Genomic DNA, 144,179 nt, shown 5'->3' with positions numbered 1-144,179 from the left:
TCAACTCCCATTTATCCAGAATCAAAACAAACTGAGAAATTTCTCTCAGCAGAATGTTTCCTCCTCCGATCTGTACAATGAGAATAAATCTTTATAAACTGCACCTTGGAGACGTCTTTGGTCCTGAAGAACTATGGAAACCGAATATTCAATTATCATATAATGAATATAGCCTTAAGGTGAAATGCATTTTTATTATAGTACAATAATACAGAGTATAGTCTGTCTAGTACTTGCCAGAAGCAGCAGCCAGACTCTTCAGTTAACCAGAACATCCCATTCCTTGATGATTGTTAGAGCAGAGGTTCTTAATCCAACATTCATGGACATATATATAATATAATATAATATAATATAATATGATATGATATGATATGATATGATATGATATGATATGATATGATATGATATAAATATGATAACTATTTCAACCTAATTGACTTCCTATTGTAGTCCATATATTTTATTTTATGTACTGTCCTGAGGAGTCCATTGGCTTTACAAGACTTTTAAAGAGAAATCCGAATCGGCATTCAAATTTTACTTTAGTTGCCATGGTATTTGTCCTGTAACATTATTATTTATTATCTATTTAACATCTTATATAATTATATAAAATATAGAATATAATATAAATATTCATCTTTGTATTTATATATACATAACACAAATAAACATATAGAATATTTTAAGACCAAGATCCATGTCTCCTTTCCAAGACATTCACACACAAACACACATACATACTCATACACTGAAAGGTGAGTATTCTTTCTCTCTGTGCAGATTACAAGCCCTCTATGACTAGGAAGACGACAAGGCCATGATATCATACATCTAGAACTATAGGGGTCTCCAAAACAATCCAATCCAGCCAAGTCCATTTGTGGATGAAGAAACTAAAGCACAACAAGTTTAAGTGACTTGACCAAGGTGATACAAGCAATAAGCATAAGTAAGACGATTTGAACACAGATCTTCTGTTTTAAGAACTGATTCCCTTCCCAGAAAGTTTTTCTTAGCCTTTGAGGGTATCCAAAAATTTCAATGCCTATAGACCACATAGTGAAATGCCTCTCTGAAGTTAGCAAGATTAATATACAAAATCCATTGACTGAGCAACTCACAAAACCTTTCCAGATTAGTAGAACTTGCCAAATCCCATGCTCTGAGGTAGCCTAAACAATGGAAAGAACATTGGCTCCAGAATGAGGGGATCTGGGTTCAAATCCTGTCTCTAATGCTCACTGTATAATCTTGGCACATCAATTAACTTCTCTGGGCCTCAGTTTCCTCATCTGTAAAATTAAAGCATTGGAATAAATGGCCTCTGAGGTATTTCCAGTCTTGGATCTGTAATCTTCAATTCTATATTCTACCATGAAGCATTAGAGAAGAACTATAGTTGATGAACATTAAATAAATCTTTATATATAGCAATAATGATTTCTAAGCCTCAGATATTTTGTATTTAAATATTCTCTTGAATTTGAATGCAAATTTCAATTTAAAAAATACTTGTCACCAGATACTCCTTGTCACTGAATCTGAATTAATTTAAGTCCTTAACATCTTAAAACATCAGTCTAAGAAAGATTTCTTTTTTAAATTTCCTTCTGTCTTGGAATTTAGATTAAAGAAGTTCTAAGACAGAAGAGTGGTAAGGGCTAGGTAATTGGGGCTAAATAATTTGCCCAAGGTCACACAGCTAAGGAACTGTCTGAGGCCAGATTTGAATCTAGGACCTCCAATCTCCAAACCTCACTCTCTTGCTGGCCCAGTCTAAGATATTTATCCAATTAAAAAAAAAGATAATAATTAAGTCAATCCTTTAGAATTTATTATAAGAAGACCATATACTTTGAGCTGAGAGGGACCTCAGAGGCAATCTAGTATAACTGCATCATTTTACAAAAGAGGAAACTGAAACACAAAGAGAAACAGTGGCTTGCCCAAGTTACACAGGAAGTATAGGAGACAGTTGTTGAATCTAGTTCCTTTGACTCCCAAACCATCTCTTTCTTCCACAAAGCCTCCCCTGTATTCCAAAACCAAGGTTGTAGGGAAAAACACACTTTATCCTCCACCCCATAGGTCATTAGACAACCATTCAAATTATAACCAACTCAAGTAACATAAACATGCAAAAAGCATAGGCTGAGTGTTCCTGGGTATACCAGCAAACCCTGGGGCAAGTATTCCCTAAAGGGTAAGTAAGGTGCTTGCTAAGTGCAAAAATGAAGCATAATTATGTCTCCTGGGAGAGTCAAAACAGAAATCCCTCTTTAAGCTACTTTTTAAAGATTTCCATATTCATCATGTTTTGAGAGAAGACGCATTACATATACAAGAAAAAACTCATGAAGGAAATAAAGTGAAAAATGGAATGTTTTGATCTGCACTCGGACTCCATCAGTTCCTTCTGTGGTAGTGGATAGCATTTTTTATCATGAATCCATTGGAATTATCTTGGATCCTTAGATTGCTGATAATTCTTTTTTTTAAATTTTATTTAATTAGATTATTTAGAATATTTTTCCATGGTTACAAGACTCATATTCTTTCCCTCCCTTCCCTCCACCCTCTTCCCATATCTGATACACAATTCCACTGGCTTTAACATGTGTCATTGATCAAGACCCATTTCCATATTATTAATATTTGCACTAGGGTGATCGTTTAGAGTCTGTTTTCCCAGTCATAGCCCCATCTACCCATGTGATCAAGCAGTTATTTTTCTTCTGTGTTTCTTTTCCCACAGTTCTTCCTCTGGATGTGGATAGCATTCCTTTCCATGTGTCCCTCTAAATAATTCTGATCTATTGCATTGCTACTAGTAGAGAAGTCCATTACATTCGATTGTGCCACAGTGTATCAGTCTCTGTGTACAATGTTTTCCTGGTTCTGCTCCTCTCACTCTGCATCATTTCCTGGAGGTTGTTCCAGTCCCCATGGAATTCTTCCACTTTATTATTCCTTTGAGCTCAATAGTATTCCATCACCAACATATACCATAATTTATTCAGCCATTCCCCAATTGAAGGGCATCCCCTCATTTTCCAATTAATTTTTTGCCACCACAAAGAGCGCAGCTATGAATATTCTTGTACAAGTCTTTTTCCTTATTATCTCTTTGGAGTACAAACCCAGCAGTGCTATGGCTGGATCAAAGGACAGACAGTCCCTTTGCGCCCTTTGGGCATAGTTCCAAATTGCCTTCCAGAATGGCTGGATCAATTCACAACTCCACCAGGATTGCTGATAATTCTTAAATCATTAAGCAGTTGATCATCCTATTATATTGTTGTTATTGTATACAATGTTCTCCTGGTTCTGCCCCCTTCATTTTGCAACAGTCCATATAAGCTTCTCCTGGTTTTTCTGAAATCTTATTCATCTTTTCTTAAAGCACAATAATATTCCATTACAGTCATATATCACAATTTATTCAACCATTACCCAAGTGATAGACAACCCTTCAGTTTCTATAAAAAGAACTTCTATAAATATTTTTGTACAAATAAATCCTTTCTCCCTTTCTTTGCTCTCTTTGGGAGACAGACTTACTACTTGCATTGTTGGACCAAAGGATACTGACAGCTTTATAGCCCTTTGCATGTGGTTCCAAATTGTCCTCCAGAATAGTTGTATCAGTTCACAGTCCCACCAACAATCTATTAGTGTCCAAATTTTCCCACATTCCCTCCAACATATATCCTTTTTGTTCATATTAGCCAATCTGATAGCATTGCATTAATTATGAATAAATATTCTACTCCATGCTATACTGTCGTGTTACCTCCATGTTAGCCAAAAATAACTTGTTGGGCCATATCTTACATGTCCACAAGTTTACCATTGTTGATAAGTAGGTTTTTATTTCAATCTTTTGGTTTTATAAAAAAAGTGCTCTGTGTATTGCCAATGTAAATTATGTGTGTGTGTGTGCATTTGTTTGGATGTGGTTCCAAAGGAATAACAGATAGAAATTGCTGGTTTCTCATCCACCTACCCTTCTCCAAAGAAAAATGTTGATACATGTCTAAAGGGGATCAGATAATTGTGGCCACATGGATAGACCTTCTGCTCTCTTCTGAGAGAGGATACTGGGCTAGAATTATTTCTAGGCTTCCTCCCTCCCTAACTACTGTTAGTCTAGAGGAATTCTTTTTCGGTTTAAGCCAATCTTTTGATTTCTATCCTTCTGAAGAGGAAGAAGTTCTCTAAGCTATATCTAAAAGGTTGCTCCCTCCCCTTCTCTTCCCACTAAATACTAGCTATACAAAAACTATCATACATATAGTAAATAAACCCATTTTCCAAGCCTATAGCAAACAAAAAAAATTTTTTTTAAGTTATTCAGACTAGAATACACCAAGAAATACACAGAGTGAATGGGTTCTCCTGCCTGGAGAAAGATATATCTCAGTTCAATCAAGTGTGACTACCTTCAAGAGACCAGAGTCAACCTTCCCAAAGCCTCTAGTGTGGTAAGCTATAATTAGACTTTATTGATGAAGGCATTAATTTCTCTGCATGGTAACTTCATTGGAAAATTTTCCTCCTCTCCATTGACCTCTCCTTGAAGAGATTCATGTGTCTAGAAACCAGAAGATCTAGAATGTCTCTTCTTCCAAGCTCTCACAATTCAATTCCTGATATAGTCATGAAGCATGGCACAATCATTCTCTGCCAATAAGTGTTTTATTCAAATAGACTTGAGCCCTGTGTTATATTTCTATCACCTAAATTTCTTCTATTATCCCTTCTACTCCTCCCCAGAGACTATCCTTCATAATAAAAAATATTAAAGAAAAAGAATGAGAAAGAATTTTTAAACCAGCAAAACTGATAAATATATATATATATATATTTTTTTTTTTAATTCTAGATGCATATGTAATGTTCCACACCAATGGAGCTCTCACCTTTACAGAGGAATGGAAGATGTCTACTCATATCTCTTTTTTGGGACCACACATTCTAAGTCAGGCTTTTTCTTAGTCAAATTATATGAAAAAGACCTGAGTGTTGTCTTTAATTGCAAGTTCACCATGAGCTAAAATATGATGTGGCTCCCCAGGCCCTGAAAACAATTTCAACCTGTATCAATAAGAGCATATTATCTATCAAGGGGAGATAATACACCTGCTGCACATTGCACTGGCCAGACTCCATCCATCTGTGGTAATATGCTCAGTCCTGGACATCTCATTTTAAGAGGATTATTGACAAACTCAAGTATTTCCAGAGGAGAATAACTAGAATTGTCAAGAGCTAGGAACTATGACAATTAAGGAATATTCAAAGGAACAATGTATTTTGCATGGAGAGTAGAAGACTTTATAGAAGCCACTTTATGGCTTCCTAGAATGGTTTGAAGAATTATCATTTGAAGAAGTGTTCATAGGACCTGACATCAGGTTCCAGTTCTGCTACATACTACCTGTATTACCTAAAGAAATTACTTAACTTTTCTAGGCCTCCATGGATATGTTTATAAAATGAAAGAATTAGACTAGACAATTTCTAAGAATCTTTTCCAGCATTAATTCAATGATCCTAGTATCCTAAAATTTAAACTTATTCTGTAACGCTCCTGTGGGAAGACCTGGCTAAAAGGAGGGAAAATTACAAGGAGGTAGATTTTAGTTGAATACTTAGAAGAATTTCCTAATAGAGTTGTCCAAAAAAAAATGATGTGCTATTTTGAGAGAAAGTGAATTATCTATTATTTATAGTGTACAAATAGATATGTACTAAATGATCACCTGCCCAGGATTCTATCCATTTGTAGGGTGAGACATTGATTACTCCTTTTCAACTCTTAAGATTCCATGACCTTTTCTATCTTTTCTCATAATCAATATATGTGTGTACGTGTATGTATACACATTTGAAACCCTTTCCTTCCATCTTTGAATCTATACTATCATTTCCAAGGTAAAAGAATGATATGGGCTAGAAAATTGGTGTCAAGTGACTTGTCCACATGGTCACACAGATAGAAAGTATGTGAGGACAGATTTGAACCCAGAACCTCTCATTTCCAGGCTTGGCTTGCTATTCACTGAGCCATTTAGCTGGCCTCCCACCTTTTATATTACCTGATTTTCCATATAATTCCATATACATTTCTCTTTGAAATTCAACCAATCTTGGGGCGCTTATATTTTTTTAGCTATCTTTCAGTGGTACACTCTGCCTGTTCCATTTTCTCTCATTTGGTGCTCCCAGTGGCTAGTATTTTCTTGTAACAAGCTCTCTCCTGTCACTGAGTATGAATAAATTTAAGATCTTAACACCTTAGGACCTCAATATACTCAAATTTTATCTCTCTCAGGAATATCTGTATTTTAAGAGAGGGGTAGCTTTCTTCTAGAAGTTGATGTCATAGATATTTTTATTTGGATGCCTTAATTAATTAATTACTCCTTTATTCCCCTGATCTATTAAATCCAATACACACACACCTACCTTTTATGAAAAAGGCAGCTGTCTGCTCCAAGAAAACCTAAGACTGGACTTGTTGGTCAACGCTGAAAATAACTAATCCATCAGAAGTAAATATAAATAGGGGATTTCCATGGACAAGTTAGTTGCTTTAACCTATAGGATTTTTGCTTTTGTTTCTATTTTCTCCCTTCTCCTATGAACACTTTTGCTATCTATACTTTGGGATAAATAGATATCAGAAACAATCAGGTCAACTATCCCTGCTCCTTGGATCACAGAATTCACTTACTAGGAAGAGCAATTGCTTAATATGTCTTTTCTCAGTGACCCCAGATTACTTTATAAACAGATATTTTTTTTTTAAAACTGTTTATGGGATCGCTCACTACCACCACCTGTTACCATAACCCCTCGGCAATGTGGCCTATTTGTTGAGGACAGGAAGTGAGGACAAGGAAGTAGTCCCACTCAGGTGGAATGGAACTCTGCATCCTGGCCCAGAGGAATTTGAGGTGGGTAGAATGTGGTTTACCCAGATTAGAATTCAGTTTGGCCAGGATGTGAATGTTAACACTCCCACTGCATATGAAATCCAATGAGCCAAGGTCAGGAAGACCTCCGGGTACTTAGATCATCCAAGTTAAGATGACCCATCAGAACTGAACACAGAAAGCCAGTAAACAAATGAAAAGCAGTCTGACTCAGTTGCTGGGTCCAAGGGTTCAGAGGCAATGTCCTCTGTCCAGTCTGAAAAGATTAATAAAAATGGTTCTTTGATGAGGAGTCTAAAGACCACCAAAACAGCCCCCACCCCTACCCCAAGGCCCCAAGATGGTGGGAGAAGGGAGGAAGGAGGAGGTATCCTTGAATGAATATGCAGCAAGGGAGTTTCTGAGAAATTGTTGGGACATAGAGCCTTTGGGTCAATTTGGCTTCTAGCCTTAGAATTTTAACTTAGGCCACTGTCTTGCATTACTGAAATACTCCTACTGGCAAAGCTTAAGTCACAGACCAACTCCATGTGGAAATGAGATCGACAGGGAAGAGCACAAGATTGAAACAAAAACAATAAGATCAAAGCCAGCTCTGTCACTAACTAGCTGTGTGACCCTGGGCAAATCATTTCACCTGTCTAGACTTCTTTCCTCACCTGTATAATGAGACAGCTGAACTATACTGAAGCATAACTAGCTGGGATTGCTTGTAGGGACTGTTGAATTGGTTGAGGGAGGGGGGGGGGATTATGGGCCAGGAAATTAGTGAACCTGAGATGGCTTAAGTTAATGCCTTCATTTCCACACCACTAATCAATGCTGTTGTAAGCCAAGATGGGGGAGGAAGACTTGATGTAGTTTAAGAGAATTTTGCCCCCATGTGAACTGAACTGAGATCTATTTGTGAGCTCTTTAGGAATGGAGGGGAAAAAAACAGTTTTAGCACTGACTTTGGAGGTAAGCTCCTGAGATCCCAGGGTTCATTCTTGATAACTGCTTTTAATCTCCTCCCTTGGCAGGTTTTACCTATTTTTACATTTTGCAGCTAGTAAGGTGGTACAGTGGATAGAGTGTTGGAATTTAAATCAGGAGCACTCATCTTCCCGAGTTCCAATTCAACTTCAGACACTTCCTAACTAGGTGATCCTGGGCAAGTCACTTAATTAACCCTGTTTGCCTCCATTTTCTCTTTTTAAAATGATCTAGAGAAAGAAATGGCAAACCACCCTAGTATCTTTACCAATAAAATTCTCAATGGAGTGACAAAGAGTCAGACAGGACTAAACAACAACCTTCTGGGGACTGCTTTATACTACCTTAAGGGGGTTTCTGAATTTCAGGCTCTCAGTGTTGCACTGCACCAGAAATCCCACCACAAAGTCAGAGGAGGTGAGGAGTTGGTATGAAGCATGAAGAACAATCTGTACACAGGAGAAGCTGAGGCAAAAGGCAAGCAGACCATACCCTAGAGCCATATTGGTGAACCTATGGCATTCCTTCTAGAGCCAGCTGACAGGGGCTGCTCTCTTCCCCCTCTCCATGTGTGTCTAAGGATATTTCTCACATCACCCATCACTCTGCCCAGCAGCCCAATAGGAGCAAAGCCCTTCCTCCCCCCACTGTCTCAGGTAAGGTGGCTGGGGGTTTGGAGGTGCAGGGATAGGGGGAAAGAGGCTCACATGCAGTATGAGGATTGTATTTTGGGCATTCAGTCTCTAAAAAGTTCACCATCACTATCCTAGAGAATTCCATGGGGCAGTAGAACCCATTGCCCCCAGAAAATGATGAGGCAAGGCACCTTCGCCGGAATGAAGCATGGAATTATGCCTAACTAAAAAAGAAATATCCTTCCCCACCATGTTGGTGCCCTAGGGCAAAGTCCTAATCACTCATTGATTATAATTTACTAACTATGCTAGTTAAAGCTCTGGTACCAGATGACCTTTTTTCCCCTAATCCACTCCAAAATAATCATCTTGCATTTATTTTTAAATACCCATAGATGTAGATGTTTATTTCCCCAGATAGAATGATAACTTGTGAGAACAAGGACTGATGGTATTGGGGGGGGGTATTCCCAGAACCTAGGATAGTGCCTGGCATCTAGTAGGAGTTTCTTTGACTAAATGAGCTTAATAAAATCTTATTTGCTTGAATGAATCACAGAATTCAGAAAAGAAGGGGTCCCTTATACATTCTTATAAGTTGACAATTGTATTTTGTCTGGTGACCCACATCCAGGTGTGACCTAATTCCTTAGTTTCAAGAAATAATCTAGCAGGCTTCAGAAGTCAGCCCAACATCAGCTAAGGGTCATGAAGATTATGGGTAATGAAGGATTTCTCACAGAGGCAAGGTAGTTTTTCCCAACCCCACTTACATGTTGATAGGTTACATACTTTCCAAATGACAGCTCTCTCCAGCACAGGCCAATACAGGCAATAAAAGCAATCATCATCACTGTAGCTCATAGTCTCACCTATTGGAGAAAGATCCCCCCAAAATGTGCTGCCAATTTCTTATAAAGCAGTTGAAAGAGATAAAATCACAACAAAAAGAATTCTCTCCCTAAATCCATACAAGTGAACACAATTTGTACCTAAAGCCTAGGATTCCTCAGCTGTTAGCCAGATGACCAAAACAGGCCTTTGGTACACAAGGAAATTCCCCAAATTTCATTTAGGATTTCTCTACATTCTCTCAGTCTGTACACTTTTTCACTGGGGGCTGGTCCAGACAGGTAGGATTTTCTTGCAAGGCTTCTACCAAGCTACTGGTTAGTGAGCCCTCAGAAGACAAATAAATTGGTTTCAGCATATTTGCTGCCAACTTGGAATCCAAGGGCCAGGTCATGTCAGCCCTTATAATTACAGAACTGATCAACTCCTTTCATCAGTTAAAACCATGATTGCTGGTCAAAATCTCCCCATCCAGAATGTGTGATGACAACATGAAAGACGAATGCAGAAAAAAACATAGGATTACTATATAATGCCTAAAGAGAAGCAGTTTGGTGGAATGGCTAGAGAGCTGGTCTTAAAGCCAGGTGGAATATTTGTGTGTGATCATAAGTACATTGATTAACCTCTTGGTGCTCTCTAAGCAACTTTCTAAAACTGTAAGTTGCAAAAAAGGTGCCGAGGGCAGGGACTTTGGGTCTTTTGGGGGGGGGGGGTATTCCTAAAAATTGGGACAGTATTTGGCAACTAGTAGGAGTTTGTTTTATTAAATAAGATGAATAATGGCTTGACTGTGGGGCAGTTAGGTAGCACAATGGATAGACTGCCAAGCCTGGAGTCAAGAAGACTCATCTTTCTGAGTTCAAATTTGTCCTCTGACACTTACTAGCAGGATGATCCTGGGCAAGTCACCTAACTCTGCTAGCAAAGGAAATGGCCAAGCACTCCAATGTCTTTGCCAAGAAAACTCCAAATGGGATCATAAAGTATCAGATACAATAAAAATGATGGAACAACAACAGCCACTGTTCAGTAACTTCAGTGAAAGATGGGTTTCCTGCTTCCTCCAAGGTTTGATTTCAAATATGGCCTCAAACACTTGGATCTTGGACAGGTTATTTAACTCCTGTTTGCCTCAGTTTCCTCATCTATAAAACAAGAGTGATAATAGCATCTACTTCTCAAGGTTATTGTGAGAATCATATGAGATATGTGATTATAAAGGATTCAGCACAGTACCAGAATTATATTCATTTTGGCTATTATTTTTATTCTTAAATCATAAAACTTGATTAAAATACTAGCTATTAATATTAGTGGTACTTCTCAGTTCTGAAACCCAGTAAATTCTGAGTGGTAATCTTGGATGTTAGGTGGCAGAGTAACTAGAGTGCCAGACCTGGAGTCAGGAAGACCTCATCTTCTTGAGTTGAAATCAAGTCTCAAACACTTACTAGCTGTATGACCCTGGACAAATCACTTAACCATGTTTGCCTCAGTTCTTCATCTGTAAACTGATCTGGGAAAGGAAACAGGAAACCACTACAGTATCTTTGCCAAGAAAATCTCAGATAAAGTCACAAAGAGAAATGTCACATAACCGAAATGCCTGAACAGCAATAATAATAACAATAATTATTATTATTGTTACTATTACCTATGACTATTATTATTATCATTTAAATAGTCTGACACAATTAAAACAACTGAACAACAACAATAACAAATCATGGGTGATGACATTTTTTTAAACCTTCACCTTCCATTTTAGAATCGATACTATGTATTGGTTCTAAGGCAGAAGAGTAGTAAGGGCTAGGCAATGGGGGTTTAAGTGACTTGCCCAGGAAGTGTCTGAGATCAAATTTGAACCCAATACCTACCACCTCCAGATCTAGCTCTTAATCCACTGAGCCTTGTAGTTGCCCCCATGGGTGATAGGTTTTAAAGAAAAAAGGAATTACTTAGAAATCATCTAGTGCCTAGACTCTAGTTCATCCCCTTCATTGTATAGATATTTGTTGGCTCCTTGCTTGAATGAATAAGAAAAAATTAATTACATATTTACTATGGGCCAGGCATGCTGCTAAGCACTGAGGATCCAAAGAGCTCATACTTTAATAAGAAGAGATGACACATAGTACTAGCCAGGAAAGGGAATTATGATCTGTGGAATGGAACCAGGGCAGTCAATGAGAAGCAATACTACTACTGATCTACTGTACCCAAAACAAGAAATGGGAAAGGTGGGAGAGAAGAATTGTGGCCAAGGGCCATGTGACAGGCAGGTGGCATTGGTATATAGCTGGATGGCTGGTGTCTGGAGCAGTTAGTAGATTTTGATTCATATAGCTCCAAAAAAAAAAATGTTTACATGAGAATCTTCTTAAATTTTGATATATCTAAGACCCAACAGGACAAAGTGCCAATTTTTATCCTACAGATGCTATATGCAAAGCCAGTCTTCTATCTTGACTTAATTCCACTTCAAGAATAGTTAGTAAACCCCAGTTCTGATTTTGAACTTCTCAGGCTAGGAGGAAGGGGAAAACATATTTCCCTAAATAGAAGAGAGGGCAGCATTTTTGGTGAGAGAATTTTCTGATATACTAGCTCATCTCTGGATGGGACAGACTGAATCCACCAGCTGCTTTCTCTGGGCCTCTTTCTTAAATCCAGCATATCTCAGCTTGCCTTTCACCCCTTGAAGAGCATAGCACAAGTCTGTCTCTACTTTCCATGAATAAAATGCATACTTTAGCCTGGGGCTAGGGATGTGCTTAAAAGTGAAGGGGAAAAGGGAGGAAAATGTAAACCAAGCCCCTAAGTAAGAAAAACAATCTTTAGAAATAAATTCAGCTTAATAATATTAGGAGTGGGGAAAGTTGCTAATTTGGGGAGAGAGAGAGAGAGAGAGAGAGAGAGAGAGAGAGAGAGAGAGAGAGAGAGAGAGAGAGAGAGAGAGAGAGAGAGAGAGAGAGAGAACTTTAACTCTATCATGCCAAAACAGATTGCACATACATTTTAAAAGTGCACACAAAAGCTTTATACAACTAATGAATTGATTTAAGACTCCACTCAGTGATATACAATGACATATTATTTACGTAACCTGTAGTTTTCTGTTCACATAGTAATTTTCACCTCCCTCCCTGTCAAGCAGAAGAAAAGTTTTCACCTTAAATCTTAGCTGATGAGCAACCAAAATAGCAGGAGAGGATGTATAAATGAAAGTAATTTAGTGAAGTGGGTTTGACTGACATGTAAAGACAATAAAAGTTATGATAATGTTCGGGATATCAAAGCAAAAACCAGGTGGGCAGACGAGAACAGGCAAGTTCCCAAGGAAATCTGAAAGACGATCTTCAACAGTGAAGAAAATCCAGCAATTTATTTGCAGGCTTATCACTCGGTGGGTTCAAAACCCTGTATTAAATAGAGAACACAAAGGCTTTCAGAGTCTCCACATGGCGTTTGGTTGGTTTGTTGTCTCACTTTGTTTTGTATTTTTAAAGACACTTCCTTTATCCTAACAAATGTTTTATTGAATTTTATTGGGATAAGGCAAATGAGATTGTGAACACAGCGCCATATTCAATCAAAACTCCTTCCTATGTCAATCTGCTTTTTTTTTGGGGGGGGGGTGCCATCTTTCTGTGATTTAACCTTAGGTTTTGTGGATTATGAAGATGAAGTCTTCCTAAATTTAGTTCACTAAATAGAAGAGAGTACCATTTTTGGTGAGAGTATTTTCTGGTACTGTAACTCCTCTCTGGATGCTTGTAGCAACTTCTGAGCAGTTGGGGCAGTCTGAATCCACCAGCCAGTCAAGAGAAAGCCTGTCAAAGCAGAGGACTTGCCACAAAGGTACCCTACAAAGAGAACTCAATAGCTTGTTGTTATTACAATGTTGCCCTTTGTTTTTCCACCTGAGTAATTTCCGCTTATCCCACATCCCCTCTGATCCTTTCCTTGAAACAAAGAGAAACTTTTGAGAAATCCGAAAGCACCCCAGAAAGAATCCAAGTTCTTGGCCAAAAGTTATTCATTTATTTTGTGTAGAATGGAACCCTCTGGCAGTCAAATGAAGCTTATGCGCCTCAAACCCTTGGTGAGTGAGGGGAGTGTCTACCCCAGGCATGTGAAGACTTCCCTGGGCAGAAGGAGGGTTGAGAATAATCTGGCAGAAGCCAGTTTAGTGGAGGGCTTAGATTTTGGTTAGACAAGAAGCCTCAGTCATCATAAACTGCATTTTGAGCTATCACAAGTCAATGACTCTGGGAGAGTGAAGCTGTTAAATTGTACAACTCTGCCTCAGAGATGTCATTATGGTCCTCTTCCTGTCTGAAGGATAACAATTAACCAATAACCAACCATAGGTCTAGGGATGCCTTCTCAAAAGGGAGCTTTGAAAATGAATAAAATGTGATCATAAAGGAAGCTAGTGATATTGAAATAGTTATAAAAACATATTTAAAATTCAGATTAAGAATCCCTGTCAGAGGGCAAGAAATTCTTACTTCTGATACTTGCTGCTATATAACCTTAGACAAGTCATTGATTCTCCCTGAGCCTCAGTTTCCTCATCTATAAAATGAGACACCTGGACAAGAAAGCATCAATGTCTGTTTCAACTCTAGAACTGATTCTATGGTCTTACATGAACCACCTCTTACAAAGTATATTGCATTCTGAATTTATTGTCCTGCCTTCTACAGTTTAACTGCAGCCTACCTTGCCCGTATATTGCATGTCACTATTCTTCATGTACTATTTACATTATAGCCAAACTGACCTGCTTGCTGTTCCTTACATACAACATTGCATTTCCTAACTCCAGACCTTTGCATTGGCTCTCTCCAAACCCTGAAACACATTATTTCTTCACTTCTGTTTTGTGGAAACCCTAAATTCCCTAAAAGCTCAGTTCAGGTATTGTATTCCTCATGAAATCATTCCTGAGCTCCCCAGTTGCTAGTATATTCTCTCCCTAGAAATTGTTGGTATATTTATCTTTAATTTTCTTTTTTTAGACTTAAAAAAAAAACCCTCACCTTCCATCTCAGAATCAGTACTGTGTATTGGTTCTAAGGCAAAATATCAGTAAAGTATAAGCAATGGGAGTTAAGTGACTTGCCCAGGACCACACAGGTAAGAAGGATCTGAGGTCTGATCTGAACACAGGACTTCCAATCTCTAGGCCAGGCTCTCAATCCACTGAATCACCTAGTTGTCTTCTGTCTTTCATTTTCCATGTACCCATTGTTCTCCTCTTACCCCTAGAATATAAGTTCCTTAAGACCAGGGACTGTTCATTTTGGTCTTTGAATCTCCACTGACTGACATCTAGTAGGTGCTTAATAAATGCTTATTGAAGGACTAGATAGATGGATAGATAAGAGATATTTGATTATAAGTTCTCTGGGACATTTATTCATTATACATTATTGGAATTCAACTCTTAAATTTTTCTTACACTTTGCATGATTGTAGCTATTTTATAGATTAGGAACATACGTTTGGAGCTGTAAGAAATCTTAGAGATCCTCTAGTCCAACCCTCTCATTTTAGAGAACAGGAAAATGGGATAATAATCTCTTAGTTCTGCTTTCTTCGCTTTGAATTATTCCCTCTCCTCCCATTTTTCTCTGACCTCTTCAGAATCACTTTTAATGGTGCAATAATATTCCCTAACACTCAGAACCCACATTTTGTTCAACTTTTCCCCAATCAAAAAGAATGAATCTTCAAACCTTGTTTTATTACTGTAACTCACACTGGAAACAAAAGTTGCTTACCTGGAAAAATTATCCTCCTTTTTTAGGCTCCATATTCTTGTAGTCACCTTCGATGCCCTACCAGCTTGCAACTAAGACTCCAATCTAGCAACTAAGCCAGTGGCAGGCACTACCAAGCTGAGATGACCTCAAACATTAACCCCATGGCAAGTTTTGTGTCTGCTATCTGAAGATGGACCTGTATGATGCAGAGACGTTCATCACTAGATGGTTACAAGGTGATGAGTTGGGCAAGAGATAACTCATGAGTGCTAACTTGTAGAAGAGTTAGAATCTGTGGCAAAGTTGGGAGTTTCCATGCTGATAAAATGAAAAATCTTTGGAGCCCTGAGCAAGTATTCTTCTGCTAGAGAAGCAGAATTTCACAGTGGATAAAGAGCCCACCTTATATTCTAGAAGACATAAGAAAAAAAATTACCTCTGATACATAGTAGCTGTATGACCATAGATTTTTTTAAAAAATAATAATAAAGGGGCAGCTGGGTGACTCAGTGGAAAGAGAAGAAAGCAGGCCTAGAGATGGGAGGTCCTGGGTTCAAATTTGAAATCAGATACTTCCTAGCTATGTGACCCTGGGCAAGTCACTTAACCCCCATTGCCTAGCCCTTCTCACTCTCCTCCTGCCTTGGAACCAATACTCAGTATTGATTCTAAGATGGAAGATAAGGGTTTAAGAAAAAGTAGTAATAATAGTTATACTAGCTACTAATTGCTTCTAGGGCAGCTGGGTAGCTCAGTAAATAGAGTACTGTGCCTAGAGTCAGGAAGGCCTGTGTGACTCTGGGCAAGTCACTTAATTCTCTTTGCTTCCATTTCCTTATCTGTAAAGCAAGCTGGAGAAGGAAACCACTCCAAACCAACTTTCTTTGCCAAGAAAGCACCAAATGGGGTCACAAAGAGTCAGATACAACTGAAACAACTGAACAACACCACCACTAGTTACAAAAAAATAACAACTAAATTGAAAAATGACAATTATGACTGTTACATATGGTTATTATTATTGTTGTAACTAGCATTTCTATAGTCCCTACTATGAGCCACCATGCTTTACAAACATTAACCAAGAGTTAAGTCATGTCACCATTCAGTGTCCCAGGGAAATCTCTTAAGACTCAAAGTTATAAACAAGTAAATAATTTGCATTGGTGAAAGAAGTTTCCATACTGAGAATCCCTTGTACTGATGAAAGTACAGAAATGGACAACCTCCCCTTCTCCCTGAAGCCCCCTCCCACTCACTTCCAATTCTTATGTTTAGGTTCTTCTTAAGTTAATAGTAGGCACAAGAGTCAAGAACTTCAAATCCCATCAGCTTGCTGGGTGGCCTGGAACTAAAAAGGCTTAATGGCACTGTGTCTCAGTTTCCACTCCTGAAAAATGGATCTAAGAGGGCTGACCTCTCTTGCCGGGATGCTGGAGCTTTAATGAGTTTGTGTTTGTAAAACACTTTGAGCGCCCTAGATGAAAGGGACTCTATGGAGTAGAAAGCATGCCCATTATTATGATTATACACACATGGCTGTCCTGATTTACCCAGATCTCTGCTGTACTTCAAACACAGTGCAGGTGGGCTCCAAGGAGTTGCTCATTAATTCAGATTTGGCAGGGGATGAGGGGCAACAGATCCACCACTAAAGGGTTCCTGGGGGATGGGGGGGGGGGTCGGAATACCAAAGGAGAGGCAGCAAACTTCCAAGTTGCCTTGGAAATTTCCAAATCTGTGAAGAGGCTTGAGGTGTCTGGTTATATCATTGCCACAATAAGGAGGTTGAAAAGGCATAGAAGGGCCTTAGTCTATCTGTTCAGTGAACTGATTGATCAGCCTTGCTGTGTCTGGGACTTTTCTTTTTAACCCTTATCTTCTGTCTTAGAATCAATACTAAAGATTGGTTGCAAGGCAGAAGAGTGGTAAGGGCTAGGCAGTTGGGGTTAAGTGACTTGTTCAGGGTCACACAGCCAAGAAGTGTAACCACCCAGATGCCCCTTGGACTTTCTTTCCTTACCTTCCACCTTAAAATCAATACTGTACATTGGTTCCAAGGCAAAAGAGGAGTAAGGACTAGGCAATCAAATTTAAGTGAGTTGCTCTGGGTCACATGGTTAGGAAGCGTCTGAGTTCAAATTGGAACCCAGAATCTCCTGTCTCTAGGCTTGGCTCTCAATCCACTGGACCACTTAGCTGCTTTTACAAATATTGAAAAAATACAAAGTTTTGATTCTAAGATAGAAGGTAAGGGAAGAAAGGAAAGGAAAGGAAAGGAAAGGAAAGGAAAGGAAAGGAAAGGAAAGGAAAGGAAAGGAAAGGAAAGGAAAGGAAAGGAAAGGAAAGGAAAGGAAAGGAAAGGAAAGAGAAAAGAAAAGCAATATGGAGCAGATAGCAAGTCATCTCTCCTAGGGGCAGCCTTCTCCCTGTCCTGCTAAGTATCTACATTCACATCTTGCAAAATTCTATAGGCTTTTCTGTTCTGATTATCTACTATTTATCCTGTATATCACTTGTTTGTGCATAGGTGTTTATATATTATTCCCACCCCCATTACATTATGAGGTCCTTGAGAGGAACAACTACCTTTGTCATCTTTTTTTAATATCCCAGCACTAAACACAGTGCCTGATACAGTTGGTGCTTCATAAATGCTGATTAACATAGCTGACATAAGAGGAGGACCTTTTGAAAATATGCAATTAAGAAATAGTATGAGGAGCAATTAGGTGGTTCAGTGGAGAAAGCCAGGCCCAGAGACAGGAGATCCTGAGTTCAAATTTGACCTCAGATACTTCCTGGCTCTGTGACCCTGGGCAAGTCACTTAACTCCAATTGCCTAGTCCTTTCTGCTCTTCTGCCTTGGAACCAATATTCAGTATCAATTCTAGGACAGAAGATAAGGCTTTTTTAAAAAAGGAGAGAAAGAAAAGAAAAGGAAAATAATATGGTGTAATACTAAATGTAGTGGCTGGAGGACCCCATTTGAAGGAAGAAAGGCCTGGGTTCAGGTTCTGCCTCTAAGGTATGCTGGTATGTAGTTATGAAGAAGCCATTTAACTGCTCAGTGCCCCCAAGGCATCTCTCTGTTATAAACAAAGCATCAAATTAGATCAGATGCTATGTATTGGTGAAAGGAATTTTCAAACTGGGAATTCCCTCACATAGATGAAAACGTGTCTAAGAAAAAAGAAGGATGAAGGGCACCTCCTGTAGGGGTGGAATCACTAGATTACTAGATTAGGATGTGGTCAAGCTTCCTCTACATTCTTTTTTTAAATCTTCTGTGAGGAAATGAGGGCAATACGGGGACCTGTCTCAGAGCTGTTGTGAGGACCAAAGGAGTTAAAAGCAAAACACTTTGCAAACCTTAAATGCCAATAATTATTATTATTATTATTGTTATTACAATTATTTTACCTTTTTCCATTAGTATAGAAGGCTACCATTTCCAGAGCATTGTCACAGACTCAATCCTACTCCTCCCAGCCCTGATACATGCAAGGGAACCATTCTCTAAAGCCCAAACCAGGGAAAAGCCTCCCTGTAGCAGATAATCACTACCCTGATCATTCTCCCATACCTAAGAAACCATCATATAAACTAACAACCATTCCAACCCTCTCACAGTGCAGGTGAAGAAACTCAAGGCCTTTCCATCTCTGAGGCTCCAAAGGATTAAAAGACTTGCTCAAGGTTTATCCAACTAGTTATGAGGAGAGTTGAGGGTCCCATTTGTAATTCTAAGTAATTCTTCCATAAGGCTTCTCAATTCAAATGTCCCAAAACAAAAAGGCTGTTTTATTCTCCTCAAAAGTAATTCCAGATAATAACTGAAATGCTGATTTGTATTATTGATTGGTTTTATTGTTGTTGGGAAAGAAGGAAGGAAGAGAGGGAGGGAGGGAGGAAGGAAAGAAGGAAGGAAGGAAGGAAGGAAGGAAGGAAGGAAGGAAGGAAGGAAGGAAGGAAGGAAGGAAGGAAGGAAGGAAGGAAGGAAGGAAGGAAGGAAGGAAGGAAGGAAGGAAGGAAGGAAGGAAGGAAGGAAGGAAGGAAGGAAGGAAGGAAGGAAGGAAGGAAGGAAGGAAGGAAGGAAGGAAGGAAGGAAGGAAGGAAGGAAGAACCGCCCATCTCCAGACCTGGCTCTCTATCCTCTGAGCCATGTAGCTTTCTCTCTACTCACCCATTGTTAAGGTTGGAACCACACTTAATCTAGGAGGTCAGAGAAGAATATTTTTACATTCCCTAATTGCTTTTTGTGTGAATGTGCACATGTATACACCCAAGTACCCACTTTGATTATAAATTCCTTAAAGGAGTACTTGTTTTCTTTTCTTTTATCCCTCATTTGGCTCAGCACACACCAGACAGACTACCACCATACATACATACATACACACACACACACACACACACACACACACACACACACACACACACACACACACACACATTTTTAATAGGGCTATCCAGTGTGGCCCAGAAAAATTCAAAACTTTAATTTTAATATAGGTGTAGTAGTAGTAGTTGTTGTTGTTGTTGTAGTCTCTCGGGTGTATATGTGTGCATTTACTTATGTGTATATGTATGTGTATTGTGTGTATATATAGATATTTATAGCTATAAGCATCTCTGAAGTTATAGACATGGTCATAGATATAAAGTAGAGATATAATCAGATATATAGATATAAACATGGATAGATATGTGCTTCTCTTTCTTCCATTATACTCTCATTCTGGTAGTTGTTTGATAGTTAGCTTGTACAATCCAGTTCCTCTTTACTCAGATAACTTAGTTGAGAGAATGACTTAACTGAATCAGGTAGAAACCAAGCCCTGATCATCACCACTGGAGATTCAGATTAGCTGACTTCTTTTTGGTGGGAGAGTCAATCATGTAGAACAGATAAAATTTCAGACAGGTTAAGAACTCTCCAGAGGGCAATAAGTGCCTCCTTTTCTTATCTTCAAGGGTTTAAAGCATGAAAAGGGGTGAAGGAGTCTAAGAGCAAAGCAAAGAGAATGAAGTTTTTAAAAAATGAAGAAAAACATTGAGTTCTACTGCAACCAGTCATGGATGAGACAAGAGCATGATCTCAGTTGAATTACTGAATCTGGGGGCAGAGGACCTAAGTTCAAATTCTGCCTCTGACATAGCTTTCAGAAATTCACAATTTCTCTGGATTTCAGTTTCCTCATCTGTAAAAATGATGAGTGGACTAGAGGATCCCTAACTGAATCTCCTGGTAGCTCTTGATCTATGACTATGAAACCATAAATGAATGTAACCTCAACAATGGGAAGGTCCCTTTCCCAATTTGCATTTATAGTCATTGACAACCCACAAACTAGATAAATTCTAGAAAGAGACACAGTGAGTGGTAAATTTTTTTTTTAAGGAACTAATTGCTGGGTCAAAAACATGAAGCATGGTTGCTGAAATAACACCAGAAGTACCGATTTAGTAGCAGGCTGCCCACCTGCTGTCAGAATGCTGTATCCCAGCCAAGCTTCCCTGGGATGATGACTTCTTCCTTCCCTTAGGCCCAGTGCAAAGAGCTCCCTTGGGAGTTAAGATTCTTCTGTAACTCTAGTCTGTCACTCTCATCCATCACTGTCAAGCAGTTCAGATGATTCTATTCTAAAAGCAGGGTTGGTCACAGAGGTTCAGCTATGTGAAAGGAAGAAAGGAGCAAGAATCTTGTGCAATGGCTGCCTGGCGAGAGAAGCGTTGTGCCAAAATAGAATTCACATTGCCGAAGACACGCGGCTTAAACACAGAAAGCCTTCTGTGAGTCATGTGGCAAGTGTAAAAAAAATAACAAGCTAAGAAATTAATTTCTTCCATATATTACACTAGAACCAGAGGGAAGGGAAGGGGGGGGGACACTGCTTTGAAATGAAAACATAGATTTTTTTTTCCCAGAAACAAGGCCAATACCAGCGTGGGGGTGGGGTGGGGGAGATGTTGCCTTTCCATTAACATTTCAGCTATGACAATGAATCATAGAGCCTAAAGACAACATTTAGAGCTGGAAGAGAAAACATTATGTCCACCCCTTATTTTTCAAACAAGGAAACTGAGGCCTAGAGAAGTTTAAGTAATTTACCTAGGGTTACTTACTAATAGGTATCTGAAGCAGTATTTAAACCCAGATCTTCCTGACTCCTGACATGATTCATTATGCTATCTTACCTCTCACTCAATAAAGTATATTATTGAATGTGATAATGTTTAAGGCATTAGAAAAGAAGCATAAAAATAGGGGTCTTGCCCTCAAGAAGATTGTAGTCTTACTGACATATGAGAAACAATGAGACTAGAACAAGGTAATAAGACATGTAGCCCAAGACCTAAATTATGTTGTCTGGATTGGTTGGGAGGAAGGAAGGAAGAGGGAAGGAGGAAAGAAGGAAAGAAGGAAAGAAAGAAAGAAAGAAAGAAAGAAAGAAAGAAAGAAAGAAAGAAAGAAAGAAAGAAAGAAAGAAAGAAAGAAAGAAAGAAAGAAAGAAAGAAAGAAAGAAAGAAAGAAAGAAAGAAAGAAAGAAGAAAGAGAGAAAGAAAGAAAGAAAGAGAGAGAGAGAGAGAAAGAGAGAGAGAGAGAGAAAGAAAGAAAGAAAGAAAGAAAGAAAGAAAGAAAGAAAGAAAGAAAGAAAGAAAGAAAGAAAGAAAGAAAGAAAGAAAGAAAGAAAGAAAGAAAGAAAGAAAGAAAGAAAGAAAGAAAGAAAGAAAGAAAGAAAGAAAGAAAGAAAGAAAGAAAGAAAGAAAGAAAGAAAAGAAAATCATTGTGAGCAGAGACTCAGGGTCCTCTTTATGAAGGTGAGAGGATTTGAACCAGGTCTCAAAGGGCATCAGACTGCAAGATATCACATTTATCAATCAACAAAGCAATATTAAACCCGGCATTACCACTATTTGGTCTGTTGTCCACGGTTAGCGGGGGGAAAAGAAAAGAACCTACATGCTCTAAAATATTTACAGCAGCCTTCTTTGTGGGAGCAAAATAACTGGAAATTAAGGGGATGCCCATCAATTGGGGAAAGGCTAAATAAGCTGTGCCATATGATTGTGATGGAATATTATTGCCCTGAAAGAAATGACAGACTAAATTTTTTTAAATATGGAAAAATCTACCTGAAATTGTGAAGAGTAAAACAAGAACATTATATGCAGCAACAGAAACATTGAATGAAGACTAACTTAGAAAGGTCCACCTCTAGAGAAAGAAATTATAAAGAGGAAAGAAAGAGGGAGATATTTGGAAATTTGAATGTAATAAGCAAACAAATATTTTTTTAAAACCCAACTAATTAATTGAGTACCTATTAAGCACTACTTGCTTAGAATAAACCATTCCAATATCTTTGCCAAGAAAACCTCATAAGGGGTCATGAAGATTTGGAAACAACTGACTGAACAGCAACAATAAAATATAGAAGCAGAAGATAAGTCCTTGTCCTTAAGACATTTGGAATTTAGCTAGGCAAGACAGTTTGATCAAGTGTCAAATGAAATATGCACTAAAAGCGCTGAGTTCATATCTCTTATGAGATTCCCTTCAAAGAACTGGGGGCAGTTAGCCCAGAACAGAAAAGATACAGTGAAGGCAACTCTCTTTAGGTGTGTTAAGGACTGCCATATAGAAGAGGTCAGCTTGTTGCGCTTGGCTTCAGAATGCAGAACTAGTTAGATGTTGCCAAGAGGAAAATATCTCCTTGATATGGGGGAGGGAGGAAGAGAAACTTCCTAATAATTAGAGTTATCCCCAAGTGGGACTGGCTGCTTCGAAGGTGATGAATTTCCCTTCCCTTAAGGTCTTTAAGCAAAAACCTGGGCAGTTGTAGGAATCATTCTTTTTTTAGATATGTTAGACCAAATGATCCCCAAGATCCCTTCTAATACTAAAATTCTGATAGAGATATAGGAAAGTTTCTTGTAGGTGGAAAATTTGAGATAAGTAGGATTGGGATGAGGAGAATGGAAAGCATACTAAAGCACAGAAGGACTTCTAGTATTTTCTGGTTCTGGTATTCTGGTATTTTCTAGAAATATTGAGGAGCTGAGTCTAAGAGCAGTTAAACGGTACAGTAAATAGAGCACTAGGTGTGGAATCAGAAAGATTTCATCTTCCTGACTTCAAATCTGGCACCTCAGACACTTACTGACTGTATGATCCTGGGTCATTCACTTAATTCTCTTTGCCTCCATTTCCTCATCTGTAAAATGAACTGGAGAAGCAAATGTAAAATCACTCTAGTATAGTGACCAAGAAAATCCCAAATGGAATCACAAAGAGTGGGAAATGACTGACCAACTAGTCTAGAACTTCATATTCAAGGGTAGAAAAAAGTAATAAATAAGATCACACAATCAGAATAGGATCAAAAGTCTTGTAAACCAAAGTTAAAATTTGCATTCAGAGCCCTTCCACTAACAAAACAGATTACTCTTTTTAACCAATTGGCACTGGGATTTTAGGAAATTATTTTGGAGATTGTTGTTTCTCTAAATTGGATAATCACTTAAGGAAGCAACCTCCAAACTAATTTCCTAAAATCCCGGGGCCAATTGATTCCAAAGAGTACTTGTTTTGGAACCAAAGGATATGGGTTCATCTTTAACTGTGTTTCTTATTACTTGTGGAGACTTAGGTCCCTTCACCTGAGCCTTAACTGCTTCCTCCTCTATAAATCAAGGAGGTTGGAATTGATGATCTATGAGGTTCCTTCCAATTCCAAGTTTATGAATATAGTTTTCACTTACATAGATCTTTCATCCAAGACCCTAATAAGGTATTTGTCAGTCTTTACTCTTTAGGGAAATGCCCATCTGCCTTCCAAGTTTCATCTTCTCACCTTAATACAAATAATTATTTGCTGTTTACCAGACTATAAAATGGGCACAAAAATAATAAATAGGACAGTGTTTAGAATCCCAAAAGGCTGAAACTCAATCTTCTGCTTTCACTGCCAGATTACATTTCTGTCCTCTGGAGCCATATCCTAATTTTAACACAATCAAGTTTGGAAATGGAAGCCAATGTAGTATAGTGCAAAGAACTTTGGAGGTGAAATTCAAAGATTTATGGGTTTGAAGTTATTCTCAGATATTTACTAGTCCTCATCTCAAGGTGATGAGAGAAGACTAAATCATAATATAATTGTACTCTCGTCCCTAGTGCCTAGTATAATCTTACAGAGCAGGTATTCAGTAAATATATATTGGGCAGCCATGTGGTACAGGGAATGGTACAGGCCAGGCCTGGAAACTCATCTTCCAGAGTTCAAATCTGATCTCAGACACTTATTAGCTGTATGGCCCTGGACAAGTCACTTAACCCTGTTTGCCTAAGTTTCCTCATCTATAAAATAAGCTGGAAGAGGAAATGGAAAACCACTCTAATATCACTGCCAAGAAAACCTCATGGGGGTTCGTGAAGAGTTGGGCACTAATGAAACCACTAAATTGAAAAACTCATGTTAAATAAATAAGTGAATCAGAGAAAAGTAATATTTTAAAATTATTCTGATGATAACAATGTCTTGTAATTGAAATCTCTTCATTTACCTTGAACAGAAAGGATGCATATGTTTGGGAGATGTAACTATTGGTCAGATACCATCTTGTTTAAGACAATCTAGCAACTATGACTCATGTGTACATGGAATACTTTAGACAGAAAGAATCCCCCAAAGAGATGACAGAAATCCTGATTCTGAAAAATTCCTAGCTAGGTGACTTTGATCAAGTCCCTAAACACTTCTGAGTCTCAGTGATCTCACCAGTAAAATGGTACAGGTGGACCAGATGAAGGCCAAGGCTTCTGGCAGCTCTCCCCATGTGGTCAACTCAACCTGCTGACCTATCCTGAACAGACCCTCTGTTCAAGAATTTGTTACGTTATTGTTGTAGCCACTAGGTGGCAGAACTCCAGTACACGCAACTGTTACACAAAGGCGACTTTTATTTGAGTAAACAGGGTCCTTTCAAAAAAGTACCAAATTGTATCCCCTATCGCAGAAATGTAACAAAGCCCTGGCTATGCAAAGCAATGCTTAGGAAAGCAAGTGCCAAAGCATGAGTCAGAATGGCTCATCTTCTTAGACCTTGACCTAGACTCAACTCCCCACAGCAATTTACCCAACTATCTTGCCTATTCTTGGTTTGCCCATGCAGAATTAATTCTGCAGTTACTGACCTGGGTTGACAACTGGCTCCATAGGTAGGACCTATTTTCCTCAATCTGTTGGATTTCTGGCCCTCTGCTAAACCTATTCAGTAAAGTAAAATCACAGCCACCTCATTATAATATTTGAAGATTATACGTGCTTGTGGAATTGGACTGAAATCTAGAGGATGGGACCAGTAGTGCAAGTCCTGCGTTAGGAGCTTATAATCTAATAGCTACTCTAGGATCATAGATTTGAAACCAGCAGGGATTATCTTGTCTAAATCCTTTTTTTTTTTTTACAGTGAGGAAACTGAGTCCCAGAAATGTTAAATAATTTGCTAAGAAGACACAGGGTCCTCTTACTCCAAATTCAGCAGTCTTTCCTTTCCTTTTTCTTTCCTTTTCTTTTCTCTTTTCTTTTCTTTCCTTTCCTTTTCTTTTCTTAACTCCCTTACCTTCTATCTTTAAATTGATACTAAGCATAGTTTCCAAGGCAGAAGAGTGGTAAGAGTTAAGCAATTGGAGTTAAGTGGCTTGCACAGCTAGAAAGTGTCTGAGGTCAAATTTTAATCCAGGACCTCTGGTATCTTAGCTTGGCTCTCAATTCACAGAGCCACTTAGTTTCCTTTGCTTCAACATTCTTTCCTTCATTCCTTCTTTATTTCCTTCTTTCCTTTCTTTCTTTCTTTCTTCCTTCCTTCTTTATTACTCTTTCCTTCTTCCTTTTTTACTTTCTCTTTCTTTCCTTTCTTCTTTCCTTCTTTCTTTACTTCCTTCTTTGCACCTTTCTTTTTTCTTTTTATTTCTTTGTTTCTTTCTCTTTCTTTCTTTTCTTCTCTTTCTTTCTTCCTTTCTCTTTTTCTTTCTTTTTTTCATCTTTACCTTTCACCTTAGAATAAATGCTATGTATTGGTTCCAAGACAGAAAAGCAGTAAAAGCTAAACAATTGGAGTTAAATGACCTACCCAGGGTCACACAGCTAGGATGTATCTGAGACCATATTTGAAGCCAGGTTCTTCCATTTCTAGGCTTGGGTCTTTGTTCCCTGAGCCACCTAGCTACCACAATTCAGCACTCTTTCAAGGTTGATACCATTATTTACAAAGCATTAAATGTGAGTAAAACAGACTAACTACAAAATAGCACTCAATTATTTACCTCGAGCAAATTTCACTCAGTGCTCCCTTTTTAACCCTGTTTTTAAGTATTAGCACCAAAAAAGTAATACTTTATCATCATCATTTTTAAACCCTTACCTTCCACCTTAAAATTAATGCTGTGTTTTGGTTTTAAAGCAGAAGAATAGTAAGGGCTAGACAATGGAGTTTAAATGACTTGCCCAGGGTCACAGAGTATCACCACCATTTTATTTTATTTTGTTTTTAATTTTATTTAATCAATTCATTTAGAGCATTTTGCCAGGATTACAAAAATCATATTCTTTCCTCCCCTCCCATATCCGATGCACAATTCCACTGGGCTTTACATGTGTCTTTGGTCAAGATCTATTCCCATACTATTGATACGTGCACTAGGGTGATCATTTAGGGTTTATAACCCCAATCATATCCCCATTGACTCATGTGATCAAGCAGTTGTTTTTCTTCTGTGTTTCTGCTCCCACAGTTCTTTCTCTGGATGTGGATAGTGTTCTTTCTCATAGGTCTCTCAAAATTGTCCTGAATCATTACATTGCTGCTAGTAGAGAAGTCTGTTACATTTGACTGTGCCACAGTGTATTGGTCTCTGTGTACAATGTTCTCCTGGTTCTACTCCTCTCACTCTGCATGACTTTCTGGAGGTTGTTCCAGTCTCCATGGAATTCCTCCACTTTATTATTCCTTTTAGCACAATAGTATTCCATCACCAACATATACCACAATTTGTTCAGTCATTCCTCAATTGAAGGGCATCCCCTCATTTTCCATTTTTTTTTGCCCCCACAAAGAGTGCAGCTATGAATATTCTTGTATAAGTCTTTTTCCTTATTATTTCTTTGGAACACAATCATTTTAAACTGACCCTCCAGAATTGATTTATGCTACTGACAACCTGGTCACAGTTTTTGTACCTAGCAGAGGAAGAGAGGGCATATAGTCTATCTCCTCTGGTGCTTCCTCTTCCTTTGGCAAGATACATGGACCTTAGATTTTAAAAAATGATAACAACATTAAGTATCCTATCCTGAAGCCAAAAGGAAATCAAGACAAACACTAGACACAAAGCCAAGGGGGCAGCTGAAATAAAAGGTCACACTTAAATTAAGATCCCTATGTCATTATTTCATTCACAAGTTGTTGTAGAGAGACCTTTGACAGAATGTAGGCTTCTTGAAGACAGGAACCAGGTTTGCTGGTTTGGTTTTTTATTTGGGGTACAAATCTTTATTTGTATCCTTATTGTTTTGCATTGTACCTAGAAGATGGTAAATGCTTAATAAATGCTTATCAAGATGAGAGATCCTGGATTCAAATATGATCTCAGATACTTCCTAACTGTGTGACCCTGGACAAGTCATTTAATCCCCATTGCCTAGTCCTTATCACTCTTTTGCCTTGGAACCAATCCATAGTATTGAGTCTAAGAGAGAAGGTGAGGGGTTTTTTAATTAATTAATTAAAAATGCTTGTTAGCTGTGATCAGTTAATTGATTTTCCCCCTCAAATAACCTACAATTGTCTCTGACCTTATATCACCACTAAGTCATCTATGAGGGAACTAATCCCAAAGAGATGAAGTGACTTTTTCAAAATCACACACCAGGAAATGGCACACATCACAGGGATCCTTTCTCTGGAGCTGGAAGGAATCTTGAAGGTCATCTGGTCCTACATTCTCATTTCACAGATAAGGAAAAGAGTGACCCCGAGAGAGATGGCTCCAAGTACTATGTTCTCCTGGCTCCTGGACAAATGCTTGATCATTCTCAATAGAATGAGGGGCTTAAAGAAGTGTCAAGCAATTCAAGTTATCTTGACAGATTTCAATTTTTAATTCATATCACACATACCCCAAAAGAATAAAATAGAGGAGACATCATAAATAATAATAAAATAGAGAATGGTGAAGAGGTCGACATCAAACCCTAACATTTTTATTTCATCCCTTGGACTTACAGATGGTACAAGCATTGGGTGAGATTAGCTAAATGCAACCTTGAGGGCTCAAGTCCAATGCATCCAAACACCTGAGAGGAGATCCAGGATGGATGCTGCTCAGTTCTTACAGTGGTATGAGCTAAACTATCTTGCTTATAATCCCTGGTAAGTCTAGGGACATGAGTATTCCAGCTGGTGAGAATAATACCAGGGGTGTGGAGTTGGAAGAGGAGTAACTCAGTTATAGTGACATAGCAAGTCATTCAGCCCTGACAGGATTAGGATTCAGGACTTCCTGGTTCTCAGCGCCTGATGAGATCACAAAGTCTTCTGTTTGGGACAAAGGCTGCAGAACTCCCCAGGGACAGGACCTCCATCTAAAATGAGTGACATGGATCCAGTCATACCATTGCTGGGCTTGTACCCCAAAGAGATAATAAGGATAAAGACTTGTACAAGAATATTCATAGCTGTGCTCTTTGTGGTGGCAAAAAAAAATTGGAAAATGAGGGGATGCCCTCCAATTGGGGAATAGCTGAAGAAATTGTAGTACATGTTGGTGATGGAATACTATTGTGCTCAAAGGAATAATAAAGTGGAAGAATTCCAAGGGAACTGGAATGACCTCCAGGAAGTGATGCAGAGTGAGAGGAGCAGAACCAGGAAAACACTGTACACAGAGACTGATACACTGTGGCACAATGGAATGTAATGGACTTCTCCATTAGTGGCAATGCAGTGATCCTGAACAACTCAGAGGGATTTATAAGAAAGAACACTATCCACATTCAGAGGAAGAACTGTGGGAGTAGAAACACAGAAGAAAAACAACTGCTTGATCACATGAGTCAATGGGGATATGATTGAGGATGTAGACTCTAAATGATCAACCTAGTGAAAATATCAGTAATATGGAAATAGGTCTTGATCAGTGACACATGTAAAACCCAGTGGAATTGTGTGACAACTACAGGAGGGGGATGGGGGAAGGAGAGGGAAAGAACATGATTCATGTAACTCTGGAAAAATATTCTAAATTAATTAATTAAATAAAGTTTTCCAAATTAAAAAAAAATAAGTTAAGTTAAATGAGTGGTATGTCAGTATGGTACAATGGAAAGAGAATTTATATGTGGAATCATTGAACCTAGGGTTCAGATCTTAACTCTGCTCTTATTACCTGTGTGACCCTTGGGTGGCTCACTTTTGGCCATTGTTTCCTAGCTATAAAATAAAAAGGTTTCATGAAATGGTCTCCAATCTTTAATTGAATCCATTCTTTAATTCTTTCTTAATTTTTTAATTTAATCCCTTCAGTCTTTAAATCTTCAAGCTGATTAATTTTCCTTTCTTTTGGGGGGAGAAGAGAGAATGTGAAATTCTTTGGAAAGCTAAAAAAAATGCAATGAACTTGCTACTGGCCACCTAGGTCACCCTGGACAGGTCATTTCACATTTCTAGACCTGTTACATGAAAGGTTCACAAAAGATGGAGTCTGAGGTCCATTCTCTCTTGTGAATTCTGAGTTTCATGGACTGACTTCCTGGCAGTTTCTCCCCCATCGGTCAAAGGTAGGATTGGTTCCCTAGAGATTCCTACCTGACAGAGGTGACCTCAAAAAATTCCCTCAGTGCCCCTTGGAAAACAGGAGGCTAAGGCCCCACGATTGAACTCCAGTACTCGCCTAACTACCCCCACTCATACACACTCCCTAAAGGGCGAGATCAGTCCTGCCAAAGCGATTTTCAAACTAAACAAACAAATACATTTTAACTTCTAATCCCCTGGAAAAAGAGTGAAAGAGGAGTCGAGGCCTCAGACGCCTATCAGGCCTAGGAAAAAGGCCAAGGGCCTTCCCAGCAAATGGGCTCCGGAGGTATCAGATCAGACCTGGAAAAGAAGCCAGGACCTCAGGGGCCTCACCATCTCTTACATAAAGTCCTTTGAGATCTTCCTGGAGCAAACAGGGTTTCATCTTCCAAAGGTACCTCCAGTAGCAAACAGCCTTCTGGTTTTATTTGCCCTTCCCTGGGAGAATGGAAGGCCAAACCTGCCAGGGGTCTGAACCTGCCGTGTGCTGTTCCTGCTTGTCCACAGGCCTGCCAGGCTCAACCCTCCAAACTTCCTCTTTCCCCCCCTCAAAAACAGAGATAGCCAAGGATAGTAAAAACCCGGATTATACCTTAATATACAATAACCTCTCCAAGCCACAGATCATAAACCTTTGGCATCAGCTGACCTCAAGGGCTCAGAAACCTACGTTTCTCAGCATTGCTTAAGCTTGTGTTTTTTTCCCCTCGTCTCTCCACTAACTTTTAAGAAACTGGCCCAGGGAGCAGACTGAATTGGAGACTTTTCAAAATTTTAAAAAAAAAAAAAATTGGCTTTTACATCAAGCAGCCTCTTTTTGAATTAAGAGATTTTTTTTTCTTTGCTGGGTCAGACTGTGTATGTTGGATTCCAGAAGCTGGGATCCCATTTCACTCTGAAACCATGACCCCTCTCCTGGAGGCAAAGCAAGAATTGGTTCTATTTGAACCCCTTGGACCTAGTGGAGCTTTATTTATCTGTATTTTAAATATTCCCTTTCTTTGTTGTAGCTTGATAGTACAGGAGATGTTATGAGTGTCTGCTGAAGTGGAAAGGATTCTACTTTGGGAACTATCTAGGGGCCCAAAGCAGTGGTTTTGCCTATTTTGCCTTGTTCTAAATTTTAGTGATAAAAAAATATGGAAGCAAAATCTTCACTTGCAGCAAGAAAACAAATGTTGTTTACTTTCTCCAGAAATCAGCTGTTAGAAGACCTCGGAGTGAAGGATTTCAGGGTCCCTTCCAGATGGCCCATTTTCCAGTTTGGAGAAGCTGCATGGCCATGGCATGGCAGGTTGAGAATTGACCTTGGAGTCAAGAAGGCTTGCTTCTAAGACCACTAGCTTTGAGGAAGTGATCGAGTCATTTAAAACCTTCCAATGACCCCAGTTCATAAATGACTGAGACAAATGGCCAGGGTACATTAGGGCGAGGGGTTTCCACACTGGGAATTTCCTCCAGAAATGAAATCCTAAGTCTAACCCACCCCCTCAACAAAAAGATGCAGACACAGTGCCTACTGAATGGTACGGGAATGGAGAAGAAAGTATAAACATTTCTCCTGCCCTCATTGGGTTCACTAGAATTGTATTTGGGACCCTTGGAATCACTGAACAATGCAAAAAAGACGAACTGTATGGCTAATTGCTTCCATTGACTTGCCTCGAATTTAACTCATCTGGCCTGCCAAATGAGAACTGGGAACAGGCTATGGCAAAATCATGTAGAAATTGGGGCCAATAACTCTGTGACCAGAGGCTAAATTCAAGGGTGGGGACTAGCCCCAAGTCTGAGATTTTTAAAGCTTTTGACTTTTTGGGAAGCATTTCCAAACTACTTGTTTTTCGAGAAGCTGCTGTTTTGCTCAATCAGAGCGCCTCCTGGAAAAGTCATAGGATCATAGTTTCAGAAATGGAAAATACCTCAAGAAACTGTTTAGTCCAGTTCCCTCATTTAACAGATAAGGAAACTGAGGCCCAGGGAGGTTTAGTTATTTACCTAAAGTTATACAAGTTATAAATGCCATAGATGGGATTAGAATCTAGGTCCTCATACTCCAGAACCAGTTCTGTCTCTCATTCTGATTTATAAAAATTCAAATATATTTTAGTAGTAAAGTGGTAAATATATATATATATATATATATAAATATATATATATATATATATAAAGTCCTTACCTTCTGTCTTAGAATCAATACTTTCTATTGGTTCCAAGGCAGAAGAGCAGTAAGGGCTAGGCAATGGGGATGAAGTGATTTGCCCAGGGTCACACAGCTAGGAGGTGTCTGAGTTCAAATTTGAACCCAGGACCTCTTATCTCTAGACCTGACTCTCGACCTACTGAGCTACCCAGCTGCTCCTGTTTATTTTTTTTTTAAGAAAAGCTTTGATTAATCATAGGAATAATTTACAGTGAGCTTTTCAACTAAAATATATTTACAAGGGGGCAGCTAGGTTGAGCTCAGTAGGTTGAGAGTCAGGTCTAGAGATAAGAGGTCCTGGGTTCAAATTTGAACTCAGACACCTCCTAGCTGTGTGACCCTGGGCAAATCACTTCATCCCCATTGCCTAGCCCTTACTGCTCTTCTGCCTTGGAACCAATAGAAAGTATTGATTCTAAGACAGAAGGTAAGGGTAATAAACAAACAGATAGATAGATAGATAGATAGATAGATAGATAGATAGATAGATAGATAGATAGATAGATAGATAGATAGAAAGATAGATAGATAGATAGATAGATAGATAGATAGATAGATAGATAGATAGATAGATAGACAGACAGACAGACAAGCAACAAGATGTTAGTAGAGGTAACACAGGATTAGATATCAGGAGGTCTTCAATCTTTTTTTTTCCTAAAGCCCTTACCTTCTGTCTTAGTATCATTTCTAAAACAAAAGAGAGGCAGGGGCTAGGCAATTGGAGTTAAGTGACTTGCCCAGGGTCACACATCTAAGAAGTATTTGAGGCCAAATCTGAACCCAAGATCTCCCAATTCCAGGCCCGACACTCTGTCCACTGTGCTATCTAACCCTACTTTCTCTTCCTAGCTAGATTTCTGAGTAGTAACTCTATGACCTTGGATAATTCACTTCTCTCCCAGCCTAAGTTTTCCTCATCTATACATTGAGAGGAGGGGGAAATTTGGTTAGACAATTTCCAAATTCTTTACCAACACACCATGATTCTCAGAGCATCTGACCCTTGGAAATATGAAGCTTAGTAATATGAACATGAAATCCTCATTTATCCACCTCACCATGAATTTTCAGTATGGATTCATTGAATTTGGTACACATCTGTGTGGAAAATCAAGGTGAATGAAGACATAGAAATGGAGGCTTTAGATGTGGGGCATGCTAGTCTAACTGAGCCTGCCAAGTGCCAACTGAATCAGCTATATCTGCCCAGTGGAAACAAACAGGGTTTCCTCAAAGTTTAGTTTTGAACAAAGGAAGGAGTCCACACTCAGGGATATCCATCAGGAATATGTGTACTTTACCAGTCAGTCAGATAACAAACAATCATGGAACACTTACTATAGCCCCAGTGCCGTGCCAATACAAAGAAAGGCAGAAATACAGGAATCAGTTCAGGTGATCTCAAAAACACTGACATTGGCCAGTCTGATGTCTATTTTGTTCCATAGCTAGCAAGAATAGTAGACCTCTAAGCTGGCTAGCTGGTGGATATAATTTTCAGTGAAGTCACTATTGCTAGAAATTTTTTCACCTGGGACAAAAAGAATTAGGATGGGGAGGAGGGAATTCTTCAGAAGATTGTCTAACCAAGTACTGTTTCGCTGGGAAAGGAGTGATCCATTCCCTCAGAGTCTCACCCTTGCTTTTGTGAGTGGAAGGACACCAGAATGAGAGGACCCTGGGACATGAAGAGAAAAAGATGGTGGTATGATGGTGATTGTCTCAGAGAAGAAACATACCCCTCCTCTCCTCATGTAGTCTCTCTAAGGCACAACTCTATTGCTCTACACAATTGATTTTTCTTTATTAATCATCTACCATGTGCCAAGCACAGGGATAGCCACTGGGGATGCAAATATATCTGAGGATTTTTAATTTGTTCACTTTCTAGTTTTTTAATTTGCATGTCCAATTCCTTGACCTTAGTCCTCCCTAACTTGTTAATATATGAACCCAAGGATATGAATTTCTCCCTGAGTACAGCTTTGGCTGGGGTTGCAAATACAAAGAAGGAAAGAATCCCTACTTCCCTACTCTCAAGAAGTTACATTCTAAATTGTCTATTTTTCTAGGGTCGATTTAATTAAAACTAGGTGATATGATTCCTAAGTCCATTTAACACATAAAATATAATCCATCATGATAAGCTAAAGCAAACAAGAGAAGGCACCACTGTTAATTTCTCCTTGTGGCAGAGCTCCCATTCTTCCTCAGGATGCCTCCTTTGCCCTTTGTGATAGGTAGAACTGTCTTCATACAGAACCAGCTTTACAATTCAATATTACAGTTCTGTCTGGCATGAAGTCATCCAGAATTCTTTGGCCTTTGATGCCTATCTCAGTGAATCTGCCAACCAAGACCAGGTCGACAAGCCTGGAACAGAATGTACTTGTTTTTTGAACAGTTTCTGAGAGATCAAGTCAGCAAAGTTATACTTCTCAACTATTAGCCCTACAAAGTAAAGGTTATTACAGAGTAGGGGCAGTGAGATGGCTCAGTGGATTGAGACCCAGACCTAGAGTTGGGAGGTCCTAGATTCAAATCTGACCTCAGACACTTCCTAGCTGTGTGATCCTGGGCAAGTCATTTATCCTCAATTGCCTAGCCCTTACCACTCCTCTGCCTTGGAACCAATATTCATTCTAACCCAAAAGGTAAGGGTTTAAAAGAAAAAAATATTACAGAGGGTTCTATTTATAGACAGGCATTATAGAATGCTCTCAATGGGAGCAAGTTCTGGTAGTTGTGTTACAAGCAACAAGTAGTCGGAGCATTTGGTGATAAATCAATCAAATTACAAAATTAGAGCTTCTCCCACTTCAGACAGGGTAGATATTAGTGATGGAAGCATATAGTAAATGCTTAAAAAATATTTGACTGACTGAAGCACAAGAAATTGGACAATTCCAGGAAGGGGCAGGGACTATGACTTGGAGGTGGCAAATTAATGAAAAGAGAAAGACAATCAAAAGTAGGTATTATCAAAGAACACAGGAACCTGTCCTGGCTACCCACTCTGGACTACCACACTAAAGGAGAGATGTTTGGGTAAAGCGAGCCTCACCCATCCCTCAGGCTCCTTAGGACAGAGAAGGTGTACATGCTGAAACAGTTCGACTCTCCCATCTTACCTCAACCCTAAAGCCATGCCTCATGGGAGCCTCCAGAGAAGGTGACTTTTATGGTTCTACCATCTAGCCAAATGATGACCTCATAGCTCAGATGAAGATTTACACCCACAATTTATGCAGAGCAACATTGAAGAAATTCAAAAGGTTCTGGGTCTCTCTTTTTTGGTATATGTCAACTTAGGCTGTAATTCTCAGTCCCACCTCCTATGCTGGAAGAAATAGAGTGTTTAAACTTAAATCCTGTAAGATTTTGCCCTATTTAAAGCCTTTGGAAAGATGACTTTCCTTTGGTGGCCAATTTAACTAGGCAAAATCATAGGAAGAAAAGAGAAGAATAAGATATTTTAGTGAGAGAAAGATTAAGGAGTGAAGAAGATTAAGAAGTGAAGGAGTAGAGAAAAGGAGAGTCATTCCTATCCAAACAATGACAAAAATAGAATTGAATATAATAAACACATATAGAGCATACTCTGGGAAATCTGCATCTATACCTTTCTAGTTTCCTACTCCTGTATTTAAGTACCCTATTCCTGTATAAGCATTCAAGGTAACAAATGCATATTGACTCTAGTGAATTTGTTTAGTCAATGTTTCCAGTCTTGTCCATCTGGACTCTGTTTTTGGAGTTTACTATAATTAATTTGTTTTTGTTTTTTTAAACAAATCTTTACCTTTCCTCTACTAAGATTGGTTCTAAGGCAGAAGAGTGGGCAGGGCTAAGCAATGGAGCTCAAGTGACTTGCCCAGAGTCACACAGCTAGGAAGTGTCTGAGTCTAGATTTGAACCCAAGATCTTCAGTCTCTAGGACTAGGCTCTCAATCACCTAGCCCAATCCCATTAAATTAAGTTTTTATCTATATACAGGATATTCAAGCCAAAAGAAAAAGAAAAAAATCCCAAATCAAAATAAAAATCTCAACAACTATAAATTTTGATGCTGAGGACAAATATTTCTTTTTTACTTTTGGACTAAATTATCCAAATTTCTTTATTGAAAATAGAATTCTGGTTGATAGTTCATTGAATGCATGATCTCGTCTACATGGATGCCTTCTCCATTGACTCAGAGTGCTCCCAACCCATATTTTTTCATTTTTTCTTGTCCTTTCATAAATCTTATATCATCCATGGTGAGGACCTCTCAACTAAGTCAAGTCTGATTTTAGGAGTATATTCAGAAAGGTTTGTTTTCTCTTTGGGCTTATCATGTCCCTAAACAGAGTTTACACTGGAAAATCTCCAAATTTGCAGGTGCCTAAGTTCCCACAAATGTTTTGGACTGGGATCCAAAACTCCTATACAGGCATTCAGAGTAACAAATGCATATGGGATAGAGAACAATCTTTATTTTACCCCATAAAGAAAGGGGGGAGGAAAGGCAGAAGATACAAAAGGACTCAGTGAAGATACAGAAAAACGTAAAACACGTGAATGGTTCCTCTTCAAAGGAAATTTCAGTAAACTTGCTAGCCTTTCCATTGAGTTTTAAGCACTTCCTCCCAGATTTTTGATGCCCTCTGCCTTTAAACTCCTCCCCACCCACCCCAAACTGCAGGTTAATATTTTAAGGCTTTTATTTTTTTTAAACCCTTACCTTCCATCTTAGAATCAATACTGTGTATTTGTTCTAAGGAAGAAAAACAGTAAGGGCTGGGCACTGGGGGCTAAGTGACTTGCCCAGGGTCACACAGCTAGGAAGTGTCTAAGGCCAGATTGGAACCCAAAACCTCTGGTCTCTGGGCCTAACTCTCCATCCACTGAGACACCCAGTTGCCCCCTACTTTGGGGCTTCTTGAAAGCCAAACAGGTCCGTGCCATTGAAATTATCCTGTGAGAATCCCTCCTATAAGATGAGGGGACATGTATGTGATGGTTTGATATTTTGGAGAGACATGTTACTCAGGAACTCCCCTTCTCTTTCAAGAGCCAGGCTCCAAATACTTAAGCTTAGAGGTCCTTACAAGGCAACTCCCAAAACTGGCACTACCCAAGAAATCTCCCTTTTCTGGCCTTCTATGGCTCTTTTACTATCCTGGGGCTTTCCACACAGCCTTCAGTCTATCCTTTCATTATCCCTCTATAAAGGGGGGTAAGGGGGAGACTGGCCGATGAGCCAAGGCATGAGAACAGACAGCATGCTCAACTGGTATAATTCTCTTATAGACTTTGGAGCATGTATAGACATTCTATAACAGGTTCTCTAGTCTTCTAATCATGGGCTAAAAGGAAGACTTTTTGATTGGCTATGGAGCCAGAACTGGGATGCATTCAAAAGGTTCTAGACAGCCAGAAGGAATTTCTTGGCTTTGGTTTTTTATGGTCTAACTAGCATTGGAGGTGGAGGATGAGGTAACTGTGGACTCCAGATAAGGGTCAGGAGCCCTCTGCACTCTGCCAAAGACAGTCTAAGGCTGAGAGCCCAAGCCCCTGCTATTATTTATACTACTGTTGTGTCTGTTTTTCCCTGTTTTAACAAAAGGGATATTACGACTGTAAATCAACCAATTAATCAACATTTATTAAGCTCCTACTGTGTGCTCACATCAGTACCAAGGACTGGTGACATAAAATGAAACAAAAGATAGATCTTACCCTCAGTGAGCTTAGAATCTAAAGGGAGAGACAACCTACAAACAAATATATACAAAGCAAGCTATATACAGGATAACGAAGAACTAATTAATGGAAAGAGGACACTGGAATTAAGGGGGATTGAAGAAGATAGAAGATGGGATTTTAGTCAAGGCTTAAAGAAGGCCAAGGAGGCCCACAGTCAGAAGGGAGAGCATTCCAGGCATGGGGGACAGTCAGAGACAATGCCCAGAGCCCAAGAGATAGTGTCTTATTGATGTCAGTGGATCTAAGAGTATATGTCAGGAAATAAAATGTAAAAAGACCGGCTCAGTTATGAAGGGCTTTGACTGACAATCAGCATTTTGCATTTGCTCCTACAAGAAGCCTCTATAAACTTCTTAGTCAGCATGATAAGGTACCAGAGATGTAAGAACTTGAATCTATGTTGGAATTTTCAGGAAGCCAGATTGTGAAAATAAAAGTATGGAGTGACTTGCTTGAGCCAGCCCTGCAGGAGTGAGGATGCGCATTTATCCAATATCTATGCCAAATTTGGAAAGGAACTTGGAAGAGCCAATGATCTGTGGAAGATGCCTTAAGCTAACAATGGTGGTACGCCTGCTGAGATGAGACCTGTAGATCACTTGGGTTTGGGAGGTCTAAGCTACAGTAGGACGAAAGTCAATCGTCAATCAAGTATTTACGCTAAATGCATCACCAGCATGAACAGCAGCTAGGAGCAGATTTATTATTGGCAAACCAGCCCAGGCTGAGAAAACAAAGTAAATTAAATCTCCTGAGTCAGTCAGTATCTAGTCCAAATCTGTGAGCAGTCATGATACTTCCATCCCAAGCAAGACAAAAAGACTCAGTTTCCCTTAAAAATGCCTTTCGTTTGAGCTGGCTATTCCCAGGAAATGCTATGATATAGGTGGGACTAGGTCCCTAGGTGTTTGGGGGAGTGAGGTCAGAAAATGTTTCTTTTGTTTCTGTATTATCTTCACTGTAAATACTCCTTTGTAAAATTAATTATAAAATGACAAAAAAAGACTTGTAAAAATAATTTGTAAATTTTTTAATTTAAAAAATAATTAATGTTAATTAGTTAAATGATCCTGGGTGCTAATCATTCATGGTTAACAGTGAGAACACCCCAGAATGGGGGCTCAAGCTAATAACATTAGAGAAAGATACTACCATTGCCTATCAGGGGTATCCTAGACCACTGAGAGAGATATAGTCAGTCTACCTCTGAGAATCTGACTTTCTTAAAATTAAATTATTTTTTTTACATGTCAATAGAGTTTTTTTTTTTTAATTTGTACCTTCTGCCTTAGAGTCAATACTGTGTGTTGGTTCCAAGGCAAAAGAATGGTAAGGGCTAGGCAATGGGGGTGAAGTGTCTTGTCCAGGGTCACACAGCCAGAAAGAATCTGAAACAGATTTCCTGAACCCAGGACCTCTGTCCCTAGGTCTGACTTTCAATTCACTTAGCCACCTAACTGCTCCTGTTGATAGAATCTTGCTGACTTGCTAGTACCTGTACATTGGAAGAATGAGGCTAGAGCTTCACTATACCTCACCCTGAATATGTGACCAGGCCAAGTCTTCTTTGAATCATTCATGTCCTTGTTTATGTCTTCTACAATCCCTCCCATGAGCAAGCCAGCCTTGCAGAGTGTGTTTTCCCTCCACCATGTGCTTATAGGGCCATGTTGAATTTTGATTCTTCTGAGACTGCTCTGTCTAAATACTGAGAGGCTAATAATGACGGTGGAGAATATCATATTATAAAGATGGACTTTTGCTTCCACCAGTAGCTCAGATCATTGAAAACACAGCGTTGTCTCCCAAATGGGGTTCTGACAGAGCTCTTCTTCCCATTCAATTCTGGACCCAGTTTTTTGCCCATCTCAAGTGCCTGCCCATGGTATATACCAGTGAAATAACTCAATGAGACGCCTTTCCAAATGTATGCTATAATCAAATCTGGCTAATATATGTTTCCCACTCACTTTGCCAAAAGTCAGGGTAGTGCTATAAAAAAAAAGGATTGAATCTCTTTTGGGGAAGATTAGAATTCAATATTGCCCCCAATACTTACTGAAGTGACTGTGGATAAGTCACTTAATCTCTCTGGCCTCAGTTTCTTCATCTGTAAAATGGAAACAGTGACTATAGTAGTTGCTTTGTTGAATTGCAAGGTTTCAATGAAATAAATTTCTATATTATTATTATTATTATTATCCATTATTATTTTCTGGTATGGATGACTAGCTTGCTTCTTTTTTAATGACCATATGTCTCAATGGGAAGCCTGATGGTATTCCAGTATTTTTCAAAACCCTTACTTACTGTCTTACTAACAGCTCCAAGACAGAAGTGCAATAAGGGCTAGGCAAATAGGGTTAAATGGCTGACTTTCCCTGCTAGGAAGCGTCTGAGGCCAGATTTGAAATAAGAACCTACCATCTTCAGGTCTGGCTCTCTATCCACTGAGCCTCTTAGCTGCTCCCAGGATTTTTTTTAAGCATTTAGCACAGTGCCTGGCACAGAGTAGGTGCTTCCTAAATGCTTATTCCATTCCCTTCCTGTACTTGATACAATAAGTACAATGCTTTCCATGTCCAGGATGTATTGGGCCAGAAAACTAACCAGTCTATGGTGTACACAATGTTAATCAATGCTTCTTACATACATACTATGTGACACTTATAACCTGCAAATATTCCCTTTGGCAATTGGTAGAATTTTATTTTATTATATATTTATTATATATCCCTATCACTAAATGTTTTGAGCATTTCTCTCTCTCTCTCTCTCTCTCTCTCTCTCTCTCTCTCTCTCTCTCTCTCTCTCTCTCTCTCTCTCTCTCTCCCCCCTCCCTCTCCCTCTCCCCTCTCTTTCTCTCTCCCTTCTCTATATTTCTCTCTGTCTCCCCCCCACCTCCTCTCTCTCTGTGTGTCTCTCTGTCTGTCTCCTCCATCTCTGTCTATCCTCATCTCTCTCTCTCTCTGTCTCTGTCTCTCTGTCTCTGTCTCTCTTTCTCTCTCTCTCCCTCCCCCCTCATCTCTCCCTCCAAAACCCTAATTTCCTCAACTGTAAAAATAAATGGGATTGGAGCAGCTAGGTGGCTTAGTGGATAGATTTCCAGACCTGAAGACAAGAGGTCCTGGGTTCAAATATGACCTCAGATACAACCTAGCTGTGTGACCCTAAGCAAGTCTTCTATTTACTAGTATCATCTCTAAGAGAGAAGGTAAGGGAAAAATGAATTAAATGGAGATTAATAATAACATCTATCTGACATGGTATTGTATTAAATGAAATAGTATTTATAAAGTATTTAATGGAGTACCTGGTACATAGTAGGAGCCAAATGTTTATTTCTTTTCCTTTGGAAAAGAGAAACAGTCGATATTACCTTTTACAAAAGGAGAAATCTCTTTGGGATCAACTACAGAGAGGGAAAGGAGAAGGAGAAGGAGGAGGTGGTGGGGAAGATGGGGAAGAGATTGTCTTTGAACTTCAAAGACAGATATATTGAGCATTTTATTCTAGTAAATTTTAATCTTCCCTGGAAGATATTGTATTTTTAATGGGGGGGGGGGTTAACCCTTACCTTCCATCTTAGAATCAATACTGTTAGTTAGTTCCAAGACAGAAGAATGGTAAGGGCTAGGCAATGGGGGTGAAGTGACTTGCCCAGAGTCACATAGCTGGGAAGTGTTGGGGGTCTAATTTGAACCCAGAACCTCCCATCTCCAGGCATGACTCTCAATTCACTGAGTCACCAAGTTGCCTTCTTTTTGTGTTTTTAATAAAGAGATTAAAAACCGACTAGAACTGGGTGCTTTTATAAAATTCTTAAACAGATTACATTTTTGTTTCCAATTTTTTTTAATGTGAGGATATGAGAGCTTTTAGAGGTGACAAGTGACTTGGGTTTTTTTTTTTATTACTTCATGCTATTGTTAGCTAATAATATCCCTAGGCATAATAAATACTTGGGGTAAGGTTCACAATTAGCAATGGTAGTTATAAATGAACATTTCAAAAAACCCTCTATTAAATTTTGGAATTTTGAGGGGCAAACTTCCTGTCAGATCTGATTAAATCATCATCAATTACCCCCAAAAGTGATTAACAAAAGACTTATACTAGGAACTGAAAAAATATCAGTTCTGCCATATTTTTATTGTCCAGTGATGCTCACATTATTATTATCTTTAAGTTGAGGTTTCTTTACAAGAATCTTTTTAACCAATTCATTGAAAGCATATATGAAGCTCTCTCTATGTGTCAGGCACTGTGCTAGGCTCTGAAGATACAAAGATAAAAAAGAGAGGAAGGAAGGAAGGAAGGAAGGAAGGAAGGAAGGAAGGAAGGAAGGAAGGAAGGAAGGAAGGAAGGAAGGAAGGAAGGAAGGAAGGAAGGAAGGAAGGAAGGAAGGAAGGGAGGGAGGGAGGGAGGGAGGGAGGGAGGGAGGGAGGGAGGGAGGGAGGGAGGAGGGAGGGAGGAAGGAAGGAGGAAGGAAGGAAGGAAGGAAGGAAGGAAGGAAGGAAGGAAGGAAGGAAGGAAGGAAGGAAGGAAGGAAGGAAGGAAGGAAGGAAGGAAGGAAGGAAGGAAGGAAGGAAGGAAGGAAGGAAGGAAGGAAGGAAGGAAGGAAGGAAGGAAGAATATATCTGCAAGAATATATAAATTGGAAGTGATCAACAGAAAGTACTAGAATTAATCTCAACATTAAATAATGGCAGAGCTTAATTATTTTTAGAACAAATGAAATAATAATAGAAATTCTAATTATTCTTCTCCCACCTCAATGGATGATCTGGTGTTCCCCTTAGGGTATAAACATCCCATTTAGAAGATTACTGTTCTAGAGAATTCTGTTTACCAACTGTGTATGTGGCAATTTTCCAATACCACCAGGGGAGTACCCTTCTTGTTCTAATTCACCTCATCTATGTCATATTGATAGTCTCTCAATACCACACAAGTAGTATACCTGTGTTACTTTGAGCCCATTTGTGTGTATTTCTACACACACACACACACACACACACACAGTCTATTTAACCAAAACATCTTGTCCAAAGAAAACATGACACTGACTGTACGGGTTCTGGGTCCCTAATAAATGCTTTGGTGTTTCAAAGGTGAGTCTGCCCATTACTTCTGAAATAAAATACCTAGATGAGAGTTAATGAACCAAGGCATGGGAGTCCCACTTCTGCCCAGTATCTTCTCTATGACACTGGAGTATATATATATATATATATATATCTTGGGTCTGCCTGGTTTTTATCTTGCTTGAACTTGATATGCAGAACCATGGATCAAAGTTATTTTCAGAGCTATAGTTGTCATAGAAATTATTTGCATCATAAATGTTATATATGTATCATGAGAGGTCATGGAGTGTAATGGATAAAAAAAACAGGCCCAACTCATGCTTAAATTCCATCTCTGGCATAGACTAGCTTATGACTTTGAACAAGACAATGAATCTCTCTGTGTTACTTAGACTATACACTGAAGGTTGCTGCTGTTATTCAGTCGTATTAGTCGTGTCTGACTCTCTGTGACCTTTTTTGAGGTTTTCTTGGCAGAGATAATGGAGGGGTTTACCATTTCCTTTTCCTATTCATTTCACAGGTGAGGAACTGAGACAAACGGAGTGAAATGTCTTGCCCAGGGTTAAAAAGTTAATGAGATTGAATACCCAAATTTAAATTCACAAAGATGTCTACTTTTTATCATAAAGATATTTTATTTTACCAATTATGGGAAATAAATTTCCACATAAGTTTTCTGAAGTTATATGATCCAAATTGTCTTCCTTCCTCCTCCTTCCTTCCCCACTCCCAGAGCTGGCAAGCAATTCAGTCTGGGTAATACATGTATTATCACGCAAAATATATTTCCAAGTTATTCATTTTTGTATGAGAATAATCACATAAAATCAAAAGCCCAAAATAAAAACCCAAATAAACTAAAGTGAAAAATCATATGCTTTGATCTGCATTCCAACTCCAACAATTCTTTCTCTGGAGGTGTATAGCACTTGACTCCAGGATAGGCATTCTATTTATTGCACCACCTCACTGCTCCATATATTGAAGAATGGTTGCTAATTTGCATTGGTAGATGGAGTTTCCTCATTAGAAATTCCCTAAATTGATGAAATCACAGGTGTACGCCCAAAACAATTATATATGATGTGCCATTTGTATGATTTTAACACAACCACACACACTTCTATGGGGAATACCTTGTTCAAGGAGAACCTTAAGAATACTGTGTGAAGGGGGCAACTAGATGATTTAGTGGATTGAGAGCCAGCCTAGAAATGGGAGGTCCTGGGTTCAAATCTATCATCCAACATTTCCTAGCTGTGTGACCCTGAATAAGTCACTTAACCCCCATTGCCTAGGTCTTATTGCTCTTCTGCCTTTGAACCAATAAACAGTATTGATTCTAAGATGGAAGGTAAAGGTTAAAAAAAAAAAGACCATATAAAGCAAAAACATAGACCTATATTTCTCAGACTGTGAAGATAATGGCTTTCTATAGAAAATCACAAGTCAACATCTGCTGTTTTCCCTTTTTGTATTTTCGTGAACAATACTTTTGATGGGAAAAATATTCAAGTTATCTATAGTCACATGAAAAAATACTCCACATCACTAAAATTAGAGACACAAATAAAAAACCACTCTGAGGTTCTATCTAATATCCCTCAGATTGGAGAAGTCAAAAAAAAGAAAAAGAAAAATGTTTACAGGCTGTGAGAAAAAAAGGTATACAAATGCACTACTGGTGTTACTATGAATTGATCCAGCCATTTGATGGAAAGCAATTTAAAATTATGTCCCCAAAATTACTAATGTGTACACTCTTTGACCAAATAATACCACCTTTACCCAAGTAGACATTTTTAAAAAGAGGAAGATTCTGTAGGTACAAAAAAATTTATAACAGCTATTTTTTATCAGCAAAAAATTGGACAGTTGAGGGATAGATGATGCCCATAAACTGTGGAATGCTTGAACAAATAATGGCATGCAAATGTATGGGAATAGTACTATTCTGTAAGAAATGAAGACAGAAATGGTTTCAGAGAAACCTGGGGAGACTTGTATGAACAGATGCAATATAAGAAGAACAATTTATACTATAACAACATGGCAAAAGTTAAAAATCTAGAAGATTTAAAAACTGAATAACACAATAACCAGCCACAGTTCTGGAGGATTGGTGAAAAAGAATGTGAAGCAGCTGGTGACACAGCTGATAAGAGAGCTAGGCATGGAGTCATGAAGAGCTTGTGACCCTGGACAAGTCATTTAAATTCTGTTTGCCTCAGTCTCTTCACCTATATAATGGCAATAATTCCTCACAGGGTTACTGTGAGGATTGAATGAGATTTTTTTAAGTATTTAGTGCAGTGCTTGGCACATAGTAGGTATATAAATGCTTCTTCCCTCCCCTTCTCATATCCTGATAGAAAGATACTGGATTAATTTACAGAATGAAACTCAATTTCAGACATAGTCAATGTGAGGATTTATTACAAGAGGTTTTGTTTCTCTTCTTTTGCTAGAGGGAAAGATGTGGGGAAGGTGGGAGGAAGAAAATACCTCCAGAAGCGCTGACTACCCCTGGGCAGTGCTAAGCAAATTTAAAGACTATAATTGGTTCCCATAAAGTAGAGGAAGGGACATAAAAAAGGACTATAAAAGATGATGAACTTCTTGTCTTTGAGGTGGTCTTCAGTCTTCAACCTGAATCTTCAGTATGAATGACCTGGGATTGGAGACTTGAACTGCTTCTGGTAAGACTGCTCTTGGCTCTTCTCCCTTTGGACTGGAACTGCAGCTTTGAGCTATGGATTGGGTGAGTGAAAAAAGCTGACCCTCCTTTCCTGGCTTCTAGAAAGATTAACACCAGAGAGGCCTCCCTCTGGGAGGAGACCACATGGGTGAAAGCCTTGCTTAATTAACCACCAAGTCCTCTGGCTGAGGAGTTAACTAGCCCTACCAGAGTGGAGCCAGGCACTGGAGCAAATATTTAGTGTGTTAGGTTAGATATCTTCTTTACCCTCCTTTTACATTTCTCTACTTTCCCTCTTTCCCTCTTTTTGTAAATAAAGCTGCTAAAAAGTCCATTTGACTTGAACTGTATTAATTTTTAAAATCAGTGACCACATTCTCTTATATTTAGTCCAACCATAAATTTAATTCCTTACAGGTTTAGTTCACATGACTTCTTCAACAAGGAGAGAAGGAAAATACTCAATGTTCAATGAAAACTAGATTACTGAACAGTAATTTATTTCTTCCACACACAAAAATATTCTTAACACCAAGATTCTTATAAGCAGGCATTAATAAAATAATTAGCAATAATAAGTCTTAGTATTGTGCCCCAAGATTTTTAGACTTAAACATCCAAACCTGAAATAACTTTTGGAACTCTTGAAAAGGCATTACACATTTTATTGCATTCTGTCCCGGCTCCCTCAAGGTAGATGTCATCTGACAAGCCAGTCATGAACTGGGTTCATCCTCTGACCAGTGGTCCCCTTCTTTTGGAGAGACCAGTTTCCTAATGAGTGGGTCTAGTGGATCTTCAGACCCCTCAAACTTGCGAGATCTCCTCAAAGATTGAACCCAGCCATCTCAGGATCACTATTCAGTTGCCTACACTCAGGGAAGAAACATAAATTGGGGAAAGGAAGGCAGGAAATTCATGTGCCAAACTAAGCTTACCTAGGCAAGCCCCTATTTTAGTTGTCATGAGTTAGAAGTGTGGCATTTCTCCTAGAGTGAAGGAAAGGATGCCAATCTTCTCCATCCCACCCCTCTAAAAATAACCTCAAATTGTCCTGACACAATTTGCAAATATGAAGAGAGGGAAATCTGAGCATGGATCACTTCCTTTCAAATATTCACTGAGTTATTGACTTTGATTATTCTCAAAGTACCTGAATCCTTAAGCACTGAACACCTGTGTGCTTGGGCGTGGGGTTTATTATCTCCGAAATCCCCACAGGCTGAACTAGCAGAGTGATTAGCTAGAAGTAGACAGAAGAGCTCTCAACATCCCCTGTAACACATAAGTAAAGTATTCCTATAACAATGTTATGAAAGTGAGAAAGAAAATAGATGTATGGGGTTGCTATATTCTTAAATGTCTTTTGGAAAGACAAAAGAATTATCTTTGACCTTTTCTTCCATCTGGAATCTTTCCTTCTTTGAGCTATTTTGAAAATCAGTCCAATGCCTTTAAAATTTTGTCACTACTAGCCTGGTTTGCTTCTCAGTGAGTTTAGTCAAGTCCCTATCTTTACCTCAAATGCCATTAGTATCACTTACAGAGTAAAATAGGTACTAATGTGGTAAAAATCCACCACTGAGGTAGTGTTTCCACTATTATCATTCATAGCATAGAAACACCAACAGATATCTTCTATTTCATGTCTATTTTTGTTCCTCCATTTTCATCTACAAATGTTCTCAGGACGTGCTTAATTGGACCTCGTGCCCAGTTTTCTATTTTGCTCTCACCTGCTTTTTACTCTTTTAAGGAGTGATACAACTAATAACCTTCCATTTTCCTCCTCCATTTTACAATACCCCAATGGATCCATGATGTCATTGATGTGGAACTTCTCTCCAGTGATGTAAATGATAACCTATTCTTGACTATCTGGTATGACCCTTGGTGCGTATTTTTCTTCTTCATTTTTCCCTCCCTCTCTTCTTTTCTTCTTTCTTTCCCTCCTTCCTATCTCCTCCCTTCCTTCTTTCTGTCCTTCCTCTCTTCCAGCTTCCTCTATTCTTTTCTTTTTTTCCTTCTTACCTTCTCCTCTTCCTTTTTTCTTCCTTATTTTTTCTGCCTTCCTTAACTCTTTTTTCTTCCTTTTTTCCTGCCTTCTTTCACTTTCTTTTTTCCTTCCTTTCTTTCTTCCTTCTTTCCTTCTTTCTTTCTTTCTTTTTTTTGCTTTCTTTCTGTCATGTCTCCTCTTCTCGTGCTGGAAATTCAGAGGCCACTCACAGCACTATTGATTGGTATTGTGACTTTTACCCCTTTGTTTTGAACTGTGATGGTTTTGTTTTCCTTAGGCAATTCTGCTCTCTGTCACTCTACCCTACCCCTACTCCCAAGGACTCACAATATTGATGTTAGACTTAGAGTCTACACCTAATCAGCTTATCCCCCTATAGCTCAGAATTCCTGAGCTCAAGAAATCCACAAACCTATGCCTTCCCAGTACCTGGCTTGTACTGCCACTCCTGGCTCCCATGTCCTTTCATAAGTTCATCCCAGGGGGGACAGCCTGTAATGCTAGTGGCCTTCTGGAGTGTTTAAGCTATCTCTTCAACTATCTCTCACTCTCACCTCATGGCCCTCATGGCTAGCCCTTTTTATTCAATCATACATTTCTTTGACACCATCATTTTAATTGTTTCTCTAGCAGAATCACTAGTTATTTTTATAAAGAGTTTCAACCTAAGGACACCTACCTACCATGTGCTTCTCCATTGCCCTTTGAATGATCCCTAATTTCAGCCCTTTATAGACTTCAGTATTCAGTGACTCACAGCTCTATGACATCTCTAGAAAAATACTTGTCCCTTGATTTCATTTATAGTGATAATGTCAATGTAGATGTGGTTCAGTTCCTCCAGCAAAATGTATCATCTCAGTCATCAGTGACCAAAAAAAAAAAATTGACAGCCAAGGGCAACATGGGTTTAGAATATAAACTTATTTGAAATCCAAATAGGAGAGGTTTTCATGTTCAAAAAATTCACTAAGTGGCGAGCTTTCTGGTGAAGAACCTTTCTTTACTTAGTCTGGTCCTGGAATGTATACCTTTGGGGATTTGTAAAGGAAATCTTAAAAAAACACTACAAATATTTTTGTCTTCCTATGATCTTGTGTGTCTTCACCCCTTACCCCCACAACTGACTCCTGTTAATAGTATTTGTAGTTTAGTTTGTAATTCATTAAAACAAATTTCCTAGTTTAACAACAAAAAGCAGATACATGCTCGGCCATCCTTTGAATGCTTGCTACTTGTCTGTATTCTCTATTACCTCTGGCTTCTAGCCTAGCTAAAATCTCTGGCACTTGGCTTATGTCTTTAGAGTCCTGGCTATTGAGGCCTCATGTCTCCAGAAGAAAATTGTCAGCCCCAAGAGTTATGGTCTTTAGAACAAAGTTGAGAAGGATAGAATAAGCATTTTAGTTAATATCCTCAAGTTTAGTCTTTTCTTTTGACCTATCCAGGAGACTGGATGGGAACCTAAGTGGTACAGTGAATAGAGTGCCAGGCCTAAAATCAAGAAATCTCATTTTCCTGAGTTCAAATCTAGCCAGAGACACTTACTAGCTAGATGACCCCGGGCAAATCTTTTAACCCTGTTTGCTGTGGTTCCTCATCTTTAAAATCAGCTGGCAAAGGAATTGCAAATGACTAGTATTTTTGCCAAGAAGACCCAAAATAGGGTCATAAAAAGTCTGAAATGGCTGAAACAACCAAACAACAATAGAAGCCTGGGTCCCTCTCTAAGAAATTTTACCCTTACTTATGGGGAGTATTCTACATACCTCCCTATTTTAATCTTTGAAATTCAGCCTCTAAGTCAGGGAATAATTCTTTGCCTAACTACCAAGTAATTCTAGAATTTGAGGTTTCCCAATTCTTCTGTTCTCCCATGTTGCTGAGTGGGTAGGGAAAGGGGAAAGAGACTACAGAAAACCCAGAGGTCAAGGGCATTATCTCAACTACTTGCTTAGCTACATTCCTGGCCTTCTCAAGGGGAGATAAAGCCAGCCCCAAGGTCTCAGAGGGGTTCTGAATCATTCTTTCATAGAATATTAATAGAAAATGTAAGAAATATGAGGTTCTTAGCACTTTTTGATCCTTTTCCTGCTACCAAAGAAACCAAGGCACCATTCCTGAGAACAGGTCTCTAGTCTCATGTGTCACTATTGTCTATGGCAAGACTTTTTGTCATGAGACTTCCTGTATTTTTTGTCTGCTTTCCAAGTCTTCAGATTCATACTCAAATCCCTTCCCTTCTACCAGCCTGCCTTAGTTTGCACTCTGCTTAAATAACCCTTGAAAGCCCACATTTATCACACACCCAAGAACAAGGCTTTGGCGTAGAACTTTCCTTATAATGGAGAGATAAAGCAATTGATTTGTCCAGACTCCTGTAGCAAGTAACTTGGTAGATTAGAAAGAGAATTGATTCTCAAGTTAGAGAGCCTAGCTTCAAATCTCACCTCTGATCCTTTTTATCTCTGTCCCTTGGGACAATGATTTGCAAAAGTAAGAGGTTCAGGTTAGGTAGCCTCTGAGGTTCCTTCCAGCTCCAGATTTATTATTCTAAGTATCATGAATAAGATTTATTTCTTTGCTTCTTTAAAAAAATTTTTAATTTACTTATTTGTTTGTTACATTAAAATTCCCACGTATCCTTTTGATCCAGGAATACCACTACTAGGTCTGTATCCCAAAGAGATTAAAAGAAAATGGGAAAGGACTTGCTCGTACAAAAATATTTATAGCTATGCTTTTTGTGGTGGCAAAAAAAACTGGAAACTAAAGAGATGTCCCTCAATTGGCTGAACAAATCATGGTATATGATGGTGATGGAGTGCTATTGTGCTGTAAGAAATAATGAACAGGAAGGTTTCAGAAAGAGCTGGAAAGAACAGCATGAACTGATGCAGAGTGAAATAAGCAGAACCGGGAGAACATTAAACACAGTAACTGAAATATGGTGGAACAATCAAATGCGAATAGACTTTGCTACTAACAACAACACAATGACTAGGACAATTCTCAGGGATTGTGACAAAAAATGCTATCTGCCTCTAAAGAAAGAATTGTTGGAGTAGAAAAGCAGATGAAAACACATGATTTGGGGTTTTGTTTATTTGTTCACTTGTTTATTTGGGTATATGATTTGGGGTTTTGGTTTTATAAGATTATTCACTCATAAAAAATGGATAATATAGAGATATGTTTTGCCTGATAATGTATGTATAACCCAGATTGAATTGCTGGTCGATTCCAGGAGTGGGGAAGGAAGACAAGAGGGAGACAACAAGATTCATATAACTTTGGAAAACATATGTGTAAATTTGTTATTAAGATAAAATAATAAATTTTAAAAAGTAAAAAAAAAATCCCAGGTATCTCCCTCCCTCTTTTCCCTTCTCACGCCAGAATAGGCATTATTTGACAAAAAAGATGTGTGTTCTGTATATATAAAACTATCTCTTGCTTGTTTCTATTTATTAATTATTTTTCTGGAGGTAGACACACACAAGTCTTTCTTCAAACAATATTTCTGTTGCTGTATAGAAAGTTCTCTTGGTTCTACTTGTTCCTCTCTTCATAATTTCATGTAGGTCTTTCCATGTTTTTAAAAAAATTTTTTTAATTAACCTGCTTGTCATTTCTTGTAACACAATAGTATTCCTTACCCCCCAGGTATGTCTCAAATATGCTATCTCTAGGAATCACTAGAAATTTCCAGGTCTCGGGATTCATTTTTGTTCATTAATACACCTATTTTTGCTTTGATCACAGACACAGTTGTTGAGGACACACTAAAGGAAAGCATCCACTTTAGGGTTATTATTACTAGCCTATTATTTCTAGGGAATACTTAAGGAAACCCTTCCCTAAACTATGTCTGGGGGGTGGGGAGTGGCACACAGAAATGAAGCTTAAGTTGGGATTTGCCTTATGTGACTTCTGATAGCTTTAATTCTCCAGTCTGAGAGTGAGGGTCCTGGATGGTCCTGATAGCAATTTTTTTTTCTTTTGAAAGTAGCTGTGTTTAGGATCCTGATAGTGAAGAAGATAAAGCCTAATCAAGAAAACACAGGGAGTCCAGTTCTCAGGATGTTCTCTTGTGGATCTAAAAGATAGCTTTTGTAGATCTGATGTGGGGCTTTTCCCCCACATACCCAATCATAAGATCATAGGATTAGAGTCATAGGGCTACTGAAGGAGACTTTAGAGATGGTCCTCTTCTGGTCCAAGCCCTCCAGAGGAAGAAACCCAAGTCTGGAGAGATGGTGACTTGTCCAAGGTCACAGAAGGGGTAAGGGGCAGAGCCAAGATTCAAAACTGAGGACTTTCCAATCAATATGTCTCGTGCCTCCTACCTACTGGGATTTTTTGAATCAGATGTTAGAGGTTGACTATTAACATTTTTCATGCCTATTCTAGGACCATTTGAAATCTGTCTTCCATGGGGGAATGAGCCATTTCCAAATCTGCCTGGAATTTTTTTTTAATTTCCATCACTCAAATGATCAAGAAATATTTAGAGACTCTCTGTCATGATGGGAGTGCCTCAGCCTAGAGGCATAGGCTGAAAGCTAGAAGAGAACTCAAATAGTATTGATTCTAATAACCTCATTTTTCTTTTTTTTTTATCCCATCTGTTTTAGAACCAGTACGTAAGTATTGGATCCAAGGCAGAAGAGTGATATGGGCTAAGCAATGGGGGGCAAATGACTTGTCCAGGATCACCCAGCTAGGAAGTGTCTGAGATCAGATTTGAACCCAGGTCCTCCCATCTCTAGGCTTGGCTCTATATACACTGAGCCATCTAGCTGCCCCACCAATACCCTCATTTTACAGAGGAGCAAACTCAGGCTCAGTGACTAAGTCACTTTTCTGGGGACACATGGCTAATTAGCAACTGAGTTAAGTTTTGAACTCAAGTTTTTTGGATGGCATGTCTATTGTACCAACTTTAATATTGTGTAATTTAAAATTCCCTCTAATAGGATTTTTTAAATGGCAATCAAGTAAACAAATTTATTAAATTCAACAGAAGGTAACATTCAAATAAAATAGTTTGATACCACTATTTTAGTCCAGTTCTCTTTTTTCCCCTCACAATACTTACCTTCTATCTTGGAACAATATTAAGTATCTGTTCCAAGGCAGAAAAGCAGTAAGGGTAAAGCAATGGGGTTGTGACTTGCCCAGGGTCACACAGCTAAGAAATATCTGAGGTCAGATTTGAACCCAGGACCTCTATATACACTGATCTACCCAGCTGCCCCACCAACCCTTTTATTTTACAAAAACTCAAGTGCCCCCAATGAAACAAGTATAAAATGACTTTTTCAGTGTCCAATATTATAATTAGAGGTCAATGAATATTATAATATTATAATGAATATTATAATTAGAGGTCAATGAATCAACTAATAAATAAAAAGGAATTCTAAACAAATCAGAACATAATCCCTTTCCCTACACTTTGGGCCTTACTCATCAGAATTCTCTTGTTTCAGGAGTGAGTTTCTTTTAAAAAAAAAAAATCTGATATGTTTTGCTTTTACATTGCCTACATTTCTGCCTGTATCCTTCTCCCACCCCCTCAGGAATAAGCTTCCAATTTTCTCTGTTCCTGTTTAGCTGTTATATCTTACACAATAAGCAGCATTTCTAAAGAATCTATATAATATAAAATCTATATTATGCAATCTGTATTATTCCCCTTCCCCGCTGTGCAAATATATGAAATATAATTAACAAGCAAATTGGAAATCTGCCAGGAAGTAACATTGGGGAAAAAAAATACAAACCCCAAAGATCCCTGGTCAGGACCCTCCACCCACCCTGTACCCGCTCCATTTTCAAGGTGAAAAATCTTGTTCGGGCCTCTCCAGGCTTGGGGAATTCTCTTTAATTCATGAAATGCTGCAAAGACAGGCAGAATGCATGAATCTGATGGCTGCAGCACCTTTCCTATTACCTAGCGGCCTACTTTCCATAATGTGAATTAATCACTTGTCATGTCCCATCATGAAACAGGAGAGAGGGAGAGAAAGGCAGCCCAGAGGGCAAAGAAGGTGCAGTCTAGAATTCTGGAATTCAGAGCCCTGTGACAGAGGATCTCACCTAGTCTAACCAGGAGCTTGGGCTCAGGGCTCGGGGCCAAATTCTCATTGACATTCAGAATGCTCCCTGGCAGGCAAACTTGGCTTCAGAAATACAGCTGAATTGGACCAGGCCCCGGAGGATCAGAAGGGCCAGCCTTTATTTTGAAACCTAGAGAAAAAGATGACTTTGGCAACAGGTTAGAATCTAACTAGTAGGAAGATGGGAGGTATGCTACAAAGTAATGAGAATTTTTTAAAAACCCAAGCCAAGGAGGCAGCTGGGTGGCTCAGTGGATTGAGGGAGGTCCTCTGGCCTCAGACACTTCCTAGCTCTGTGACCCTGGGCAGGTCACTTAACCCACATTACCTAGCCCTTTCTGATCTTCTGCCTTGGAACCAATACACAGTACTGATTCTAGGGTGGGAGGTAAGGAGAGAAAGGAAGGAGGAAGGAAGGAAGGAAGGAAGGAAGGAAGGAAGGAAGGAAGGAAGGAAGGAAGGAAGGAAGGAAGGAAGGAAGGAAGGAAGGAAGGAAGGAAGGAAGGAAGGAAGGAAGGAAGGAAGGAAGGAAGGAAGGAAGGATTAAAAAAAAAAAACCCAAGCCAAACCTTTGCTATCCAAGGAAGCACTCCAGTAAAGAGGACAGAGCACCAGACTTAGAGTCTGGAAAACCAAGGTTCAAGTTCCATTCCTACAGAAAGCTAGATGACTCAGTGGATGGTGAGCCAGGCCTGGAGAGGGGAGTTCCTGAATTCAAATCTGGCCTCAGATACTTCTTACCTGTGTGATGGATCCCTGGGCAAGCCACTTAAATCAGATCTCTTAACTCTTGCTGCCCTTCAGTCTCAGAATTAAAGCTAAGACAGAAAGCAAAAGCTAAAAAAAAAAAAGCACAAATCCTACCTCTTAACATTTACTTAGCTATATGACCCTGAACAAGTTTTCTAATTTTCTAAATTTCTCTCAGACTCATTTTCCTCAAATGTTCCCCAGAATGTTAGATCTGGAGTCAGGAAAACCTAAATACTAATCTAGTTTCAGAGACTAGCTGCGTGACTCTGGTCAAGTCACTTAACCCTGTTTGCCTCAGATTCCTCATCTGTAAAAAGATCTAGAGAATGAAATGGCAAACGACTCCAGTATCTTTCCAAGAAAACCCCAAATGGGATCATGAAGACTTGAGCATGCTTGAAAAATAACTGAATATTCTCCTTAGCTGTATGACCCTGGTCAAGTCACTTAACCCTGTTTGTCTCAGTTTCCTCTTCTGGAAAATGAGCTGGAGAAGGAAATGGCAAACCACTCCAGTATCTTTGCCAAGAAAACCCCAGATGGGATCACTGAGAGTCAGATACAATTGAAATGAATGAACAACAACAAAAACAACAATCGGTAAGTTCCCCTCTAAATCTGTGATCTTCTAACTAGATCATTCCTGAGAAGACAGAAATGTACCCATTGCTTGAAAACATTTCAGAAACCCATCTTTTGGAGCTACTTATAGACCCAGTTTAATGAGCCACATGCAAGAAAAGCCCTGAATTACCTTGTTTCTGACTAAAAATGGCATTGCATGGTTAATTAATTCATCAGGCTTGGTTCCAAATGACTTTTGGCTGCTTGTAAAATCAAATACACCCTCGAAGGATGATCATCTGCCACCATGGAAGGCATTCAGAGGGATGTGCCAGAGGTGCTGAAGACAGTGCAGGCAACACTGTTGGGATAAGGATATAGATTACCAAGGGGACTACTTTGATTTTTTAAAAACACACACATCAGAAATTATGCATCCAAATGACTGAAGTCCCTTCCTATCACACTAATAATAATATTTATATAGTACTGTTAAGGTTATCAAGTACTTTGCATGGATTCTCTCATTTGATCCTTACAACAATACTGTAAGGTAAATGGATGCTATTATTGCTCCCATTTTATGTTGATGATGGGACAACTAAGGCTGAGAGTAGTTAAAAGACTTGTCCAAGGTCACATAGCTAGTAATTAGCTGAGGCAGGATTTGAACTCGGGTATTCCTCATTCTGAAAGCCAACACTTCAGAATCATACTTTGGACTTTATTATTTTTGTGTGGGTAAGACTGTTGCTAAGTATAAAATAGTCCTGTGACTTTCCCTGAAGCTGGAAGTTGTCCTAAGTGGGTGGGTGTGCACTCACTTGTCTGTGTGGGAGAAAAAGAGTGAGAGAGCCAGACAGACAAAGGGAGAGACAAGAGAAGAGAGAGAGAGAGAGAGAGAGAGAGAGAGAGAGAGAGAGAGAGAGAGAGAGAGAGAGAGAGAGAGAGAGAGAGAGAGAGAGAGAGAGAGAGAGAGAGAGAGAGAGAGAGAGAGAGAGAGAGAGAGAGAGATTGACTGGGGGGGTGGGGGAGAGAAAGAGAAGGAGGGAGAGGGGAAAGAGAGGGAGAGATAGAGAGAGAGAGGACGAGGGAGAGAGAGACAGAGACAGAGACAGAGTGTTCATAGACAAAACAGAATCTCATTGCCAGAAGCCCAGTTGGTGGCTAACCTACCACTGGAATTCCCAATTTGTCCTTCATCATTTGCGTATTGTGTTTAGAAAGTGAACTCTACATCATTCCATTTCGTCCCATTCCAATTATTTGTCGTCTCCACTCCCCCCACCCCCACTTCCTTCAGCTATCAAACCAGAGCAGCCATCGTGGCTAATGAGTTAAGGAAGCATCCAGGGAATTTGGGATTTTCTGCGCTTAAACCTATCAGTTACAAACCCTGAGAGCCACAGGCTAAACAAACAGCAGAAGAAGCTCTCAGTGCCTGCTGGCTTTCTCTCTGTTTTGAAAGTGTAACTTCACCAATGAATGATTAACCACCCCAGAACGAGTCTGTTAATAAAAACCTAGCTTCAATGACTTCAGCCTCTCTCTCCAGCACCTCCTGGGTGCTCAGGACTCAATAAACGATCCCCCAGCCGCTGAGTCTCCTCCTTGATTTTAGTAGCCAGTTTACGGATCATCTGTACATGCCCCCTTTTCTCCCTTTCCCTCTTTATTCACACTTATCTCTGCCTTGAACCCCTGCTCACCCCCAGCCCCATAATAATCCCACCAGTTGGTTTTGCTTACTTCTTACCAGCTCTAGTAAAAGTCTGGGGTTAGATGGGGCTGGCTAAGGGGCTGAATGAAGAGGCTAACGTGAAATCTGTGGATTTCAAGGATTCGGGCTACTTCTGTCCCACCGCCCCCTCCCAGCAAGAATCTCTGGAGAGACACTCTTAAGCTGAAACGTTCAGGGTAGCCTTTTGCTGCAGTTTGAAAACAAGGAGGTAACAGGGGCCCAGAGGGGGAAGAATTCAAGCCTCCTCACCTAATGTGGTACAAAGCCCATCTCTGGATACCTGGCTCCCTTTCAGAATTTGAGAGTTGGAAGGGACCCATGTCTGAGAGGAATCACCACTATAACATACATACCTGGCAAGTGCTTATCTCGGCTCTGCTCGGAGACCTCTTAGGAGAGGGGAGGCCCCACCTCTTGAGGCAGCTGATTCTACTTTGGGGCTGCTGTAATGGTTGTTTTTCCTAACAGTAAGGAGATACTTGTCTCTTTGCAGCTTGCAAAGGATTCCTTCTCTCTTACCTTAGCGTGGTTTGCCATTTTTTTCTCCAGATCACTTTACAGAAACTGAGGCAAACAGGCTAAGTGACTGCCAAAAAGAATGGGTTTCATCCTTCTTCCATATGACAGCCATTCCAACACAAGCTTTTCTTGCCCCTCTGAATTTTCTCTTTTCTCCAGGCTAAACATCCCCAGTTCCTTCATGTGAGATTGAGTCCCGTTTCCTCCCCATCTTGGTTGTCTTCTCAGGACACAATCTAGCTTATCAATATCCTTTCCTGTTTTGTAAGAGATGTGGGATGATGAGTAGATGGAAAGCACTTGAAAATATTAAAAGTGGTACCAAAGCACTACATACTAGATACTGTGGCTCCTAGGTGGTACAGTGGATAGAGTGCCAGGCCTGGATTCAGAAAGACTCATCTTCCTAAATTCAAAACCAACCTCAGATACTTGCTAGTTGTGTGACCCTGGGCAAGTCACTACATCCTGTTAGCCTCAGTTTCCTCATCTGTCAAATGAGCTGGAGAAGGCAATGGTGAACCACTCCAGTATCTTTGCCAAGAAAACCCCAAATGGAGTCATGAAGGGTTAGACAGGACAGAAATGACTGAACAACAGTAACAACATTGAATTGTCTCAGAGCACTAAGAAATTAAATTATTTGCCCAGAGTCATACAACCTACACATACATGTGTATAAGTGTTACATGTGTTATACATATATAACATCTATAATATAAAATATACATAATATAAAAAGTATACTATATACCTTTGAAATAGATATTATATGTGTAATATATGTGAAATGTCAAAGTTATATGGGTTGGAACCCAAATTAGACTTTCTATCCACTATACATTGCCTTTTATATTGTGGACATAAAGTCATAAGGACACAGTTCCCACCTTCAAAGAGTTTACATTCTACTGGGATTTGGGGGTGATAACAATGACACATTTGGGGAAGAATCAGATTAATTACAGGGTCAAATGTGGAATGAGTAAGAGGAGAATTCATGAGAAAGGGAGCGGGCAAAATATAGTGTTAGATTTCTGGTTGCCAGTCACTCCATCCTTAGCACCTTTTTTTTTAAGTATCCTGGAGCGAGTCCTAGAGTCAGGAAGACTCTTCTTCCAGAGTTCAAATCTGGCCTCAAATACTCACAAGCTATGTGACCCTGGGCAAGTCACTAAAACTTGTTTGCCTCAGTTTCCTCATCTGTAGACTAAACTAGAGACAGACATTGCAAACTGTTGAAGTATAGACATCTATATCTATCTATCTAAACATTCTCAAATCCTTTTTCATTTTATATTTTTTCCAGATTGCAAACTGATACCATTTTGATAATCATTTTCTGATACTTTGTCATCCTTCCCTTATTTGCCTCCCCAAGACAGTAGGTAATATCATCTAGGTTATACATGTGCTAGCATGTAATACATATTTCCATATTCATCATGTTGTGAAAGAAGATACATATCACTTATACTAGAGAAAAATTCATGAAGGAAATAAAGGGAAGAATGGTATCCTTCAATCTACTTCCAGACTCCTTCAAAACTTGTTTTGTAACAAGTCCTTGGAGTTGCCTTGGATACTTGCATTGCTGATAAGTTCATTCATTTACAGTTGATCATCATACATTATTGTTGTTACTGTATCCAAGGTTCTCCTGGTTCTGCTCACTTCACTTTGCATCACTTCATAGAAGTCTTTCCTGGTTTTTTTGTGATTGTCCTGTTTGGCATTTCTTATGGCACAACAGTATTCCATTATAATTATCTAAACATTCTCCCCCCATATTTCTCGACCTCTCTGTCCCAAGGAGGGAACAGTATGTGATGTTTCATAATCCATCCTCTAAAACAAAACTATGTCAATATATTAAGCATATAATCCATGTTAATCTAAATGCAGTTGCCTTTTAGTGTTGCTTTCATCACAGTAACCATGATAATGTAACATTGTTTGTATGTACCTTGTTTGTTTTCCTTTATCTGACTTCTTCCCTCTATATCAGAACATATGAATCTTCCCATTAGCCCATTAGGCTAGGGTGTCTCAACATTATAATCTTAATAACAATAGTGATTAAAGGAAGTATAACAGCTGAAGCAGAATCCAATTATGTTTCTAAACCTCCATTGAGGTAAGGACTTATTTTAGTCATGTGACATAGGTGACATAGATTAGCAGAATAATCCTGAGTTCCAATCTCTGCTCTGCTATTTGCTCTCAGGGTAACCTTGGGCAAGTCATAGAATTTCTCTTTCTTTTGATTTCCTACTCTCATTTCTTACTCTTTATTATATGATGACGGGGTTGGGCTCAGTTGGAGGTGCCAAACCTGTTTGATCATTATTTCAGTAAAACCTTCCTGTACCCTCAACTATGAAAGGAAGTGAATTCTAAAGTTTACTGTGCATATGCATTAAAAGATTAATTTTTCTTAAGGAAAATTTGATCCAGTGCATAGCATTTCTAGTATTATAAAGTTTTTAAATATAATTTTTCCACTAACACTAGCATTTTTGAAATTTTTCATTAAGATAATATAGTTATTTACCAAATATACCTGTATCCTCTAGACAACTATATCATACCTTCTGGGAGTTAGCTTGGAAATCCCTAAGACTGTAGGATCTCTAAGGTCCTTTCCAACTCTAAATGATAGGATTAACGTTCAGAATTAAGTTTTTTAATAGATTAAAGTTTTATCTACCACCTGCTTTCTTTTTTTCCTCTTCTTTTCTTTCTGTAGATGCTAGGTGAAGAGAAAATCCCCAATGCCTTTGCTCTGTGCTCCCCCAACAAAAAAATAAAAATAAAACCCCCAAATCTGAGTTCTTACAAGAAACTACTGGAATTCAGCCTTAAGTTTCCTCATCTGTCAAATGAGCTGGAGAAGGCAATGGTGAACCACTCCAGTATCTTTGCCAAGAAAACCCCAAATGGAGTCATGAAGGGTTAGACAGGACAGAAATGACTGAACAACAGAACAACATTGAATTGTCTCAGAGCACTAAGAAATTAAATTATTTGCCCAGAGTCATACAACCTACATATACATGTGTATGAGTGTTACATGTGTTATACATATATAACACTAATTGATGCTCTTGACTTGTTTCATTGGTCAGTAGGAGGCAATGGCATAAATGTATCCCAACAAAAGTCATCATTTTTAGATACTTAAATCATCTAGTTTACTGTGAGGTAAGGCATGCAGTAACATGCCCATGGCACTATCATTATGGCTTGCTTGAAAGTTAAAAGATAAAGCAAAGAACTTGAAAAGTCAATCAGCACTATAAAAGTTCAGCTAAACAAACACTGGTCTGGTTCTTTTGCCCTTGGAGTTTTGACTGGATGGGAAGATTAAATACGCAGGTGGCACAGGCACACGCACCCACACACACACCCCAATGTACTCCTTAGCCTTTCTGGATTACATAATTTCATGTTAAAGTCCCTTCTCAGGCTTTCCATCTTCAAATCTGTCAAACATCTGGATTCTCACCTTAAGAAATATTTAACTGAATAACTGTCACAAACCCATCAGTCAGGACCTTTTGGTGCCAGGATATTCCCTGGCAAGAAGATCCAAATTGATCTAACTAGCCCCAGCCATGCTATATGCATTCCCTACCTTCTTTCTTCTTTCCTCCCTCCTCCTCCTCCTCCCAAGTTACTTCCATCTTTCAACTTCTGCCCAAAGCCCCAGGATAAATCAACTGAGTTAAGTTTCTCCAAAACCTGATGGGGTGGATTTAACAACAAACAGTTCAATTTTATTATCTTCATTGAGACAGGTGGAGAAGCTTTGGTTCAGACCATTTCCTCTAAAGAGAATGCCCTCTTCTGCCTTCCCCCACATTTCAAAATTCACTCCTTTCTTCAAAGCCCAGCTCAGATCTCACTTTCTCCAGGAAGCCGTCTGTAACCTCCTTGGCACACAGCAATGTCTCTCTTCTGAAAGCCTGCACCAATTCTCTTTTTTGAATGCTTTATTAATCCTTCTCATTTTCAAGTCTCAATTGCTCCTAATAACAAAGAAAATAAAAAATTAACAAAGAAAATACCTCATCCGTAAAGTCAGTCAACCTATATATAATATTTTCTACTTGCGGTATACCATCCTTTTTCTGAGAAGTGGGAATTACCATGTTATCTGTCTCATCCATTTGGCACTTAAGCATAAAACAGCTAACAGGATAAGGCAACAGAACACATTGGCAAAAGCATCACAGATATAGAACTAAAAATAAATTCAGAGGCCAAGAGGCCATAGAATCAAAGGATTATAAATGATCATCAATTTAGAAATGTAAGGTATCTCAGAGCCAACTCCTTCATTTTATGGATAAGGAAACAGATCCAAGAAGGCTCAGTGTCTTGCCCTAAATCAGAGAGGTAGATACATCAGAGGTAAAAGCCTCAGGTTTTTCTCCAACCCAAATGTAGCCTAAGAGTGGAATTATTTTAAGTACATGTCTTTAAGTATGTGTCTTCCTTTTCAATAAACACTTGTTATAGCAGGTTTGTCCCATTTTGGGACCAGTTGGCGTTCAAATCAAAGTGGTAAACATGCTGTTACCCCCAAGTAGACCACAGCTTCCTTGAAGGCAAAAGCGATCCATATGGTCGAAACACAATAAATATTTGTTGGTGATAAAACCAGTGGCTGGGTCTTCTTTCCTAACAGTAGGTACTGCCCATTATTCCTTTCTTTTTTTTAATTTGGCAAATTTTATTTAATTAATTAACTTAGAATTTTCATGGTTACAAGATTCATGTTCTTTCCCTCCCCTCCTTCCATACTTCTCCCATAGCCAATGCTCAATTCCACTGGGTTTTTACATGTGTCACTGATCAAGTGACTGATCAAGACCTATTTCCATATTATTAATATTTTCACTAGGGTGATTGTTTAGAGTCTACATCCCCAGTCATATTCCCATCGACCATGTGATCAAGCAGTTGTTTTTCTTCTGTGTTTCTACTCCCACAGTTCTTCCTCTGAATGTGGATAGTGTTCTTTCTATAAGTCCCTCTGAATTGTCCTGGATCACTGCATTGTTACTAGTAGAGAAGTCCATTACTTTCAATTGTGCCACAGTGTATCAGTCTCTGTGTATAATGTTCTCCTGGTTCTGCTCCTCTCGCTCTGCATCACTTCCTGGAGGTCGTTCCAGTCTCCATGGAATTCCTCCAGTTTATTATTCCTTTGAGCACAATAGTATTCCATCACCAACATATACCACAATTTGTTCAGCCATTCCCCAATTGAAGGGCATCCCCTCATTTTCCAGTTTTTTGCCACCACAAAGAGTGCAGCTTTGAATATTCTTATACAAGTCTTTTTCCTTATGATCTCTTTGGGATACAAACCCAGCAGTGCTATGGTTACCCATTATTCCTAACAAAAGTTCTGTCCCATTGAGAGTTCTGATATCCAGTACAAAGGAGTTTCATCACAATGGAGCTGAGAGCATGTTTAAAAAAAAAATGCGTTTTTTTTTTTAAACCCTCACTTTCCATCTTAGAATCAATACAATGGGGGTTAAATGGCTCACCCAGGGTTACTCAGCTAGGAAGTATCTGAGACTAGATTTGAACCCACATCCTCCTGTCTTTAGGTCTAGCTCTTAATCCACTGAGCCACCCAGCTGCCCCCAAAAAGAGATAGTTACCAACCAGATATCTTGGTCATTAAAAAGATACATTACAGATTCTTGCTTGATAAGGAAAGCATCTCAAGGGAATGTGATCAAATTAGGCACACATGTCTTTCAGGCTTCTATTTATCGGTTCTTTCTGGAGGTGGATGTACACAAGTTATTCTTTAAATATTAATTCTGGTTTTCCTTTGTCTTTGGGTTGATGGGTCTTTACCGTTGTGTCTGTCTCCTTGTGATCCTGTGGACTACAGTGTCTTTGGAGTTTTCTTGGCAAATACACCGGAATAGTTTGCCATTTTCTTCACCAATGGATAAATCAAATGGAGTGAAGTGATTTGCCCAGGGTCACACAGCTGAGAAGTGTCCAAAGTTAAATTTGAACTCAGATCTCCCTGACTCCAAGTCCAGTACTGTGTCCAATGAGCGACACAAAAAGCCCTTGAATATAGTCAGCACTCAATAAATGCTTTATTAATTGTCTTTTCAGTTCAACTAAGCACATTTGTGAGAGGCATCATAGCCTAAGGAATGGAGAAGACAGGAAAACGAGTTTGAGTCTTGTCTCTGACATATAATGGCTGGGTGATCTCGGGCAAATCATTCCACTTCCCACTGTCCCATGCAATTCCTTTTGACTGTGAGTTACCCATCTGTACCTCTGGAGGAAATCTGCACAATGGGAGTTCCTTACATTGATGAAATCACAGATTGAGATAAAAACAAAACTCCATTTCTCTGAGTTTCATTCATGACCTTGAGAGGCATAGATCATAAAATCACCATTTCAATTCCCAAAGAATTCGATTTCCTGTAGAATATGTATGCCTGGTTTTTGCCAACATCGTATATATAATAAATGGGGAAATTAAAATCTGCACCCAGAACCCCTGACTCCAGAGTCAGCATTCTTTCAACGATATTATTTGGAGTTCTTATCCTGAATCTACTGCATCATCTTGGGGAAATCTTTTAACCACAGGTATTGGAATGCTACCGAATGATTAAAGTGGATAGAGCCCTGGGTCCAGGGTCAGGAAGGCCTCAGTTCAAATCTACTAGCTGTCTAAACCTGGACAAGTCATTTAATTTCTGTTTGCCTCAGTTTCCTCAACTGTAAAAGGAAGACAACAATAGCATCCACTCTTAAGATTTCAGTGAAGATCAAACGAGATATTTATAAAAGCGATTAGCACAGTGCCCAGCACAAAGCAGGCTCTATTATAAATGTTTATTTCCTTCCTCTCTAAGTTCAGCGACTTTAATTTTATAGCTGAGGAAACTGAGGCCCACAGAGGTAACCATTTACTTTGAACAACCTTGTACCCGTTTCCCTGGGCAATTAAGAAAGAAGCCTATCATAGTCTATAGAACATGTGTGTTTGCTTTTCACAAGCTACATATAAACATTCGACACCCAATTTAGATTTCAGGGCCTGCTAAATTCTTCATTGACTGTGTTTATAGCTGTGTGTCAAAGAGCATTGGTGAGAATGAAAGCTTTCATTGACCCTGTTATCTTGATATTTTTTTTCCATTTCCATTTTATTAGGCCCATAACAAAATAGCATTATTGTCTGGGAAGAAGCCAAGTATGTTATTTCCAAATAACATAGCCTTTGGAGGTTGACTACTATTAATAGTTCAAAATTAGCTGACACCTTCGGGGAATGCAGACGGGATGATTTGCTAATCCTTCTAAGTGCAAAGGACCATAAACAAGAGCAAGACCTCAAAGAAGTATTCTTAAAGGTTAAACATTTGGACCAGATTTGAATTTACATTAGCTTTTCAAAATGAATCATAAACCAGCAGATATGACCCTTGCTTTGACAGATAGGCAGGAACAGGGACTTGCCATCTCCTTGCCCCCTTTCCTGCCTCTCGCCAACTACCAGTACAAGATCAAAGATGCCTCTGAACTCCCTCATCACCACCCTGGGAGAGGCCAACCTGACGGGCTGAATTTTAGAGGGTAAATACCTTGAATTCGTCTTGTTCCTCTATCGTGAATAGTAGTAAGTAGCAGGGGGGGCAGCTGGACCATACAGTGGGTGGAGAACAGAATTTTAGAGGGTAAATACCTTGAATTAGTCTTGTTCCTCTATAGTGAATAGTAGCCAGGGGCAGCTGGGCTGTACAGTGGATGGAGAACAGGACCTGGAGTCAAGAAGACCTGAGTTTAAATCCAACCCCAAACACTTAGTTTGAGCAAATCACTTAATCCTGTTTGCCTCAGTTTCCTCATCTGAAAAATGAGCTAGAGAAGAAAATAGCAAACCACTCCAGTGTCTTTGCCAAGAAAACCCCAAATGGGGTCCCAAAGAGTCAGACATGACTGAAACAACTGAATAAAAACAACTAAAGTAAATAAAAAACCAGGATTCAAATCCAGAAACTCTAAATTGCTTTATCCAATAAGCTTCACCATGGCTACTGTAAGGGGTGTGATAATCTACTACGCCATGGAGCTTTTCATCAACCTTCCTGGTCCTCTCTTCCTCATGCTCATCCAGGCTAGTGCCATTCTTCTCTACTGTTCTCCCATCATATTCCAGCCTTTATTGGACCCTCTGAGCTTCTCATTCCTTCATCTGCTCTCCCCACTTCCAGCCACCCCAAAACTACTGTCTATATTTTATATTTACTTCGAATCACAGATTTAGAGCTCAGAAGGGCTTCCAAAGTCTAACCCCTCATTTTACAAAGGAGGAAACTGAGGTCCAAAGAATGAATAATCCTAGGTCATAGGATCCTAAATCCTTCATTCTTTCTGTGGCACGGTGCCACTTTTTTCTCTATATGGGGGATTTCCCCAAGCTCCTCCAAGGCAGGGATTATTTTGGTTTTTTCTTGATATCCTTTCTCGGCACCCAGCACAGTTGTTGGCACGAAATTAAAAACACATTAAGAAGTGCTTGTTGAAGTTAATTGAAGATTTATTAGGAACTCTAGAAGGAGAAATTGCCTTGAGCCAATCCAGGGCCAAAATGGACATTTTCAATCTCCTGTTGTTTTCTGGCTAGAAATTACCCTTGCAAAGGAACAATAGAGCCGGTGGAAACAGTAGAATTGGTGGACCTGACTCCTTTCAAAGGGATTGGATGCTCTGCCAGGTTGATCTTTGATCAAGAAGGGAACAAGAGCAATATGTGGCAATTGCTGGTGAATGGAAAGTAAACTCAGGAAATCCTGTCAAAGGCAATTTTTCAAATGAACAAATTCCCTAATTCATTTGGCCTGCTGCCTGTCTACGGCAGGTAAGTGAGCCAGGCTTGAGGGCTTTTAGGCCAATCCCTCTGTGAATGCAGGGGACACAGTATTTCTACCGAAATATCAGCCTTTGAGGGTTGTCAGGCAAGTCCTTTGTCCCAAATCATCTACCCTTATAGAGGCAGAAAGCCACCCATAGAAATTCACTCCAGGGGCAGCTGGGTTGCTCATTTGGATAGAGAGCCAGGCCTGGAAACCAGAGGTGCTGGGTTCAAATGTGGCTTCAGCTACTTCCTAGCTGTGTGACCCTGGACAAGTCACTTAACCCCCATTACCTAGCCCTTACCACTCTTCTGCCTTAGAATCAACACATAATATTCTAAGTAATACATAAGATTCTAAAGCAGAAGGTGTAAGAGTTTAAAAAAAAAAAGAAATTCATTTCTTTGGAAGAATTCTTCCAGAATGATCTATTAAAATACAATGTCCCCCTCCCCCCCAGAGGTAACTTCTTAAACTCAAGTCAGCCAGCACCTTAGCAATTAACTGTTACCTTAGGGAATGGAAGTGGAACTGGAGGAAGGAAAATAACAAAAATTAAACTTCTTCTGTATAACAAATTTGCCTGAGGCTGAGCCTACAGGTGAATAAGTAACTGATAAGAAAGTAAATGTAGGAAGAGAAATTTGGGGGGAAATTGCAGTGAGAAAAGCCAATCTGCTTTAAGGCTGTTGGCATCCCAGTTTCATTTTGAAGACCTCAGTAGAGTGGTATCATGAAAGCTGGGCCAGATTTTTGGACTCTTGAGCCTTTGATAGCCCTGTATTCTCGTCTACCACCTACCTTTCCCCCCAGTTCCACTCCAATGGATCAAGGCCCTCACTGGAAGCCTTCCTTATCCCTCTAATCCATGCCCTTCCCTAATGAAGAACTACCCAAAATGCTGGAAGTCTTCCTTTGGGGCATTTATTATTCTCCAGATTGCTGTAGTTGAGTACTTTTCAGGCTATCTGGCTCTCCTGACCCCATTTGTGGTTTTCTTGGCAAAGATTCTAGAGTAGTTTGCCATTTCCTTCTCTAACTCATTTGACAGATGAGGAAACTGAGGCAAACAGGGTTAAGAAATGTTCCCAGGATCACACAGCTAGTAAGTGTCTGAGGTCAGATTTGAACTCATGAAGATGAGTCTTCTTGATTCCAAACCCAGTGCTCTATTCACTGTGCCACCTAGCTGTTCCATTCCATGAGAACCAATGCCAACCTTGAGCTGGCCATCTGCTAACAACCTTCTTACGTTACCATCACCACCACTCCCTTTTCCCATCATACATTTCACAACTGATATTTTTATGCCCTTTCTTGGCAACATAATACAACCAACTTCTCCACTGTTTGGGTCTCCAGTAACCTGTTTACTTGCAATTTGGATGCTACTAAGACTGTGGCATTCTATGATTTGTAGCCAGTGAGCACCAATGAGAAAATATTGTTAAGCAAACAGGTTTTTGTGGAAAGAAGCATCTTGGGATTGTTGAAAGCCTTTCATGTCAGGATACAAATACCACGTCCTCTAAAGCACATAGAATCATCATCACCATCACCTTTATCTTCATCATCATAGACAGAATTAATATGACCCTTACAAATATCTCATTTGATCCTCACAATGACCCTTCTCTCTTCCCAATTTTACAGATTAGGAAACTGATGTAGAAAGAGGTTAAGTGACTTGTTTAGAAGTACACAACTAGTAAATATTTGAGGTTAGATTTGAACTCGAGTCTTCCTGACTTCCAAGTCCAACACTCTATCCATCATGCATTTGACCTAGATGTAGGAGTAACAGAGCACTAAATTTGGAGTCCAGAAGACCTGGATTCAAATCCTGATCCTGATACTTAGTGACCATGAGAAAGACACTGAGTTTTCAAGGTAACTTTTCCTTTAAACCTTACCTTCTGTCTTAGAATTGATTCTAAAATGGGTTCCAAGACAGAAGAGTGGTAAGGGCTGGGCAGTTGAGGTTAAGTGACTTGCCCAGAGTCATACAGTTAGGAAGTGTCTGAACCCAGGACCTCCCGTCTCCAAGGCTCTCTTTCCACTGAAGACTGTAGCTGCCCCCTTCAAAGCCACTTTCTAAGATTAAATGTTATAGGTAGATTGTTGTCTCAGGAAAAGGAAGTTCCACACTGACATAATCATAGGTCTTTGAAATAATATCAACATTAAGCCCCTGACATGTTGACATTCCCCCCAGGAGAATGTCCATGCAGTCAGAGTAGTCCCTGCGGTGGAAGGTTCAAAAAAGGACTAGTATAAAAATTCTCATGGAGAGTGAAATGTGGGAGGAATGAAGGAAAGTGAAGAGTGGGAGGGAGGCATCATTCTAGACCAGAAGTGTCAAAAAGTGCCGCATATGGCCCTCGACATTTCCTGGTGCAACAGAAACCAAGCTAAAATGTAATGGGGGCCCAAATGATGGTTCAGTGGATTGAGAACCAGACATAGAGATGGAAAGTCCTGGGTTCAAAAGTGGCCTCAGACATTTCCTAGCTGTGTGATCCTGGGCAAGTCACATCACCCCTATTGCCTAGCTTTTACTGCTCTTCTACCTTGGAACCAGTAAAAGTATTGCTTCTAAGACAAAAGGTAGGAGTTGACTGGTTGGGGGGGGGGGGGTAATGTAATTAGAAGGCAGATAAGTGACTCAATGAATAGCAAACCAGGTCGTAAGATAGAAGGTCCTAGGTTCAAATCTGATCTCAGACACTTCCTAGCTGTGTGACCACTGAGCAAGTCACTTAACCCCTATTGCCCAGCCCTGACCACTCTTCTACCTTAAAGCAGACACTTAGTTTCAATTCGAAGGCAGAAGGTAAGAGTTTAAAAAAATGTTATTGGGAAATATTTAGTAAAATAAATAAAAATACAATGAAGCATAGACAATATTACATTTTAAAACTAAGTTAATACACATACCATAGGGAGTCTTAGGTACAGATTAGCAGGCCCTCTTTCTATTTGAATTTGACACCACTGGTCCAGAGCAGTGCCAGCAGCAAACATGGTGACAGCACAGTAATCTCATTACCACTCCAAGAAGGGTGTATCTGGGTGCCATGGGGGAAAGGATTCATCTGGAAGCCTTAACAAGAAATCAACATTCTGAAGATTTCCTGCCATAACAGGAGAGAAGAGGAAGTGCCTCATCCAAAAGAATACTGACCTGAACATTTGTATGGTGAATTGGGAACACCTGTGTCCTCATCCTACGAGGGTGAGACACAGGGACAAATTAATTGGGGGATGAACTGATGCCCCTGAGACTCTTGTACAAGAGGCAGCCATGTCTGAAGGTGTGAAGGCTATAGCTGCTAACTTGTTTTCAAAAAGTATTTATCACTGGGGGCAACTAAATGGCTCAGTAGATAGATAACCAGGTCTGGAGTTGGGAAATCCTGGGTTCAAATTTGACCTCAGACACTTCCTAACTGTGTGACCTTGAGCAAGCCAATTAAACCCAGTTGCCTAGCTTTTATTGCCCTTCTGCCTTGGAATACTTAGTCTGGATTAAGACCAAATGTATACACACACACACACACACACACACACACACACACACACACACACATATCCATTACTGATGATCTGGGGATATCAAGGCTCGAATAGAAAAAATATTGACTCACATTTCAGCTGGACTCAACTACATAACCGCAAGTCAGGGTGTATGTATCTTGGCTTTTCTGACTTCACTCTGCATCCATTAGTCATGTAAGTCTTTCTACACAGCTCTATATTCACCCCATTCCTTCTTACAAGCATAAATTACAAGCATGTATGACAATTGGTTTAGCCAGTCATCAATTTTTGTTCTTGTTTTCTGCTACCAAAAAAGGTGCTACTAATAAACATTTTTGCTTAGATGGAGCCTATCTTTTGGACCTTCCATATTTTCAGAATATTTGCAGCAGCAAAATTTAAAAAATGCTTAATTTCTTAACTGTGGGAGTAGAAACACAGAAGAAAGAGAACTGCTTGATCACATGGGTCGATGGGGATATGGCTGGGGATGTAGACTCTAAAGGATTACCCTAATGCAAACACCAACAACCTGGAAATAGGTTCTGATCAAGGGCACAGGTAATACCCAGTGAAATTGCCCATTGGCTGTGGGAAGGGTGGGTGGACGGGAGGGAGGGAAATAATGTGACTCTTGTAACCAAGGAATAATGTTCTAAATTGACTCAATAAATAAATAAATAATTTTAAATGCTTCATTTCTTATCAGAATCTCACTTGACATTATTGGTTGGGCCATTTTTTCAAGACAGTCAAGTTGTGGATGACCATCCAGGTTGCTCTCTGGCAGCCACCAAATAGAAAAACAAAGGTTTTTCCACCAAGTCCATTGGGAGAGGTCTAGACAGAAATACAATTCTGCCCTAATTATTCACATTCCTGTGCAGGGAGATCAGGCCTGAAGCTGACACAGGTTTGCATCAATAAATTTCTGTCTCTTTCTAATCTGGCAGCATAAAGAGGGAGATGCTCATCCGTATTTTGACAGCTGGGGTAGGATGGGAGGAGGGGAGAGAACAAAGCGAGATCTCTATTTCCATGTCTTGGGACTCGGAGCAAGCAGGGAGTTTTCAAAAGTGAAATACACCCAGTCATGCAAGACTGGGTTTAAATCTGTGAGTCAGAAAATAGGCACATGGTTATTATTGTAGAAGACAGACAAAATGGGACAGAGCGGGAATGTGAGGGGCCAGGAGGTAGGTAATTGATTGGCTAGTGAGGGGGAGGAGGCTTAGGGGAGCTAGAGCAGCACCCTTAGGTTCAACTTTCAAAGAAAACTACCCACAAAAATAAAGACTTTCCTGAGGTTCCAGCATTAAGACAAATGGATGAGAGCCACTAGTTTTGGGTGAATGGGAACAGGAAGTAGGTGATGAGCTGGGAGAAGGAAAAATAGTCACTGTAATTTGGGATGGGACCTCTTATTATAGATTAGGCTTGATGATTCTATACTAGTTCAGGAAACTGTTCATTTTGGCTCAGACCAGGTTGTATGTTAAGAACAATGCTAGGGGGCAGTAGAGTAGCTCAGCAGATTGAGAGTCAGGCCTAGAGATGGACAGGAGGTCCTGGGTTCAAATATGATCTCAGATACTTCCTAGCTGTGTGATCCTGGGCAAGTCACTTAACCCCCATTGCCCAGCCCTTACCACTCTTCTGCCTCAGAACCAATACACAGTATTTATTTAAAGATAGAAGGTAAGGGTTAAAAAAATAAAAAGACAAATGCTAGGGAGCAGCATAGAGAGCCAGACCTAGAGAGATAAAGTCCTGTATTCAAATCTGGCCTCAGATATTTCCTAGTTGTGTGACCCTGGGAAAAATCACTTAACTCTCATTGCCTACCCCTTACCACTCTACTGCTTTGGAACCAATACACAGTAGTGATTCTAAGATGGAAGGTAAGGGTTTAATTAAAAAAAAAGAAGAAGAAGAAATGCTGGGAATGGGTTAATTTCTTTCCATGTGATCATAGATCTAAAAGAAACCTTATAAGCTATCTAGTCCAAATCCCTTCATTTACAAATAAGGAAGCTAAGGAAAGGGATAGGCATTTATAGAATGTCTACTATGTCCCAGGCACAATGCTAAGTGCTTTTGCAAATAGTTCATTTAATCCTCACAACAATCCGGAAAGGCAGATACTGTTATTGTTCCCATTTTACAGATGAAGAAACTGAGGCAAATAGGTTAAGTGACTTACCCACAAACATTTAGCTGATAAGTCAGAAAGCCAATATTTGAGCAAAAGTTCTATGATTCCAAATTCAATGGTCTTTCTTCTGTACCATGCTGTCTCAATTTCAACCCGTGAATGAAAAAGATAAGATAGTCTCTCCACTCTGTGTAGAGTGGGGTATAGCTCAAACCTGCTGAGAAGAGCAGATGGCTAAATTTTCAATGTAAACATTTATAAAAGGAAATGAGCAAATGGTAAAAGTTGGGACTGTTTTGTTGATCATTGAGATTTAAGAAAGTGATGAAGAAAATGTTAATATGTAGATTAAACTTAAAATTGCATCATGAATTTTCTAGAGTGATTCAGTTATTAAACACTGACCAACACCCCTTTGCCCTCATTGCTCTGTGGGGATGATGTAAAACCCTACAAAACCACAGAAAGAACTCCTTGTCTCCTGCTTTAACACTGGAGAATTTACAAAGGACTTTGCTTATTTGGTTGAGTCTCTGTGAAGTAAGGTAGAGACAGATGAGTTATGATCTCCACTTTATAGCTAAGGAAATTGGGTAGGTCATTAAACATTTCTATATTAACTTCTAACTAGATCAGATCCAGGACCAGAAGAAGCCAGGCTTATGGTGAAAGATGGCCAAAGGCTGCCAGACATTAACTGCTGCTTCCTTTAAGCAGAGAGCTTTTTTTCCAAAGCCTTCATCTCCCACTACTCCAACTCAATTAACTTATCACTTTTTTAAATTTAAATTTTTTAATTTTCAGTTCTACATTCTCTCCTTCCCTCTAATCCCTCTGGCACCCTTTGAGAAGGTAAATACAAACCTATTATGCAGATAAAAACCATGCAAAACAGTTTTTAAAAACTTTCCATAGCATTTTTTTTATTCTAAACCCTTACCTTCTGTCTTGGAGTCAATACTGTGTATTGGCTCCAAGGCAGAAGAGTGGTAAGGGCTAGTCAATGGGGGTCAAGTGACTTACCCAGGGTCACACAGCTGGGAAGTGTCTGAGGCCAGACTTGAACCTAGGACCTCCCATCTCTAGGCCTGGCTCTCAATCCACTGAACTACCCAGCTGCCCTCTTTCCATAGCATTTTATTGTAATGTAAGGTTAATTCTGGATATCAACTATGTACAGATTAAATAGGTAACCTATTCTTATTCTCATGTTACTTGATCAGTTACTTGATCACACATTTTTGGCTGCTTCTACCCAGAACCTCCATTTTTTATTACAAACATTTAAATTGTTAGAAGCAGCTATTCTTTCTTTTTTTTAAAAAAATGATGTTTTATTTAATTATTTTTACCAATTACATGTAATAACAAATTTCCACATAAGTTTTCCGAAGATATATCATCAAAATTGCCTCCATTCCTCCCTCCCTCACTCCCCACTCCTGGTGTTGGCAAGCAGTTCAATATGGGTTATACATATATTATCACAAAAAAACATATTTCCATATTGTTCATTTGGAAAGTAAATCATCTTAAAATACCAAAACTACCAAACATGTACCCAAATAAACAAGTGATAAATCATATGCTTTCATCTTCATTCCTACTCCCACAGTTCTTTCTCTGGAGGTAGGTAGCATTTTTATCATAAATCTTTCAGAATTGCTCTGGATCATTGTATTGCCCATAATAGCTAAGTCTACCATAGTTGATCATCCCACAGTATTGCAGTTATGGTGTACAAGGCTCTCCTGGTTCTGCTTATTTCACTCTGCATCAGTTCATGGAGGTCTTTCCAGCTCTTTCTGAAATCATCCTGTTCATCATTTCTTACTGCACAATAGTATTCCATCACACATGGATACACACACAGTAATACACACACACATCATGCACCACAATATGTTTGGCCATTCCCCAATCAATGGACATCCCTTTAGTTCCAGAACCTCCATTTTAAGAGAAACTTCCAGGCCTGGCATATCTTCATTTTTCTCCAGGCTCTACACCATCTCCATCTACCATGCCACAGAAACCTCTTCATCTTAGAAATTCACTTCACTTCCCAACTTCTCACACTAGAACTATGTTCCACACCTGAGACTCCTCCCAATTGGCTGGTTCCTCTCAAAATCTCCATTTTAAGGACAATATTCAGGCCAGTCATGATTTCTTCCTCTATAGGCTTTATTCCTGTCTCTAGAGGCTTTCTCTATTATGGCCCCAAGAGTATCTTATCAACCCTTACACCTTCTCTCTTCTGCTCCATTTTTTATGTGGTCTTCTCCCATTAGACTATAAACTTCCTAAAGACAGGAACTGTCTTTGATTTTGCTTTTACTATATTTCCAGCTCTTACCGCAGTACCTAGCACATAGTGAGCACTTAATTAATGACTTGACATGTCTTTTATTGTTCCTTCCTCTTCCCCTTCCTAGCTCAGCTTCATTTTTGCATCTATTCCAAAATCAGAATTGTTTTGATCGGCTGATATGGTCTTTGGGAAAATCACTCCTTTTCTGTACAGAGTCCAGAAATCCTCCCTTAGTCCTAGGTCAAAATCATTCTTCTTGAACTCTGACTCAAAATCTTCTTTGGATTCTGCCCACAGAATTCCCAAAATTGCTGCTCCCTTTTTTTGGACATCCAGTTTCCTGAACTGCTCCTTCCAGCCAGCTTTTTTTTAATTCTTCCCCTAATTTTCCTAAAAGCATGAGGTTTCTTTTTCAATTCCCTCTGCTACAACCTCCAACCCCACCCCAAGAGTCCATATGAATAGCAAAGAGCTCTGAACTTTATTTTCTCAAACTTGACTAATTTTCTTATTTTTTTTTCTTCTCCATCATGGAATTATAGATTCAGAATCAAAAAGGTTCCTAAAGGCCACTGAGTCCAAAATCATCCTTTTACATAGGTGGCAACTGAAGCATGGCTAAATTAATTGACTTTCCCAGGGTCACACAGCTAGAAAACATCTGAGGTTGGTTTTGAACCAGGCCTTTTTCACTCCAAATCCAGTATGCTATCCACTTCAATATTTTATACCTCTCATAGATTCAGAGCTCTTCACTGACACAAATAGAATCTGGTCAGGGTCCTATACTAGCCTTTGAAGCTTAAGTACAGCCCCCTCTATTCTCCCTTTCCAGAAGGACTTAGGCACAAATACACCTACATCCTAGGTCACCAGGGCAGTGATCCTGAATTATCTGGCTGTCACATTCCTTCTAGCCCTTCCCTTAGGCATGTTCCTCCCACTGAATGGAAATCTACTCTGAGGCCAAAGATCCTGACTCCCATGACTCTTCTATTGTTTGGTCCCACTATACTTAACAAAATACTTGTCACACAGTGGACACTGGATACCTGTCATTGGCTGTATACATGACCCAACAGCAGAACCAGAAGGATGTTGTAGCTAGGACTGGTCCTAAGGCAAAGTGGGAAGTTGGTGGCATTTGCTTTCAGCATCCTTCTGTCTCCTTTTCTCCCCCTCAGTCTTCTCCTTCCTAGCAACTTCTGTTTCCCAAATACTGTTCTCAGCATCTAGTTAGAACATACCTATTGCAGATGGTCACAAATCCTTATTCAAGCCCTTTCCTTCTTCTTTAACCCCTCAAAAATCTTTGTTGTGGTAGTTCAATCATTTCAATCATTTCCAACTCCTTGTGATCCATTTGGAGTTTTCTTGGCAGATACTCATTTCCTTCTCCAGATGAGTAAATTGAGGCAAACAGGGTTAAGAGACTTACCAAGGGTCACACAACTGGTTTGATACTTCCTTCTCCAGCTTATTTTACAGTTGAGGAAACTGAGGAAAACAGGGCTAAGTGGCTTGTGCAGGGTCACACAGCTAGTAAGTGTCTGAGGCTAGATTTTATCTTAGGTCTTCCTAACTCCAGTTCTCTGTACCTCCTAGCTTATGTATCTCATATCTGACACCGTTAAGATGTGGCTGTGTGTCTTGTCCTTCAGTCATCACTCATTGCCCTGCATATTTGTCCTATTTTCAAGTGTTGTTTCTACCTCCATAACACTTTCACATCTATCTCCTTTCTTCTACTCATGTAGCCACGAAGCCTTCATTACTGAGTGCCTAAACAATACAATAATAATAGCCTCCTAATCAGTCTCTATGCCTCTAGACTCTTCCCACTCCTACAACTGCCAAAGTGATTTTCCTACATTTCTGACCCTTTATTTGTCTCCTTCTTTTAAATCCTTACTTTCCATCTTGGAATCAATACTATATATTGATTCCAAGACAGAAAAGCAGTAAAGGCTGAGCAACTGGGGTTAAGTGACTTGTCCAGGGTCAGAGAGCTAGGATGTATCTGAGGTCATATTCGAACCTAGAACCTCCTGTCTCTAGGCCTGGCTCTCAATCCACCGAGTCACCCAGCTGCCCCCGTTACTTCCTTTATTACAAAACCTTTAGGATTAAATATAAATTCCTCTCTCCAGCATTCAAAATCCTTCTTAACCTGGCCCAGACTCACCTTTTCTATCTTATTACATATAACTCTCTTTCATACACTCTATGATTCAGCCAAATTGGCCTTTTATGGCATTCCATCTACCATTTCTAGACCTTTGTGGACTACTGTAAACCTCAAAATTTCCTTAGACTTATAAATGTTGGAAATTTCACCATTGGGATATTTCATACTTGGAAAATTTCTTACTGATAGTCTATTGGAATGGGAACTCCATTGGCATGGGAGGTTCCTTCTCTTCCCTTCTTAAGATTACTTTAGGACAGAAACCCTTTGCTGAACAATGGAAAGGACTTTGACCTATGCTTGAGCATAGAACAGGAATTTCTTTGAGTCTTGATTGATTTTAGAATTGATACAATGGAGATACTCCACCCTATTCAGTCCTAATAAGATTGAGTAAGGGCTGCAGCCTAGATCAAAATTTAATTATTCCAATCTCTACCATACTCAAGTTAACAGGATTTAGAAAGGGCTGGAACAAAGGAGTAAAGATTTAATCATTTGAAAAATATGACCTTCAACAGACATGTGCAAAAGCCAGAAACCTCTGGGCGGTCCTGGGTTAAGCGAGAGCCTCCATTGACAGGGAAATTGATGAAGAGTGATTGGTAGATGTGAGGACTGAGGGGAGGCAACTTGGATGGTGTCCTTAAAGATAGGAGGGTCTGGAGAAGGGGGAGTTTTTTTTGGGTCGGTGTGGTTCCTGGGCTCTGAGGGAGTTTGCTCTGAAGGAAGCTGAAGGTGGGGGCCTCTGAGACTGTTTCTCCATTTTGGACACGTGAGTAATAGGGACTGATCTCTTTTCTTTGCCCCAGCTATCTAAGGGCTTGGGCCTTTTGGCCCAGCCTAAACAGAAGGGGTATTTAAGCCCTATTCCCTTCTCTCCCCTTTCTCTCTCTATATATATCTCTAATTCCTTTCTTGCTCCTATTGTAATTAAACTCCAAAAAAGGCTGACGGCTGACTTGAGTTTTTCATTTAGGAATTACATAGTTGATTCCTTGGCGACCTTAAATTAATATATATCAGTCTTTTAAAGTGATTCCCTTGTAACACTACCCACCCCACACTCCATGCTTTCCCTCCTCTCCTCTAACTCTTAGAATCCCTAGTGTCCTTAAAAGCCCAAATCAAGTGTCACCTTCCATAGGAAGCTTTTCTTGCTTCCATGAACACTCATGAGGGCTAAGAATGCACAGGTGCCAAAGATGGCACACAGAGCATTCTCTGTGGGTATGCAACCACCTTCCTCCCCCCACCCTGAGTTCATTACTAGAAAGGCAGAGAGATTTGGGTAGAGCTGCTTCCCTCCCCCTCTCCATCATGCCTCCCTGCCCCTCAACCCAGCAGCCAGTGGAAACACACAAAAGGTGAGAAGGGTAGCTCACAGGTAGCAGAGCTGGAGGGGAGCAGAGCACTCAGGCTATTCCCCTTCCCCTCTCTACACTCACTGAGGACATTCCTCACTTCACCAGCCCCTCTACCCAGCAGCCTATGGGAGAGCTTCCTCCCTCCCTGTGTGGGATAAGGGGCAACAGAGTGTGACTAGCACTTGGTTGTGGGGGAGGGGCCCAGCACTCTATCCCTAAAAGGTTTGCTATCATACCTTAGATCATAGGAGTGATGATTTCATGGGAATTTCAGCTAGCTGGAAGGACAATTGAGATTTTTTTTTTGGTCAAAGTGGGTCTTTCTTAACACTCTTCCAAGCCTATCATCTGCTGTTAGTGTCTTCTCATCAAAATTATCTTGTATCACAGGACTAATATGGAATGATGTTTTGCATGACTGCACATGTATAACCCATATCAAACTACTTGACTTCTCATTGAAGGGGAAGGGAGGGAGGGACTTTGGAACTTGGAATTTAAAAATGAATGTTAAAAAAATTTTTACATGTAATTAAAAAAATTAAAATATTTGAAAATAGAAAACCTTTTTCTATTTTGTTTAGCCTTCTATGTTTACATATCTTCTCTTCCTCTGATTATACACTCCTTGAGGGCAGAGTCTGTTTCTTTTGCTTTACAAAAATTCAGCACCTAGGAAAATACCTGAAACATATTAAATACTTGATAAAATTTATTGATTAATTAATTGATTATGAGAAGAACCATGGGGGACTTGGGGTCAGGAAGTTTGGGGTTCAGATCTTCCCTCAGACACTTCCTAACAAATCACTTAACCTTTCTCAGTACTAGTTTTCTTCATCTGTAAAATGTGAATGGTAATTATAGCAATTAAGAGAAAGATAATAATAGCTTTTACCTCACAGATTGTAAATCTTAAAGTGGCAAATAAATGTTAGCTGCTATCATTATTATAAACTAAAACATTAAATTTGTTGACCTGTTAATAGTTGATAAACTGCAAAATGTTAGAGGGGAAGGAGGTAATATATTAACAGGGGTCTCCAATGCATTATTAACCCTTCATTTTCCTTCCCTCTCCCTTCTCCTCTCCTCCCTTCTCCTCTCTTCTCTCTTCCTCTCTTCTCAACTCCTCTCTTCTTCTCTAACCATCCCCCTTATCCTAAGCTGAATCTTTAAGAGATTTAAGGGAGCAACAAGGTGGCTCAGTGGATAGAGCCTACTGGGGTCACTATTTTATGGGAATTTTAGTCAACTAGAAGGGCATATGAAGGATATATTTTTGATCGGTGTGGGCGGTTCCTAGCATCTTTCCAATAATATCACCTTCATAGTCACCTCCCCTGCCTAGAAGCCAATTGAGCCATAGAGCAGACTTCCCATTATATCCAATTTCGGCCAACTTCACACTGTACCAATGGTCAGTCACTTAACCCCCCTGGGCTCCAAGCCAAAAGCCTGAGGGTAGATCAATCAGTGGCTGAAAACTGGTAAAAGGCTGATTGGATGCTGGAGGGGATGTGGCAAAGTAGGGACATTAATTCATTGCTGGTGGAGCTGTGAAATGATCCAACCATTCTGGAGGGCAATTTGGAACTATGCCCAAAGAGCAACAAAAGAATATCTACCCTTTGACCCAGCCATAGCACTGCTGGGTCTGTACCCCAAAGAGATAATGGACACAAAGACTTGTACAAAAATATTCATAGCTGCGCTCTTTGTGGTGGCCCAAAACTGGAAAACGAGGGGATGCCCATCAATTGGGGAATGGCTGAACAAACTGTGGTATATGTTGGTGATGGAATACTATTGTGCTAAAAGGAATAATAAAGTGGAGGAGTTCCATGGAGACTGGAACAACCTCCAGGAAGTGATGCAGAGTGAGAGGAGCAGAACCAGGAGAACATTGTACACAGAGACTGATACATTGTGGTACAATCGAAGGTGATGGACTTCTCCATTAGTGGCGGTGTAATGTCCCTGAACAACTTGCAGGGACCCAGGAGAAAAAAACACCATTCATAAGCAAAGGATAAACTATGGGAGTGGAAACACCGAGAAAAAGCAACTGCCTGAATACAGAGGTTGAGGGGACATGACAGAGGATAGACTCTAAATGAACACTCTAATGCAAATACTATCAACAAAGCAATGGGTTCAAATCAAGAAAACATCTAATGCCCAGTGGACTTACACGTCGGCTATGGGGGGTGGGGGGGAGGAAAAGAAAATGATCTATGTCTTTAATGAATAATGCTTGGAAATGATCAAATAAAATATATTAAAAAAAAAAAAAAGGCTGATTGGGCAGGGACCTTCCCCAGGGACTGAGTTCTAGAAGCCTCCCCTATATCAAGGCTTGGGGAAAGGAAGGAAGATTCCAAAGTGAGTCGGAGTGCTGTCACCTCCCCTCCCCTCCCCATCAGAGTCCTCTCTCAGCCAGGTGGATCCCTGAGGCACTGCAGGCTTCCTCTCCTATCACAGAGGAGATCTCTCAGTGGGAAAGAGATGGAGTAGAGGAAAGATTCAGCCTCTCTCCAAATTCCCTGCTGGGGCTCCAGTCCGGGGGTGGGGAAGACACATGAGCTTTCCAAGTGGGAAAGTTGCCCATCTGTGATTTTCTTTTTTTAAGATAACTGCATTTTTCTGCATCTTAGGACAGACAGGGAGGTTACTGGCCCAATGAGGCAGATAACTATGCTGAAGTTTGAAGGCATCACTCAGCAGGGTCCCTTTAAAGGCATCTTTTTTCCTCTGCTCTCTTCAGAGCTTTCTCCATTGACTAATTAAGAGCTTGGATTACAGCTCCTGGATCATTGAAGTACCACACTGCAATTACTATAATGATGACTAGGGCAATTACTAACCAGAAGACAACTGCCACTTAACCCTCTCCTTGCCAAAGGTTGGTGAGCCTCCTTGGACTGAAAATGTGAAGGGTTACTGAGGTTTGGAAGCCAGGAAACTCTAGTGAATTTGACTAGAAGCTGGACACTGCCACTCTCTTCCATTTAAACTCTCACCTTCTCTCTTAGAATCAACACTGTGCATTGGTTCCAAGGAAGAAGAGTGGTAAGGGCTAGGCAATGTGAGTCAAGTAACTTGTCCAGGGTCATAGTATGTGAGGCTAGATTTGAATCCAGGACCTCCTGTCTCCAGGCCTGGCAGTCTATCCACTGAGCCACCTAGCTGTCCCATAATTTACCTAGATCTTTCCCCCCCTTAAACACTTACAATTTATCTTAAAATGGATATTAAGTATTGGTTCCAAGGCAGAAGAGCTAACGGTTTATACAGATTAAGTAACCTACCCAGGGTCACACAGCTAAGGATCTGAGACCAGATTAAACCTAGGACCTTCTGTCTCCAAGCCTAGCTCTCTATCCTCTGAGCTATCTGAGCCACCTAGCTGTCCCATAGTTTATCTAGATCTTTTTTTTCCTTTTCCTTAAACCCTTACTTTTTGTCTTAGAATGGATACTAAGTATTGGCTCCAAGGAAGAAGAAGTAAGGGTTAGGCAAGGGGGATTACATGACTTTCCCAAGGCTCACACAGCTAGGAAGGGTCTGAGAGCAAATCAGAACCCAAGATTCTTATCTCCAGGCCTATCCCCTGAGACACCTTGCTGCTCCCTTTCGGTATCTCTTAAAGATTCAGCTTAGGATGGGGGAAGATAGTTAGAGAAAAAGAGAGGAGTTGAGAAGAGAGGAAAAGAGAGAAGGAAGGAGAAGAAAGGGAAGAGAGGAAGAAAATGAACATGTGTGAAAGAGGAAGCAGAAATAAAAGAATACGAGAGAGGGGGGAGAGAGGAGGAGGAAGAGGAGGAGGAAGAGGAGGAGGAGGAGGAGGAGGAGGAGAAGGAGAAGGAGAAGGAGAAGGAGAAGGAGAAGGAGAAGGAGAAGGAGAAGGAGAAGGAGAAGGAGAAGGAGAAGGAGAAGGAGAAGGAGAAGGAGAAGGAAGGAGAAGGAGAAGAAGAAGAAGAAGAAGAAGAAGAAGAAGAAGAAGAAGAAGAAGAAGAAGAAGAAGAAGAAGAAGAAGAAGAAGAAGAAGAAGAAGAAGAAGAAGAAGAAGAAGAAGAAGAAGAAGAAGAAGAAGGAGAAGGAGAAGGAGAAGGAGAAGGAGAAGGAGAAGGAGAAGGAGAAGGAGAAGGAGAAGGAGAAGGAGAAGGAGAAGGAGGAGAAGGAGAAGGAGAAGGAGAAGGAGAAGGAGAAGGAGAAGGAGAAGGAGAAGGAGGAGAAGGAGAAGGAGAAGGAGAAGGAGAAGGAGAAGGAGAAGGAGAAAGACGAGGAGGAGGAGAAAAAGGTGGAGAAGGGAGGGCAAGAGGGAGGAGGTGTGGGGAGAGAGAGAGAGAGAGAGAGAGAGAGAGAGAGAGAGAGAGAGAGAGAGAGAGAGAGAGAGAGAGAGAGAGAGAGAGAGAGAGAGAGAGAGAACATTCTCTCCCACTTACCTACCTCCATCACCTGACAACACATTTTGACAATAGCCTTAAGAGGCAAGCATAAAGTAAATTTCTGTTTCAGTTTTCTATCACCAAGAGAGTTTCTAAAACAATCAGTCACAAATTGCTAGTGCCTGAAGCAAAATTACCAACTTCAGCAGTTAAACAAAGAAGAACTGAGATCTTTGTTGTCCTAAGGAAGAAAGTATCTTGCCTCATATCCCATTCTTGCTGGCAGAGCTGGGATTAGAACCCAGGTTTCCTGAGACCAGTGTACCTTCTTTCCTCTACATCACACTACCTCCAACATGGTGGACTCCAAACCAGTAGGAATTATATATCACTTCCAAGCAATGGAATTTAATGAAAAGGTTCCTTTATGAGACTGGTGACAAACCAGAAATAGCCTATGGCTAACAGTCTGTCACTCCCTGAAATGACAAGAGCTAAGTATTAATGACTGATGAAATACAAAATGTTGTTCCTTAGAAGAATAAGTCACAATTGCTTGGCTGACCTTTCCTTGATAGAAGGACTTAACACCCCATAGAGAATCTGAGAAATTGAAGGCACCTCAAGAATTGTCTGGAGGAGATTTATCAAACTATAAAATAGAATATTAAAAGTTCAGCAGCAGAGGGAGAGGCTATGGGAGATGAATCAATGAAAGTGTCTTGGAAAGGTCACAGTGGCTTCCGTGTTTGCTTATTATATAAATTAGCTGTTCCCTAGTCTTAATTGCCTGAAGGGCAAGGGCAGCTGGGACACATTGAAACCTGTCACTCACTGTACCTTACATACAAAGGTTTTATTTCCAAGTTAGGCTCATCCAAAAGCAACTATTACCCCATGGTTAGAACACTGGACCTGGACACAGGAAGACCTGAGTTCAAATTTGACCTGGAAATTTCCTAGCTGTGTGATCCTAGGCAAGTCACTTAAACTCTGATTTGCCTGACAAAAAGGATCCACTGGAGAAGGAAATGGCAAACTGCTCCAGTATCCTTGCCAGAAAACCCCAAGGATAGTTATGGTCCATGGAGTCATGAGGAGTGGGACCCAACCAAACAACAACAAGGACCAACTATTTGTAGTGTATGCCAGCATCTAACATCAGAAGGCTATGTCCCTCCCTACATTGCCTGCCCAGTTCAGCAAACATTTGTTGACTACGTAATATATGCACAATACCACTCTAGGATCTGGAGGCCAGATGAAGTATAAAACTTGGCCCTTGCCCTTGAGAAATTTACCATAAAGTTATGGAGATAAGATATGAGCAATAAACTAAGAGTAACTAGTTGTGTACAACTAGCACCAAATGATCAGAGTAGGCCATGCTACAAGAAAGAATCTGGAAGAGGAAGTCATCCCTTTTACTTGGGGTGCTCCCCCAAAGGGTTCTGAGAGGAGGCCTGGCTATGAATGAGCCCCCAAAGGAAGAAAGGGGCCCAGATAAGTGAAAAAGAAAGAAATGGAACAGTATTTCAGGCTGGGACATCTAGCAATGAGTCTAGTGAGGGCAGATTAGCCGGAGGAGATCAGTTTTGCTCTGAGTCATGGAATATGACATATGAAACAATTATATGATTATGCAAGGTAATATACAGCATCTTGTGTCTCCAATGAGATTATTAGCTCCTTGAGGGAAGAGTTGTTGTTCAGTCATTTCTCAGTCATGTCTGACTCTTCGTGATTCTATTTGGGATTTTCTTGGCCAAGATAATAGAGTTGTTTGCCATTTTTTTTCTCTAGATTATTTTACAGGTGAGGAAATTGAGATAAACAGGGTGAAGTGATTTGCCCAGGATCACACAGCTCATAAGTGTTTGAATCCAGATTTGAACACACGAAGATGAGTTTTCCTAACTCCAGGCCAAACAATTTATTCACAAAATCTATTCTCATAATTTACGTCAGTTGGTAAGTACTCAATGAATACTTGTTGGCTTGCGCTCAACCATCTAAGAAAATAAAACAGATAAGCAAATAGATTATAAACTGCTTTATGGAATAAACATTAGAGACCATCCCTCTTATAGATGAGGATAGGGAAGCTAGGAAAAGTTGATTGATTTGTCCAAGGTCACACAGTCAGTAAGTGGGGAAACCCAAATTCAATTTATTTCACTTTTCTGGTCCTTACTTTTCTCCCTTAGGAATGAGGGAATTGGGAGCAGCTATGGAATTTTTTTTATCTTTTTTTTTAACCCTTACCTTCCATCTTAGAATCAATATTGTATATTGGTTCCAAGGCAGAAGACTGGTAAGGGTAAAGCAATGGGGTTTAAGTGACTTGCCCAGGGTCACACAGCTAGGAATTATCTGAGACCAGATTTGAACCAGGATCTCCTGTCTTGTAGGCCTGGCTCTCAATCCACTGAGCCACACAGCTGCCCCCCATAATTCTTAACTAAATTACAGCTATTTTGAATATAAACCTAACTATAACAATAATTTATGGGTGGTGGTGAGGTATTGTCCCCATAGTGGATTGAGAGCCAGGCCTGGAGATGAGAGGTCCTGGGTTCAAATCTGAATTCAGACACTTCCCAGCTGTGTGACCCTGGGCAAGTCACTTAACCACCATTGCCTAACCCTGACCTCTCTTCTGCCTTGAAACCTATACATAGTATTGATTCTAAAACAGAAGGTAAAGAGTTTTTAGAAAAAAGAAAAGCAAAAAGGAATGAGAGAGCTGTATCAGATTATCTCTAAGATCCCTTCCAGCTCTAATATTTCTACTTTAAAGTACTTCTAAGTGATTCCCAGCAGGATACTTGCTTTGATTCCTTCCTCCAGTAGAGACGATGCTTTAAAATGAGTCCCCTAACAAATCTCACACATTTATAGGAAGGCTGCTTTCCTGTCCCAGGACTACCAGCTGGGTACCTGACCCAAAACTAATGGGCCCCCATGGGCGTCCAAACCACAGGCTGGATATTGGCCAATTTGGGCCCTAAGTCACCGAGCTAATTGGTCACCAAGAAATGACACCCATATATGGGCTCACCCACACAGAAGCTGTCTACCGTTGTCAAAGGCTTGTCCTAGATGGAAGTAAGTAGGAGCGTTTCTAGGAGGTTTTTCTTGCTAATTGTTCTCAATTAAAGCTCCTCTATCCAGCTCTCCATTACTGATGGCATTCTTCCTGCTGAGCTGGAAAGAATAATTGGTCATTCTATCCCCAGCGTAGCCTCCCTGGGAAACCATGAAATGTGGAGAGTGAGCTCAGAGCCGGAGATGCTCAAATCCTGCGCCCTACTCCCACTCTTAAAAGCAAACCAGGAATGCTCCCTTTGCCCTCCTTTTACCCCTCAAAAAGGCTACTCTCAGGGCAGGACCTTCTTCCTTGATATTTTTGCTATGACATTCTCCAGCAAGGACTTAAAAGTATCTGGATCAGAGACAGACATTTTTTAAAAGCAAAAGAGAGGGGCAGCAAGCTAGAGTCAGAAAGACCTGGGTTCAAAGCTAGTGGTATGATCCTGGGCAAGTCACTCAACCCCAACTGCCTCACCTTTACTGCTTTTCTGCCTTGGACTGGATTATTACTTATCAATTCTAAGACAGAAGTAAGGATTTAAAAACAAAACAACAAGAGGTGCCATGGTGCTGTGGAAAGAGAAGTGAGCTTGGATAGAGGGCAGCTAAGTGATCAGTGGATAGAGCCCTGTGCCTTGAGTCAAGAAAATTTGGGATCAAATCCGGACTCCAGATACTTTACTTCTCATTTTAACTATTCAGTTAATGAGGGAGCTAGGTGGTTGAGGGGACATGACAGAGGATAGACTCTAAATGAACACTCTAATGCAAATACTATCAACAAAGCAATGGGTTCAAATCAAGAAAACATCTAATGCCCAGTGGACTTACGTGTCGGCTATGGGGGGTGGGGGGGAGGAAAAGAAAATGATCTATGTCTTTAACGAATAATGCTTGGAAATGATCAAATAAAATATATTTTAAAAAAAAAACAAAAAAAATGAGGGAGCTAGGTGGTATAGTAGATGGAGTGATGTAGATGTCATTGAGTGATCCTGTTCAAATCACCTCACCTCAGTTTCCTCATCTGAAAAAAAAAACAAAAAAAATGAGGGAGCTAGGTGGTATAGTAGATGGAGTGATGTAGATGTCATTGAGTGATCCTGTTCAAATCACCTCACCTCAGTTTCCTCATCTGTAAAATGGGGATAATAATAGCATCTCTCTCCTAAGATTTTGTAAGGATTCAAATAATATAATATTTAGAAAGATCTTAGCCCAATGCCTGGCACATAGAGATATCATATAAATGTTAGTTATTACTATTATTACATGATAATCTTATTCTACATAGAATTTTGAATTCAATACTTAGCAATAGGATGGAGACTTTTTCAAACTTCTGTTTCCTCATCTGTACAATGGGTAAATATGAGTACCACCTTCTTCACAGGTTGGTAGGGAGGAAAGCACTCTGTAAATATAATTATGAGTTACCACATTTTGTGAATATTTTATTCAAGGATACCAACTCCCTGACCTTCAGAGAAGTCACCAATCCATCTCACTCTCCTCCTAAAGAAGATTCTCCTCTTTAAAGCTCAGCAAAGAAGGGAAGAAAGGAAGCATTTATTTATTCAGTAACTACTATGTGATTCAAGCACTTCTACAAATATTTTCTCATTCAATCCTCCACCTGAGGATGGATTTGTCCTTGGGTCTTCCTAACTCCATGTCTAGCACTCCATCTACCATGCCACCTAGCTCCCTCATTAATTGAATAGTTAAAATGAGAAGGAAAGTTAAGGGAAGGAAAGGAAATTTCTAGTCCAACTCTTTCATTTTCCACAGGAGGAAACATAGCCTTAGAGGAGTCAAATGATTTGCCCAAGGTCACAAAAGTACTAAGTACCAGAGGCAGAATTGGAACCCAGGTCCAGTGACTCTGAATCCAGTACTCTTTCCATTATAACATTTGAGCTAAGGATTAGATTCACCCAGTTGGTCAGTTAAAGGCTAATCTTTAGTTCTTGGGAGCCAGTGTCTTGACAGCAGTGTGCTTTGAAGGCTGAGATAATTGACCAGGGTTTTGGAAAGGGTTTAGTATGTAAAAGCCCTCATCTCCAATAACAGATCATAAAAGCATGAATCGCCTTTCAGCCCCAGTGCTCGCTAAGCCTCCTGTCTTATCAGAGTAACAGGATTAGCAGCTGCTTTACAGGAAAAGAACAAACCAATTTATGTGCCGCTGAGCAAGGTTTCCTTCTCTTTTTGCACCATGTAGAAAAAAAAATCTCTGGGCTAGAGAGAAAATTCACTCCTAAAGACTCTTCTCTTCTTTCCTTCCTTCCATGGGCCTACGATCCATAATCTACATTATAAATCAATCCAGTAGTATTGAAGTTAGAAGAGCCCTTAGTTTCTTCATTTATTAAAGGATGGATTTATTGTTACTGATGTTCAGTCACTTTCAGTCTTGTCCTACTCTCTGGGACTCCTTTTGGAATTTTCTTGGCAAAGATCCTGGAGGGATAAATGATTTCAATGCAGCACCCCCCCCCTTTTTTTAAGGCAAATGAGTTTATCTAGGGAATTTGGGAAGCTTTGGATTCAAGTTCCACCTCTGATATACCCTGGCTAAGAACTCTAGACAAGTGCTTAATTACTCAGAGCTGCCAGGCAACTAAGATTGGTCACAGAGAAGATGCTCACCTGTGTATCTCTTCCACCAGAAGAGGAAAAATAGCACCTTCTCTAGAAGGACTAAGACTGTCTTGGACCTGAATAGAATTATAAGATTTGTCCCTTTTTTACTTTTTCTGTATGCTCCCTTCCTGAGGCAAGGAAACATCCTAGGATTTGGGACTAGAGAGTGAAAAAGGAAGATAAGAGAAGGATATCTGGGGAGGGGGGGAGGATTATGTGATATAAAAACAAAAAGATATCTATAAAAATGTATCTTTTTAAAAATCTGGGGCAAAGAGTGTTACTATTTTTGTTTTTAGGACATGAGTACTTCTTTTAGTTCTACTCCACATAGTACCTGCGGCATCAAAGCATATTTCTTCCCCCATCCCCAGAATCTCAATTCCATCAGCCATCTTCAGGCCTTTGGGTAAACCATCACCAGTGCCCAGAATGTACTCCCTCCTAAATTCAGCCTCTTACTTTTCTAGCAGGTTCAACCCTCCTACCACCTCCTCTCCTGATCCCCCCAATTTATCTGTGCCCGTGCTATTTACTGTCCAGTAGAGAATAAGATAAATAAGGTCCTTGTAGGTATGGACCATTTGATTTTCTATGTGGTTCAATGAATAGTGTTGGGTCTGGAGTCAGAAAGACCTGAGTTCAAATCTGGACTCAGATATACCCTGGCTTTATGACCCTGAGCAAGTCACTTAACTCTGCCTACTTCAGTCTTCTCAACTTCTCAACTTCTCAAAATGGAGATAATACTAGTACCTATCTCTTGGAAATATTGTGAGGGTCCAATGAGTTTAGCATTTACAAGCACCTGGCACAGAGTGAGTTCTTAATAATTGTATGTTTCCCTCCTTATCTGTACCCTCAATGCCCAGCATAGGTCATTATACACAGTAGGCACTTAATGAATGTTTTTCTCTCCTCCAGTCAGATTTTATTATCTTTCCCCCATTACCCATACAAGCAATATTTAACATTTGTTTTCTGATATTTTATAATCCAAATTCTCTCCCTACTTCCCCTTCCCCTTCCTGAAACAATAACCAATTTGATATAGGTTTTTATGAATGTTTTTAAGAAACAAAGAAGGGCAACTATGTGACTCAGGGGATTGAGAACCAGGCCTGGAGATCAGAGGTCTTAGGTTCAAATCTGCCTAGCTTTGTGACACTGGGTAAGTCATTTAACCTCAACTGCCTAGCCCTTACTGCTCTTCTGCCTTAGAACTGCTATTAATATTGATTCTGAGATGGAAGCTAAGGGGAAAGGAGAAAGAAAGAAAGAAAGAAAGAAAGAAAGAGAGAGAGAGAAAGAGAGAGAGAGAGAAAGAGAGAGAGAGAGAGAGAGAGAGAGAGAGAGAGAGAGAGAGAGAGAGAGAGAGAGAGAGAGAGAGAGAGAGAGAGGGAGAGAGAGAGGGAGAGAGGGAGGGAGGAAGGAAGGGAGGAAGGATGGAAGGAAGGAAGGAAGGAAGGAAGGAAGGAAGGAACGAACGAACGAACGAACGAACGAACGAACAAACGAACAAACGAACATAAAGAAATGATTGGAAGAGAGATGAATATGAAGTCTAGAGGACTGGGGGTTGAAATACTAGCTCATACACAAGTGGTATGAATCGAGATGAATTATTTAACCTCTTTGTGTCTCAATTTCTCCATCTGTAAAATGGGGATAATACTGCCCATTATCATCTCATCTATTATGAGGATCAAATAAGATCATATATGCAAAGCATTTTGCAAACCTCAAAGTCTTATCTAAAAGTTAATGATTATTTGTCAAATTGAATACAGAAATATAATGTACAAAATAACTATATAATATTAACTACTAAGTGCATTAGAAGAAATTAAAAATACTCTATTGGGAGAGGGGTTCCGGGGGTGGGAGTAGGGGACAGTTAATCATTGATGGTTGATCTCTACTGGCCAAGGAAAGAAAGTGACTTGCCACAAGGACACACAGTGAGTTTGTGGCTTATCCAAGACCAGGATCAGATCCCCTGACTCCAAGTCCAATGCTCCTAGTGCCAGACATCATGATTGCTGTTCTGGGCCAGAGTTTTAATATTGACTTCATTTACTTCAACAATTCCAGTTCAATCCTATTTTCTCTGGGTCCCACATCTTGTTTTCAGCAAATAGAACAAAATGTGCCCAACTGGGAGAGAAGAATCTATAAAATGGGAGACTAAAATATATTTATCTCTTTGACTTTTATACATCAAAGTGCAACTGTAAGTTTAAATACCAAGGCCCAACTGGAATTTTGCACAAAAGGCCCTCCACCTCCTCCCTCCAGTCCAAGGCCTCCAGAAATGCCCTGGTCATGTCCCTGGGAGGAGAGAAGAGAAGGAGGGGGTAAAGTCTCCTTGCCTGAGCCCCAAGCACTCCAGGGCTTCTTGGGTGGTAGTTTAGCCAATGGATCAAAGGAAACATCACCGGACAGTTACTCTTAGGAACTCAGGATCACTTCAAAGATGAGTCGCCTGCACTTTCCATTCCAAACTCGATAACTCCAGGTAAATATAATTAAAAGACATTTGTGGGCATCATGCCATTAGGATGAAAGAAATATTTTCCAGCCCTATCAGGAACAAGTCTTAACAGTCTAATACAGGGAAAATGCAAAATATGATTAATGAACTGGATTGCAGCTTTGCCCAAGAGCTGAAGATTAATTTCAGTTGCTGATAAATGGCAAGCATTCAAAAATCAGAGAAATGTGTATCGTCTCCAAGTACAGAAGCTGACATCGCCATCTCTGTGCTTCATTTTACGATGCAAAATAGGCTGGTTCACTTGTGTTTTTTTCTGGAGGGGATAAAAGGTATTGCTATAGCAGTTGGGGTTGGTTAGACATTTCAAGCTGCCTTCCAACCCCTGCCGTCCAATCCCTTCCCAATCTCCCTCCTCCTAGGCATGACAAAGGGTATTCTGAGAGTTTTAGTCTTCAAACCGTCCTATAAGCAGGCAAATCTTGAAGCAAACCCACCGGGACCCAAGAGAACAGCTGTGGGAAGTCATCCTCATGTTTCCACCATGACGCTGCCTGGGAAGCTTAAGGAATTATCATCCTGGGACCCTCTGGGCTGATGAATGGGCATTTCAGCAATGGACACTATGGAACAAAGAAATCACTACACTCCAATTGCTTCAGGGAATTAAACTTGTACAAGGAGTGTGTCAAAATTGAAAAAAAAAATGGAAAATGAAGCTGTTGGGGAATCAGGCTAGAACAATTTTTCAACAAATACCATCTGAGTGATCACAGGAAAGTCACTTAACCTTTGGAGGTCTCGTTTCCTCCTGGGCAAAATGAGGGGGTTGAACTCAGTGACCTCTAAAAGCCTGTCCAGTTCTAAATCTCTGACCCCCCAAACCAAAATAACTTGAAAGCCATCAACCAGTGACAGGGAGGAAAAATAGAGTCAAAAAGAAGAATAAGACACAAGAATTTGCTGATCCCCCTCCCATGAAAATCCAACTCATATATATATATATATATATATGTATGTATGTATGTATTTTATCTAATTATTATATTTTCTATATAAAACTCATAATATCTAATAAGAGCTACTATGGAGCAACTAGGTGGTTCAGTGGATATAATGTTGGGGGCATGGAGTATGAAAAACTCATCTTCCTGAGTTCAGATCTGACCTCAGAAACATACTACCCTGGCTAAGTCATTGGATTTTGTTTGCCTCAATTTCCTCATCTGTCAAAAGAGTCTGAGAAGGAAATGGCAAACTGCTCTATTTTCTCTGCCAGGAAAATCCCAAACGAGATCATGAAGAGTTGGACACAACTGAAAATGACTGAACAACATACCATGAGCAGAACACGGTGCTACTTCTTGGAGGAAGTACAGGATTTATATATATATATATATATATGTGTGTGTGTGTGTGTGTGTGTGTGTGTGTGTGTGTGTGTACAGGATTTATATATAAATCCTGTACTTATATATGTGTATATAGTATATATGTATATGTATATATACATATATGTATGTATATGTATATAGTATATAGTAGTCTCTCAGTGATCGAGAATGACTATTGTCTTTGTGCAGTTTCATCTATGGTGTACCCACATGTGGCTTTGGAGTCATAATCCCAGTGCTCAGAGGGCTTATAGATTAGGAAAGGAAGATGACAGATATGTGTATAACTAGAATATAAAATGCTACCTGGCAACTAGTAATTAAGGAAGGAAGGAACATGGTAAGAGAGCAGGCTGGATTGTATTTGGGAATCGTGAGATGCTTTCAATGGTCCCAAACTGCTCTTTGAACAAAAAGATGCCCATTTAATGTCATTCTTCCTGTGATGCTACAGGAAGTATTGTGATACACAGGAAGTATTCTTCCTGTGATGCTAACATGGCTTTGAATTAGGGAATAACCCTGAAAGAGGGAGCTGGGTAAGGAGATCCCAGGACTGGGCATGGGCTCTGGGGACTTCCATAGATTTTGGCAAACCTGCTTCCAAAAACATGTGTTTATGTGGAATGGAGGAACCTGGCTCTCCACTTCAGAGCACAGGTCATCAATAACTGCTAAGGCCAGTTGGGTCTCATTCTGCCTTCAACCAATCGCCATGAAACATTGAAAGATTTCTGTCTCTGTTGTGTCTATCCTTCCCAGGTTTTAGATGAAGGACCATTGAAGCTGGGGTAGCTAGGTGACTGGGTGAATAGAGAGCTGTGCCTCAACAAAGGCAGTCCTGGGTTCAAATTTGGTCTCAGATCCTTCCTAGATGTGTGATCCCAGGCAAGTCACTTAACCCTAACTGCCTAGCTGTAAGAATTGAAATAATATTTCTACCCAGATACATATTTTATGAAGTTTATTGGAAAAGGTAGACAATCATTCCTCTAAGTAACATGACCACGTGGTCCCTAGCCTGCCAGTCTCTTCCTCCTTCCCTTCACCTGCCTGCTCTGTTCCCAACCTCTTCCTTCTCTCTTCTCTTCTCGGTTCTCCTCCTCAATAGTTTTTTTTTTTAACTCTCATCTTCTCTCTTAGAATTAATACTAAATATGAGTCCCAAGGTAGAAGAGGGGTAAGGGCTTTGTGTCAAGGAAGTTCATCTCCTCCTCCTCCTGAATAGCTTCACCTGCCCAGCAAACATTCCTGAAATAACACAGTTGCTCAAGACTTGCATCCCTCTATGTTCTGTACCTCAATAAAAGTCAGCAATACAGCCCCAGGATGGTCCATGAATATCATTGATCTCTCGTTTCCAGGCATTTTCTCTGGCTGTCCCTCATGCCTGGTACACTCTCCTTTCTCTGTTCCAATTACTGACCTCTCTGGCTTCCTTTAAGTCCCAAGTAAAATCCTACTTTATCTAGAAAGCCTTCCCTAACCCCTCTTGAAACCAGTCTTCCTTCTACTAGTTAATGAATTATTTCCATAATAATTTCATTTTTCCTTTTAGCTTGCTTTGTAATATTTGTTTGTACACTGTCTCTCCTCCATTTGACTGGAAGCTTCTTGAAGGCAGAGACTGTCTTTTGTCTCTTTCAGTATCCTCAGTATTTAGCACAGTGCAGAGAACATAGTAGATTCTTAATAAATTATTATTGATTGATGGATTGACATTCCAAAGAATCAAAATTGTATATCTTTAGTGAAATGCAAAACTGGATGGGGGATTTAACAGCCTGCAGTATATTGCAAATGATGACTCATGCACAAGAAGTTATATAAGAGGGATAATAAGGGAGGGAGAAGGAACATGCTTTGCCGTCCTGTGATACATCGGTGTAGGGAGTTCTTGGTATGTAAATTCATTGTATGTAAATTCATCATGGCAGCCAGGCATATCTCTAATTCATGTGTAACAAAGTCTTAGAAAACTGCCTGGGGCATTGAGGGGTTAAATGACTTACCCTGAGTCACACATCTATCATACTGTGTCAGAGGTAAGATTTGAACCCATGTTCTTCCTAACTCCAAAACTATCTCTGCCCACTGTAGATGTTGCCTCTCTGGTGTAAAGAAAGATATCATCTACTTAATACACGATGGAAAAAGGAGGTATACTTGTTCCACAGAAGTGAAGGACTACAGCTGGGCAGACCCAGTGGGACATAAAAAGAATAAGAAGATGACTTTGGGTAGACTCCCTCTAGAGTACAACAACAACAGTAATAATAATAATAATAATAATAACAACAACAACAACAGCTGGGGCATTTATATAGCACTCACTATGTATGAGGCATTGTGCTAAGTATTTTACAGTTATTATCCCATTCGATCCTCATAACAATTTTGGGAGATAAGTGCTATTATTATCATCTCCATTTTACAGAGGATGAGTCTGGGGCAAAAAGGTTAAGTGACCTACACAGGGTCACACAGCTGGTAATTGTCTACAGTCAGATTTGAATTCAGGTCTTCTTGTCTCCAGATTGAGTTTTCTGTCCATTCCGCCTCCTAGATGCCCCTGGAGTATTGATAGGAGCGTGTAATCAAGAATCACAGAGGATGAGAAGATGTGGCTGAGCTGTGAATTACACCTCTGGAAGGAATACCCACATCACCGATATCACATTTTCCCTTCAGCATAAAAGCACCGAGAAAACATAAATTATTATTTGGAATCCAGTAAGGTAGGACAAGGTCATTACAGACTGAGGACATGAAGGAAGGATTCCTGGAGTTGTTTGAGTCAGGCTTTAAAGAAGATGGAAATGAATTCAGCAGCCTGGGAGGAATGGGGGAAGAATGAAGTAGAGGAAAGGGAAGGATAAGATGTTCCAGTCATAGCAAGTAGAGCAAATAAATGTTCATAAGCAGTAAAGTGTTGAGCAGGTGAACAGAAATTACCTGGAGGGGAACCAAGAAGTGGAAAACTTTGGATGGCAGCCAAGGGAGACTGACCTTCATTCAGTAGACTTTAGATAACCATTGCAGAGTTTTGAGTGGTGTCATGGTAAGGGCTGGATTTGAAGTCAATAGATCTGAGTTTAAATCCCAGATTTACCACTTACTACCTTGGACAAGGCATCTAACTTCCCTGGGCCTCAGTTTCCTCATTTTAAAATGAACTCATTAGATCAGAGGACCACTAAATTTCATTTTTAAAAAACCCTTACCTTCTATCTTAGAGTCAATATTGTGGGGCATTCTAAGGCTGAAGGTTCATTTTTACTCAAACATTCCATCCCTAAATCTATGAATCTATTTTATGATTCTGTAAATTTGACCTATGAATAAGTAAGAACAAAGTCTGGTGATGTCATCCAAATTAACTTACTGTTCAGCACTGTGTAAATCAAATTACTGAAGGATTACTTTTTAGAATGTAATAAAATAATAACAAAATTCATTTGGAGGAACAAAAGGCCTAGAATCCAAAGGGAAATAAAAATAAATAGGTATGAAGAAAGCCTTGCAGCATTAGAAATAAAACTATATTAAAAAGCAATATCAGTAATAGCAACAAAAGCCATTACTGTTGGTTTAAAAAAAAACAGAAAAGTAAATCACCAGGACAAATAAGATAAGTAAGACCCAAGAACAATTGAACCCAATTTTTTATAAACCCAAGAGTATAAATCATTAGAGAAGGATTCCCTAGCAGGAACTGCTGAGAAAACTAGAAAGAAATTGGGTTTAGACCAGCATGTTACAATATGTTCCATAGTAGTAGTAGTAGTAGTCTCTCGGTAACCGAGAATGACGATTGTCTTTGTGTGCTTTGCACAAAAACACTTGTGCGTGAAGGAGATTTAAGTGGAAAAGTCGATGCACAGAGACAGTCACACTCTCTCAGCGTTGGAAGCCTGGGTCCAGTGGCACAAAAAATCATTACACCTGGAGACTTCCTCAGCTGCATTGGATGGCCATGTTGTCTTTTGTGCTCCAACATGCCCTAAGTACTCCACAGTGCTTTGCTGCATAGCCATCTCAGCCATTGAACCTTCTTATTGGTTTCTTCCTTCTGTTCGGCTGAAGCAGTCTTCACATGCTGGGTGAGTAAAGCCTTAGTTCACCAGGGGTCTATGACCCGATGGCTACCATCTTACTTATGTTCTATAGTAAGCTTCAAATGGATGCATGACCTAAATATAAAAGTTCATAGCATTCCTTTTTAATTAGAGGAGAATACAATTTTCAGATCTATGGTTAGGATGAGAATTCTTAGCCAAATAAGTGCTAGAGATAAAAAATGAAAAAAAAAACAATTTCAGTTATATGCAATTTTAAAAACTCCTACATAAGGAAGATGACATTTAATCATCATCTAAAAACCTGATATCAAAGATATATAAGATGCTAGCATAAATATACAAGGCCAAGAGCCATTTGTAAGTGGAGAAAGAATATGAACAGTTTTCAGGGGGGAAATGATCAGCAACCATATTTAAAGCTCTCTAAATAACCTATAAGAGAAACAAAAATTAATAAAACTCTGAAGTTTCAGCTTATCCTGATCAAATTGGCAAAATATGACAAGAAAAAAATAATGTTGGAGAGACTATAGTAAAGAACCACTAACATACCATAAATTGGTTCAACTATTCTGAAAAACAATTGGAAAGATAGGAGCAAAGTCATACCCTTTGACCCAGAAATGTCTCCTACATAACAAAAGATGTAAAAATGTATCTTTGTGATAAGAAAACTAGAAACAAACTCAGTGTATATTGATGGTGGAATGGCTGAACAAATTGTTGTCCATGAATGTGATAGACTATTATTGTGCTAGGGACAGGTAGGTGGCTCAGTGGATAGAGTGTCAGTCCTGGAGACAGAAGGTCTGGGGTTCAAATCTAGCCTCAGACATTTCCTAGCTATGTGACCCTGGGCACCTCACTTAACCCCAATTACCTAGCCCTTAGAGCTCTTCTCCCTTGGTACGGATATTTAGTGTCATTTCTAAGACAGAAAGTAAGGATTTAATAATAATAATATTGTGCTATTGGAAATGATGGATAGAAGTAATTCAAAGAAATATGAGATTTAGAAGGAGTGAGGCAGATTGAAAAAAAATAAAACCAAGAGAAACAAAAGGAGCTGAACCAAAATTTCATAGAACAGTCTTGGTTCGGAAAAACAGAGATTAAAAATTGAGCACCTCCCCTCCTGGTGGAAAAGTGGGAGGTAGGGGATAACAGGTATAAAGTGTTGTATACTATAACTTCAAAATGTTGTAAAATTGGAGGGTTCGATGGGTAAAAGTATCAGGAAATAACTATGGTATAAAAACTGGTATCGATATCTTAAATGAGGAAAATAATGATTAGCGTTTGGCAGCAATGTAAAACGTGAATTGGAGGGGAGACAAAGCGAAAGCAGAAAGACCTGTTAGGAATCTGTTGCAACAATCCAGCAATAAGGGCCTTGACTTGGCAAAGGATAGAACCAGGCAAATCCGGGATTAAAACAGCTGCAAGAGTTATGAAAAAGAAGTAGAAATGACCAGATTTAGTAACTTACTCTTCTCTTTTTCTCATCTCTCAAGTCAAAGATAATACCAAGAGCTCGATCATGGAATGTTGGGTAGAAAATTATGCACCTGACTCCTCCCCCCACCAAAAAAGAGGACTAGTGAAGTCAGAAGAAGCAGGTTTTGGTGGAAAGAGAACAAATGCAGTTTGGGACATGTTGAGTTTGAGACACCAACAGGACATAACACTTTAGTAAATTTGTGAAACATGTGGAACATTGTGTAGTGTTTCTTGGTTTTTTTAATGCCTTTTGGTTTCTCTACAACAATTTACTGATATTTTCCCCTTCCGATAATAAATTTTCCCCTTTTCCCAAAGAAAAATAGTTAAGTAAAACCAATCAACTCAGCAACCACATCTGACATTTGGCATCCATAGTCTTACACACACACACACACACACACACACACACACATACACACACACACACATTCTACTGAGAAGAATAGAGTGTGTTTTACCATCTGTCCTCTGGAATCTATAATGAATCAACTTTATTATTCCTTACCAAACTATTAGCTAGGGGAGAAAAACAAAGAGTACCAATTCAAACTAGAGTTGACTCAAATTTCTAAAACTACTAAAATGTTTCACCAATTAAAACTGAGCCAAATAGATAAATAATTTTGTTAATTTAGCCCATCTTTATAGTTTAAGAAGGGTGGAAGAAGAATGACTTGTTCAAGGTCATTTAGCAGGTATGTAGGTTCTCTAAGGCAGTCCTTGGACTGCTTCATTTTTGTATCCCTTGTGCCTAGAAGAGTGCCTTACACACAGTAGGCATTTAATAAATGTTTGTTGAATTCTTGAACCTTGAATAGCTTCCATCTAAACAGCCCCAAGATAGTTTGAGAAGATGCAAACACTGAAAGGGGATCAAGGGACAATTATGGAGCTGGTAGCAGAGGCTGCCCTACCTACAATGCAAGGTTCTGCTAATTCAATAAAAGATAATTCTAGAATATTACAATGATTTAAGGTACCTTAGAGATCTCTGACTCCATCACCTACTTGGATGAGCCCCTAAAACCTTCTGGAGATAGCAAAAAGTTGAAGGTTAATAATTCAATGTAGCTTTGGACTAACTGGACCTGTGATTTCATAGTATAGGGAAATTCTAGAAGTAACAAAACAAAATAAAACACCATCTATCAATACAGATTGATGCCTGCTCTGCAACTTGTATTTTAGAATATTGTCTAAGACACTTAGAGGTGACTTGTTCTTGCCAGGGTCATACCAGCAGTAGGTTCAGAGGTCAAACTTAAACTCAGATCTTTCTGCCTATTGTGAACAAGGGAATGACCAGAAGCAAGAAAATTTGAAATTTGATTCAAATTTCAAATTTTCTTGCTTCTGGTCATTCCCTTGAGAATGATGAGCAAGATGATTTGAGAAAAAATGCTGGAAAAATCTACATGAACTGATGCAGAGTGAAATAAGCAGAACCAGGAGAAGATTGTGCACAGTAGCAGCAGTATTTACAATGATCATCTGTGAAAACTTGGCTACTCTCAACAATGCAATGATCTGAGACAATGGGGAATGCTGTCCACCTCCAGAGAAAGAACTGCTGGAGTCAGAGAGTGGATCAAGCATATGATATTTCATTAAGCTTATTTGTGGTTTGATTTGGGGAGGGGGGTTATATGAGTATTCTCTCACAACAATGGCAAATATGGAAGTATGTTTTGCATGATAATACACATATAATGCAGATCAAGTTGCTTATCATCTCTGAGAGGGGAGAAAGAAGGTAGGAAGAGAGACAATTTAGATCTCATAATTTGGGGAAACATGCTGAAAATTGTTATTACATATAATTGAGAAAAGCATCTTTGAATAAAATGTTTTTAAATTTTAAAAAGAAATATGCCTCAAATAAATCATAAATGTCCTGTGGTATTAAAACATACCCAGGTGTGGTATAGCAGGAAGAATTTTGGATTCAGGAAAGAGGGAATGTCAGAAGAATTGGATTCAAGTATTAGGACTTCTATTTATTAGCTGTGTGAGAGGCACTTGTCCTCTCTGGCTCTCAGTTTTCTCATCTGAAAAATGGGAATACTTATGCTATTCAGTTCAACAATTAAGACCTACTATATTCATGTCAAAGCAAAATGGTATAGCAGCTACAGAACTGGCCTTGGAGATAGGAAAACTATATACTGGCTATGTGACACTGGCCAAGTCACTTTACTTCTCAGTGCTCTAGGTAATTCCCCAAAACTATAAATTGCAGTGCAGGTGTCTATTTCGTTAAGAGAAGGAGTTTCCTCATCCAGGTGTTCCCTCTATCAATCACAAGTCCGTTTTCTTGCCTTCTGTGCTAGTATCTAGGGCTACAAAGAAAGACAAACAAAACAGTCAATCCAGGACATAGTGATGATGAAGATCAAATAAGCAATTCAGTCAAGAGCTGTATAAATATTGACAACTAAGATAACAGCATAAAGCATTATATGACATGTAGTGAAGAAGTGGTGTGCAGAAAGTACTACAGGCATTTTAAGGAGAAAGAGATTGTTTTTCACCTAGAGCAATCAGGGTAGACTTCATGAAGAAGGTGGGCTTTGTGCTGTTCTGCATGGGGAATGTGAAAAAGCCCATGGAGAGCAAATAAGAATCAGAACAAGAGAGATAACCCTAGGTGGCTGAGAGAATAGAGAGCCAGGCCTAGAGATGGAAGGTCCTGGGTTCAAAACTTGCTTCACACACTTCCTGGCTATGTGACCCTGGACAAGTCACTTAACTCCCATTGCCTAGCCCTTACACTCTTCTGCCAATATACAGTATTGATTCTAAGATGGAAGGTAATGAGAGAGAGAGAGAGAGAGAGAGGTAACCCTAACTCATTTCCATATCTCCACTGGAATAAGTGAGCTCCAGCCCCATTGTGATGCTGGAGCTACTGGGGCAATGTTTATTTTGTGATTCATTCATTCAGCAATCAACAAGTATTTATTCTGTGCCAGCCATATTCATTCCAGGCATTGTGCTAGTGTTTCTGAATTTTTTCCTGGGGGGGTCCAGAATTTTTGGCCACGCACACACCTTTGCCACAGATCATCATGAAAAGATCCCATAATGTTCAGAATGTATGAAGTTGTTGCCTATTGAGAATTGTTTTTAATTTCCTTTAAATGCAGCTTGTGGCTTTGGCTGCAGATCTGTTTGACACAAAGCAGTTTCAACAAAAGGATTAGAGAACATTTGTAGGACCACATCTCCACAGCATAGAGGGTTCCCAGAAGCCATCTCGTCCAATATTCTCATTTTACAGATGAGAAAACTGAGGCACAGATGGCTTGTCCAAGATCACAGAGGGACTAAGTGGTAGAAATGAAACCCAAAATATGACTTCTAATTGAGTATTCTTTCCACAGCTTATGGGAACAGAGCCAGAGGGGTCCCAGGATTATTGTGACTCTCCCTGTCTATGAGTTGCATTCCTACATCTAGCATAGAAAACCATAGTGAATCCAAAGCCAACTCTGGGGTGGGCATGTGTTGGGGCAGAAAGGTGGAGGGAAAGTAAAGATAAAGTTGGGAAATCAATTCAGAAATCAGAGGTATCAAAATCATTCATGGGATCACCCAATCTTCCCCCCTCCCTCTCCCTTCCCTTTCTATTGTATTTTTTGGCCAACAGCCACACTACCTTGTCCTGCAACCCTGGCAGGACTCAGCAGTTAAGCAGGGTCAGGCCAGGTCAGCCCTTAGCATGGGAAGCCCCAGCTCAGGAATGCTGAGGGGCTGGAGGAAATGATGTATGCAGTTCAGGATGTGGCTCTTTTCCGCCTGAGTCAATCCCAGCACTGGGTGCTCATTTGGGAGGACTTGAGCTGGGCCAGGAAGCGTCATCTCTCAAAGGAGACTCAAGACCATTTTTGGTCATGAAAGAACCCTCAGCTTAAACTGGTAGAGACATGTGGGGTCTTGAGCCCCAGAGTTGTTCTATACTTCTTGCTGGGGTATGAACATGCTGTTTGTCCTTGTATCCTCCTAGGGTTGGGCTCTGGCTGCTTCCAATTCCGAAATGTTAGACGTCGTAGCATGTTGGTCAAGTCTTCCCCAGAGGCTTCCACATTGCTGTGGTGGTTGTCAGGATCCCGAGGGTCAAGTTTGCATGTTAGTTTTGTTTAGTTTTCAAAGAACAGGGTGATCCTTTCCCAGGCATGGGGACAATCTTGGTTGGGGGCAGTGGGGGAGGGAAGTAAAGCAAATGGGAGGATTGGAATATGTCACTCCCTCACCATATTATTAATATTCTCTTCCAGTGTTTTCTCTAGGTCCATTTGAAATGAATGACTCAAGCAAAAGATTTCATCTGTCCTTTAAAGGGGGGAGATCACCTTGCAGTCCAACAGGTTACTCATCTTCTGAAGCTATCCCTCTGACACTGGCATAGTCCAATTGGACTCTCAGGAATTTCCTTCCCCAGTCATTAATATCCAGCTCAATGTGATCCAACATCTCATGCTCTTTATTTTAGCTAACAACTGCTACCTCAGCAAGGATGTTCCTAAGCCAGATCTGACATAACATTCTGATCTCTTTTATAGGGGTAAAAAAGACATTCTGGCCATTTCTAACATGAGGAGAAGGTAGTCACCATGGTTTCTTATTGGATGGAATAGAAGAAAACCTGCTTCTTCCCCACTACACAAGAAGGATCAAATTCAACATGTATTTGCTAAACACTTACAACATGGCAGGCACATGGCCATTCAAAAGACACAAAACCAAAAATGAGATGGTCCTTGCTTTCAAGGAGCATACATTCTATTGGGGGGAAATAACATAGCATGCACTCAGGTAAGGAAACACAAATTAGTTTGTGAAAACAGGAGTATTAACACCTTGAAGAATGAGGAAAGTCAGCTAGGTGGCCCAATGAATAGAGTGATGATCTGGAGCCATGAAGACTCCTCTTCCTGAGTTCAAATCTGGTCTCAGACACTTACTAGCTATGTGGCTCTGGACAAGTCATTTAACTTCATTTGACTCCATTTCCTAATCTGTAAAATGATCTGGAAAAGGATCTGACAAACCCTCCAGGATCTTTGTAAAAAAAAAAAACTCAAATGAGCTTAAGTCAGATATGACTGAAATGACTGAACAACATCTCTTGTAGGAGGTGGCATTTAAGCTGAGCTTGACTTGAAGGGAACTATAAGGGTTCAAATTAGAGGCAGAAGTGAGGAAGTAAGGCAATCTTTCTGCCCTGATTCCCCATCTAAAAGGGCCATTGAAGCAGGGGAAACGATCCAATTTATGTCACTTCCCTATTAATCTTTCAGTGGTGACATGAGAATGTCTCCAGTGCAATGGAAGCCAAATCTCAGTCTTCTTCCCTTGAAACCATTTCACTACTTTTTATTACAGTTTCCTGGTAAACCCATGTCTATGAATAAACGTTCTTGCTTCCTTATTTCTCCCATTGAAACTACACCCATCTGTAGGCCTTTGCTCCTACCATCCCCAGAATGGACTTCCCACCCACCCCACCCCATCTCCATCTGTTGAATTCTCTCTCTTCCTTCAATATCCAACTCAGATGCCACTGATTCATGAAACCTTGCCCAAATTCCTCCAATGGAAAGAATTCCCTCTCTCCTCATTATTCTTATACCCTTTTTTATTTTTTTAATAAAATAATTTTTATTTATTTTTATTTTTAAACCCTTTTCTTCTGCCTTAGAATCAATGCTGTGTAGTGGTTCCAAGCAGAAGAGAAATAAGGGTCTGACAATAGGGGTTAAATGACTTGACCAGGGTCACACAGCTAGGAAATGTGTGAAGCCAGATGTGAACCCAGGATCTCCCATATGGAGGCCTGGCTCTCAACCCACTGAGCCGCTCAGTTGCTGCTCTCATAGCTCTTGATTGCTTCCCTCCTCTGACAATCTCTTTTATTTTTTATTAATTTATTTTATTTATTAATAATATTTATTTATTTATTTATTTGTTCTTTTATTAATTATGGTAGCATAATTATTTGTAGTCCTTCTCTATTCCCATTCAGTGGATAAATTCCTTGAGCTTGGAGCATGGAGCATGGAGCATTCTTTGTAAGAAAGAGTGTTGGTTTTGGAGTTGGAGACCAATTTAAATAGGAAACTTTGCTGCTTCACTTACTGTATAACTTGGAATGGCTTCCTTCATTTCTCTGGGTTTGTTTCCTCATCTGTAAAATGAAGAAATTGAATTAGATTACCTTCAAGGACCTTTCTAGCTCTAACTTTATGGTCCTGTGCTGTCATACTGGTCTTTTTTACTGTTCCTGAAACACTATGGCCACACCCAAGTTGAAGTATTGACCAACCCTGGGACTCAAGGCTGAGGCCTCTCTCTCCCAATAGGCTGAGGTCATTTCATGACCAAACATGGTCTTGAGTAGCCTTTGGGAGACAGCACTTCCTGGCACAGCTATAGTTCTCTCAAGCACATCCGTGGTCCTCCATTGTTCTGAACTAGCTGTTCCACATGCCTAGAACACATTTCCCTCTGCCTCTTGGAGCCTCTAGTTTCCTCCAAGACTCAATTCAACTGCCATCTTCTACATGAATCTATTTCCCAGTTCCTCTCAGCTGCTAGTATTTTCCTCCCCAACATCACCTTGCAACTATTTTGTATAAATCTGCTTCTGTACACGTTGTCTTCTATAATAGAATGCTAGCTCCTTGAGGGCAGGGACTATTTCATTCTGGTCTTTATCTCCCCAACAACTAGCACAGTGTCTGATATATAAGAGGTAATTAATAAATGCTTACTGATTGATTTAACTGATCTAGTTCAAGACCCTCTTTTTATAGATGAAGAAACTGAGGCCCAGAGAGAAAAGAGGCTTACTCAATAGATAGGAAATGGCAGAGCAAAGATTTTAACTCAGGCCCTTTGGGTCCAAATCTAGACTTCTTTTGATTATACCATGCACAAACCTATAGACGTGGTGAGAACTTAATAAATATTTGTTGAATTAAATTTATTTGAATTGAATTGAAATAGTCTCCTTTGAAACACTTTGAAAAAAATATGTATTCAGCAACTACAAGGCTGCAGAGCATAAACGTGGGCATTTACCTGGGCAAGTCACTTAACCCTGTTTGCCTCAGTTTCCTCATCTGTTAAATGACCTCGAGAAGGAAATGGCAGTTCATATCTTTGTCAAGCAAACCCCAAATGGAGTCACAAAGAGTCAGACACAACTGAAATGACTGAACAATAACAACAAAAAGCTCCAGACTCCAGGCATAGAGAAAGACTGAAGGATTTTTCTCTCCTCTGAACAACAGGGGGCTGTACCCTAGCTAGGACATAAGGGTACATCGAATGCAAGGATCTCCATCAGAAACATGTTAAGAACCCAGCAGATCATGCTCTCCGTTTTCCAAAGAATCCATCCATTCTTGCTGGATTTCTTACTGTTCATATCAGCTCAGTTTTTGAGTCAGTGTTGGGTGAATGTGATTGAGTCACAATGTGTGTTCTCAAGGAAACAAACCCACATGAGAAAGACCTGCCAGTTAATTCTACTCCATTCTGAAACCACAGAACTCTTGCTCCGGAGCTAATGGGCTTAAAACATTGATGACTTGAAAATGTAAATACTGGAGAGAACACTGGGCTTTAAGAATCAAGGATTCTGAGGAGCTAGTCACTACCTAACTGGCTGGGTGTCCTCAGGCAAATCTATCTGTCTCCCTGAGCCTCCACTTTCTCACCTATCATGGGAAGGTTTAAGTAAGCACTATTGAAAGCTTGCATGTATATAGGAAAGCATCTTTCATACATTAAACCTTCACCATAGCCCATTGAAGTAGGTGTTATTTGTTTAGATGAACAGGCACAGAGGATAGAGTCTCAAACCTGAAATTAGGAAGACTCATATTCCTGAGTTCAAATCTGACCTCAAGACACTAAGATAAACTAACTAACTTACTATGACCCTGGGCAAGTCACTTAACCTCATTTGCCTCAGTTTCCTCATCTGTCAAATGAGCTAGTGAAGAAAATGGCAAATCATTTTAATATCTTTGCAAAAAAAAAAAAAAAACCCAAGTGGAGTCACAAAGAATAAGGCACAACTGAAATGACTGAACAACATATGGAAAAGCCATGTGACAAGGTGAATAAAGAAATTATCTCAAAGTCAGGAAGACCTGCATTCAAGTCTCACCTCTGAACATTTACTAGCTGTGCCATCCTAAGTAAGTGGCTTAACCACTCAGTAATCTAAACAGCTGAAACTCTGAGGTGCCAGTCTTCATGGGTAGAGAAAGTTTCTTCACCCCCAAGGTCCTTAAACCAATGAGAACCCAGCCTGGATCCCTTCCAACCTTTTGTCAGTCTAAAACTATAGTTCCAAAGAAGCTAAATGATTAGCACAGAGTCACACAGCTAGTAAGTGTCTGATCCAGGATTGGAATTCAAATCTTCCAACTCCAAATCTCCATCTCTATCCACTACGGTACCCTTCCAAAGCACTTTGCTGCTTTAACATTTGATGATTCTGTAGTTCCATTTGCCTCTTCCTTCCTTTAGGATGTATCACTTGGATTGGAACAGGTCTTCGGCCATGTGGCTCCCCTAATCAGAACCTGAAGCTTTTGTTGAAATGCCTGGTGGTCACTGCAAGCCATGCCTAATTGAGTAGGAAGCAAAGCTCATAGACACTGAGGTACAACAGTTTTCCACTCCCATATCTTCTCAAATAGAAGAATAAAACCATCAGTTCAGGCAAACCCCTATGCCCAATCAATCCAAATTTTCAGTAGCCACAGTGAGGCCAGGTAGCTTGCTGCTTGCTGCCTGAGCCAATGCTGTAGTACTCATAAAACAAATTGTCCCCTTCCCCAAGCAAATGAAAGAGGTCATTCTAATGCTCATTGGCCCCTAATCTTAATCACATTTGTTGGTAAGTCTTAAAAATCTAGAAGTTAAAGACCTGACTTAAAAAATTAAGAGCAAGTAGTGATGAGCAAACATAGAGGGAGAAGAGGGAAGGTGGGCAAAGAGGAAATGAAAGAGAGAAAGACGGAGAGGGAGAGAGAAAGGGAGGGAGGGGGAGAGGGAGAGAGAAAGAGGGGGAAGGGGGAAAGGGAAGAAGGGAGAGAGACAGAGAGAGAGGGAGGGAGGGAGGGGGAGAGGGGGAGGGGAGAGAGAAGGAGAAAGAGAGAGAAAGAGAGACAGAGAGACAGAGACAGAGACAGAAAGAGACAGAGAGCACGAAAGTACAAGAGCTCTAAAAAAAGCTATTAATAAGATTTCTTTCCTCTGGCATTTGGATTCTGAGACTAAGATAGGACCAGCTTTTCAGAAGCAAAATTGAGATTTAAGGGAAACACAGTCCAACAACTGAGACCATATTTTGATATAATTGAAATGAAGGCTGCCTGTAGCTGGAGTTTTCAGGGTACTGGAATGAAAATGGGATTTTTAAAGGTTAACTTTCATCTCAAACTTAGCAAAGAGACTGAAAACTCTCTTTTGTATCAGGCAATAAAAAATTAGTTCTTGTGAACCACACTTTCTCTCTCTTTTTTTCCTTGATCTTCATGAAGGACACTTCCTGGCAATCTTCCAACCAAATGAGATGACTGCTGATGAATCCTGGAATTAGGCCAGGCAGTGTCATATTGAGGGGCCCCTTTTGCATTTTTTCAGCTCCTTACTGTCTTTGTTTTCAAGGATGCGGAATCAAGTTTTAAATGTGATGTGATTCTTTAGGAGTGGGGAAAGCAATAAGATAGTTATGATTCATTCCATCTCTAAGCAAAGTTTTCGAGGTCCTACCATCACAGGTCCTTGGGCTCCTTTATACTTAAAGAGGCCCCCAATTACAATTCAACACCATTTCATGTTTGGTGGGGAGAAGTGGGGCTCTTGGAAGTAAGAAGAAAGGAGAAGTTGGGGCAGTTTGAGTTAGGAAAAAAGAAGGAAGTAAAACAACTTATGTTACATCCATAGCAGAAATAAGGAAATGGGATGGTGAGTATATAATTTCATTGGAGAAGTTGGGTGTATTATTTCCATTGGATGAATGGGATGGCAGAGCTACAAATACACAGACTTATTAGGAAATTTTACTAATAGAGGGCAGGATGGTTTTAGGTCCTCTTGAGAAAGAATGGAAATTATATCAATCAACTTACTCAGGATACAAGTACCAGGACACCCACTTACAGGAAGTTGTAATAGAAATATCTCTCCCTGCTTGCTTCGTGTAACATTCCTTTTTTTTTCTTTTTTAAAACCCTTTTCTCCCATATTAGACTTGATACTAAACATTGGTTCCAAGACAAAAGAGTGTTAAGAGCTAAGCAATTGAGGTTAAATGACTTGCCCAAGGTCACACAGCTAGCAAGTGTCTGCAGCCAAATTTGAACCCAAGAGCTGGCTCTTTATCCACTGAGTCACCTAGAAGCCCCCCTCACATAATATTCTAAAGGATCATTATTAAATCTGGCATAACCCCATTTGCCTAGGCTTTGTTTTTCTGTCTTAAAGTTGTTACTAAAACAGAAAGTAAGGGTTTAAAAAAAAAAGATCATTCTTGCAGAAGCATTCAGGAACTGCCCTTTGGGATTTCCAGGTCTCTCCAACCACCTTGTGTCTAAACTTTCTTTCATTTGTTATCTCCCTCATTTTAGAATGTAAGCTCCTGGGGAGCAGGGACTATCTTGATTTTTCTATTATATATCTTGGCACGTAGTTAAGTACTTCATAAGTGCTTTTGCATTCATTCATTCAGACTTGCAGGTCAACTGGCCCAAGCCATGTCAGCCTCATCCCACCCACTCACACACATATTTTACACCTACGAGCACAATGCCAGACAAGCTCCTGAGGATAAGCCATCTTATTTCATGTATGCTGTCATCAAAGCTCTTTGCTTCAGTTATGTGTAAGGACAACTGCACCCTATTTATATCAATGAACTTCTTCGTATCAAAATAGCAGCATCGAGCTCTATCCCGTTCAGAAATTCCACGGCGATCAGCTTACATTTTAAAATAAATGTTTCTTTAACTTAGATTTGATCGCTGGCATTAAACATCAGGGAAGTGGTTAGCACCCCAGCCAGACCCTCCAATGGGAAGAGGTGCTTGCAGTTGGGTGACGCCAACCAAACTCCAAAGGACTGAAGAAACTGAGCAGGGGCCAAGATTTCAAGGCTTTGGACATAAGATCATGGGATCAGAGGTTCAGAGCTGGAAGAGAACTTGGAGGTCATCTAATCCAACCCCCTTGCTTTATAGATGAACCAGCTGAGGCCAAGAGAGGGACAGTGACTTGAGGAAGCAGTTAGATGCCTTAGTGGACAGAGAATTCACCCAAGGTCAGTTCAAATCCTGCCTCCAACACTTAATAGTTGGGCGATCCTGGGCAAGTCACTTCTGTTTGCTTCAGATTCAAAATAGAAATGAATAACAGCAACTACCTCCTATGGTCGTGTAAAACAAAAAAAAAATTGGTAACTTATTTAAGGTACCTTGGAAATTTAAAAATTTGGAAATATTAAAGTATTTTCTAAGGGTTAGCTATTTTTACTGCTTGAGGTCACTCAGAAAGGCAGTAGGGGAGTCAGGATTTAACGCTTTCCCCACTTCTGCATATGTGTTTTCTCTTCATGGCATCCAGGGGCTAGATACTTTCTTGTCAAGGGAAAGCCCCTCCACAAAGCTCCTTTCCACTTGGGTGTTAGTACCTTAACCTGTTCTCCTTCTAATGGATGGAAATTCTTAACCATGTGGGCATCCTGGACTCCTTGAGCAGCCAGTGAAACTTGTGCACCATTCTCAGAAGAATGTATTTAAAATGCATAAAGTGAAACATGTAGGATTACAAAGGAAACCAGTTATATTGAAATAGAGATGTTATGTTTTTCTTCTCCATGGTCATGGACCTCCTGAAATCTATCCATAGACACCATTAAGATTTCTTTTTTAATGCAGATCTTATAGAGGGCTATTATCTAAGAGGGAACATGAGTCTGATTTTAGGGAAATGGCATCAAATAAGAATAATAACAATAGCTAACACTTAACATCACCCAAATTCCACTGTGTAGGAGACACTGTGCTAAGTGTTTTACAAATATTATCTCATTTGAGAATATGTGTTTAGAGGGGCAGCTAACAGACCTGGAGATGGAAGATCCTGGGCTCAAATCTGGCCTCAGATGCTTCCTAACTGTGTGACACTGGATAAGTCACTTAATCCCAATTACCTACACCTTACCTCTCTTCTGCATTAGAATTGATTTTAAGACTGAAAGTAAGAATTTATTTTTTTTAAATAGTATGTATTTAGAACTGGAAAAACCGTAGAGATCATCTAGTTCAGGAGTTCTTAACCTGGGATCTATGAATAGATTTTAAGAGATTTGCAAATTTGGATGGCAAAAATAATATATCTTAAGTTCAATAAATTTGGTTTCCTTTAGAATCCTATATATTTTAGAGGAAATAGATGGCACAGAGGATAGAGTGCAGGGCCTTGAATTAAGAAGACCTGACTAAGTCTGGCCTTAGATACTCACTAGCTATATGCGTAGGTAAGTAATTAACCTCTATTTGCCTCAGTTTCCTCAACTGTAAAATGAGGAGAATAATATTTTGCACCTCCCTACCAGGATTGTCATGAGGATCAAATGAGATAATATTTGCAAAGCACTTAGCACAGTACCTGATCCATAGTAAATGTTAAATAAGTATTAACTATTGTGATTTTTTCTGCATTTAACAATATTCTCTGAAAAAGGGTTCACAAGTTCACTGACACTAAGAAAGAAAAAAAAGTTATGGATCCTTGCTCTGGGGGCAGCTAGTTGGCTCAGTGGATTAAGAGCCAGGCCTAGAGATGGGAGGTCCTGGGTTTAAATCTGTCCTCAGACACTTCTTGGCTGTGTGACCCTGAGCAAGTCACTTAACCCCCACTGCCTACTGCTCTTCTGCCTTGGAACCAATACAAAATACTTTTTTTTTTCATTCAAATATCACAATCTATTCAGGCATCTCTCCCAATCTTTGCATTTGTGTTATTTCCAGTTACTTTATCATTACAAGAAAAGCTTCCACAAATATTTTCACATTTATATAAAACTTTCTATCCTCTCAATAATGCCCTTAGAATCCCTGACAATGAGCATGAATAGTTTTATAGTCCTTAATATATGTTTTAATTTTGTTTTCTTTAAAACAAGTCACAGCTGCTCTAGCAATGTAATATTAGGCCTATCTCTCCATGTTCCTCTCAGTATTTAATTTGATCAACCTAACCCATCTGGTTCTCAGTTAACAGACATTACCAGGGCCATATTTAACCAAATTGGTCCTTGGGCAGCAGATATAATCTGTTACCAGGACCATACTCTTTCCAGAACCAAGTCTTTCCAGCTTGGTCATCCCCAGGTGAACTTTTGTTCCAATGCTACAACCCCTCAGGAATGCAAGATTATCTCCATGGTATGATGAGTGTTAAAGTAAGACATATATATATATATATGCTCTCTAGCCATTGTTGTCCCACCAGAAACTATATTTGGATTAGATATATGCTAGGTTTCTATCTACTACTAACCACATGCAGGTGTGGGAGACTCTCCAGATATCTATCATATTTAACTTATCTAAGGTTCTATTCATGTCTTTAACGTCTTTCTAATTTATTTTTTGGTTAGATTTATCTAATTCTGAGAGGGGAAAATTAAAGCCCCCCACTATTATTTTGTTATTTATTTCCATCTCTATCTCATTTACTTTTTCTTTTAAAAATCTGGATGCTATAATATATATAGGGCCAATACTGATAATGACACTTCATTATTTATAGTACCCCATAACATAACATAGTTACCCTGTTCATCCCTTCCAATTTGGCTATTTTGGCTCCAATTCTAACAGAGATCATGACTACCATCCCTGCCTTCTCTGGATTAGCTAAGGCATAATATATTTTGCTCTAGACCCTTCCCTTCACTTGTTGCATGTCTCTCACTTTCAGTGTGTTTCTTCTAAACTGCACAGTCAGATCCTAGTTTTTGATACTTTCTGCTATACATTTTCTTTCCATGAGTGAATTGATCCCATTTACACTCAATGTCATAGTTACTAACTGTGCATTCCCATCTACTCCATTCCTCCTCTATTCCTTTCTTTCTGCCCTATCCTTCCTCAGATGTCCAATTTCCTTTGACCAACACTTCTCCAAAGCACACCCCTTTCCAAAAATTCTCCTTTATCCTCTTACCTTGCCCTCCTAGTTCCAAATTGGCCCTTATTCCTTCCCTCTTACCTTTTAATTTTTATTCTATCCCTTTCCAAAAACCTCTTCCTTATTCTCACAACTATGTTCTCCTACTCCTTGATCTGAGTTCAATTCTAAAAGTACCTGCCTTATCTTGTCCCAAGAGACCCTCTTTTATCACTTCATCTTACCTCCCTACCTCTTGATATGTATTCCCCTCTAGGAATCCCTCTCTTCCCCCTCTTTACTTATCCCCTTGCCCTCCTTTTAACCTACTTTACTTCTTTTATTCCATCCCAGTGGGGACTCCCAGTCCCACCCTTTTCTCATTTCCCTTTCCTTCTGTTTTTCTGTATGGTAGAAAGATTTTTTACCTCCGAATTATGTATGTCATTCTCTCTTTATTCCAGGTCTGAAGAGAGTAGGGTTCTAGCACTACCAGCCAGCCCTATCCCCACCTCCCCTTCTCTATGCTAATTCCTTCACTCATTCCTCCTCCATATGAGGTAGCCATTCCACTCTACTTCTGCCTGATCTATTCCATTACCATTTTAGCTCATTCCATTACATTTACCTCAACTTCAAGTCTTCCATCCATACATGCTTCTTTGAAATACCCAGGCAATGATGTCATTCGCAGGGACCAGAGATGACATTTTCTCATACAGGTAACAAACATTTTGACCTTTTGGTTACTTATGATTACTCTTTCAATACCTTTGTATGTTTCTCATAGATCAAATTTCTGCTGAGTTATGGACTTTTAGATTTTTCCCTAGGAATAGTAGAAAGTCCTTTAGTTCATTAAATATCCACTTTTTAAAAATATTTATAATAATGCTTGTATGCTAGATGTTGTTGTTGATTGTAAGCCCAGTTCTTTTGCTCTATGAAATGTGTTGTTTCATGTCCTACATTCTTTAATGTTACAGCTACTAAGTCTTGTGTTATTCTGACTATAGCTCCACAATATTTAAATTGGTTTTTCCCCTTGTTGCTTATGGTATTTTCTACTTAACCTGGGAGCTACAGAACTTAACCATGATGTTTCTGTGCATTTTCATCTTTAAGTCTCTTTGAAGTAGTGATCAGTGGACTTTTTTTCTATTTCTACTTTACCCTCTAATTCTAGAATTTCTATTTTTTGGAACATGGTGTCTATACTCTTTTTTTTATCATAAATTTCCAGGAGTACAACTATTTTTATATTATCTCTCCTTGATCTATTTTCCAGGTCAATTGTTTTTGTGATAAGATGTTTCATATTCTCTTCTATAATTTCATTTTTGATATTGCTTCATTGTTTCTTATTGTCTAAGAAAATCATTAGTTTCACCTTGTCCAATTCCAGTTCTTAATGAATTACTTTCTTCTGTGAGTTTCTAAATCTCTTCCCATTTGGATAATCTTTCTTTTATAATGTTCTTGCATTGCTCTTATTTTTCTTCTAAATTTTCCTCAACCTCTCTCATTGGGCTTCTGAGGTCTTTTTTTAAGAAAAGTTCTTTTTGAGTTTGTCATCATTTATTGTTTGGGGGGGTGCTGTTTTTGAAGGATATGATTTTTACTTCATTGGCTTCTGAGTTTGAGACAAGGTCTTCTCTGCCCCATAACAGCTTGGATTCTTTCTCCTTTGCTTGCTCATATTTATTTATTTGTTTGTTTGTTTTTTTTAATTTTAGTGGTCAGGCCAGCTGACTTAATTATTGGCTTTTTAATGGAGTCCTAGAGTTCCTAGTATATTGGGATATGTTACCTCAGGTTTCAGGATTTTTTGTATGGGTTTATTTTTCTTAGTTCATATTTAGTTATTCTAGTTTTACAATTCAGTTTCATAGTTCACTTTCTCTCTAGTTCAGTTTCAGTCCAGTTTTATAGTTCAGAGTTAGATGTACTTTCAGGCTCCTGCTCAAACCCTAGTCTATGATTGCCCTCAGGTGTGATAAGGCCAAGACATGAAGAACTTGTCATTAAACTGACAGATTCTGCCATTTTATCTTGATGCATCATGATGACAGGTTCAACAACAAGCACGTGAATACTGTTTATTTTTTAAAATATTAAGGGCAGGTAGGTGGCTCAGTTAATAGCCAGGTCTGGAGATAAAAGGTCCTGGGTTCAAATCTGGCCTCAGACACTTCCTAGCTATGTGACCTTGGGCAAGTCATTTAATCACAAATGCCTCTCTGACTGCTCTTCCACCTTGGAATCAATACTTGGTAATGATTCTAAGATGGAAGGTAAGATTTTTTTTAAATAAACAAACAAATATATATATATATATATATCACACATACATATAACAAGATGTATAAATATTAGTGTCCTTTAAAAACTTTCACCTATGCATGAAATAATGTATTGTCATTATTAGTAGAAATACCAAAAATATTATCACAGTGCTGGACCTGGAGTCAGGAAGAATTGAACTCAAATTCAGCTCCCCACTTATTGACTATGTGACCCTGAGCAAATCATTGCCATTCAGTTTCCTCATCTGTAAAATGAACTGGAGAAGGAAATGGCAAACCACACCAGCATCTTTGCCAAGAGGTCCCCCAAATTGGGTCACAAAGAGTCAGACACAACTGAAACAAATCAATAACAACAACAAAATAGGTGCAATAAAAACTACTTTCCAAGATTATTGTGAGGATTTTTTAAAATACTAATTATAAAGCACTTAGCCTAGTTCCTGGCAAGTGATATATAGAATGCTAATTATTGTTATCATTATCATCACTCATCTCTTACTCATCTTTTTCAGAGTTCAGGTAGAAACAATCTTACTATCCTACCCTTCTTTTATAATTAATATTCTGCAAGCTATTAATTGGATAAAACAGTTGCTCTTTTTTTTTAAGCCCTTACTTTCCATTCATTCCATCTTGGAATGAATGCTAAGTATCAATTCCAAGGCAGAAGAATAGTAAGGATTAGGCAATTGGGGTTAAATGACATAGCCAGGGTCACACAGCTAGGAAGTATCTGAGGGAAGATTTGAACTCAGGACCTTCCAGTTCCAAGGCTGGTGCTACCTATCCACTGTGCTACCTAGCTGCCTCTGAATTAAAGGATTAGGATGCAACCTCATCTTCAGGATAGGATGCAACCTCATCTTCAGTAGGCTCACCAAAAGCATCTCTAAGAACACTCCAGCAGCATATAAGACAAGGGAGTTAATATGCAAATCTTTTCCTTCATGGCTTTCATTTCTTCCTTTAGATCTGTTATTCAAAAGCACTTCATTCCACAAAAATTGATTATTAGGAGTATTTTGTATAACAGTATCTTTTTTAACCTTAACATTCTATCTTAGAATCAATACTAAATATCAGTTCCAAGGCAATAAAAAGGTAAAGGTCAGGCAACTGAGGTTGAGTGACTTGCTCAGGGTCACACAGCTAGGCAGTGTCTCATGCCTGGTTCCCACTCCACTGAGTCACCCAGCTGCCTTGACAATATCTTTTAAAAACAATGTTCTTCAATCAAATATAATCAGCTTTGCTGCTAATAGCAATGCAATGATCCAGGACAATCCTGGGGGACTTATGAGAAAGATGCTGGAGGGAAAGAACTGAGGGAGAAGAACAGCATATGATTATCACTTGTTTATATGGGTATATGATTTGGGGTTTGGGTTTTAAAAATTATTATAAAAATGGATAACATGGAAATAGCTATACATGTGTATAACCCAGTGGAATTGCTTGTCAGCTCTGAGTGGGGAGGGAGAGAACATAAATGATGTAACCATGGAAAAATATTGAAAAAAAAATTTTTTAATTGTTCTTCCATGCCCAAAGAGCTAGAAAATTGACCATACCCTTTGATCCTGTAATACCACCACTGTGTCTATATTCCAAAGAGATCATAAAAAAGAGGAAAGGATCTGCCTGCACAAAAATATTTACAGCTGCTCTTCTTGTGGTGGCAAAGAATTGGAAACTGAGGGGATGTTCCTCAACTGGGGAAAGGCTGAACAAATTGTGGTATATGATTGTGATGGAATACTATTGTGTTCAAAGGAATGATGGACAGGATGATTGCAGAAAGATCTGGAGAGAACTACATGAACTGATACAAAGTGAAATGAGCAGAACCAGGAAAACACTGTAACAGCATTATTGTGTGATACTCAACTATGATAGATTTAGCTACTCTCAGCAATGCAATTATCTAGGACAATACTGAGAGACTTATGATGGGGAAGGCTGTCCACCTCCAGAGAAAGAACTATGGAGTTGGATGGATGGGGATCAAAACATACTTTCATATAAGTGTATTTACAGTTTTATTTTGGGGTTTGGTTTTGTATGGATGTGCTCTTACAACAATGACCAGTATCTGTTTTACATAATAATATATGTATGGACCAGATCAAATTGCTTATCTCTGCTGAGTAGGGGAAGGAAAGAAAGGGAGGGAGATGGTCTGGGTTTTATAATTTTGGAAAACTTATGTTAAAAATTATGATTATATGTAAATAGGGAAAGTAAGATATCTTTGAATAAAATAAAATAAATTAGAACATGATTCTTAGATTTTTATGCATCTATGTTAAGACTGGAGAACTGTGAACAATATTGTCTATGGTAACACGACAGTTTCAGGGCAATTTATTAGTCAAATTCTCAAGGATATTTGTAGATCTGTATTTGTAGTAAGGAGATTTGATATGTTAGATTCTGAAGAATAAAATGCATAAATGAATGAAAAGACAGTTATTTCCACCTCTGGGAGGGGATAGGGAAGAAGGGAGAGAGACAACATGAATCATGGAAAAATATTTTAAAATTTAAAAAAAGAAAAGACAGTTATTTCAATAGTCAGTCAACTACTATTATGTATTAAGCACTGTACTGAGTCCTAGGGATACAAAGAAATTAAAAAGATAGTCTCTGCTCCTAGTCTAATAGGGAGAGAAAACACAAAGAACTATGTACAAACAAGATATAGACAAGATAAAGTGGAGATGATTTCAGGACTAGGAAATAATTCAGGTACAAGGACTATCAAAGAGGTCAGTGTCATTGGATCGATGATGAGAATAGTGAATCCAGATACAAAAAGAAAATATAATTGCCGTCTCCCGTGAGTTTGCATACTAATGCAGGAGACAATATCCAAAGAGCAGTGGTGGCCAAGTAAAAGGCACATTGGTCCCTGAAACAAGGATGTTGGAGGGATTTTTCATTAGTTTTTTTTTTGGGGGGGGGGTTGCTTATAGATTTTTTCCTATTATATGTAGAAACAATTTTTGCTTTGTTTTCTCACATTTTGCAATTCAGATTCTCTTCCTCCCCACCACCCCCTACCCTGCACCACAGGCAGTAAATGGTCTATTGTAGATTTATACCAGTACTTTCAAGCAATACATATTTCCATATTCTCCATACTGTGACAGAAGACACATATCACACATACAGTAAAAAAAAAAACTCATGAAAGAAATAAAGTGAAAGATGGCATGATTTGATTTGTAATCAAATTCCATCAGTTCCTTCTTTGCCTTTGGATAGCATTTTTTATCATGAGTCCCTTGGAGTTATCTTGGGACCTTGATTTGCTGAAATAGCTTGATATCTCACATTTGATCACTGACAACATTTCTGTTACTATATATATTATTCTCCTAATTCTGCTCACTTCATTTTGCATCAGTTCAGATAAGTTTTGCCAGTTTTTTCTGAACTCATCCTGTGTTAATTTCTTATGGCACAATAGTATTCCATTACAACTTATTCATCCATTCCCCAACTGATGGACGCCCCCTTAGTTTCCAGTACTTTGTCACTACAAAGAATCACTAAAAATATTCTTTTACAAGTAGGTCCTTCTCCCCTATCTCTGACTTCTTTGGGATACAGACCCAGGAGTGTTATTGTTGGGTCAAAGAGTATGCATAGTTTTATGGTCCATTGGACATGGTTCCAGATTGCTCTCCAGAATGATTGTACCAGTTCACAGTTCCAGCAACAGTACATTAGTGTTCCAATTTTCCTACATCCCCTCCAACATTTATCATTTTCCATTGTGGTCAGATTAGCTAATCTAGTAGGTGCAAGTGATATCTCAGAGTTGTTTTAATTTGCACTTCTTTAATCAATAGTGATTTGGAGCATTTTTTCATATGACTAGTTAGTTTTTTTAGTTTTTTTATTTTATTTAATTAGATGATTTAGACTATTTTCCATGGTTACAAGACTCATGTTCTTTCCCTCCCCTCCCCCTATCTGACACACAATTCCACTAGGTTTAACATGTGTCATTGATCAAGACCCATTTCCATATTATTAATATTTGCACTAGGGTAATCATTTAGAGTCTACTTTCCCTTGACTAATTAGTTTTGATTTATTGATTTGAGAACTGACTTGAAACAACAGTGTTGAATAATGTGCATAAGGCTGGTGAGGGAGATCATAGGAGATTAGATGGCCATAACCTTTCATGCAGAAATTATTTATTCATAGTTCATGGTTCCAAAATTGGAAGGAAGGGGAAGAAAAGGAGGAAAAACAAATACCCACCTGAGGGCCAGGTAGCTGGCAAGGTTTTGGAGGAGATGGTCCTGAAAGTCTACAATAAAATGAAGCAAGCCTGGGGCTGTTTCTTGAAAAAGTGGTCCTGGGGAGGCAGTCACTAATCAGAAAAGTGGGGGACAGAATTTTCTCAAGGGTAGAAAGGTATCTGGGAAGGCTATGGGGAAGATAATGTGAAAGTCTGCATGACATCTATTTTTTCAAAGCTTCTATGTCAAGATATTGTTGATTGAGTTCATGTTAATGTCACCCATAGAGGACCTTCAGATTCTATTCTTGGTCTTAGAGATAAGCTTCCTATGGAGGCACATTATATCTGCCTGAGTGATGGATTTGGCATTTTGTTAATACTGTTTATGTAATCTATTATTAATATAATTTATTGTTATTATCCAGGTTACCCTGGAGGATACCTGCCTACTCTTTTCACTCCTAAGGTAGGTGAATACTTCTGAGCTGATCCTTCTCTAGAGTACGGCACAGTGTCTGGCACATAGTTGGTACCATATAAATGCTAGCCATTATTATTATCATTGTCATTATTATTATTATTACATTTTTAAAAGAAAATAACACCAGATGGCTTCCAAGGAGGCCTCCAACTCAGTAAGTGTACAGGTTTGACTTCTTCATGCCAGAGGCAACATATTAGACATTTTCTCATCTCGTTTCCTCACTCTCATTAGTTTTTCCCTTACTCATTGATCCATTAGGGCCCTATTAAAAGATGGAGCCTGGCCATGAATGCCTGCAGACCTTACATTTTTAATAGAGAAAAGCACTTATGGTTCCTATTTCAACAAACAAAACTCCTTTGAAAGGAAGATGCTCTTCGTGAGACTGAGACTACTCCCCCTCTTTATCTGCGTCACCCATCCATTGCTCTGGGCCTCCATGACACCCAATGGCCTCAAAAAGGCACTATCCCAATGGGGAAGTGGGCAATTTGCAAAGGAAATGATGGTCAGGAGTACTAGGATGACTAAGTAAGAAGCAATAAGAATGAAAGAGAAGGGAAAATACTGAATAATGTTGTCATCCCTAGATTTCCAAGAGATACAGGGAAGTTGTCAGAATTGAAAAGTATTAACAGATTCATTGTGTATGTGGAACTATGACCTTTAATCAAATGTGGGATCTGACAAAAACTTTAATCCATTTCCCTGCAACACACATACCATCCATTCATGCACGCTCTTTGTAAAGAACTTCAGAGAAGCCCAGTTGGCCTTCTTTCTGCTCCTCACACATATTTCTCCATCTCTTGTCTTTGTGCCCTTGCCAAGAACTGTCCTTCATGTCCAGAAGCTCAATCTACTCACCTTGGTCAAATAAAATCCTTCTCTTCTTTCAATATGTATCTCAAATATCATCTTCCTACAAGAACCCTTTCCTGATATTCCTAACTACTAGAGTCCTCTTTCCCAAATTACCTTGTATTTAACTATTTTTATTTATATATATATATAAAAATATATATATATTCTTTTTGTATTCATTCTGTATATACCTCAAACTCTCTCCTTCCTCATCACTGCTTCCTGGATTCACTTAAGACTCAACAAAAGATTCACCTTCTGCAGAAGACTTTTCCAGCTCTTTAATCATAACGCCTTCCTTCTGAGATAATCTCCACTTTGTCCTATATGTCAAGTAAATATAATTTGGGTATATATATTGTCTCCCCCATTACACTCTGAACGCTTTGAGATCAGGGTCTGATTTTCATCGTTCTTTGATCCCCAGGTCTTAGTATGATGTCTGTCACATAATTAATATTTGTTGACTTGACCTGACCCATATATATATTTGTTTTCTCCCCTGACAGAATGGAAGCCCTTTGTGAATTAGGGATTGTTTCATTTTTTGAGCCTCCAGCACCTAGCTCAACATCTAGAACCCAGTATACACTTAAATATAAATTTGTAGAGTTGCAGATTAATTGAGAACATTTTGTATCCCTCCTCAGTCATTCAGCCCAATGGGAAAACCAGCCTCATTATCAGAACATTCTTCTTTTTTGTCTGACTTAAACCAACCATGCTGCCCATTTCTTCCTGGGCCATTCTCAATGGAGATAATGAGCAGTTGATGGCCACCAAATCTATGCATTGACCTTTCCTATATTTAAAACCCAATGTTTAGTTCTTCTGAGCGTCATGCAGATAAAATGAATGGGGGTAGAATGGCCCTGGGCCAGAGTATGATGAGGAGGAAGAAGAGGGGGTGGAAAAAATCATTGCCAGGCTACTTGGAACAATATCAACATTATTTTCTAAGGATCAAATATCACTGAAGCAAAGGCATTTACCAGGGGATGTGGAGGCCCTCATCACCATCCTCATTGTGGCTAGAACTCCCAGAGAGCTGGCCTCCTTCTGTTCTAAGAAGCTAACTTTCTGAGCTCATGTTTGTCCTTTTGTACCAACATTTTTCAACCTGTTCATTTTTTTCCCTTTTGTGGGGACCCAATCTGTGATTTTATTTGTATAGGGACTTCCAGGTAAGGGAACTCCTTCTACTAATTCAGATGAGACATCTGCTGTTTATGGTTTTAGGCAGTTGCATAGGGAACCAAGAGGATGGCGCAGCTTATATGTGTCAGAGGCAAAGGATTGCACTCAGGTCATCCAGTTCAGGAAACGTCATTATATTAGCTATGTGGCACAGTCAGGAAGACCTAAATTCAGATCTGTCTCAGATACTTAACTAGTTGTATGACACTTAGTCTCTGTTTGTCTCAGTTTTCTCATCTGTAAAATGGGGATTATAGGAGGCATCTACCTCCCAGGTTGGTTTGTGAAAATAAAATGTGATAATAGCTGTCAAATTCTTAGCATAGTATCTGGCACATAGGTGGCCCTTGTAAGAGTTAGCAATTAATATTCTTTTTTAAAAATTTGTTTGTTTGTTACATTAAATTTCCCATGTAGCTCCCTCCCCTCCCCACAATAAAGAAAGCATCATTTGACCCCCAAAAATGTATATATAAAACTATGTCTTTGTACAAAAATATTCATAGCTGCACTCTTTGTGGTGGCAAAAAAAATGGAAAATGAGGGGATGCCCTTCAACTGGGAAATGGCTGAACAAATTGTGGTATATGTTGGTGATGGAATACTATTGTGCTCAAAGGAATAATAAAGTGGAGGAATTCCATGTGAACTGGAATGACCTCCAGGAAGTGATGCAGAGTGAGAGGAGCAGAACCAGAAGAACATTGTACACAGAGACTGATACACTGTGGTACAATTGAATATGATGGAAGTCTCCATTAGTGGCAATGCAGTGATCCTGAACAACTTGGAGGAATCTACGAGAAAAACCACTATCCACATTCAGAGGAAACACTGTGGGAGTAAAAACACCAAAGAAAAACAACTCCTTGAATACATGGGTTGAAGGGATATGGTTGGGGATGTAGACCCTAAATGAACATCCTAGTGCAAACATCAACAGCATGGAAATAAGTTCTGATCAAGGACACAAGTAATACCCAATGAAATTGCGCGTTGGCTACAGGAAGGGTGGGAGTAGGGGAGGGAGGGAAATAAAGTGAGTATTGTAACCAAAAAAATAAAATAAAATAAAAAATTTTTAAAAATAAAACTATGTCTTGTTTATTTCTATTTATTAGTTCTTTCTCTGGAAATGGACATAAACCATACCTCAAACATTATTTCTATTGCTCTATATAATGTTCTTTTGGTTCTACTTGTTTCATTCTTCATAAAGATCTACATGAACTTATAAAGAGTTAACTATTATAATTATCATTATTTATATTATCCCTATTATCATTCCTTGAAAGAGAATGGTCATCTATTCACTTATGGACCCACCTACCATCCTAGAATATTTACAAATCAAAATATGCCTCCTTGGCCACCATCCTCTACATGTATTGTCTCCCTCTTTAGAATGTAAGTTCTCTTCAGGCAAGAACTAACTTCTGCTATTATATCTTCCTCCCTAGCACTTACTCTTCATTCATTCATTCATTCCTGACTTTTAAATCAGTTTTCTATCCACTACAACATGCAGTTCCCAGCCTCATCTGCATGAGAATCTTAAAAGTCCTATGAGGATGGACAAGTTATTTGACCTCTCTGTGCCTCAGCTTCCCATCCATAAAATAAAGGAGTTGGATTCAACACTTTCTAAGCCCCTTAATGCTCTAAATCTACCATTCTATAAATTTCTTTTTTTTTCTTAAATTTTTTTCAATTACACGTAGAAACATTTTTTGACCGTTGTGATACAGATTCTCTCCCTTTCTTCCTCCCTCCTTCCCATTCTTCCTCAAAGCAGTAAATAGTCTGATAAGGGTTACCAGTGATTTCATGAAATATATATTTCCATATTTATCATGTCCTAACTGAAGACACATATCATATATACAATAAAAAACACATGAAAGAAATAAAGTGAAGTATGCTTTGATCTACAATCAGATTCCAACAGTTCTTTCTTTTGCTATGGAGAGCAAAGTTTTAGTTTGTTTGTTTGTTTGTTTTATCATGAGACTTTTTTTATTTTTCCCTTTTTTGATCCTGAGACCTTTGGGGTTCATCCTATGATTTCCTGAGAAACAGATGAGCTACAAGTTTGAAGAATATCCTCACCAGAAGTTTGACCAGCAGATGCTGGATTTTTTTTTTCTTTTGTGGCCACAGCAACTCATTAACATAGTGTGGCAGAATGGGAAGAGACTCTTGGGTCAATGACTAAAGATCCCTCCCTACAAGCTCTAACTTCTTAGTATTCTATGACTTGCAAAGTATTCTCTAATCAAAATTCTCCAGGCATTCAGTGTAGTCCACACACTGGCTATCTATTGGTCAGACTCATCTACAAAGCCTGGTGAAATTTTGGATGGAACTCTGGCCCAAACTGAGTTTCCTGCTTTTTTATTTTTAGGTTCAGATCTGTTATTTGACCTACATGAGGAGCTTCCTTTCCTGATACAGATCAGCAACTCTTCCTGACTCCAAAGAGGACCCTCTCTCTACTCTGCCCCACTTTTCATATTGTCATCTTGTTACTTCCTGTCATTGGTCTTATCTTTGGCGCTGTACTGTAAGCTTCTGAGATCAGGGGCTGTCTTCTACTGCCTTCAGTCTCCACAGCTCCTAGCTCTGCGCTGATAATGGAAATTATCAACAAATCCATTAGCATATATTTAAAGAGTTCCTCATGGATGCCAAATATCTAGTAGAGTGGTTCAGTTTTTCCTATTTCATCCAAAGTTAAGGAGAGTCTATATAGATTCAGGCTTTGTCTATCCCTCACCAAAAATCCCTTTTAAATTCCCCCCATCACTGCTGAACCAATTATTTAGAATAAATCCTTTCATTTGTTTTTATTACTTTTTTCTTTTTTCCAGATTACATGTCAATACAAATATTAATATTCATTTTCTGATATTTTTTATTACTTTTTAATTGGGGGAGGTAGCTTTGTGGTACAGTAGATAGAGTGCTGACTCTGGGAGTCAGGAAGACTCATCTCCCTGAGTTCAAATCTGGCCTCAGACATTTACTAGCTGTGTGACTCTGTCAAGTCATTTAACCCTGTTTGCCTCAGTTTCTTCATCTGTAAAATGAGCTGAAGAAGGAGATAGCAAACCTCTCTGGTATGTTTGCTAAGAAAACCCTGAAAGGGGTCACAAAGAGTCAGACAAGACTGAAATAAATGAATGACAATAATATTGATTTAGGGCAGCTGGGTGGTACAATGGATAGAGCATTGGGCTTGGAATCAGGAAGATTCATCTTCCTGAGGTCAAACCTGGCAAGTCAGTTTCCTCATTTATAAAATGAGCTGGCAAAGGAAATGAAATGGCAAACCAATCCAGTATCTTTGCCAAGAAAATCCCAAATGAGGTCACCAAGAATCATATATGACTAAAAACTGACTGAACAACAAAAACATATTTTATTTCAGCTAGCATTTATTTTCTCTCCCTTCTCCCCACTTCCCAACCAAATGAAAAGAAAAAAAGAAAAACAGAACCTATGAAACAAATATGTACAGACAAGAAAACATGCCCAAGCTGGTCATGTGCTAAAATAAAATGCTTGTCTTATTCTCCATTTTGAATGCAACACCTCTCTGCCAGAAGAGGATAGCATTCTTCAACATTAGTCCTTGGAATGATGCTTGGTCATTGCATGGATAGAAGGTAAGTTTTTTACAGTCATTTGTCTTTACAAAGCTGTCAGTACTTTATGTGTTGTTTTGTTTTTTTAATCCTTACCTTCTGTCTTACACAGTATTGATTTTTAAGGCAGAATAGTAGTAAGGGCTAAGCAATGAGAGTTAAGTGACTTGCCCAGGGTCATACAGCTAGGATGTTTTATCCTACGTGTATATTTTTTATTGACAGATATTTTATTTTTTTCCAATTCTGTGTAATAATAATCTTCTTTATACTTTTTCCAAAATTATAAGATCCAAACTACCTCTCTTCCTCCCTTCCATCCCCCACTCAGAAATGATAAGCAATTTAATCTGGGCCACACATGTGATATTTCAAGTGCTTTAAAGTGCTCTCACACCCATTATTGTACTTGATTCTAAGAAGAACACTCAGCTCACAGGACAATTTTAATTAAGGAAAAAACTGAGACTCAGAGAAACCCAGCAACTTACTCAGTACAGAACAGCTGGCAGAGGACTTTTGGAACTCCTAGTCCATCACACTGGTAGTAGGTTGTAATCTTTTCATTAAAAAAAAATTCAAGACACTCCAGTAACCCAAAGCAGGTAGCTTCATGCTCAAGACCTTTCCAGATACACAGTCCAAAGGGCATTTTTGTGTTTAACCTTTGGGCTGGGCATATGTTTCTGTATGTTTAGCCCAGATACAAGCTGGTCATAGTCAGGGTGTGGGAAGAATTTGCCATGCTGCATGCATAATTTCTGGACACCAAGTCCAGGGATGACTTGACTCCTGAAAATCCTCATTGGCATAAGTCCTCCAATCCATCCAATACCTCCCTCTCCCAGGATCTGCAAAGTTTCTGGGGAATAATAGGAGCATAGGAATAGGGAATCGCTGCTTTTCAGGACCATTCTTCTATCTAGGGCAGTGATGATGAACCTTTTAGAGATGTGTGCCATGTGTTTCCCCCTGTCCCCCCAAAGACCCCATGCCGTGCCCACCCCACCCCCACCAAGTACCACATACACCCCATCCCCCTCTTGCCCTACACAGGGGAGGGAGAAAATGCTCCCATTAGCTGCTGGGCAGAGGGGCAGGTGATGTGAAAAAACATCATCTGGCATGGTGAAGAGGAAGAAGGGAGCAGCTCCACTCAAATCCCTCTGGCTTTCAGGTAAAGAACTCTGGTGAGTGATGATGCACTGTGCCCTGTCTGGCATCGATGCCATAGGTTCACCATCATGGATCTAGGGGTTCCCTCCATGTGACTCCAAGTAACTGAAAATGTCAGGCAGGGTTTTCTAACAAGGCAGTCCAGTCATACTTTGAGAGCCATTTGTAATCTCCTAGGGAGTTTAGTGTTCCTTGAAGACACATTTTATCTGTGTAATAATAATAGCAATAATAATAAAAGGAAGAGGAAGAAGAGGAAGGAGTCTTATTGCTGACTTTTGTTTTAATATCAGTTATTTCTATACATAGAAAGAAAAACAAATAAGCAAAACCAGCTGTCACTCTCACCATGTCAGCCAGAATACATCATCCTGAGCCCATAATCTCAGGGCATGTTTCATTATTCCCTATGTCATAATGGGTAGGGTGGGTTTAGAGTCAAGAATTCCACAGTTCAGATCAAACCCCTGATATTTTATTTGTCCCATGACTATGGGTCACTTAAACTTATGATCCTCAGTTTCCTTACCTGAAAAAAATGGAATAAAAATGGAATAGTTCAACTAGAGACTAAGGTTCCTTCTAGTTCCTCACAGCCAAGATTAGTTATTTGAAATCATAGCTTTGGAACAACTCAAAACAGAAAGAAGATGACCCAACTGAACAGTCAAAGACCCAGGTTTTCATCTTCATTTCTTTTAGAAGTGCCTACGTGACCAAAGGCAAATCATTTAACTTCTCAGTGACCCATTTTTCACATAGAACAATATGTGCTTATCATTAATGCATTGGGAACTTGAAAGCATAAACATGTGAAACATCTCATACTCCCTAGATTTTTTTTAAGTACCTGATGTATTCGAGGTATTATTATAATGATTTATGGAACCTGTGATCAAGACAAAGGGAAGATTCACCACAAACATGCCCATCTTGTACCTACAAATTTAACATTCATGCTGGCAAATGATTCAGGGATGATTCTCGGGAGCCAAATTAAATTTGTCCCATTAAGTCCAATCTAAAGCAAGTTCCTTTTATGTGGCTTCTGAGTCTGGCAGACCTTCTCAAATCTCATCCTTTGATGCTCATCTTCTTACAACCTAATGAAGATAGACCTTGGCCATAATCACTGATTTTACTAATCAATGCAGACCGTGGCAATTCCTGCCAAGCTCAGAGTGGAGAAACTCAATCCCATTCTTCCTGAGTTTAGACACCCAAATCGCACAGGATTTATAAAAAGGAGACAAGCTAATTACAACATTAGACTCCTTTTGGATCTGATATGCATTAGCTAAAATAGAAAAGAACACACTGTAGCGATCTCACTTGATGTAGGAAAGACATCTGAAAATGCATCTTAGGAGATATTCCTTCAAACTTCTGAACACAGAACACGGTCAGAAATACTGGAGATGATTGTGTAGGGGCTTTGTGCTGGAGGGAAGGGGGAAGAGAGAGCGATAAGGAGGCAGGAAAATTTGGCTCAGAGGGAAGAGATTTTTGCCTTCTATCCAAATAAAGCCACCAGGTTGCTTTTGAGTTATTTGATTAATATAATTAACTCACATATAATGGCTGGCACATTAATTATCTCCCTGTTGGTATGTTTTGTATCCTTAAGAGGGGTTGCACATGGTGCTTTAACGCTGTAATCATTGTTTTCTTGTCAAGTTTATAAGGTATGTCATCTGAGAAAGAGAAATAACTAGTCCTCTTTCCAGAAAAAAATCCATAGCTAGAGGGAAGAGACTGGGGAAGAAGAGAGAGAGATGACCCTTTGAAATATATGAAACAACTAGCTGAGTTAAAATGGGTTGATTCCTTAAATGAAGACATGGGTCTGCATAGTTTTCAACCTCCTGTCTGGTGGATGTTAAAATAATCCACTTTTAGCCCAAGTCTTGGCATCCACTTAGCTAAGAAAAGCAAAAATCATTTGTTGTGATATCTATGTAATTTCTTATAAAACTATAGAGAAATGAGCCAAGACCTAAGACCTGAAGAAAAAAAAAATCAATTCTCTGGACCACTGAGAGTTTAAGTGACTTGCCCAGAGTAACGTATACAAATAATGCAAAAGAAATAAAAGATAATTAGGTGGGGAGATAATAGCAGCTATGGGGGGGGGGGGGGCAAGAGGGGCAGGGAGGCTAGGGGGAAAGGAGTAGATCAGGAAAATTTTCAGGTGATGTAATGTTTTCCTTGAGAGCTATGCAGTACAAGTATCATTGGTCTTCTAGATGGCCCAGTAGACACTGCTGGAGTCAGGAAGATCTGAGTTCAAATCCCACCTCACACACTTATTTAATTGTATGACCCTGGGCCAGTCTTCATCTGTAAAATGAGGATAATAATAACACCAACTTTACAGAGTTGTTGTGAGAATCAAACAAGACAATTTATAAAAATCCCTTTACAAACTCTAAAAAATGATATATGAACGTTAGCTATTATTATATGGAGATCAGGTAAAAGTTCAACTACTAGAAAATGATAAAGTTAGCTTTAACTGGCTCAAACTTGGGCTTTCTGACACCAGTGCCAGTCATCCAGCTGAAGTGGGAAGTAGCCAGCTGAGAAATTACCAGAGGCCCCCGTCACTAGTCCATGAAAAAAAGGAACCTTTTAAGACAAAGATTACTTATGAGATTTCCTTGTTCTGGCAGGCCTCAGGCTGGGGATTGGGGTTGCCCTCACAGCCCATGGTCCATTGTCATCCAGGAGACTCCTATGTCTGTTGGGGCTCAGGCTGCATCCAGCCGCACAGGACCCAGGGGTGACAGAGTTCATACTTCCCCAGGATCAGAGATAAGGTAGGGCCACACACTTGGTGACATCATGGGGCCATGGCTGTCCTCTCAGTCAAACCCACATGAAGGCCATTGTTCAGTGAATCACCTGAGATCACTACCTGGGGAGGGCAACTGGCCCAGTGGGGCTCCGTCTGCTGCACTAACTTGCCCAATTTGGATGACAAGCTTGATTTTCCTGATATCTAGGGATACATTTGCCAAGGATGACTAACATCATGAAGTACTCTGATCCCTGCCAGGTTTTTTTTTTTTCTGTCCACACCTGGAAATAGATTATGACCCTTTTATTTGAATTAGTTGTTCCCAACTTAGTGCCTTCTCTGAAGTATTTTCCTGAGATTCAAATAATCCTAACATGTATATCATGAAAGATCACAACATACTACTGTCTTTCCAGTGTTAATAACATAGGATGAGCAAGCATGGATGAGTTAGGGTTATAGTCCTTTTTCTCCTAAACCCACTCTTCTCCAAACTTATCTGTTTCTGTCAAAGGCATCACCATTCTTCAAGTCCCCCCAGGTTTCTCTCCGAATGATCTTTGACTACTCAGTCAATGGAAACTGCTCTCTTTAAAGTTACCAATGACTTGTGTGTGTGGGTGGCTCAATGGATTGAGAGATAGGCCTTGAGACAGAAGTCCTGGGTTCAAATCTGGCCTTGGACAATTCTTATGTGACCCTGGGAAAGTCACTTAACCCTTGTTGTCTAGCCCTTACCATTCTTTTGCTTTGGAACCAATATGCAGCATTAATTCAAAGATGGAAGGTGAGGACTTAAAAAAAATAAAAATAAAATTACCAATGATAGGTGCCAAATCAAATGACCACTTCTCAAATTGCATCCTTCTTGACATCTAAACGATCACTGTAGTGCAAATATTAATTATATAGAAATAGGTCTAGATCAACGTCTATGTAAAACCTAGTGGAATTGTACATTGACTATGGGAGGGGGTGGGAGGAGGGGACAGAAAGAACAAGAATCATGTAAATATGGAAAATTTTTCTTAATCAATTAAATAAAATTTAAAAATGAATTAAAATTTTTGCCTACACAGAAAAAAAAGAAAAGGTTCCTCCTCAACAATCCATCCTCCTCACAACAACCAAGGTGATTTTGTTAAAGGATAGGTCAAACCCTATCTCTCCTCTACTCAATAAACGCCAGTGACTCCCTATTGACCCTAAGGTCAAATATTATTTCATATCTTTTTCACACTTTTTAGTTTCTATTTTTGTATGTTTTGTGCCAAATCAAGTTATTATTATAGTAGTAACACAGGTATATACTTTGTAAACAAGAAAATATATACTAGAGATGTATGTTCAAAAATATTTATTGATATTCACATGTCATCAGAAAAGCTTGAAAAGCTTGGTTTAGATATTTAGGTAGATTTTACTGTCAAGGTTGGTGAAGAAGTTTCAGAGAAAGAAAATGTAAGAAATGAGGAGCGGGCTTTTTTTTTTTAATGGAAAGACCTATACGTAATTATGAAAAGTGAAACAAGCAGATCCAAGAGGACATTCTATACAGCAACAGAAATATTCCTTGAAGAATGACTTGTGAATGTCTATCTCCAGAGAAAGAACTAATAAATAGAAACAAGTGGGACATAGTTTTATTTTTTTAACATTATTTTTGGGACATAGTTTTAGATCCACATATGTCTTCTTGTCAAATGAGGTCTTCTCTAGTGCTATGAAAGGAAGGAGAGAAGGAGGGAGTTATCTGGGAATTTTAATGCAACAAACACAAATATATAAATAAATTTTCCAAAAGAAAGAAAGAAGAGAGAGGGAAATTGATGGACAGTTGCTACCTGATAACAAAAGAAGAAAATCTGATAGGTGCAGTCCAACTAAGCTCAGATCTTTACCCACTCTTTCTGCATAGCTAATTTTTATTGAACACCTATTATGTGCCAACCACTAGAGATACAAAAGCAAAGTTTCCTCTACCCTTGAGGAGCTCCCATTCTAACAAGAGAATCAACAGTATTGACTTATATTGGCCACAATCAAAACAGCCCATAATGATCATAAAAAATTACTATTATATAGATAGAGAACAGAAAATGCACAACAGTAAATGTATCTTTTCTAAGACTTTGTGCCTAGCACAATGGTCTACTCATATATAGCTGTCTGCTAAATGAATGGATGGATAAAAGAATGAATGAACAAAAAAAAATTGCATTGGATAATTTGTTATAAAGACAACAGCCCTAAATCAACAAAGTACATTTACTATGGTATATTCACAGAGATTTTTAAAAATATAACTTTATTGGGGCAGTGTATAGAGAGCAGTGTATGGAGAGGCCCCAAAACAAGAGGTCCTGGGTTCAAATCTGACCTTAGACTCTTTCTGATTGCGTGACCTTGGGTCAATCACTTAACTCCCGTTGCCTAGCCCTTACCACTCTTCTGCCTTGGAACCAATACTTAGTAGAAGGTAAGGGTTTAAAAATATGTATCTTTGTTACAAACACTGATCTTTTGTGAATACAGAATAAATTCCATCACAGAAAATTACCCTTGCAAAGACTGAGATTGAGAACAACTAAGTTGCTGTATCTGAGCAAGAGAATAAGAAAGGTAAAACTATGACTCATAGTAGGTTGGGCATCTGGACATCAAGTGCTGGGTTCTCATGCCTCTCTTCATCTTGACCCATTGCCAAACATCAACCCTGAAAAAACAACAGCCCAAAGCAGGAGATGTTTGCTGAACATGGCAATAGCCCAATAGCCAGGGTTAGGATCTCAATTATGCTCTGATATTTCCTGAATTCTGCTCTGCCTTACTGATGTGCTCTTTGGTGGTGGTAGGGCCAAGTATAAGCATTATTATTGGCACCATCAATACAGAAGCATTCCATTTAGAATTTGTGTGACTCATGTGATACCCAGTGGAATCACGCGTCAGCTATGGGGGGTGGGGGGGAGGAAAAGAAAATGATCTTTGTCTTTAACAAATAATGCTTGGAAATGATCAAATAAAATATTATAAAATTTAAAAAAAAGAATTTGTGTGACTTCAGGCAAATAATTTCAGCCCTCCGGGGCTCAGTTTCCTCAACGATAAAAGGGGAGTGTTAGATTAGATGACCTCTCTCTCCTCTTCAAACTCTGACTATAATACTATGAATCCTATTTTGCTGCAATGTTGGAAATAAAGAAAATGTAGATTTCAACCATTTTATGGGTTGGATTTGGAGTCAAAGGATTTGATTTCAAATCATATGTATGTCATATATGGCTCCACCATCCTACCAGTGAGACTAGAAAATGGATAAAGTAAAGAATGTGTCTTATCTGAACTTGATATCTCCCCCAGTGCCTAACACAGTACTCTATGCCCAGAGTAGTTGCTTAATAAATATTGGTCTGAAAATGATGCATTGGATAACTCATGTAAAGAACAGAACTCTGCATCAACAAAAGACAGTTTCTGTTGGACAACCATAGAAACATAAAAATATCTGTTATAAAGATGAATTCTTTGTAATGGCATTTGGGAATTTAAGGAAAATCCCATTACTCCAAGCTAACAGTATGAATTCTAGGGCTAAGAAAGGCTTAGTTACTACATCTGAACAAGAGAATGATAGAGGCAAGACGGTGACTCATAGCAATGACCTGGGCATCTGGACATCTAGTGCTTGGCTCTCGTGCCTCCCTTCATCCTATTGCCAAACATCAACACTGAAAAAACCACACAAACACCAAGCAGGGGTTAGGATTTCAATTACACTGTGATATTTCCTGAATCCTACTGTGGCTTCCTAAGACAGAAACAGAAATAAGTATTCCTATTAATGTTATCAATACAGAAGGATTCCAGTGACTTACTGTGTGATTTGGGGCAAGTCTCTTCTCCGAACAGGGTTTAGAGCTCTAAATCTATGACTTCCCTTTAAACAAACGTCAGTTCTGCCATGTTTATCCAGGAAAGTCTGAGCTGCTCTTCCAGGTGATTGAGATGGGCTGCAGGAACCTAACATTGGACCCAGAAGTTCTCCACTGGGATTATGAAGGAAAACAAATGCCTGTGCCAAACATATTCTTCTTTTGTCATCACATAAACAAAGATTAAATACTTATTGGGTGCAAGTCATGGGCACAAGTTTGGCACAATGGATAGACTGCCTGGACTAGAGTCAGGAAAACTCATCTTCTTGACTTTAAATCTGGCCTCGGGACACTTACTAGCTGTGTGACTTACCCTGGGCAAGTCCCTTAACCCTGTTTGCCTCAGTTTCTTCATTTGTATATTTGCCAGAAAAATAATGGGGTCACAAAGAGTTGGACACAATTGAAGCAATAAAAATATGGGCAGGGCAAGTCCCTCACTAGATATTATCATGGAAAATAAGGTCCCTGCTTTTAGAGGAGCTGGAGACATGGTGCACACATTAAAAATGAAACATAATAGTACACAGTAATACATGCTAAATGTCATGTGAGTAATAGTGACATTTTTCTCATCCTAAATTTATCATTTAGCTTCTTTTTTTTGAGAAATGTATTCATTTGTTTGTGTTACATTAAAATTCTGGGTTATATACCTTCCTCTCCTCCCTGTCCTAAGTATCATTTGATCCCCCCAAAAATGTATATATAAACTATATCTTCCATGCTTCTAGTTATTAGTTCTTTCTCTGGCAGTGGAAATTTACATGTTATTCTTCAAATATTAATTCTGTAGCTGTATATGATGTTTTCTTGGTTCTACTCATCTCGCATTTCATAATTTCACATAGGCCTTTTCTACATGTTATTTTTTGTTTATGTCTTTGTTTAAAAAAAAAATCCTTCCCTTCTATCTTAGAGTCAATGCTATGTATTAGTTTCAAGGCAGAAGAATGGTAAGGGCTAGGGAATGGGGATTAAGTGACTTGCCCAAGTTCACACAATTAGGAAGTATGAGGTGTAAAGATTAAAATTAACTCTCCCCTGATTGTGAAAATGAAATTAACTCTCCCCTTGATTATGAAAATTAAATTAACTCCCCTGCCCATTTTTAGATTTAATCACCAAAAGTGTAAACATCCCACTTACTCATTGAGTAGGGGAAGGTCTGTAACCCACGTGTTCAATAGTAGGTAACGAATCAGAATCAAACTGACTGCCCTCTAGTCAGTCCTAAGAAAAATTTCAACTGTAATTGGTAGATGTGAAAGTGAAGGAAGGCACAGGAAGTGACGCAAAATAAAATGTCTTTAAAAGGGAGTTACAGCTTCCTGTGAGGAGATCTTCAGAGAGTTTGTCTTCTTCTGGAGTTCTGAGTTCGAGTTGAAGGCTGGTGAAGAATCTGCTGAGTGGACCTGAGACCTGTACTTTGTGAGACTGTCCTTGAATCTCTCCCCTTTGGACTGACACATGGTGAGTGAAAAGGCTGACTCCTTTCCTGGATTTTCTGAAGAAACTAGGCTCAGGAAAGACCTATCCTCTTGATAGAGGCTTCCTACATCCCCAAATCCTCAGCTACAAGGGCCAAGGCCCTTACAAGTTAAGAACTAAACTCCCCTGCCTGTTTTTGAGCCAGGGATCAGAGCAAAATACTTAGTGCTTAGGCTAGATATCTTACCCTATCCTCTCTCTGATTTTCTAACTTCACTCTTTCTATATTTTATAAATAAATCTCTTTGGAATTAATTAAATTGCTGGTGACCCTAATTTTGAATAATCCAACATAACATTTTTATGATAATAAACCACCTTTTTCCCCCTTACAGAGACCAGATTTGAACCGAGGACCTCCCTTTTCTAGGCCTGGCTCTCAATACACAGAACTACATACCTGCTCCCTTTCCATGGTTTTTTTTTTCTAAATTAACCAGTTCATCGTTGCTTAAGGTACAATAGCATTCCTGTAATTTAGCATTAAACACAAAATTGCCCAACAATTGATTTGCTCTCCTTTCATTCATGTATATGGTATATGGGAAAGGTACTTTGGAAAAAAGGTCTCAGACTATAGGCCAAAGACTCCTAAGTACCTCTGGAACCAGATTATAATGCAACTCCTATCTGGTTTTCTATGTTGAATTAATTTTTAAAAGAAATATGTAAAATATGTGTGAGGTTCAAACCCACTATGTGGTCCACAGAGACCCATCTGTATGTAAGTAAGATTTAATATATCACCATCACCCCATTTAAGTTTGACACCACTGCTTTTGAAGACTTCCAGATGAATTTTACCTCTTACTATCACCAAAAAGGCACTGTAATATAATAGAAAGAGCACCAAATCTAGAGTAAGGAAGTTTGAATTTGAGCCCCAACTCTGCCAAATACTACCTGGATAACTTTAGTCAACTTCTCTCAATTTCAGTTTTCTCCACTGAACATGGGACTACTAATAAATTGGAGAGCATGGACTGTTTCTAATTTTGTCTCTATACCTCCAGCATCTAGTTCAGTGTCTGGTAAACAAGAGGTATTTAATAAATGCTTATTACTTTAGACTAGATTGGATTTGGACTGGACATAACTGATCTGGACTGCATTGGATCAGGTTAGATTGGATGAATTGGATTTGGATTGGTTTCAACTAAAATGAACTGGATTGGATTGGGTTGGATTAGATTGAATGAATTGGATTTGGTTTGGTTTGACTGGAATAAATTGTATTGGATTAGATTAGATTAGTTGATTGGTTGCTTTGTCCTTCACAGGGAAGAGGACTAAAATGACTGGTGATGTCTTTTGACTCACATATAAATTGGATTTTAGTGAGGCTGAGTTGTACTCTGAGAGAGTCAGCCTCATTCTCTCTTCCAAAGTCATTGAAATCTGGTGGCAAGACAAAAATCAGGACTGGGCTTGGGATGTAGTGGATGGCCTTGGCTCCCTCATTGTCTAACTAAACCCTAAGCAATCTACAGAGCCTGCTTCCACCAACTTTGTGGCTATTAGAACAAATTGTTTTCATCCACCCATTCCACCGGGGAAAGTCTTCACATGCCTAGGGTAGACATCCCTCTAACTCAAGATGGGTTTGATTAAATTAGAACAGAGTGGAATGGAGTGAATTGGAGTGGAGTAGAATGGAATGGTTTATAATGGAATATCTGTGACGGTACTAATCTTTTCTGAGAATCTTTTACCATCTTGCTTGTGGTGTAGAAGAATTCTGGTAGGGCACTAGGGAAGATAGTCCTGCTTATTTTCTTTGTCTTTCTTCCTACTTTAACTAGGGCTGGGACTGAAACAACTCATCAGGAGAAAGGAGGAGATGGTTCACTTGTCACTGAACTAGATGTATCCCATTGTCCATCCACAAGGTAGAAAGTCCTACCTACCTCCCTCATAGGGTTTTGTGGGGATCAGATATGGTGATGGATGTGAGAGCACTTTAAATGGGTTAAAGCTGTTCAATGGTTTGTTACTTTGGAGGGTTACACATTGGTGCACAACGGCTTGTTTACATTTCCTAGCAAAATTTCAGAAAAATCTTCTATAGGTTATAAACTAGACATATCTTCTGATATTCATGGGTGGGAGGGAAAGGAGAGGAGAGAGAGAAGAATTTCTTTCTACCCTGAGAAAGAAGCAAAAATGCTATTGGATATGGTACAGTTATTGACTATATTAGAAAATGATAGAAAGGGGACAAAATGCATGTGATCATGAGTTTAGAACAAGACCTAATAGGTCTAATATTAGGTCTAATTCACACACACCCCTCATTTTGCTAGAGAGCTTAAATGATTTTCTCAGCGTCTCATAGCTAGCAAGTGGAAGAGCTGGGCTAGGAACTAAGGTCTCGTGGCTCTAAAGCCTACTTTATCTCCACTGTCACCTGCCTAGGTGTCCTGAATCCTAGTATTACACTCCCTCCTCCATACAATACCATCTCTGTCACTAACAAGCTGTGTGATCTTAGTCAAGTCCCTTCTCCTTTCTGGGCCTCAATGATCTCATCTGTAAAACAAGATACTGAGCCTAGATAATCCCTGTGGCCTCTTCCAGCTCTGACTTCCTAGAGTCTAAAGCTGTTTCTTTTTTAATCACAGGGTTTCCTTTGATAGATCTCTGTTGCTGGGTGGCAACCCTAACACAGCCTTTGTCAGATCTGGTGGGAACTCCACTGTGAAGAAACTGGAAAAGTGTTTGCTTACCATAGAGACTTGACCTAAATAACTTGAATATACAAGTATTAGCACTGTTGAGAAACAACCCCCACCCACCCAAACATGAAGAAAACCAACGGGATGGAAAAGGCCTCTTCAGTGCCAAAACATGACAGCACCAAAAACAAAGCCATTCTTCCCCAAACTCTGTGATCCTCTCAGCATTATTACTATTATTTTGAGTGACTCTAGTCAGCCAAGTTCAGTCACAATCTTCACAGCCCCTGCAGACTTGGGTGGGCTCTCTTTTCGTGGTCAAGAGGGAGTATTTGCTTAAAGGATAGCTTCTGAACAGGGACTCTAGAGGAGTCCAAATGAAGAGGGTCCTGGCTTTGACATGCTGAATGATTTCTCAAAGCAGCCACTCAGCATGGTTGGAAAAACAAGCCATTTCATAGAAAATAACCCATCTCTATGAAATGACTTTTGGCCTCTGCCTATAAACATCAGGACTGGAGCACCAACAAGAGTTTCATAGAATCTGAGAGCCTTCTATATGTAAAAGCCACCCTTGACTTGAGTTCTCCAAGGTTTGCACCTTGGGGATGGACTATAAATGGATTAGAAATCCTCCTACACGTTTCTGACAGTTTTACTACAAATTTATGATACATAATCCCAAATAGGTCCTCACTGTGGCAAGGCAAACCTTTTGTACATCCCTAATTCACTCTGTGTTCCATTCATCTCAGCAGCTTTTCTAAAATCCCTCTGTTAGTCAATCATGGCTCTCCCTCACCCAACTCTTTCAGCTGAGAACATTTTCTCTTATTTCATAGGAGGAAAAAAATCAATGCCATTTTCTGAGAAACTCCTTCTCTCCTCTTCCTCTTCTCCAATCACTCAGATGACTATCTCCAACTCCAATCTCACATGAAAATGTAGGTTTTCTCCCTGCCAAAATGAACCCCTCTTCATGGACAGGTAATCCCATTTATTCCTGTCTTCTCCAACAAATTGCTGTATCCATAATCTTCATTCTATCTTCAGTCCTTCCACATCTAATGAGTGCTTCTCTATGATCTACAAATATACTCATGTTTCCCCCATCCTCAAAAACCCTCAGCCGGTCCATTTGCATCACTAGTTACTACCCCATATCTCTTCTCCCTTATTTTGGCTAACCTTCTTGAGAAGGACATCTACAATAAATTCCTTTACTTACTTTCCTCTTACTCTCTTCTTATCTCTCTGAAGTTTGGCTTCTTAATTCATTCTGAAGAAACCACTCTCTTCTAAGTTACCAATGATTTCTTAATTGCCAAATCTAATTGTTCTTTTTTCAGTCCTCATCTTTTTTGATTTCTCTGCAGACTCTGACACTGTTGATTACTCTTTTTTTCCCCTTAGTATACTCTCTTCTCTGTAAGTTTTCATGGCACTGCTATCGCTTAGTTCTCCTCCTATCTGTCTAACCAATCCTCAGTTTTCTTTGCTGAAGTTTTGTCCAGGTCACACATGCTAACTTGTACACCCAGAGCTCTGCCCTGGACCCTCTTCTCTTCTCCCTCTACACTATTTCACTCTCTCATCAACTCCCAAGGATTTAATTATCATCTCTATTATGAGGATTCTCTGATCTACCTACCTATCCCTAACTTCCACACTCAATTGCCCATTTGGATATATCAAATGGAATATCTTGTGAATGCAACATGTCCAACTAAACTCATTATCTTTGGCCTCCAACACTCCCCTTTTCTGAACTCCTCTATATTTTTGGGAGGGCAGAGTCAAGATGGCGGCTTAGCAAGCAGCAAAAGTTCAGACCTCAGAAAACCCTTCCTTACCGATTACAAACTGAATGCTCTTAGGACACCAAAATTCAAACTGAACAACAGGACAGAGGTGGAGAACCCTCCTTCTGGACTCAAATCAAAAGGTATGCCCCTCAAAAAGCCGGAATCTGAGAATACTCGGGTCTAAGGGGAAGGCAGAGGGAAGGTCCCGGGACCCCTCCCCCCCCCAGCCCAGAGGGCTGAGCCCCCAGCAGCAGCAGGAACCTCTGAGCGGGCAAAGGTGCTGGTTTGGAGGGTCTACCTTGTGAGCAGTGGGGCACCAGGCTTGGAGCATCCAGCGTGGACAGCAGGGAGGAAGCCAGGGAGAGACCTGGCAGTGGCTGGGTCCCTCCATCCGGCTCCAGTCTCACCATTGCCTTGGGGCACATCCAGACCAATCCAGTTGAACATAATCCCATCAGGACTCCTCAGAGCTCAAGAAGGCAGGCAAAGGCACTGGGGAACCTTGGGGACAGTGGAGAAGCAGCTGGAGAGAACTGGAGAGAGCCTGGGCGGCCCAGCCTTCCAGGAGTTTTCAGCCTCAGAGCACATATAGCCCAACCCAGTTGAACTTAATCTGATCAAAAGCCTCCAGAGGACAGGGAAGCTAACATTCCTCCCCTAGAGACTGTACCAAGAGATCTGACAAAGCTCCAAGAAGGGAGACTGACAGCCCCAAAACCAAAAAAAATGAGAGGAGCAAGAGCACAGACAAATACGGGGAGCAAAGAAGGGGTAAACTCAAGCAAACAACAGAAAAAGAAGAAAGAAATTACAATAGATAGCTTCTGCACAGGTGATGAGCAAAGAGTGAACAAAACAGAGGGGGAGGGATCAGCAAAGGAAAAATCAGAAATCCCAGGGAACAGGCTTTGGAAGAACTCAAAATGCAATTCAAAACACAATTAAGAGAGGCTGAAGACAATTGGGAAAAGAACTTAAAAACTAAGATAAGTCATCTGGAAACAGAGGCACTTGAACTAAAACAAGAAAATAGTGTCTTGAAAGCCAAAATCAACCAGCTGGAAAATGAGGCAAAGGAGATGAAATATGAGGCAAAGCAGATGAAAGATGAGGTGAAGAAGATGAAAGATGACCTCCAAAGAAAATCAGACCAAAAGGAAAAGGACGACCAAAAAACTAAGGATGAAATCCAGTCTTTAAGAACCAGAATACAACAACTAGAATCAAGTAACCTCACAAGGCAGCAGGACACTATAAAACAAAACAAAAAGAATGAAAAAATTGAGGAAAATATGAAGCATCTCATTCACAAAACAGAGGATTTAGAAAATTGTTCAAGGAGAGACAATTTAAGAATCATTGGCCTACCAGAAGACCATGACAAAAGAAAAAGCCTGGACATTATATTACAGGAAATTATTAAAGAAAACTGCCCCGATATCCTAGAACAAGAGGGAAAAGTGGAGATTGATAGAATCCACAGATCACCTCCTGTACTTAATCCCCAACTGAACTCCTCTATAACTATTGATGGTACCACTATCCTTCTAATCACCTAGGTGTGCAGTGTAGGTGACATCCTCACCTCTTCTTTCTCAAATACCATCCCCATATCTGATCTGTTTCTAAGCCCTGCCAGTATTACCTTTATATCATCATATAACTTCTATGCTACCACCCTGACACAGGCCCTCCTCATGAATGACTTCAAGGGCATTGGCCTTGATGTGATGAATGATTCTCCAAACTGATCACTAAGCATAGGTGAAAAAACAAGTCATTATTTTGACAATAACTTACCTCCATGAGTTGACTTTCAACCTCTGCAGGTTATCACAAGTTTGCTGATGGGTCTGCCTCCCATAAGTCCATTCCCCATCTCTAGTCTACTCAGCTGCCAAATTGATCTTACTCTAAGTCTAAGTCAGTGCCATTCCTCTGTTCTCATTCAATAAACTCACTGACTCCCTATTACCTCCAGGAGCAAAAATGAAATCCTTTGGTGTTCAAAACCATTCATGACATAGCCCTATCCTAATTTTTCAGTCATTTTATACCTAACTCTCATCACATACTCTCACATACATTGTTATCCAGTGATACCACTTTCTTGCTTTTCTTCAAACATATTCCCTATCTTGACTATGGGTATTTTCACTGCCTGTCCCCCATGCCTAGAATTCTCTCCCTCTTCATCTCCATCTCCTGGATCCCCTGGTTTCCTTCAAGTCCCAGCTGAAATTCAAGCTTCCTATCATTTGTAAATAGTTGTTTTCCTGCTTTCTCCCCCATTAAACAGAGAGTTCCATGAGTATAGATATTCTTTTTGCCTTACTTGTAACCTCAGGGCTTAGCACTATGCCTGGCACACTGTAGGGACTTACTGAACAAATGGTGATTGAGTGAATGAAGCACCAATTGATACTCTATAATCACCATCTCCAAAGCTACTTTTCTTCTTCCAAGTTAACTTAACCCTACCTAGAGAGACAACCTGCCATAATAGATAGAACATTAAACTTTGAGTCAGGAAGACCTAAATTCAAAACCCATTTTCAATACTTACTAGTTATGTGACCCTAAGAGATCACTTTATTTCTCTTTTCTGAAATAATCTCATGTGCAAAATGAAGTGGTTGGATTTAAGTGGCCTCTGAAATCCCTTCCAGCTCTAACTCTATGATCCACTTAGAAATAGAATGGACAGGGTTGAGTATGCCCACCCCAATATCAACACTTTGAGGTCTTGCCTTCAAATATTTCCTACAATCTCAATTCTAAGCCCAAAGATTCTGACTGAATATAATTCAGCAAACAACAAATACCTGCTCTGGGCAAAACCCTGAACATTCAACACTCTGTAAATGAAATTTCTGACAAAGGCTACTTTTTATCAGCAAAGGTAGAAATTCAGAGAATGTTGCTGCTCTAGACATAAGCCCCTCTTGCCTTTGATGCCAACTAGCACTTCTCCTTTGTCACTAAACCTCTCCATGCCTTAGTTTTCTTATTTGTAAAATGAGGGATTTGGATGAGATGGCCTCTAAGGTCCTTTCCAATTCCAAATGTATGAAAATAACAGCTAGCATTTATATAATTTACAAAGATTTTACAAATATTACCTCATTTGATCTTTGCAACAATCTTAAATTGGGAAATTGAGGCTAAGAGAAAGGTCAAGAAGTTTATCCAGGTTCACACATTAGGGCAAAGTTTTCTTGGCAAAGATACTAGGCTGTTGTGCCACTTTCCTTCTCCAGACCATTTTATAGGTAAGGAAACTGAGGCAAACAGAGTGAAGTGACTTGCTGAGGGTCACATATCTAGTAAATGTCTGAAATCAGATTTGAACTTGGGTCTTCTTGACTCCAGACCCAGATCTTAGACAAATCACTTGACCTCCCTAGGCCTCAGTTTCTTTCATTTGTAAAATAAGGTGGTTAGATTAGGAGATCTTTTAGGTCCTTTCTAGTATTAGATCTATAAGTCTAGTGGTAGAACCAAAAACTAGAACTTAGGTATCCTCATTCTTGTTCTGAAGTTCTTTTCTTTATTCCACACTATCTCCCTTGGCTTTCGGTCTTCACTTTCCCTATCAATGGTGAGGGGGAAAGTCTCACAGACAAAGAATTCCACACTAAATTTGCTTCTTCCCCAGTTAAACCCAGACTTAGTTTCTGTGTTCTAACTCCACCCTCTGAGCTAAAGATTTGTACTACCAGATCTAACTTTTTGCAGAAGTCTTAAAAGCACAATGAATAAAAGATGTCTCTAACATGGCAGCCTTTCGAAGCAGTGCTTGGCTCCAGGAGAAACTCTGAACTTAGAAGGAGAAGAAACTTTTCCATACTGGTGGCCTTATGTTTCAACCTGCCAACTTGTTAATAAAAAAAAAAAATTAGTCAGCATAACTCTGCTAAAAGCCAAACTACAGCGAAAGGGAGCTCCTCGGCTCACATTCGATTTTAATTATTTAACTGAGTGAGCATTTTTGCATAATTTATGTAATAAATCTTCCTGTTTTGGATTTTAAATATGTCAGAGATATTTTCCCCACCCCTACACACACCCCCCAAAAAAAATCTTGAGAAAATCTCATTTCACAGTTTCCCATAAAACCAGGTGCAGAACAGCTGCAACCGTACACAGAACGATTCCTAAAGCACGTCGTTGGTTGGTATCAGTAGCCAGTAAGAGAGCATGAAATTGGGGAGATTTCTATAGGTACAGACATGATCCTTCCAGAAGGTACAATGCAGTTGGACTGAGTTTGTGGTTCTCCCATTAGAAGAGGAAGAACTTCGAAGGAGGGCAGGAAACTCTGATATTTGCATAAACCCTCCAGGCTTCTGGAAAGGAAAGATTCCCACCAACTTGATGTTATGGTTGAGAAGTTAAGCTCCCTTGCCAGCAGTTTTCAGCTAACGCAAAAATGGAAGTGTTCATAGGATCCTAGATTTAGGGCTGGAAAGGAGCTTAGAGGCCATTAAATTGAGCTTCTCTCATTTTACAAAGAAGGAAATCGAATCCCAGAAAAGTGAGGTGATAAACACAAAGGCCTGCTAGTAAATAATGGTCAATATTTGAAGCCAAGTCCTCTCACTCCAAATTCACAACCCTTTCCAGTGTACCAGACTTTAAATAAGGAATGTTCTCTCCTCCCCATTTTCCTTTCTTCCTTCCATCTTTCCTTTCTTCTCATTCCACCTTCTCCTGTCCATCTCTCCTTTCTCTTCCACTCTCCATCACATCAAAAGGCAGACATTCTCCTGGAAAGATTTAAATGAAGTGATGCAAAGTCAAGTGAGCAGAACCAGGAGAAGAGTGTATACGGTAACAGAAATATTATATGACAACCAACTGTGAAGGACTTAACTATTTTCAGCAATGCAAGGATCCAAGATGACTCCGAAGGACTCATGATGAAAAAGGATGTCCACAACCATAGAAAAAATCTGATGGTGTCTGAATGCAGATGGATGCACACAATTTTTCACTTTATTTCCTTCATGCGTTTTTTTCTTCTATAAGCAACATGTGTCTTTCACAACAATGAGAACATGGAAATATGTATTACATGAGAGCACATGTATAACTTATATCATATTACCTGCCATCTTGGAGAAGGGGAGGAGAGGAGAAAAGGAAGAGAACATTGATTCCAAAATATCAGAAAATAATTATTAAAAATTGTATCTACATGTAGACTGGAAAAGAAAAACATAATTTTTAATGCAGACACTCAAATAAATTCTGCAGCTCATCCCAGCAGAATTCCCAATGGAGATTATGGGAATTTGGAATACTATCCCAAAATCCAGAATCAGACTCCATCCGGCCTGAATTTTCTATTTCACCATGCCTGTGTAGACAGAAGCAATTATTCAGATAATTCAGGCCAAATTTGTCTAGCAGAAACATCCATATTGGATGCTTGAGCCAAAGTGGTTCAATCTGTTTTTTGATCCTCAGTTCAAAGTGGCTTGTTAAAACCCAGAATGGTTGCAAATATTCTTTTGATTAATTCTATATTTCAGTTATGTCATTAGTAGTGGCTGTAGTAATGCTGATGGGACTTATGGTAGTTATAGTGGTGCTTGCAATGATGGCAGGAATGGGGGGAATACTGATACTAGTAATGGGAGTAGAGATGGTAACAGTGCTGATGCTAGTGATAAAGGATGGGATTGGGGAGAGTTATATTGGTAAAGGTAGTAGAGTGGCAAT

The sequence above is a fragment of the Monodelphis domestica genome, chromosome 7 (assembly GCF_027887165.1).
Source record: "Monodelphis domestica isolate mMonDom1 chromosome 7, mMonDom1.pri, whole genome shotgun sequence".
Classification (NCBI taxonomy): domain Eukaryota; kingdom Metazoa; phylum Chordata; class Mammalia; order Didelphimorphia; family Didelphidae; genus Monodelphis; species Monodelphis domestica.
This window is presented reverse-complemented; position numbering follows the sequence as displayed.